General features: G+C 34.8%; 5 protein-coding genes across 5 annotated transcripts; 4 read left to right on the forward strand and 1 right to left on the reverse strand.

Moving 5' to 3' along the window:
• Window positions 1–5,181: 5,181 nt before the first annotated feature.
• Window positions 5,182–11,452, forward strand: LOC136821651 (uncharacterized). Its single transcript, XM_067077860.1, has 3 exons — window positions 5,182–5,480; window positions 7,791–8,047; window positions 9,759–11,452. The coding sequence occupies exons 1-3, from the start codon at window positions 5,269–5,271 to the stop codon at window positions 11,312–11,314; spliced, it is 2,025 nt and encodes a 674-aa protein (XP_066933961.1). The 5' UTR covers window positions 5,182–5,268; the 3' UTR covers window positions 11,315–11,452.
• Window positions 11,453–12,554: 1,102 nt separating this feature from the next.
• Window positions 12,555–39,936, reverse strand: LOC136821648 (laminin subunit gamma-1-like). The gene is made up of 27 exons (XM_067077856.1): window positions 39,087–39,936; window positions 36,859–37,092; window positions 36,496–36,601; window positions 35,559–35,726; window positions 34,787–35,277; window positions 34,319–34,486; window positions 32,831–33,085; window positions 32,248–32,428; window positions 31,666–31,815; window positions 31,065–31,343; window positions 30,396–30,744; window positions 29,410–29,662; window positions 28,311–28,433; window positions 27,680–27,959; window positions 27,003–27,229; window positions 26,561–26,738; window positions 25,941–26,134; window positions 25,536–25,629; window positions 24,642–24,779; window positions 23,551–23,801; window positions 23,055–23,363; window positions 22,329–22,724; window positions 21,483–21,766; window positions 20,851–20,992; window positions 20,143–20,319; window positions 19,227–19,371; window positions 12,555–13,281 (listed from the first exon to the last, which is right to left on the reverse strand). Exons 1-27 carry the CDS (start codon window positions 39,624–39,626, stop codon window positions 13,139–13,141), a joined length of 6,255 nt encoding a protein of 2,084 aa, XP_066933957.1. The 5' UTR covers window positions 39,627–39,936; the 3' UTR covers window positions 12,555–13,138.
• Window positions 39,937–40,349: 413 nt separating this feature from the next.
• On the forward strand, window positions 40,350–82,523 carry LOC136821649 (endoplasmic reticulum transmembrane helix translocase-like). Its single transcript, XM_067077858.1, has 28 exons — window positions 40,350–40,684; window positions 54,107–54,196; window positions 54,584–54,774; window positions 55,026–55,197; window positions 56,140–56,196; window positions 56,645–56,714; window positions 57,330–57,436; window positions 58,252–58,381; window positions 58,906–58,961; window positions 60,310–60,436; window positions 62,868–63,005; window positions 63,557–63,677; window positions 64,525–64,679; window positions 65,107–65,288; window positions 65,897–66,010; window positions 66,459–66,584; window positions 67,467–67,584; window positions 68,928–69,049; window positions 69,359–69,457; window positions 70,188–70,284; window positions 72,389–72,597; window positions 73,091–73,205; window positions 73,743–73,878; window positions 77,276–77,336; window positions 78,359–78,501; window positions 79,356–79,464; window positions 79,676–79,819; window positions 82,215–82,523. Exons 1-28 carry the CDS (start codon window positions 40,418–40,420, stop codon window positions 82,317–82,319), a joined length of 3,561 nt encoding a protein of 1,186 aa, XP_066933959.1. The 5' UTR covers window positions 40,350–40,417; the 3' UTR covers window positions 82,320–82,523.
• Window positions 82,524–94,764: 12,241 nt separating this feature from the next.
• Window positions 94,765–97,288, forward strand: LOC136821661 (uncharacterized). The gene is made up of 3 exons (XM_067077870.1): window positions 94,765–94,803; window positions 95,890–96,684; window positions 96,860–97,288. The coding sequence occupies exons 1-3, from the start codon at window positions 94,765–94,767 to the stop codon at window positions 97,286–97,288; spliced, it is 1,263 nt and encodes a 420-aa protein (XP_066933971.1).
• Window positions 97,289–111,613: 14,325 nt separating this feature from the next.
• On the forward strand, window positions 111,614–115,272 carry LOC136821635 (tumor necrosis factor receptor superfamily member 16-like). The gene is made up of 8 exons (XM_067077847.1): window positions 111,614–111,813; window positions 111,973–112,099; window positions 112,273–112,357; window positions 112,684–112,770; window positions 113,015–113,050; window positions 113,394–113,468; window positions 113,690–113,719; window positions 114,510–115,272. The coding sequence occupies exons 1-8, from the start codon at window positions 111,674–111,676 to the stop codon at window positions 114,791–114,793; spliced, it is 864 nt and encodes a 287-aa protein (XP_066933948.1). The 5' UTR covers window positions 111,614–111,673; the 3' UTR covers window positions 114,794–115,272.
• The last annotated feature ends 6,870 nt before the right edge of the window (window positions 115,273–122,142 follow it).

The following is a 122,142-nucleotide window of genomic DNA, read 5'->3' on the forward strand; positions in this document are numbered from 1 at the left end:
ACCATTTTTTCAATTTTGCAACCAAACCTAAGAATGCCATTTTTGAAGCATTTTCCTTTAAGTTGGCAATTATTCGCCAGCAATGCTCAAAATTTTTTCGAGGTGTGTATTACATGCTAGATTTAGGCTGGGTTTGGATCCTAACTTAAGAATACCTTAAGAATATTCCAGGATGATTTTCCAAAACAAATTAAGAATATCCATGATCATTTTTTATAAAAAAAGTGTACTGTACACTATTTGAACAGCTTATGAAAGTTTTGATATTACACGATTTTTAGTGTACTAACCCACAATCCTTTTTTCAGGACACTCTGGATATACTTTACGACATTGCAATCAAACGTAATTTACGAACCAAATACGAAGCCAAAGCGGACGAGATGGAGTTTTTACAAGCTCTTATTTGATTTGGTTGGTCGTTAACCAGTAATAAAACAATTTTGTTATTTTTTCTAAAGAACGCGTCATTTTTATTACTTCAAATGACCGATTATTAAAGTAATAACACTGATTATTTTTTAAGTATATACAGGGTGTCCCTAATAAAAGTATCGAGTTTGAACATCCGATTGAGTAGAAAGTTTTAAGTGTGAATTCACAAAATTGTATTTTAAGCTCTCCCTCTTTTTTCTTTGTCATTACGTAACAATAAAACCATACTCTGCCTGTTTACAAATGCAACGAAATTACGATCATGAGAAAAACGCAACAATTAAAACATGTTTGTAAAGAATCGTATGTAAAACTATGAAAATAGTAAAAATGGAATGTATGGAACAATGAAAAAGTAAAACGAGGGAATTTGAATTTTTATTAATTTTGACTTTTAAAGACGTACATTTATGCAACAGGGGAATAGTAAAAGGGCTATTGATTAATTTATACGTTGTAACTACCTTTTGTAATGAGCCTATGTGATGGAGAACGTTCTTATATTTTAGCGATAACACACACAAACTTTTTTACTCAATCGCATGTTCAAACTCGATACTTTTATTAGGGACACCCTGTATAAGAACAATTTTATAAAAACTCCTCCATTTCGTCTGAAGCCAAATCAGTATAATAAACAATAAAACAAGCCAGACTTTTTGAATTCTAAAGGCCTGTTTTCATCGATCGCGCGAGCGGGCACGCTAGGTCAAAATTCTTGAAATAGATTTGGCCGCACACTCCGTGCGATCAATGTTTGATTTCCATCAAGAAAGAGGTGTACTCGAACACGATATGTATATTTATATTTTTTGCTTACTCAGCAGTTTTTGTCTTTCTTGATTATCGATTGAGATTCGATTTTCAGCGTGGAAAAGAGCACAAAAGCGTACAAAGAGCGTACAGATTTTGTGTTAAAGAAAATTTAATCCGTGACGTCAATGTGAATTTAGGAAATTTTGCGCCAGCGTACACGCTCGCGCGATCGATGGAAACAGGTTTTTACGCAAAGTTAATAAGCCGTATGCAGAACTGTTATCGTTTTATCTTATAATTATCAATAGCAATTATTCATGTCGTCATTATTTGCAGAAATTGTGTAACACATGCTTTAAATAGAAACATCTTAAAGCCAGTAATCGCAAAGAGGAAGTCGTTCTTTATTCTGGCAAATTCTTTAATCTTTTATGCCGGTGAACAGGATACCTCTTTGGTTGTCAACGTTTGGCAATTTCTTGAAATCATTAATCTCATTATTATAGTGTAAAAACCGTATTACTTCGAATAGGAGGGGCGTTTATTAAAGAAGGGGGCATTTATTAAAAAATCTTTAACCACGGTCATTTGAATTTTCGTTTTCTTTCAGCTCTAATATGTCATTTATAGTATGTAAAAATGGGTCAAAATTACTTTGAATACTGAAATTCAATCGCATTAACACATATTTAAGTTTTCCTCCATATAACTCTCCCTCACAGCTACACCCATAGATTTATAAAACCCGAAGGGCTAGATATCGTGCTTTTGCTGAAAGGTGTGCCGAGGTTAGGTAGGAAATCCTACCTAAGTCACGTGAAATTACAATAAAATTTCAGCGCTTGACCAATCAGAAGCTTCGCGGATTTTCGAAAACAATAGCACCAATATTTTTTTTTTGCCTGGAAGAGCTGAAAGCACTCCATCTAGCCCTTCGAGCTTTATAAATCTATGGCTACACCTAGAGGGGAGGCGTTTATTCGAAGAGGACGTTTATATGAGATGGCGTTTCGTATTGAAAATTTTTCATTCAAGGAGGGACGTTTATTCGAGAAGAGGGCGTTTTTCCGAAGTAATACGGTCCTTTATTATGAACAATTTTTTAAGTACATAAGACTTCGGCAGAATACGAAAGCAAGAAAAGTGGCCTATGATTAAAAAACCCCTAATCTGTATGAAATTGACAGTTTAATCAAAGAAAATTAAAGTCAGTCCATTTCGAAATTAGTTTTTTACAAAGGGAAAGGGCATACATAGCTTATTGTTACGTGTCAAGATAAAAACCCATTAAAAAAGCAATTATCTGCTTCTTTCAAAATAAAACGAGTTTAAAGAATGACCGCAGTTTCCTTCATTTTCGGGGAAATTACAATATAAAGTAAGTAAGTCATTTTTACGTATTATAAATGCGTGGATTGTATTGAGAGATTATGGGTCCACTCAACCTGTGTTTGGGATTATGCAGTGGTTGGATGAGCACTGCTCTTGTTTTGAATATTGAAATTCTCCAGATAAATCGCATGCGCACTGAGGTTTTAATGAAACAATAGAGAGTTTCGAAACCTAAGCCAATCAGCTGTGTTTTAAACATTCTTTTATTTAAAATCTATATTGATAAACATCTTTTGTGAATGTTGTCTATTATGTTTAAACCTATTAATAAGCAATTCCCGGTGGGGGTCACTAGTGGCCGCCTATAGCAGTGCCTATAGACCAAGAGTAAGGCCTAAAAGCCTGGATCTGTCTATTGTGTAGACTATAGGATATCAAGTGGTTCGGACGGTTTAAAACCCATTAAAAAAGCAATTATCTGCTTCTTTCAGTCTTCGTCTCAGTACATTATTCAGATTAACTCTCTTTACTTTATAAGAACGATTTTTATAAGCACAATGAGGCTCAAAATAAGGAAAATTTAAGACCGATTCTAAGACTGGATTTAAATCAATTTAGGGGTCAAAGTGGTTAAAAATTGGGTATAAAGCATAAAATACCTCAACTTCACTCTATATATAAGAACAGGGTAAGAACAATTGAGGCTCAAAGATAAGAACAGCCGAGCCTCCTACTGGTTCTTTTAAAAAAAAGAGTGTATCTAGTCTCTAATTTTGTTTAAGAACAATTTCGTATTAGCTTGTAAACTATAAGGTATAACTTTTATCAAAAGACTGGACTGTCCTTATTTTTTCAGCATTTTAAGCCCCAAATTGTTCTTATTCTGTTCTTAATTTCAAGATAAATTTCAGGATTCTTTTTACTTTTTTTCCTATTTTATTTTTAGAGTTACCCCTTTAACTTGCTAAAAGCTCTTCCAGGCTGAGAATTTTTCTGAAATTGTTCGTATTTTTGGCATTTTTTAGCCTTACTTACTGTTATTCTTATAAAATTGTTCTTATGAAAGAGAAAGTGTAAAATCAATATGGAATGGCTAATTTTGAAAATTAGTAAAATAGGGTAGCCAAGTATTAAAACCGGGGTTTTGCCCTATAAATAAGAACAAGGTAAGAACAACTTGAGGCTCAAAGTACCAAAAAATAAGACGATCGAGCCTTATTTAAAATGTACTTGTTCTTATAAAAAAGAAGAGTGTAATAAATAACAAAATTAATAAGAAAACTTACTGGCAGCCACTCTATTAATTCTTTATACTGGTTGATCAAATTTAAAACCCTGAAAATAAAATAATAAAATTAAAACAACGTTCATCGTACAGTGTGTCCCAAAAAAGTGGACATATATCTATATCAAGTACAATCGAAATTCATTATGTAAACTGAGCTTAAAATTCTCTGTTCAATCAATAGATATGCAATTCCAAAGATGATTGAATAGGTTTTGGGGATTGAAATATTAAGTATAAACAAGTCATAAAATTTCGCATAGATCAAAAGGTTTTTACTTTAAGCCATGTGTCCACTCCGGAAAGTTTGCAACAGATCAGTACGGATTGGAACGTTTTCTAATGTTCTAACGAATATCTTCGACCCAGGTTTTCGGAGATTGAAATATTAAGTATACAAATTAAATAAAATTTGGCACAAATTATGAGGATCTTACTTTATATAAAAATGTGTTCACTCTTTTTGGGACACAGACTGTAACAATCAATTCCCCTGAATGTCGAACAACCTTGTTTTGCCACCAAGTTAGTGAAATTAGAAAAAAAAATTTAGGTACTGGCTGAGAAAGTGAAAAAAACAAGTGTGAGTGAAAAGTTTGAAAAACACATTTTTCTATTAAGAACAAACTAATAAGAACATAAAGCTTTGATGGCCTAAATATCAAGAACAAGTTAAGAACATTTTGAAGCTTCGAGGACTTAGGAAATAGGACAAAAAATATTGACAAAATGATGAAAATAACATTTGAAGCTCATATCTCAAAAAGTTAAGAACATCCGAAGGCTTCAAAAGCTTTGGGTGTTCTTATAAAAAACGTGTAAAGATTTCTTGGTTTTTTATTCGTGTCTCTTTCCAATCATCAAGAGGACCTGGTATAATGCTATATATTAAATTTCATTAGCTTTACTTTTAGTGTACACTACCTTGCGGTCCATGTGGAAATCATGTTGTCGTAATTAGATGAATTACTTTAGGTCTGGGGTCACTTTAAACATTTTTCATCTAACAGAAACATTTGAGAACTGAAACACGCAAAAAATAGTTTTAAGTAGCCCCAGACCTTTGAAGATATAATTTCCACATCGCACATATGGGCTTTCAAATACCTTGAGGGAAGAAATTTTGGCGAGAAGAAAATTTGGCCGATTTGTCTGAAATCCGCCAAATTCAGTTCCCGTCAAATTAATTTTTTTTTTTTAATTTATGTCCGATTTTTCACAATTTACCCCCGATATCAATGTTTTCACTCTAAAATCCGTCATCCACCAAATTAAATTCCCCCAAAATTTCTTCCCTTAAGCTAATCAAAATCGTGTTTTATAAAGTAGGCAAAGAAAATTATAGAAAATCGTCACTTTAAAGATCATGAAAAAAACATTGAGAATAATGACAAAAAATAAAAAAAATATGACCTAACAAACAAAAGGAGAACAAAAAAAGATAATTATTAAAAACAATTATGATTATGAAAATGAACCATGATGGTATTATACCAATATCATGTGATGCATGCAGAACCAAAATTATGGAGAAACATTACATCATGGTTGGCGCCAAAACGAGGCTACATTATAAATGTTTGAGATGTTCTTCATGTCAATGTTCTTTGTCAACTGCTCAAACGTGTTATGAAAAAATGGAGAAAATCTTCTGCAAGAACTGCTACCTGATGTAAGACTATCTTATTTTTATTTTTCTGATTTTTATTATGATTCTGGAAAGGTTTGGATAGTAAGTTTTTAGTGAAGGGACATAAAGGTAGTTAAATGTAAACATTATTCAAACCACGTGTCATTAAAGAGAACAATTTAAAATCACGTGTCCAAAACAAACTTGTAAAATAATTGAAACAGTCAAAATCAGCCATATTTGTTTTTATTTTTTATTTTGACATGTGACATTTGTTTTGATTTTGTATCCCACTGCATACGGTTTGTTTACAAATTTCGTCAGTACTTTTATGCCCATTTAAGCGCAACCTTTGTTGGATAAAAAGTTACCACCCTTCAGAAGTAAGCCTAAAAATGACCTATTTCACCGTATTTCACAGTACTATAACTTTTTATTTGAGAAAGATACTAAAATTCTGAGCACCATATTTGAAATCAGCAAAGCTCGAAAATGCTCAAAAGTCTTTATTGTGATGAGCTTTTTTAAACAGAAGAAGCTTTATTCACTTTTCTTTTCCATTTTGGAAACATCTTTCCAACGGTGTCTAGTTTTTTAATAAAGCAAAGGTACACACTGTGAAATTGTCAAAAAGATCACTTGTCCACATCATTTTGAGGCAGACTTGAGAACTTTGCTGGCAAAATAGCCGTATAGATGTAATCAGGAGGCTTCAAATGAAAATGAGTACCTTTATACCAAAATGAAGATAAAACTAAAAGTAATACCTTGTTCAAAAGATTTTTTTTAAGTGCATGATTTTAAGACAAATTCAAAATTTTCAAAATGAAGATGAAAAAAATGAAGACTTTTTCTACTTAACCAAAATTTTTTAGATTTGTACTTTTCTGAAACTTTGAACTTCGCTGATTATTTTCATGCCTTTAGATTTTTTATATCTTTCTTGGATCAAAAGTTACAACCCTCCAAAATGGCTAGAAATAAATAGTTAAAATTGGGCAAAATTGGGCAAAATGGACCCATTTCGATGGAATAGAATAAATAAATTGTCAAAAGCTTGTCAAAATATTTTTTCCGCATTAATTTAGAGGATGCATTAAATTAGAGAAATGACTGCAATATCATTATATTTTAATGAAGGAAAAAATGATGGTCTTTGAGATTGCGGAATTAATGATCCAGGAAAAAATTTGTAAAGATTCAACCAAAATGAGTGAAAAATTATAAAATCATTAAGGAAAAAGAATGCGGAATGTAAATTTGAATTTTCATTAAGGAAAATTTATACGACCCGGAACATGGATGAATTGTTCACGTTCAAGAAGACACGGAAAATATTTTCATAATTCCTTAAACATCGAGAAAAAAAACAATTTAGAGCAAAATAATTAGAATGAAATTGGGCATTTTCTTTTGGCAAGCCGAGTATTCCTAAACCGTTGAAGTGAAAATTAGATCCGGTTTAATGGAAAATGTATCTGGAATTTATCTGAAGTAAAAAAAAATTCAAAATATACTCTTTCGAAAAAGTTGTATATTATTGTAACCGGTTATTCATCTGATGTTCTCTATCATTCAATCTTCCTATAAATCGAATTTGTTTCTAGTCCCCGTCAATGAGAAACCCTCTTATATTAAGTATCTGATGATTATAAAATTATTCGATGAAAACATTGCATCATATAGAAGAGTTTATGCAGGTTTAAGTTTTAAAAATATCTACTATTCTTTCTTTCTTTGAGTGGGGGGGGGGGGGCAGTGATTCTTCTTCTAAAACAAATGCATGTTGAAGCTCTACTGTAGAAAACCTCAAGGAAACTTTTTTGAGATTTACAAAATCTGCTTTAAAGAAGCAAATAAGGACATCATTCAGGATCCTATGTGATATCTTAAAGCTTGCTTATGGCGTTTTTTGAATATTTTTTACTTATAACTATAAGTCATTTTTGTTTGGTGAGACTTAGCAATAAATTTAACGCTTGTCTGCTGGAAAAACTGTGACTCTCCGAAATTGAGGAGGGAGTATACAAATATTACTTACGGGTGCTGGAAAATTAATTTTCAGGCAAAAAGTTTCTTTTTGAATACAACTATGCTGGAAAGGTATTTTTCTGAGTTGAGGAAACAATGTTGTTAGAAAAAAGACCTAATAATCGGACTCATTATTGTGGTAACCGCTAGGACATCCTATCGGTGGATTCGATACTTTCTATCTTTTTGATTTGCAATTTGCGAATCGAGTGCGTGGCCCTATAAATATTTTGCTTGCATCTTCTGTGAGTCTTGAGTGACCTGCCTCGATCGTTTCGTAACTTTTATTCATATACACTAGTGCAATGTTTTTTTATTTAGAATATGGTCTAAAACAAAATGTCAACGTTGTCAACGCGGAATCAGCAATACAGATCTGGTAATGCAGGCGCACAAATGTTATTACCATGTCGAATGTTTCGCGTGTTATTCATGTGGAATTCATCTAAAGAAAGGGCAACGTTTTGGTGTCAAAGATCAAAAAGTGTATTGTGAACTACATTATAAACAAATTCGGCTGCCGGCTACTTTGCCAGTCAATGATACGAATAATAATATTGGAACTCGAGAAAAACTTGGTAAGATATAGGCTATTTCAGACGAAATTTGTTCCCACTATGTTGAGGACGTCTTTTATTGGGAAAGGTGACCCCCCTCTAGATTTGTTTTCAATTTTTCAAGATTCCTTTTCCTAGTCTTCTTTGGACCAAGGTTCTTTAAGGCTTTATAGGGATTTGTTTGGTTTTTATGAGGTTGTATTGGATAGGGTTGACGGGATTTTCCTTAGGTTTTGTTGGATTCTGAAGGTTTCCTTGGAGTTTTTTTTGGACGAAACCTTTTTAAGGTTTTCTTAGGATTCGTTAGGTTTTAATGAGGTTGTATTGGATTAGGTTGGACTGACGAGGTTTTCTGAAGCTTTAATTGATTGGGCTATTTGAGGTTTTCTTGGAGTTTCGTTTGGTTTTATGAGACTGTACTGGGTGGGACTGACGAGGTTTCTTTTAGTCTCTGTTGTGTTGGTTTCAAAAGGTTTTATAAGAGTCTTCTTTGGACCAAAAAACTTTTTTGGGGGCTTTCTTGAGATTCGTTAGGTTTTTATGAGGTTGTATCTGGTGGGTTGACGGGATTTTCTTCAGCTTTTATATTGAGTGTGTTTCTGGAGGTTTTCTTCGAGTCTTCTTTGGACCAAAACTTTTCAAGCCTTTATTAGGCTTTTATGTAACGAGGTTGTATTTGGTGGGACTGGCGAGGTTTCCTTTAGTCTCTTTTGTGTTGGTTTCAAAAGGTTTTATAAGAGTTTCCTTTGGACCAAACCTTTCGAAGGCTATAATTGGATTCGTTAGGTTTTTATTTATGAGGTTGTATTGGATGGGATTGGCGAGGTTGTGTTGGTTTCTGGAGGTTTTCTTGGAGTCTTCTTTGGACCAAACCTTTTAAAAGACTTTCTTAGGATTTATGATATTTTTGTTAGGTTATTGCAGATGATGAGATTGGCGAGGTTTCCTTTAGTTTCTATGAGTGAGTTAAATGAGATCTTCTTTGAGCCAGCCTATGTAAACCAAACCTTTTAGCATGGCGCATTTCATTAATTTTAAATTGTGTTCGGGATTTTAATCTTTTAGTCCTATAATATCCAACTTAAACTCTAATGCCCTCTTGTGATTCTTAAGATAATTCTTAAAATCAGAAGGTTTACTTTAGACTCGTGAGGGTCTCTAGAGTGCCTAGGTACCTGGGTAGGTGCGTGATAACCCAGGTGGCGGGAATTTCGACTTCGGTTACTAATTGGACAAAATCTATAACGTTTCAGAGAAAAAGAGGTTCGGAGCCTTACAAAGAGGTATCTTTTAGTGGCTTATAGAGAAAAAATTAGGAATAAGAATCCATCATAGCAGTTAGGGTGCACTATACTTTGAGATTGTCAAGATTATTTTTTGAATGGGTTTTATTGAGTGAGAAAGTGTTCTCATGGTTAAGATTTTGATGTCTCTGTTTTTAAGCTTATCTTTCTAGGAAGAGCTTGTCATCGCAGTTCACTTCGGTTAACTTGTGTTGTTTTTGGGGTCAAATGAAATTTTCGGGAACGTCTTTGTAATTAGAATTAGTTTTGAAACTTTCTTTCACCTTTCTTCCCTATGCATGGTAAGTTTGACCGGGCTCTTTATCTCTTTATTTTCTTCTACAGATTTACGAATTTTAGGATATATTTTGACTGTTCTATAAGAAGAGTACAGTTTAATTTTTCGGAACATACTAAAGAAATTGAAAAATAATTCTAATTTCTTTCAGATCGTAGATACTCAATGCCATCACTATCACAACATTTCAATGTCAAAGATGAACCATGCCGAAGTTTATCACCTCTAACACAAACACCTTTCCCACAACATAAACAACAACATCAACAACAACAACAACAAATTTTGGACATAAGTAATCACAGGTCACCTATACTTAGACAATTAAGTGATCCATCAAATATTCATTCATCTGATAACAAAACAACTGAATTAAAACCTATATCATCAAGTTTAAATTTCTCAGATCACCTCCCAGAGCCTTTGGTGACAAACTTGTCACCAAGAACTTTTACATCAAAAAAGATTGACAACCAACTAAAACCTTTATCATCCAGTTTAAATTTCTCAGATCACTTTCCAGATCCTTTAGTAACAAACTCATCACCGAAAACTTTTACACCAACCAAGGAGATTGACAACAAACTAAATGATCCAGCCATAAACATACAACAGAATCAATGGAAAGTAAACAAACCTCAAAGCTTTACTGACACTTATACGAGCTTTCCATTCAACTTTCCCAATACTTCTGGACATCCAAGAAAACATCCAAATAGCAGTCACAGTGGATCAGCAGATTCCTCTTTTTCGTTGAAAAGACATCAATCGAGTGAACCATTAGTTTCACCAGTACTACAAAAGAAATTTTTACCAGAGCCTTCGGTAAAATTATCAGAATCACAAACACTTCAATCTCCAATGAGTTCAATTTCAAGTTACTTTCAAAATCTTGGTAAGAATAGTGCGCCAGACTGCAAACCCTTTATAAGCTTAGAAAAACACAAGGAAAACAGTAATAATGACATGAAAACATTTACAAATTTATTCACCGAGAAAAACGAAAGAGAAACGAAATCATTTATTAATTTAGACGTCAAGAAACAAATAGCATCATCAGATATTGAAATAACAACAAATCCATCATCCAGTAAAACTAGCCCTGTAGATATCCATTCATCCCGTAAACCGCCACCTGCATACTCCGATTTTCAACCGTTAACCTTTTCAGACAATGAGCCAGAAAATGATAAATTTCAGGACCAGACTGAGTCACAGGATACAAAAGGCTCAGATTCTAATGATTTTCCAACGATTAAAACTGGATCGAATAGTTCTAGCAGTGATGAAGATGGAAGTCAAGAACCTAAGAAAGCGACCAAGGCTACATCTACCAAATCCAGGAAAAGCCGATCAAAGGATAACAAACCAAAACGTCAACGGACTTCTTTCAAAGTTTATCAATTAGTGGCTATGAAAGAATTATTTGATTGTGATAAAAATCCTGATTCAATTAAGTTGACACTACTGGCCGACAAAATTGATCTCCCGAAACGTGTATTACAAGTATGGTTTCAAAATGCACGAGCTAAACATCGAAAGGGTCAAAATATTTTTAGTGATACAATTGAGAAAATGTTATTACCAGAAAATGTTGGGAAGGCGTTAGAGAAAGAAAGTCAGGGAGATGAAAACGAGGACTGTGTTGAAGATCAATCTCTTGAATTTGATGATGAAACTAAAGATCCAACTGATGACGTAAGCTGACGTTAGCAATTTTATTATTTTGATATTGTCAACTCTGGAATAAAATAGTAAGAAATTATTTGTATTGATGTTATAGTTTTTGTATATTTTTACACATTTTTTTTAAATCAAAATGTTTGAAAATGAAATTTTAAGTATCAATGTCAAAATTTCTGTAATACATGCATCAATGTGGCTGATTTTGCGAATCAGTCTAAATTATGACATTTAAAATAAGGGCAGTCCGTAAAACTTCAGCAACTTCGAGGGCAATGCACGAGACCTTCAGAAAGTATTAATCTGATAAAATTGAGACTAACCCAAAACTGATACAAGTACAAGGCTAAAAATGTTACAGAAAATTTGAAGAGCTAGCTTAGCTTCTAAAAATTACCGACCAGTTCTTATAAAAAAATGGATGTACTGTATTGACTGAATGACAAATGATTGTCTGTAAATACGATAAGTGGGTTATAAAGAGCGGTTTTACTTGTTGCAAAAATTTTGGCATTTTACCAAGGTAAACAAAAAAAAAAAAAAAAAAAAAAATTGACGATAAGTAAACAATTCTATTTTTCTTTTTTTACAAAAAAACATTTGCAAGTAAAAATTTTTTGGTATGATACAATAGTATACAATTTCGTTATAATTATATACAAAAAAATTCCACCCTAAAAATCTAAAATAATTATTATATATAGATACTCACCTAATGTTTTTTGAAATGGCATAAAATTTTAAATTATAAACAAAAGAATGAATTTTCTTTCAATCTCGTACATGCATTTAAATTTTCACATTAACAAACACAAGAAATTTTAATTAAATAACCGAGTGCAAAAAAGTGCATAAAATTTTTGTGAATATAATATTATAGAAAAATTCCTCTATGTACATCAGAAAAAAAACAATAGAATAAAGTGTCGTAAAAAACCCATAAATTGATATTGGTAAAATACCATGAAATTAAAATAGTGAAAATAATAGGCGCTTTTTAAATTCAAATTTAAACTTTCGGACAGTAATGCTTATGATAGTCATTGCATTATAATTACTTTCGCCGCAATAATGGAAGATGTTGATGTAACTTTGATATCGTCAAGAATGAAATTAAAGTCAAGTTAGATGTTAATGTTAATGTTAATGTGTATATTCTTTAAAGTCGAAAAAAAGTGTACAAAAATGTACTAGCTTTAAAGCTAATAGAGTTCGACTGCCTATTTTACAAAATGAATCATTCATCACCATCTGTATCCCAGATAAGGCCAGGATTGAGCTTTTACTGCAGGTTTCCCTGTACTTTTTAACAAAGAAACTAATAAGAAATTCTGTAGAAAAATACAAATGATTATGCAGTGCATCGTGTGTCATACACCTTTTTTTCATAAGAATATCCAAAATTTTTGAAGCCTTGAAGGGTGCTCTTAACTTTTTGAGTTTTAAGCCAAAAATGTTGTTAAATCTTACCATTTTGTGATTATTTCTGTGCAATTTACTAAGATATTGGGTGTTTTAGAGTCCATAAAGCCATAAAATGTTCTTAAAATATTCTCTATAATTTGGCCATCGAAGGCTATCATTTTTGTATAAAGAAAATTTGTGATGCATTTTTAGTGATGAAGATCAGAAAAAAATATTTGTTTGTGAAACTTGAAAAATGAATCTAATCGAATAGGTACAGCATAGGTACAGCACCAGCAAGATAATTACCATGAAAATTTCAAAAACAAAAATACAAAACCTCATCTCAAGAGATTGAATTAAAAAGCAATAAATATACCTTCAATTACTGCACGCAGATCTGAAAAAATTTCAGTCATTCAATCTTCATCCATTCATTTAACTTCAAGGATTATTGCAAGATTTAAACTTGATCTTTTCAGCCTCAAACTTCAGTAGTAGATCATTAAGTTCTGCTTCCAGGCTAATGGTTTCACTTTTTAACTGTTCCATTTCGTTCTTCTGGGCATTGAAATCGTTCAGCAGTGCTGAAGAAATGAAAAAAACATTACAACATTAAAATTACAAATTTACACCAAAAAATCTTTTACCAGCTAGTGTAAGAAGCAAGCACATTCGATTCGCAAACTACAAGAAAAAAAAGTACTAAATCCACCCAATGAGATACCGTTATGGCCCGATTACACGCTTTTTTTAATAAGAATGGTGTTTTTCCATTTCATCATGGATATTTTTAACCTTTTGTGAAAAATTATTTCGAAATATTTTTACAGTATTCTTAAGTTAGGATGCAAACCCAGCTTAAATCTAGCATGCAATATATACGTCAAGCTAGCATTGCTAGGGAAAAGGAAAAGACTCTAAAAATGGCATTCTTAGCTTCAGTTGCCAAATGCCATGTTGGTGGTATTCTTAATTTTTTGGCCAATTTCATCATAAAGTAAATTCTTATTAAAGATAAAGCGTGTATTTATAGGGGCGTGACCGTGGCGTGGCTCGATTCACAAATGACAAGCAAAGAAAGTACTGAATCCAACAAAAGAGTATAATATTATTCCACTGGAACGATATTTTGGGTCTGTGGGCTTGTAAAGAACAGGGTGTTAATATTGAATTTCAGTTCTGAAAGCTGAATCTGTGCTTGAAAGGTTGAAAGTTAGCATTTTCACAAACTTTTTTGTGTTTGTTATTACAATCAGATTTTTCTGCTGATTTAGTCAAAGATAAGGCGGAACGTTGGTGTAACGATATAGGTAATTTAACTTAGATGGCACCATAAAAAAAGATTAGTGTGTTGTCATTAAAATACTTACAAAATAATAACAATTTTAACAAGCTGTTTCGCCCTTGCTTAGCCAACGATTACATTAATGTATATTTAATTCAAATTTAACTGACTTGAGAAAAGTCATTGTGAAATTTTTTAAGCTTACGTAACTATAGGACAGGGAGCCAAGTTAAAGATAAAGAATCAAAGATTTTAAAGCTTTAAGTAAAGCTACAGTGTGTCCCAAAAAACAGACAAATTTTATATAAAGTCAAATCCTACAAACTCATTACCTAAACTGGGCTTAGAATAATTAAAATACGATTAAAATTCTCTTCAGTCAAATCAATAGATATTCAATCCCCAAGATGATTGAATAGGATTTTGAGATTGAAATATTAAGTAATCAAGTAATAAAATTTAACTTAAATTATGAGGATTCTACTTTATATAAAAATATGCCCGCATTTTTTTGGGACACACTGTAAATTTGAATTGAATTAAATGGGGACGGGGGACGATATGACGACACAGGAGGAGGGAGATTTTCAATGTAATTTCAGTAAATAAAACTTTTTTAACCGTTTTTCCATTAAATGATTGACTAAATTTGATTGGCTGAAAAACAATTCATTACATGAATTTCCGTTCTGAAAAATTATTTTTACAAGACACTTTTTTTATAAGAACATCAAAATCTTTAAAGCCTTCGGATGTTCCTAACTTTTTTTGGGTTTTAAGCTCAAAAATGTAATTAAATATGATATATGATCTTATTTTCACCGTTTTCTCAGTATTTTTGTCCGTTTTCCTAAGAAGTTGGGTGTCTTAGAGTCCGAAAAAACTTAAAATGTTCTTAAATCTTAACTTGTTCTTAATATTTTTGCCATCAAAGAATGGTGTTTTTATATTGAGTTTTTTCTTATAAAAAAACGTATAAAGTAAAAAGCAGGTGCACTAATTAAGATATCAATTATATTGAAATCCTTAATCATTACTACCGCGTTGATGCAATACAAAAAAAAAATTAACGAAAAGTGAGAGAAACAGAGTGCAAAGAAAATTGCTCTTTATTAGTAATTTTAAGTATTTAAACTGGCGGAAATGACCTTGAATTTGGATCAATTAGTAAGTTATTAAAAATATCCATTTGTCAATAGATTTATATAATAGAATAATTTGAGAACAATGCTGACCTTGGAATTAGTAAATTTCATGCATTGTAAAGAGACAAAGAGTGAAGCAAAAGGGTAAAAAGCCATAAAATAAGTCTTAAGACCAATTTCAGGTTCAAAGTACCAAAAAAAAAAGAAATGCTGAGCCTCATATTTACCGTTTCTTATAAAAAAGATATATAGATCTATTGGAAAGATAGGCGTCTATTTGTACGTAGAATCTATTTTTGTTATTTTATATTAGTCCTCCGGATATCCGTGGTAAAGTGGAGAACGGATTTTAAAAAGTACGGAAGTGGTTTCAAAATACACAGACGTTTTTATTTCATGAGAACAATTTTATAAGAACAATCTGAAGCTGATTCTTATGTCGATTCTTCTGCGTTTTTTTTTTGCGTTGGTTTTTCAGCTATGCGGTGCTCGAGAGTAGTAAACGGTGTGTTTTCTGTCAATGCAAAAATAGGTTAGCCAGGTAGGATTCTACAGCAATAGCTTTAAAAGAACGCCTTTAAAGCAGGAGATGTTTTGTAATAGGAGATGAATTCTACCATCAAAGACGAATGCACTTCTCTCAAGGCATAACTAAGCACTTAAAATAACAGCGTACGTGATTTGAGATACATGGTTTTTTCTATGAGAACATCCAAAATTGTTGAAGCCTTCGAATGTTCTTATTTTTTTTTAGTTTCTTTCAAAGCCTTAAAATGTTCTTAGCATTTTATATTTACCAGAGTATTTTTCCTGCAATTTTCTAAGAAGTCGAGTATTTTACTTTAGAGTCTGCTGCAAAGCCTTAAAATGTTCTTAACTTGTTCTTAATATTATTAGGATGCTTATGTTCGTATACCGTTCTTATAAAAAACGTGTATATTTTTAAGTATGACTCTCAGTATAAGTTAGTCACTTTTTTTTCTACCAGAACCAACTACATTAAGTGCTAAAACACTGTATGCCCATCCTTTTATCGCCCAAAAGTTACCCTAAAAATAATTATCTGCGGTGATTAGATTACAATAACTTTAATTGTTCGTTAATCGTCGATGCTGACGCTTTTAATGGGCTTTTAAGAAAAGATTTGGTTAAAATTACAAAGGAATCTCGTGGTTTATAGTGTCATCTGCATCTTAGATAGCAGAAGCCATTTTTAGAACAAGAGATCAAGCTGTGCATTAAAATGGGACCTAAAAGCCAGTAGCGTACACAAGGGGGGGGGTGGTGGCGCTAAATTTGTGTAGTTGAGCAGATTTTTATGACAAAGTAATTATCTTTTTATATTATGAATATAAACAGTGTCATTAAATTTGTTCTCCTAAACAAATTTTGCGCCCCCCCCCTTGTCTACGCTACTGCTAAACAATGGGTCCTGAAAACTGGTGGCAATTGAAGCACGACTTCACGATAATAATACAGAAGTGGTTCCGTGACTGTATAATTAAATCTTACAGGTGGCCTGAATTAACAGTGCCCTGAAAATCGCTCTCATTGGATGGACGCACAAGGCTTTTAGGGGGGTTTTAGAGAAAAATACCGGGTGACCCACGAAAAAGTATAAGAGTTTGGAGGGTAACTGTGTACGAAAAAATTGAATTTTAACTAATTTATTTTTTCATGGTAAAGAGGAAAGGCAAACTTAAATTTTGATGTATCATTTTTTAATTGTGGAAAAGTATGAGATATGGAGGTAAAAATTCAAAAGTCATTATAAAAAACAGTTAAAAAACGTCAAAAAAGACAACTTATACAAACTCGTATACTTTTTCGTTGGTCACCTGCGGTATTTTAATAATAAATTTTGTTCATAAAAACTACAATAAAAAATTTCTTTAACGTGAAAATTGATTGATTTTTACAAATATAATTTGTTCTCCAAAGTAAAGTGTTAAGGATATCCAGTTATTAGGGTAAATAAGGGTTGCCAAAACCGTAATACCGACGGATTTTTTAAGAAACCGACATCATCAATAGTAACCTTTTCGTCACTCATTTTGGGGAAATTTCCCGTTCAGGAGCTGACGAAGGGTAAAAAAAACCAGCATTCTAGCGAATCTGGAGAAATCTCCAAAATAAGACATAATTCTTATGGATTCTCTTCTAAGGTTTATATGACAGAAAGAAAATGGGTGTTCCATTAAATATCCATTGAGAGGGTAGGATGAACGTTTTCAAAGGCCCTTCAAAGCAAACAGAAAATTCTTGGAAATATGTGGGTAAAAAAAAAGACCCTTGGCGAAATTTATTTCGTACCTTAAAGTGAGGGGGGAAGAACTAAAACCAGTCTTTTACCTCCTGGAAAAATGTATAGAACACTCCTTTAGATCACTTGGAAATCCTTCTCGGATTACCCCCTAGAAATATTATCGATATAGAAATTGCTCGAATTCCGTCTACAGACAGTTAAGTTGCATCACTGAACTTCAGTTTCTTATAAAAAGAGGCTCAGAGTAAATTCCGTCAAGGAAGCCACTTGTATATCATAATATACCCCCAATTTTAAATATGGAGCGGAATAATACCACACACGCACGCACACGCGATATTGCTGTGGGGCAAAGAAAAATATCAAAAATGACATCATAAGAATTGACTCACAGACACACAGTTCAAAATTGAGAGCCTCTTCTTTCAGCTTGTAATCTTACAAAATGGTGATTATTACTTTATAATTCTTTTACAATTACTGCCTAATCATACCTCTTTATTCAACTTCAAAGGTGGGCCTAAATTTGACTATTAATACACTTTTTCGACTATATAGTCACACGGTCAGGCGCGAGCCACTTTATTATTTAATTTACCACGCTAAACTCGATGCAATCCTTTTTTTACACTTTTTTCTATTGTCTTTAGGTGCGAAAAAAAGACTGAGACAGTTTTAGGGTGGTAAAACGGACAAAAAAATGCCCGCGTTGCAATTGTCGGGTACAATCGAAAAGGTGTATAAAAGTATTCTTTTTCAACAAAAAAAATTAGACTGTAATTTTTTAAACCAATGGAAAGTAGAAGTTGAATTATAGAATATATATATAGAATAATGTTTCCAGCGCCCGCGTCTGAAATTTCTAACCGGCTCACGACTGGCCCATAGATGAATTTAAAGAGAAAAGTTTCCAAAAGTCTGAAATTTCTGACCGACTCACTGGGCCAAAGATGAATCTAGAGCAGAAAAGGTTTCCAAAAGAGGGGAAATCCAATATTCCAAACTGTTTAAGATCGACAAAAACCCCAATTATTTAGAAAACGGTAAAGTCATCTGTCTTAATTCAAAGACACTTTTATTACAGACATTTTCCAGTTTATGGGCCCCAGCCGTGTGTAACGAAGTGTGTGCAATAAAATTATTCTCCAGTTCTTTACTTTCTCGACATTATAATATTTGAGACCCCATAATAAGAATTGTGTTTTTTTCATTTTCATCATGGACTTTTTTGGGAAAATCTTCAGAAAATAATTCTTACAGTATTCTTGTTTGATTAGGATCAAAATTTAACCTAAATGTAACATTAATACATACTGGTATAAAAAATGGCAATTTTGTGAAAGTATTGAGCCGTAAGTAGTAAGTTTGCGACCGCAGTCGAGGGCGACCCGAAGGCTCCCTTTTCGTGTAGCTGTCTACCCGAAGGTAGGGGAGGGCGCCACTCCTTTCCCTGGATTTCTCCACTTACCCTTGATCCGTCTCTTTAGTTGCTGAGCATCAAGCAGAGAGGCACCAAGTACCATTTTGGGATTGAACCCACAACCTTGCGCACCGTAGCTGGATGCTCTACCTTCTTGCTACGGTCAATTGAGCCGTAATAGGGGATAACATTGACAATTCACAGTTAAAAATGCTCTAAAAATGGCATTCTAAGGTTCTGTTACCAAATTCCATGATGGTGATATTCTTAGCATATTCTTAATTTTTTGGCAAATTTTCATCATGAGAATTCTTATAAAGTATATTTTTATAAAAGAAAGCGTGTAATCTGAATTTATCCACAAATACGATCTTTTTCAAAGCCAGTCACTAGATGAACAAATTATAACTTACTTTCAGCTTCAGTGACGTCATCAAAAAGTTTGTCAGCACTTTGTTTGGCCATCTCAGCTTGCGTATGAATAGTAGAAGTACTCATGTAGAGATCGTTGATGGTCTTGGCATACTGTGGGACTTGCTCACTGTTCGTTTGGTGAATCTGAAGGGGAAGAGAGTCAATTGGTTCATTTAGACCTAATTTGGCTGGACGTCTGACATTTTCTTCTGTTGTGAACCTTTCAATCTTTCCAATGCGTAGAACTCTTCGAAATATTGTTTGGGAGTCCAAAGTAATCACTTAAAGGTTTTGTTTATAAATAAGAGTGATATAATTTGCTTACTCGTCAATTTTAATTTACAAGCTTTTACACATTGGATTTATATGGGTGTGGAAAAAGATTGATCAGAAAGAGGAAAAGAAAATTTTTTTTGTTTCTTTTATCAGAATTATATAACAATAGGTAGGCACTGTCCTGATATGAAATATATGTCTGATATGAAATAACGTGTCTGATATGAAACATGTGTCTGATATAAAATAGCCTGATTATAGCCTATTTTTACCTTATATTTTTGGGTTTCAAAAGTACAATTTCCAACCCCCCCGGCAATTAGGCCCCCCCGTTTATTAAAATCTAGAAAATTTTCCAACCCCCCCGTTTATTCGACCCCCCCCCGTTTATTTGGAACCTAAGAGTAAAGTTATTATTCTTCATTATGATATAGCAAGGAGACGCGCATGGACAAAGCAGAATAAATAAAAGAATTTCTCAATGTTTGTTCTCAAGCGACGCCGAAAGGGGAGATATTCATTCATCTTTATTTTGCTTAAAAATGCTGCGTAAGCACATTTAAGGAAATGGTACATTAATTGATGACTTTCAAGCTCTCAACGAGTTAACTCAAATAACGAACTGTACAATATACATACACCGTATGCTTCGTTAGCAGTTTTACGAGCAGCTTGCGATACAACTGTTGCATTATCGATCATTGATTTCGCGTTTACAAAACACATTTTATTACTTTCGGCTTGTGTGATTGCTGACTTCAACAGAGACAATGTTTCACCGCCTTGACCACTGGTAGTGCTGTACACTTGTTCAATCTGAAATAAAAACGGATAGAAACGAAATGCATGCAAATTAGGTGAAAGGGGTTGGAAGTCTTGATTTTAGGTCGATTGCATTTAGACATTTTCCCAGAGACAACTGCCCCCGGAAATTACCCCCCCGTCTAAGACAATAGCCTCCTTCACCAGTAAAAAGTTAAATAATTGACTAACGTTTCACTGAAAAGAATGATTGAGGTACTTTAGAAATTTGAAAAGTAAAGTCTCAACAAATGTTTGATTTTTACAAAAGAAGAATGTTTTTCTGCAAACGCTAGCGCAACTTTTTGATTCGATCTGAACCTTTCTTGGAGCTTATGAAACACTTCTCGTAACTTTTCTATAATTATAACAAACGCCGGAAAAGCCAGCTACACTGAAGAAGCACGTATATACATATTTAACGTAACTAGGATAATATCCTATGCTTATTAGTTTTTGCAGAATCTTAGGTTCGACCTGTTAACCTGACAATCTACAAGCTGAACGAGCAAAAAAATGTTGAAAAGAAGTATAAGAGGCTTTTACCTCAGCCGAGATATTCTGTATATGTCGTATCATGATGTCAGTTTCAGTTTGTACTTTGATCGATTCTTGCCGTATGGAAGAGGACTGGGACATAGTCAATTCCAGGTTTTGTATTTGTTGTAGTGTGTTTTGCGATAAATCCCTGAAATGTTATTAGAAGATAATATGTTATATTTTGATGAAAAAGCCTTTATTTTCGAAATTGAAATTAGGAGCTGTGGTATAGTGGTGAGTGACCTTGGTTGCTGCACAGGCGATCGAGGTTCGATTCTCACTCACAGCGGTTCACTTGGCAAGTGAATGAACCTTCGCCCGGGTCAACCCATGCCAACCCAACCACCCCATGGGAATTGGGTGGTTGGTCCAAGGTGCTAACAGGGTGCTCATTAGGCCTCAAAGCCTCCTGCAACTCAACCAAATAGAAATAGAAAAAGAAAAAAATCACTCCATATTAACCTAACACGTTCGCTGAGGATCGTTTAATTTGTTCAAAGATTTTCAGGCTGAAATATGTTATTAATCATCTTCAACTTTTAAAAACGGCCTTGAAATAAGTTGTTTCTTTTTAATTTGAGTCTTAAAATGTTCTAAATTTGTTCTTAGGTTAAGGTTGAGCTTCTTTCAAAACTTACAAAGCCTCTTTGGATCGTTCTTGGACTTCCTGTGCCTTCCTTAATCCAGTTTGAGCATCAGCAAAAGTTGAATTAATCATCCCCTCGTTAATAGCCGTGTTCTGAATCTTTTCGGACAGCTCTTGTATTTCGGACAGTGATATGGGCATGGTCATATTAGTAATCTCGTAAGCTAAGTTCAGAATATTTAAAGTCGAATTTCGTGATTGCGCAATGGACAGAACGGCGTCCGACAATTTTTGTAGCTCTTCTTGGACGTCAAGGAGAACGTCGTCAACTTTACGCTATAAATGAAATGAAAGAAAAAATCAGAAAAAGTACGACACAGATGCGAGAAAGGGGTCAAAAAGGCACCTGATAAGACCAATAGACTTATCAACCTTAGCATCAGGGCCAGCTTTTGAAGAGATTGGTAATGAAAATACACGGAAGTATTTTCGACAACGGGAAGGAGTGCTCTTGTGAAGAATATAAGATACTCTTGCATTGAGGTGAGAAAAGATGTTTAGATAAAAAGTACCGTGCACCGAGAAAAAATATCCTTTTTAAATCAATTTCCAGTCCTCTGACCGCGCTGCTGAAAGGGCTAATAAGTGTATTCATCTTTCAAATTTGTAATACTGGCGTAAGCAAAACCTTTTCTCGGGACTAGCCACTATCAGAGAATAAAAACAGCTGGTTGTCGTATTTCACATTTACAGAAATTAAAATCCCCCTTTATAAGTTAAAGAAATTTTATTTCGTAAGGAACCTCATGTTAAAATTTGTCTAACCGAAAGCAGTGGTCAAAGCAAGGTTGTTCGTCTGAAACGGAAAATAGACATTACACAGCAAATAAGCACATACCTTTAAATCATCTGCCGTCTTTTTCTGATTCATGGCGCTCGTTTTCAATGTGACAGCTTCAACTTTCATTCTACTGACTTTCTGCACAACAGTCGAAGCATCCGATCTCCGCTTGTTAGCGTTCGCTTCAGCCTGATTAATCACCATTTTCGCCGATTCCAGGGTGGTCAAAGCTGCCTGGTGTATGGTAACAGTCTTATTCTGCATAATCATAATACTAGCAACAATGTCATGAATTTTCTTTAGCTCATATGTGTTGGTAGCAAATGCGGCTTTGTATTGCGTATCCAAGATATCTTCGACCTTGGAGCGCTCGGCCGCCGCTTTTGAGAGATCGGAAACAGCTTCTGATAACTTCTGAGCAGCGTCAGCTATCGTTGTATTAGATGAGACAACCTACAATGAAACAGAGCAAAACATTTCGAAATGAAACAAATTCAAATAATCGAAAAATTGTTTTTTCAAAATGGTTTCTCAAAATTTATATTATCTTCTTCTGATTTGGGTAAGATCACTTCCATTCTTTTTGTCAGAAATGAGTTTTCTTTTAAGATAAAACCTGAAACTCTCTTTTTCCGTACTTCTGCCAGCTATGTTATTTGAAGTTAAATGTCAGTGGAAAGTGGTATTAAATAATACCGGCAATTCGAGTATTTCTCTGATTCGAAGAAAATTCACCGCTCTTTAAATATCGAATTAGAGAGAGTCGACTTTAAAATAGGTTACCTTTTCGTATTGGTCTTGGACCGTCATAAAGATGGCCCTTCCCGATACTCTGTTTGTTTTGGAGCTAGCTATAAAGCCTTCCGCCATCTGCATGACATAAGACGCATTGACAGTGATCGGTATCAAATGTACATCACGTCTGACTCGTATCTTGATCAATGATAGCGCTGACGGTTGTGGGACTTGAGCTGATAACTTGACTGTTCCATCGAATTTGGATACAGTCGTTGTGAAGAATTCTGAAGATGAGGTTAATTGTTGTTCCACATCTTGTGTCACACCCTCATATTCGACAATCTTTGTCTCGATCTAAGGAAGGGAAAAATGATTTTTATTTAATTATTATTTAAGTACTTGATCAGTTCCAGTTCCATCAAAACGCGAAAGAAATGTCATCCCAACTCAAAGATAGGTATGAACTTGCTTTTAACAAACAAAAACTACATCTCTCGTCAGTTTAGCGTTTTTAACGAAAAAACATAGAATCGTGACGTACCACTTTGAACTGTTCCAATTTTTCACTCGTATTATATCTAGCCCCTGAGAAGGCTGTTGAAGCGGCTGATAAATTACCATTCAACCAGTCTAGTTCCATCTCAATCCGTTCATAACTCATTCCACCGAATTTTGAAAGAAGTGAAGTGACATTAGCCTGCATTCTTGCGATTTCACTAGCCTCTCGATTGATGTAATTATTCCAGTTGTCGTAACACGGTGAATGACAAAGCTCACAATGCGGGGGTGTCCCTGAATTAGAACGAACAAGAGTAGTTATTAAGGGAAGAAATTTTGGCAGAAAGAAAATTTGGCAGATAAATTAAGTTTTCGGCAAATTTTTTTCCCCCCATACGCTGTATTAAATTCCCGCCAAATTTAAGTTTTCTCATATTTCATTAGATTTTTCACTATTTAAGTCCTAAACGGGTGTATTTTCAACATTTTCACCCTAATTTTTAACCTTGAAACTCGTAGTCTGCCAAGTTGAATTCCCGTCAAAGATTACTTCAGTGCCGATCCGCCAAATTAAATGCCCTCTTAAAAACTTCCCTTATTCACCCATTACAAAAAAGTGACGACTATGACCTTCCAAAACGACCTCCTTTAATAGATAAAATTTTCTGAAATAGCCTATTATTTGAGAAGAAAGTTTGGGATTTTGGTGACACTAGATATCTAATGGAAATCAACTAGGTGTAAAAAGATCTCTTGCATTGAAAAAAAGGAAAGGATTTTAACTTTGATATTGAGTTGTTTATTAAATTTAACAAAATGTATTTAAACTTGAAAAGTGGTTCTTGACGCATAAATTCATAAAACCCCTAGGAATTAAACATCGTTTAGTTCATAACTTTTCTCCAACCCTGTAAACAGAATAGACCTTTTCATAAATTACGTCACGAACATCACTTGCCTTGCATTCAAATAATTACCATGGTGATTATGTCCCTTAAGACGATTATTTTATGAATAGAAAGTAGTTTTAATAAAATCCGCTGGGAGTTAATCACCATGGCATTAATTTCAAAACGAGGCATGTGATGTTAGTGACGGAATTTATGAAAAGGTCTGTTAGCACGGTAAACTTACCAATGGCATTAACCGAGCATTCACTACACGTGCGACCGCTATATGGTCCACCTAACGAACTATCTCTACATTGACATTGTCCAGTTTGTGGATGGCAAGTTGTGTTTGATACTGTGAACGACGTGTTACAGTTACAAGCTGAAAAAACAAAGGAAAACAAAGGAATCGTTAGTAACTTTATCGGGTACCTAAAGGGAAGAAACTTTCGCTGAATCTTTCTACAATATGGCCTATTTTACCCTAAAAAGACCGATTTTAGAGGTGATTTTCAAAATCATGAGAATATTTGTGTTTCGCAGAATTTGATTTCGCAGATTCGTTAAAAAAGAGTCAAAGAAAGGAATGGCCAAAATTTTCACAGTCAAGAGTGGGACCATGACCGAATATTTTGCAAAGTGTCTAAACTTTTCCGATAAACTTTAATCAGAGACAGTTTTTTCCGAATCAGCTTTCCGGACACAGGTAACATGAAAAACAAAAGAGATTCTGGTAAAAATAAATTCAATAGCACACCGTTATGCAAACGTCATAATTATTACTTTTAATACTTGACCGAAAATCAATCCCATAATCCTTTTCTTAATTAAAAAGTCGTGAAAGTCATTACTTTTTCTTTGTAGTTGAGTGTAATTTGCATGCAGGCGTAGTTAACGCGAAGGGTGATGGGATTGAATTTCGGTCAAACAGAAAAATCAATGTCTATTTTTAGATTCACTGCGGTATGCTTTTCATCTACATGTATAGAAAAGCTCTTTGAATGAAAACCCCAATCCATAATATTCAGTTTTTTATTAGTTCTAATTTCTTAAACAAGATTCCATTTTTGTTAAAACTTTTCAAGACAAAATTTGACTTTTGATAACAGTAGGGTTATCAACAAAAACTTCTGCTTACGTAAACATCCTTTGTCGAGATCATAATATCCAGTAGCGCAGCGATCGCATTTATCCCCTTCCACACGCGGATTGCATTCACACTTGCCAGTTACCTAACAAAGAAAAGAATTTTCAACAAAAGGAATCAACTTTTTAATTGCATGGAAAACTTTTCCAGTTTTTCCGCTGTTTTAATCGGAAATGGTGTCTATAACTGCTAATGACCTGGTCGATACTTCGCAGTTCTGAAACAAGCTAAAGAGAGCCGTGTCACGATAGGAAACTTTCTCCGGGTTAAGGAGAAACACGGGCTTGCTTCTTTTCGGGTAAGACTTTCAAAAAAACTCCGATCAAAAATGACAGATATAGCTTGGTCCAGGGTATACAAAGGTTAGTGGGTTTATGTAAATCTCAACGAACTTACCAGGTTACATTGCTGTGTTTTGGATCCTTTCAAATGACATTGACAAAGCTTGCAGCCATCAGCACTGTTGAAATCATACGTATTTTCTGCACATTTATCGCAAATTCTACCAACGACATTGGGACGACAATTACATTGTCCAGTCATGTTTTGACAACTCGTATCCACTGAACCGAGAGTATTACAGGAGCAAGCTAGATGTTTTAAAACATAAGGGAAATGATGTAAGTGACGCCGTAAATCACGATGACGAAAAACTTGCATTGCGATCGAAAATAAAAACGGGGCTATTTGAAATTCTTCGAATTAAATTTGGGTCATGGACAACGAGCCTAGCAAAATCCCTGCCTAAAAGAAGTACATATGAAAATCTGAAAAAAACGATTCACTTTTAATTACAAAGATGATTCTCAATGGAAATATGAATTTTCATTAAAATTAATATTAGTCAGATAGGGGCAAAGAGTTTTAGTAATCTTTAAAAATATATTTTACTGCCTACTAATTTGAAAAAAATAACACATTTAAAAAATTAGCTTCATAAACTATAGGTTGAGCCACAAAAAAGCTGAAATAGCCAGAAATAGCAATAGATGAAGGAAAAAGACAATGGAACTCACCTCGACACGATTTTGCTATTGCGTCACCAAAGAAACCAGGCCTGCAAAATTCACACTCTTTACCGAAGGTGTCATACAAACAACGCAAACATTCACCAGTCTCCGTGTTACAATTGCCGGCAGCCGAAGGATCGATATTTCCATTACAAGTACATTTCTGACATTTGCCACGTGGGTCCTGAAACAAAAATTTCGATCTTAATAAAATAAATTTTGAAAGAACACACTTCAACTTTATTGTAAGGGGCCATAATTTACTACTCCTGGAAATTCACCTCGTCGGCATGGTAGTTTGCAAAAAAAATTCGATAGCCCTCTGGGCAAGGCAATACATTTTCACCATTGACATATAAAGGTTTTTTTCTGGATGACAGTAAGACGATGTTGTGCATATAATGATTAAAGGCTTTTTGGATAAAATAATTGTCAAGTCACATCTTACCATAGGATTACCATAATATCCATCACTACATCTTTCACAACGTTGTCCTGTATACCCCGTCTGACAATCCGTACACGTGTGTGAATTATCATTGTTTAGTGAACATTTCGTAGCGAACTGGTTCGGTGCGTGCGGTCCACCAGGGCATAAACAACTCTTACAATCATCTGGTTGCTTGTTGGTGGCGGTACCGTAAAAACCGTCTTTACAAAATTCACAATTGTTTCCTAAGAAATTGAAAACATCAAAAATTTCATTACTAGAGTCGACTCCCGGTTATACATTCCAACTTCTATCATTCGAATCTTTCTTTATAGTATAATTCGAACTTATTCTCAGTTCCCGTCAGGGAGAAAATCCTCTTAAAATACTCTCTATAATTTAAATCTCTCTGTTATCGAACAAATAAGATTCTGTAATATATCTTTAAAAAAACCCTAAATTCGTTTAATTTGCAAAATGTGTTATGTTTTATTTTGATTTGGTTGCACATCTTATGGGTTTTTATTTTCAATTAATACTATAGGATATGATTTTAAATGAAAAATTTCATATTTTGCTCAGAAAAGTTTAGCTTCTGATGATTCTCGATCTTGCTTCTTCTTCTCCTTTTTTCAACATTTAGAAAACGTCATCCGAAATTGACCGAAGAAATAAAAATCCACAAAAAGATATACCTTTTGTATTGTGTAAACAGTTGAAACAAGTTCCATTAGCTTTATCACAAAATGCTGCATGGCTATTACACTGGCAAGCTTTGCAATCATCCGATGCACCGCCATTGGGTGGATCTCTGGTGAATCCAACATTGCATTCCTGACAAAATTGTCCACTGTATTGAACCGGACAATTACAATATTCTACATTACGGGCAGGTGTAAGTCCGGTAGAACTTCCAATATTGTAGGTACTGTATTGCATGACAACGTTTGAGAGGCCACAGAATTCACCATCGTTCTAAAAAAAAGAGGAGGATGATAATGTAACTGGTCAATTGTTTCAAAAGTTAGACTCTACAATCAATCATGCTTGCGAACGAGGAGCGGGGATGTCAGACTTTACTATATAACAATGCGTTACTGTTCAGTCACCAATGCTTTAAGACTATAAACAAATGATGTAATAAAATGCAGCGAAAAAGTGATTCAGTTCTTATGGATCAATATTCTTTATAGTTAATAAAGGCAGCAAAAATATGAATTCTGTTTAGTGGTTTCAATTCGACCAAACATCGTGCAAGTTCTCCTTATACTGTTTTACTGTTGGAATGAATTAACAACTAGTTCAATTTGAAAGGACAACACATACCGAAGTCCACTTGGCTCGTATATAAATGTATTCTAAATCGCTTAAAGTATTCAACATTTCCAAACTTGACGGATTGTCTCCTGATGGTGTGTTCTTGAACCAATTCTTCTCATAAAATTTGATCTGAAGGAAATCAGAAATGAACGTTAATCTAACTACACTTTAAAAAGATATAGGGTAAGTTTCATGAAAACGGTCATACGTAGAAACGTAAAAAACCTGTTACTTTAAGGGCAGAAAGTCGCGAAATTTAGCGAATTTAAGTTCACCAATTATGGCTTTAGCCGAAATTTTACAGAGCGAACTTTCGCGAATTCATATAAAATTTACCTTTTTTGGTAACAAAAACTCATAAAACACGCAAAAATTTAGCAAACAGTGCAAAACTGAGTAGTAAAGTTTATTTTTCGCGAAAAAAACGTTCGCGTTTTTCAGGTTTAATTTTTTACCTGGCTGAAACTTTCGCGAAAAAGGATCAAAATCACGAAAAACGCGAAAGTTTCTGCCCGCAAAGTTTCTGCCCTTAAAGTATTTCCGTGCTAACTGATGGAAACGTAATTGAACAAACGTTTCTGTCCTAAATATACCAATTCTAGGGCTAGAAAGGGCTGTCTAAAGCATAAGTTAAAGAAAAGACATACGATATCTTTTTAAAGAGCTACTCCAGAAAAGAATTGTATTGGAGATTCTGGATTTTTGACTTATTTTTGAATACCCTTTTAGATTTTTACCCAAAAATCCGCCCCGGTTTATGGCCTCATGAATATCACCCCTCATCTCATTAACAGAGATCCTTTCCCGATCGGGACAAGCTGGAGTTTTTACAAGCTCTTATTTGATTTGGTTGATCGTTAACCAGTAATAAAACAATTTTGTTACTTTTTCTAAAGAACGCGTCATCTCTATCACTTCAAATGACCAATTAGTGAAGTATCTTATAAAAAGTCCAGCTCATCCCTCCCGATCAAGAACCCCTTCGAAGTTGTCTTATTGTCAAATCATCTAGCACAAATCCTAAATATATGAACAAACAAGTTTCAATGTACTTAGGTTTCTTGATAAGATAAAAAAAGAAAAGAAAGAAAGTTGTAATACCCACCTTGTATGATCGAAATCTTTGATATTGTAAAGGCACAAGCGTCACCAGAGCCACCAGTTTGAAATTCTGATTCTTCCCTTTAATGATGATGTCACCTTCTTGTTGTCGGTTCCGTGGGTTTGTCACACTTTGTTGTGTCATGTCAAAAGTTAGATAGTACATGTATGAAGAACGCTTGTTACCGAGATAAATGTCTGGTGCCGAGAAGTAGAGCTGTGGCGAGTTGTTGGTATCGTCAACTTTCAAGAAACCCCTAGAAAGAAGGACAGTCTTTTAATTAATTTATCCATCAATATCATTATGTTCACACTAGCCCTAATTTTAATACATCAAAGATACCTCGCTCGGTCGATTTACCACGCAAACCTTAAATAGGACTGGGTGCGAGGTCACCTTTGTCGAATAACGTCAAATTATTGGAAATCATTCTATTGACGATATCCCAGGTACGAAAATTTAAACATTATTCGACTCTTCAAAACTGGAAAATTCTTTCCTAGTGGTGTTAAAGTTAACATCAGTTACTTTAATCGTAGAAATTTTAGCGAGACTAATTTTAACGTTTTAGCGAGTTTTCCCTATTTTTTTTCGCTAAAATAAATCTCGCTAAAACACGCCAAATCGAAAGATCGCTAAAATTCAGTATGTTTTTCTTTCATTTTTTATCATTTTCATATTTTTATAAAAAACTAACCGGGGATAGGGGCGTAAATTTACAAAGACATGTCACTGCATTGAAAAGGATGAAACTGTTTTCAGGGAAACATTTCGTGCATTAATTTTTTCTTCAAAATCATTGCCCTTGCTAAAATCAATCCATGCGAAATTTTTGTCAGACGAGTATTCGCTAAAATTTTTCCACGCGAAATTTTTTGAAATCGTGATTCGCTAAAATAAATAAAAAAAAAAAGATTTTCCTGACTCGCTAATATGTTTAAACATTATGAGTGTACCCATCACAGTGTGATTCAAACGCAAAAACATACCTTTCAATGGAATATTCAGGTGCCCAATTCCAAGAGCCTTTGCCAGCATTTACACCATTCTCATCCACAGATTTCCATCCTTCTAACAGATTATTATCCCGACGTGTCGAAAACGTTGTATTCACAAACATAATGTAATAGCCTGGTGCAACATCACAGTCACTCGTTTTACCAGTACAATGACATTTCAAGCAAGTGTCTGGGAATTCAGAACTGAAGCCATAATACCCAACGGTACAGTTTGCACATCGTTCGCCCATGGTGAGAGCTTTGCAATTACAGATTCCAGAAGCAGTATTACATCTATTACCAGCTGTACCAAGAGGATTACAATCGCACGATTTACACCCTGAAATTATTTAAAAGAAATTTCACGGTTTATTAAGATTGCAAAAACAATTAGCTTTTGCAGCTTAGCTTTTAAGTTTTGTAAATTCTCTTATACAACCAAAATAATCACAATCATGGGAGCAGGCGTTGTTTATTTCTAGCGTTGAAGCTTAATTTATTCAATAAAAAATGCAACAACATTCTGCAACATTCCAAATTGTCCCAAACTGTTTCATGGGTTGTTAAATCCCAGAATCTGAACCCAGGCTATGAACGCGCTAAGTCTTAAAAGATTTCCGACGTTTAAAAACCCAAAAACTGGTAGAATATAGAACTCACCATTGATGGTCAAATCGTAATATCCATTTGCACACTGTGTACATTTGGCTCCACTGACACCCGGCTTGCATCTGCAATTACCACTCTGATCGCAAGAGGAGCTAACGGAATAAAGCGGATTACAAGCACAAGCACGACATCCTTGTGCACTTGAAATTCCATAATAATTGAGAGCACATTTATTACAGGTACGACCAATGACATTAGATTTACATGGACATTGGCCAGTGTTTGGATCACATGAATTATTGTCAGAGCCTTCAAGATTACAATCGCATTCTAAATAAAGAGAAAAAAGTATTACTTTAAAAAAGGAATAAAACAACGAAGAGGCTCTTGAAAAAGAACTTTTCTCGGTGTTTTATCAGTTCTTGTTTTAAAAACTTTGGTTTTTAGGATAAGAAATGGTTAAGAAACAGTCCCCTAGCTAAATGAATTCATTATCTTTCAGTGCGTTGCCAGGTGTTTTGTTTGCATCAAGCCAGATTTTATAATTGATACATTCATTGCACGATTTGTCATGTTGTGGCATTTTTCTTTAAAAAAAGCCACAAAACTTGATGAAAAAAATAATGTTAAATGCATTTTAAAGTGACATTACCTCTACATCCTAGACCTGAGGTGAAATTGTAATGGTCTGGCAAACAGGTTGAACAAGTACGTCCATAGATATTTTGTTTACAGTTGCACTGACCACCATAAGTGTTACAGACTGCAGGATTGATTGAACCAACTGGATCACAATTACAAGCTACAAAAGTAGAGAAAGTTAAGAATTCTATCCTTGTCTTAAGTGTCATACTATATAGAATGATAGAAAGTGAGGTATTGAACCCGTTATACAATTTTTACGGTCGTTATCGTATACTATTTTTATAGTTTCATTTTATAGTGTTTTACTATTTTTGAAAATTATCTTCAAGCTATTGTTGGAGGTTTTCTTCCAGTTCACTATTTGAAATGACAAATTTCTAACCCTCTCACCAACAGGTTACTTTAAACAAAGCAAAAAGAACTAATTGACTTAATTGAAGATTTAAGAAAAGAACTGAATATCCTGAATTCTGGTTATTGTAAGGTTTGTGTGAAAAATTTTCGCAACAATAGAGAGACATAATTCATAATGTCAGAATAATTTGACATTTTTACCATTGAAAAACAAAACAAAAAAAAGACTACTTACAAAAGCCATCATCATACAGAGAGCCATACAGATAGGACATATAAACAGCTCCTTGGGCTTCTTGTTGTGACCAAACTTGAAGATTTTGTGCTAGTCCATAATATTTGACAATTTGCGCTTTGGTTTGCAGATTTGCTGACAGGTATCTGACAGAATGCTGATACTTTGGTATCAGGAGCATCTAAAAATAAAAGCATCACCTGTTATATTTAAGGCCGGTGCAAATGCGCCAACATTGGATCCAACATTATTGTTGCATGAAATATTGGGTTCATTTGTGCGAGTCATAATATAAAATTGCAACTTTTTAAGAAAAATGTTGGATATCATGTTGGATGAAGTTTGATTTTCGTCTTTATGAGATTGATGTCACTTTTATATGGGCTTCAATGTTGGATGCATTTGCGTAATCATGTTGGATGAAAATGTTTGACATTTTTTCGCCTTAGTAATAGATGCTTGTCTAAGATTATTTTTACTAAATTAAAATGCATTGCTGACATAATGCAGAAGTCACAACATGCAGTCCAATCTAATCTATTTTTATAATATTCAAAAAAAGATTATTGTGACATGTTATTACCGCCATGATGAAAATCTTTGCTGTCGAGCTTTGAAAAGATGCACTGTTTGCTGGAAACCAAAGCTCCACTGAATATCTTCCTCTCGTTAAACAAGCAGTACCAAAAGACGCTGTATTATCTGCAGATGGAAGATTTCCAACCAATGTTGTTGCCACTTTAGTTTCCACATAGTTTGCCCCATTGTTACAAGAGTACCGTGTAAATCCACTCAATAAATTGAATACAATTTGAGCATTTGAGAAGTCATTTGCACTCTGGGAAGAAAATAATAAACTCAATACGCAAGTATAATTTGCTGGCATCTTTAATTAATAATGTCTTGTATCTTAGATTAAAATTAGCGAGTGACTGTTGTGTACTGTACTTTGATAAGCTGAACAAAACCTATTTCTTAAAAAACCACTGTGGTAAAAGCATGCTTGGGTAAGACCTCTTTCTTAAAAACTCCAATATTGCCGCCCTTGATGCAAAAGGTCTAATCTCAAAATATGTGTCCCAGAAATCTAAAAATGTTTTACTTTGCTAACTTAAAATTTAGAGATTGGCAATTTTCTCTTGTTAGAAAAGATCCTTCTCCACTACAAGAAAAGACCAATCTTATAATTTTAAGTTAGAGAAGAGTTTTCGACGTTTTCTAAAACACTAATTTTGAGATTGGACCTTTTGCCTTAACGGTAGCGAATTATGAAATCAGTCAAGAAGAAAAAGTCATTATGTTGATAAGCGGGATGCTTGAATCAGAGGAATGTAAAGAGATGGAAGAACAGCTTCTTGAAAACAATGGAAAAACGGCTCGTCATATACCAGGTCTCTTGCCCTTAAGGGAGTTTATGTCAAGTAAATAGGTTTCTTTTGTTGTCCCTATAAAAAATCTGCATAATTAGCGTGTTGTGACAAAATTCTTTTGTTTCAAGCCTGATTATGAGCAAACTTTTAGGGCTTATATTTTGGGTACACCTCTCCTATACGAAAAGATACCTATATCTTCTTGCTCAGAATTTCCTAGCGATTCTACTGATATAACCGCATCATGACCGCACCATTATATGGTAAGCTAGAGCTTGAGAAAATTATAACTTCATCTTGATTTTACTCGACTTCTGACAGTTTTACAAGAACCAATTTAACATCATTGCGTTAAGAATTTCTTTTGCTATACATTGGTAAAAATATTGCTGCTTATTCTTAAAAATTAAACTAGTAATCGGCAAAAAAGAAAAAACAAATTTTCATTTTTATCGTCAAATCATGTAGAAACCGTCAGATTTGTATGGCGAGCCGTCTTTTCTGGACTTTCATTTAATGACCTTATCAACGTTTTTACAATAGAATTTTCAATAGAAGTGAACGTTGAACTTTGAGTAATCAGAAAAGCTGTTTTTCATTCTCTTTACATTCCTCTGCTTGAATGAATTCAAAAGAATGATTATAATCAAACATGACATCTAGAAACATCAACTGTTTCAAAAAAAACTTGAAAAACTTACCATGTACTGCACAAAGACTTCATAATTTGATATACCAGGTATATCAAAAGTATAAGTTAACTTGGTGACTTCCCTACCAAGTGGATCAAGACCAAGAACATAGCCAAGCACAAAAAAAGTGTTTCCACTAGCATCAGTAATGTTGATTGAGCGATAAGTATAGGCAACCTATGTCAAAAGAAAAGACACCAAAATAAAACTTTTGTTAATTTAAAATGGTTAAGTGTAAAAACTTTTAGAAGCAGAGAACATGTAGTAAAAATTTGCATGTTTTAAAAACATGGCATTTGATAAATTTTTAATGCATTACAACAGTTTTTTGTTTTATATGCTTTTTACAACTGTGTTAAGGATAAAATTAATGAACGAAAACTTATCTCCCAAAAAACAAACAGGCTCAATTTTAGTGGGACAATTTGACATAATTTGATGAGATTAAAAATGGGGAAACGGTAAATAGAAACTTACTGGGGAAGAGACAACTGCTGAAATAGATCCAAACCATAATTGCCATACATTAGCTGAGAAGTATCCAATACGTATTGAACTGCAAGTTCGATCAAAATAAAAGTCTCTACAAAAACATTGTCCTGATTGATCACAGGTCATGTTCACAGAACCTGATGGATTACAATTACATTCTACACATTGAGATGGCGCCGAGACTGGAAATCCATAATAACCTGGTTTACACGTAGAACAACGGCGGTCAGTGAAACCCTCTTTACATAAACATTGACCAGATGTTTTATTGCAAACTTGTTGACCAGCCACTGTTCCAGATGTTGAGCAATCACATACGTCACAACCTTGAATTAATTCACCAGATAAACCAAAGAAGCCATCTTTACATGTATCACAACGATCACCCTCAACGAATATTTTACAAATGCATTTACCAGATAAGGGGTCACAAATATGGCTGCCAAATAACACTCCTGCAGTATCACAATCACATTCTAAAATGGAAAAGGCAAAAAGCTCAGGTAAATTATTCAAATTATTTTAGGCTTTGTTTTGAATGATTAGAAGGTGACCTGGTCAAGCTTAAATATTGAAAATATAAGAAAATATTGCAGTGAAATGAGTGCGATTATTTAACTTAAACAACTTCATTTGCTACAACATAAGTATGGAAAGTTACATAAAAACATTCAAATGAAACAATCTAAATTGCCTTGGCTTAGAAAGCTTTTATATTAAATTAAATTAATAAAAATAACAAGTAACAGAAATCAACCTGCACATGCTTCAGGAGATGATATCAAGAAGGTTGTGTTGCGGAAGAAACCAGACTTGCATTCATCACATTCATCTCCTTTTGTGTTGTGAATACAATTCTGACAAACACCAACTCCTTTGGCAGCATTGTAAAAACAAGATGATGCATGGTTGTTGCAGGTACATCCTAAAATGTGCATAAATTTTGTTTCAGTCAGATGTAAATGAATCAGTAGAGATGAATCTGAACACTTCATAATGAATGAACACAAAATAAATTTAAAGGACTTTTCTATAAAAATGATCAAATCTGACATATACATAATATTTTATTGTTTCACTGGCCAAGTCTTTAAAACTGTTTTTGGCTGATTATACTTTCTTTTTGCAGGCTTTGATATTATTTGATAAGGAATATTATACCTAAAGTTTTTTCGGTTGCTCAGTTGTCAAAGCTAAGTTTATTGTTCTCAGACAAAAAATTGATTGATGACTAATCTGTCATCACAAGCAATTTAAAATACAATTGAAATGGAACAGTCTTGAGAGGTGTTCCTGAACCTTCCACAGCGCACCAGAACACTTGTCACAAACAATCCTTTGTGTCCAGAAGAACGTTCAAGAATGACTTGGAAATTCATCTTCATTCTAAGACATTCCTTTAAATGAATTGAAATGTTTTTTGGCATTCTTAGAATGCTCTTGAATCTTAAAAAAAGTTCTGTATTGTTTGATTTACTGGAGTGTTCCATTTTATTTGTATAATTCTCTTGTGATGACACAAATTAGCCCAGATTTTAAAGATGTCATTGATTTTGGCTGAGTTGTGCAACTAAAAGGCTTCACAGAGATGGCAGCCCCCTTGAGACTGAGAAGCTTAGAAAAAAACATTGAATATAGTGAGCATGAAAGATTTGTAAAACTTCAGTTAAAGCCTGACAGTCTTGCAAGCTTACCATCACATGCTTGTCCAAATGTCCATGGTTTGTTGTTAAAAAGTGGTTTACATCGTTCACAGTTGTTGCCCTCTGTATTTTTCTGACAAACACACTTCCCAAAATCCTTGTGAAACAGTAAAAATGATGGTTAAAGATATTTGCATCAAATCACAATATCATATATTTAAAAGGACTAAAAAATAAATTATTTAAAACGAAATATGATCACTAATTATAGGAGGGAGTATTCATAAGGGAGTTTACATGATATGCTGTGGTTGTTATGAATGATACAGCTTTATTTCAGGTTTGTTTTATTTTCAAATTTTCGGAGAAAGACTATGTAGAACAACAGAAATGTAATAGCATGCTACTGGTTACCTTGTCATCACATTGGTTTGACATTCCATTACAATAGCACGATGCTTGAATATCAACATCACGTATTGCAAAATAAAACTTTCTTCTATCAGCAACATTCGGGTTGAAATCTGATGGTTTGAAAAACTCTTCCAAAATAATTTTGACATTTGTTGCAATATAGTAGTCTCTTACAATACCTCCTTTCAGGACTTCAGTAGCTACATAATTATCTCTTCTTGGAGCATATGATATCTAAAATAGAATGTACATTTTAAAAATAACTTTGGGAACTGCAGGTATTTTCTAAGGAAAATCATTATTAGCATTTCTAAAACAATTTATTACAGTCCACAAGCTGATGATCAAAATGAGCTCAAAGATAAATTAAATATAATCTGAATAGTGTTTTTGAATTCAGCAATGTTCAAGGTTGTAAAATATTTTTGGTCCAATAGAAAAACTTTATTCTATTTTCTTCATTTTAAACCCTCATTTTGAAACTAATCAAAAATATTTAAACCTTCAAACTGCATGAAATTCATCCACTCATAATTATTGTTCCAAAGAATTGAAATTTTATTAAATCGTTAAGCCCTCAGAATGATAAAGATGGTACATTTGATTCCCTCTAATTCTATATTAAGGGGAATTTGAATTAGTTTTTCATCAACGACCGGAGTACATCATTTAGTGGATGGATGGAAGAGAAAGTGACACGCCTTCTTAAATTCAAAAATTTGCAGCGACATCACATGATATTTTGAATAATTGACGTCAGAATTATTTTCGTTTGACAGTCACTGTAGGGGATTCTTCAATTCAAACTCAAATCCCTTTTTGGGCGGGGGTTTAACTGAAGTGAGTGCTTAATTTCTCACTCAACCATGTATGAAAAATTAAATTTCAGACACTCAGTTGAAACAACAACGTATTATGTACTGCTTTTTCCAAAGAAAATGAGATTTTTGTCTCAAAACTCCACAAAATCCTTATTTCCTACTCAAATCAACCCCCTGATAAACCATATGAAATCGCAACTGGCCTACCAATTTAGCCTGACAGACATAAAATATGAAATTCTTCTAATATAGAAAATATTTTCATTGTATCAAAATTTTTGCAAATCAGGTCATCAAGTTGGTATCAAATTAAGCATATTTTTTTCACAAAATTTCCTTTGAAAAATCGCTCAGAATAGCACACCACACTGAATCCCCGGGGGGGGGGGCACTCGATCTGAAAACGACCATACGTTCGGCCCAAAATTTGGCTTCTAAAATCGGACCCTTACAGTGCAGTGAATTTCCATGAAAAATCATACCCTTACAGTGCACTTTTCAAAATTTCTCGCCCGTAAGGGTGAAAATTTTTGCAATTTTCCAAGAAAATGTGGAATTTTTCCTCCAAAATTGACCAATTTTGTGCCAATTTTACCAAAAAATTGGCCTTTTATCACAATTTCCTACCCTTACAGTGCAGTTCAGTGCAGTTTTGTAATTTCCTACCCTTACAGTGCACTAGCTGAACTATGAAAAACCTACCCTTAAGGGCCGAACGTCTGGTAGGTCATTTACCTTGAGTGCCCCCCCCCCCGGGACTGAATCTAATTAAATAGATTTTATTTTTGACATAATCATTACTCTCGATGTGTTTATATGAGTTCCAATCCCATCAACTTTTGCATTAATCTTTAATTGAGTCACATTGAATTGTGGAATTGCAACTCGTATAATTGTGATGTATGCGTTGCAGAGAGCTATTACTGTTGCCCTATTTTTTGCTACAGTAAACTATTGTTAGGATAATTGTTGAAAATTAGCTGAAATCATTAATAGAGTTCATAAAAGTCACTAAAGAAGTTAAAATACTGTATATATATGGTTTTCTGCATAACATTACGTTAATTTATGACTTTTTCAAAAGCATATTGTGACCTGAAAAGCTTGACTTGAAAACCATTGAACCAAATTTAAAAAGTTATATACTGTATATACCAAATTTTAAGTTTGCCTTTCCTCTTTATAATGACAAAAGAATTCATTATAAAAGTTCACATTATTTCCGACAGTTCAGCCATCAAACACTTTTTTCTGAGTCACTCGGTATTTTTTACTTTTTTTAATGTTTTTTGTGGCCATATAGATAGAGCATGGACCTCACTATTTTGATTCTATTCCAAGATTGTCAGCCCCTGCTTAGCCCCTTTAAACAAATATGTAAAAGAATACCATTAATTAACTATATACCTGATATAGTTGTTGATTTGATGTTGGATTTAGCTTAAAGCAAAGAACATCCAGTCTATTATATTTGTTAGCTTCTGCTAATTGGAAAGTATCATTACAGCGAATTGCATAGTACATCAATGTAAGATAGGTTGTGCCATCGTCACTAGATTTTTGAATATACAAGCCATTTGGAAACTCAAATTGAAAGGTTATTGTAATTTGATGTAAAATCATTTTTGATCCAAAATCAAACACCATTGTTACTGGTTCATCAAAATTCCTACTCTTCCAGAAGGTTTCAAGCTCATAAGCATCAGTTATTCTTGAAGGGGAATAACTATTGGTAGGGTCATTTCCATCACATTTAAAATTACAATCAACACCAGCACAAAAATCTTCAGGCGGTGAACCACACAAAGAGTTAATGTTCAGGTTAAATCCCTCATTTTTCGAAATATCTAACGGTGCAGCAAAACAAGGCAGCTGATCTGCACATTGTGAAGTGACAAAATCAAACAGTTTTGTGATGAAGATAATGTTGACAAATTCAAATCTCATCTTGCAGTCTCTTGTATATTATGTGTTCCTTTTTACAGTCAATTTCCTGCTCCAAAAATTCAGCAACAGTTAATCAATCAAAAAGCTCGATCGTTTTTGAATTTTGAAAGCTGCTCACTTTACTCTTAAAACATTAAATCAATTTGTTATTGTTGATCGTCATAACGTTTTATGAAACGGCCAAAAGCTGTGATTTCTCATGGTAATTTGATAACACACAAAAATAGTTTCACAACTTTATACTTTTTCTTCCCTCGAAAAGTCTTTTATCGATTTGTTAAGTTTTCTTCTTCTTGATGAGAAAAAGTCTAAACAAAATGAAATAACAAAAATAAAAAAGGCTTGCTTCGTATGGGGTCCCCAACTCAATCCATACAGGTGAAAACTTCACAAGGTTTCGTAAATTTACATGTTTCCGAATTTCAAATTTGTTGACAGACGCTATGGATGGTTGGGAGAATCCAATAAATGATCAAATATGTATATGCTTGGTAAAAGGCTTTGGCAAAATATTTTCTGAATTGAGTTGAACAAAAACCTTGAACTACTAAAAATCGAAGAATATTGAGAGAAAAAAAGACAAAAAATGCAATAAAGTTCAAAATAAACAAACAAATAAATAAACGAAAGTGAAAGTAGTTCTATCAAAAAAAAAGCGTCGGGTCGACTGCCCACGTGATTATCGCCATGACATTCGAAAGCGCCTGGGCGGAAAGGTGTTGAATTCGGGCGTTTTTAGCCTGTAAAATGACCAGCGGACCGAGGCTCTAAAGAACAACAACACTTAAAACATGGCGGACGGAAAAGTGGAAAAGATCAGTGATGAAGTCCAATATGTAGATTTACTTCGAACTAGTCATGTGTTGTCGCATGCATATGTGGCCCCATTTCTTTTAATTTATGCCATTTTCTTTCCAACATGGATTTTCAAGTTTGGATTCTTTGAAAACTTTGAAGTTGGCTGCATAATTCTTGCTGTAATTGGCGTAGTCCAGGTTCTTGTTTGCTTGTCATGTCATTGGTCAGTGCATCTTTGTGCAAGATTCACTTGTTCAAAGGTATCATTTTATATCTTGAAATTTAAGCAATATGCCAATCTGTATATAATTTTTAATAGATTTTATGCCAGGCTTGCTTTAAATGGAGGATAGTGACACCAAGTCAAGGACAACATTTGTGTTGTCGAAGTCATCATAAAAACTAGGGGGGGGGGTCAAGCTGTGGCTATAACAAAAACAACGGCTAGTTCGAAACGCAGGTCACAGGTCACAGGTCACAGGTCAACAGGTCACAGGTCAGTGATGACAGGTTGACTCTAATCAATGTCATTGCAGAGGAAAATGTTTGGAAAACACAAAGAATTATCAAAAACATAATTCTCAAGCGATTTCATCCATATAAAACCATTTCAAACATCAAAATTTAACCATGTGCTTTTATCGATCTTTCGCAGTTTGCGCCGTGTATAACGCAGACCAGAAAATTTAAAACCATATTATACGTATAACAGGTATATTACATATTGTAATGTTTGTAATGTTATATGATGGTTACATATAATAAAACTCATCGCTCTAAAACTACCTTCTTAGAAAACTCACGAGCTTCTGATTGGTGTAATTTTATATCCAGCCATATTGTTATCATCACATTCGGTATGCTTAATTTTTTTGGTGTTTTTCTCTTGTAAGACATGATAGTTTGTGATTCTGTCAACATTTTTGTCAAACATTGTCATTAAGTTATTAAAATAACAATTGAATGATTAATTAGTTTCCCCTTAGTTTCATCCTTCTAAAACCACTCTCTTAGGGACTTCACAAGCTTCTGATTGGTGCCGTTTTATATCCATTCACACCATCCACATCACATTTTGTATAATAAATATTTTTCGTGCTTTTGTCTTGTTAGGCATCAGATTTTATGATTCTGTTAATATTTTTGTCAAAAATTGTCATTAAGACATTAAAATAATAACTGAATAATTAATTAGTTCCATCCTTCTAAAACCACTCTCTTACGTACCTTGCAAGCTTCTGTTTGGTGCCATTTTATATCCATTCACACCATCCACATCACATTTTGTATAATAAATATTTTTCGTGCTTTTATCTTGTTAGGCATCATATTTTATGATTTTGTCATTATTTTTGTAAGTAAGTGTCACTAAGTTGTTATTTTATTCAATTGTCATTTTATAATATCTAAATAACATGTATTACCTTTTTGTAATTTAATGCGTTATGTATTGATGTTATGTTATGTATATGTTATGATCTTTTTTCCGGTCTGCACTTTGTTGACCTGTGACCTGTGACCTGTTGACCTGTGACCTGTGACCTGCGTTTCGAACTAGCCGCAAAAACAAGATCTTTGAAAAAAATATTGCATATAGCATCCCACCGAAATGTGTAAGATTTACATGACTCATAAACAAAGGAATATGCTGCAAAATTTGGATAGCAATAAAAAAAACAGTGCTTTTTGTTTTGATTGAAATTATAACATACTGTAATAAACAAGGCTGCAAATAAGTGTCGGTCATCGGTCATAATGTCTGAATGCAAAGATGAATAAAACCATTAACTTGATTCAAGAGCCAATCTTGTTCTGTGCCGTAAGTTGGTCTAATAATGCAACGACTCCAGAAGTCACGCAACTTTTTGTTGACGTTAAACCAAATGTTTCATTTTTCCATGATGAACTTTGAACCCTTCGAACTTTTTTTCTATGTATGCTAAAGCATTCCAGTTTTTACTAAGGCGGTCATCGAAAAATTGTTCTATTCACGTCACCTGCCCGCATCAAATTTTCCGCTGATTTTCCGGTGCTGTAGAAAAATCAGTCAATTTTCATATTATATAATTCACACAAAAAATTTATTCAGGTTATTTTCATTTCATTAAATTTATCATATTTGTTCAATGCAGGTCATTTTTGTCAATGTTTACATTTTATACTCAATGTAGGTCATTTTTGTCAATGTTTACATTTTATACTCAATGTAGGTCAATTTGGTAATGTTTATTTTCAATGTAGGTCTGTATTTTATACATTGTTTACATTTCTACCATTTTGATGAGTCATCACTTTTTGGTGTCCAGTCCACATGAGGCTAGACTAGGGCTTGCATGCTTCTTCATGTCATTCACAATCAAGCTCACAAGGAGTAAGGAGCTCAAATTAAAACTCAAATTTTTCAATATGGTCAACATTCAATACTTTCAATAGTCAAGTTCAGACTTTGAAAATCAGACAAAAATTCACAATGCTTTCATGCTGGCAGGCTGGTAGGTTTTGCTTTTCTTTCTGCCTTTTGCTTTTTGCCTGTCAGTTGTGGCCATTTGTTTTCATAGCATGCTTTGGCGGCCATCTTGGATTTTCAGCATGCTTAGGTTAGGTCATCTGGACTTAGATTTTCTCAAACATTTTCAATATTTATTTTTCTAATCAATTCAATTTCAAGACTTAACTTTGTCAATCAAATTTATTTCATTTAAATCAATCAATCAAATACTTATTAGTTTATCATATTTCATTTTCAGTTTGAACATACGTCAACAACGTTACAAATACCTGTCGTCTGAATCATTGACCCCCTCAACCGCCCTTGGGTAGTCTCAGTCATCATTTCGACCCTCATATAACAACATTCAAACAGCATATGTTCACCTATGACTACACGACCAAGGCGTTCAACACGTAAAGACATTCACTACTCCATGTTCAACAACACAGGACGTATTGTCGAGAAAATTGATTCATCAGTTGGAGATCACAACCTATCTTCAAATTATCAAACCATCATGACTGATCAGAGTCCAACAAAGGAAGAGATACTTCACCATGTCAACTCCACAGCACTCATCACTGATGTACTTACCGGATTAGAGGAACTTACCGATATCATGAATGAACACAATATCAGTACAAGCTCAGACTCTGATAACAATGAAACAATACAATCACTCAAAGATCTTCGTCGTGACATCCGCCATCATATGAACCAACTAAAAGTCCTCAATCCAGAAGTTCATGACGTTCACTCTAAAACCTATGATTCAACCATAAAGGAAGTCGGTGAGTTCATTATTGAATGCAAAAATCACAAGACAAATCATCAGGCTCAAATGGAGAAGGCATTGGGTGATCAAACCAAGTTACAAGAAAAATCACAGCAATTTATTGTTGATGACACAAACATTCTTCTGAACAGACTTGAAGTGATTTTCAACCAAAATCTTAACGGGATGTCCGACACAGAAATTCTTCATCTCAAATCACAGCTATCAGATCACGACAAATCATTACGAGTTATTTCCGAAAAATACCAAGAACTTCTCAAAACACCATCAGCCAACGTGGAATTGGAATCTCAAATATCAGAAATTGGTGAGAAGTACATTGAGTTGAGCAACCTAAAAGGAACCTTTATTGATTACCTCAATGAACAGTTTACAGATCGAGAGATTGAAAAGTACAAATCTTTCAAAGAATCCAACCTCAACATCAAGATTGAAAAATTTTCAGGGTATGAATCAATAGACATTTATACGTTCAGATCAAATTTTGAGAAAGTTCATCTACGAAATACGCCAAAGAAACTCTTACCTGATTTACTTATAAACAATCATTTATCTGAACCTGCCTTATCACTTGTTAAAGGCTTAACTGACATTGAAATTATCTGGAATCGCCTAGTTGAAGCTTATGGCAACTCCAAAATGCTTGTATCTCGTAAACTTGCTGACATAAAGAAGTTGGATCCAATCAAAACCAGACACGATCCTGCCAAAATCTTACGAACTATCACTGGACTGATCAAAGTACTGAGAGACTTAATTTCTCTTGCTGAGCAACATAAAATTGAAAATCAACTTTACTACGGCGATTGTTTGGATCAAGTGTACCAACTCTTGGACGACACCAGATTGGACAAATGGCTAGCAACAATCTGTGAGGAAGAGATCACTGAGAAACAAAAGTGGTCAAATCTCATCATCTTCCTGGAGAAGGACGTCAAACTTCTCCAGCAAAAGCAACTCATCAAACTCCCAACCAACAAAGACGATAAAGATGGCAAGTCAAAATCAGGCAAATCAGGATATGGAAGTCATCATGTCCCACCAAGTCAAGACCCTGAACCAGCTTGCTACTTCTGCGACGGCAAATGTCCATCTGAGCATATTCAAACAAGAGGACCATGGGGGAAGATGGTAACTCAATATTTTGCCTGTAAACAATTTGTCGACAATACTCCACGTGAACGACTGTCAACTCTGAAGCGCAAAGGATTGTGCTTCCAATGTCTACTACCCGGAGCAAAATTGTCAGAAGGCAAACACAGAGATGGAAGGTGTCAATATGAATTTGTCTGCAAGCACCCAAGTCATTCATCATGGACTGTTAAGAAGCACGTATTAGTCTGTGATGATCACAAAGATACAGATGACAATCAAACTCTTCTTCAACGTTTTAAAGACAAATTCATCAATCGAAATCAACAGCTTCCAACCTTCGTCAAGGAGATCAAAGTCTCATTTCACACTGACTGTCACATCAATGCCATGCCATCTGACAACATCCATCATTCAAGCCCTGGCATCTACCTATTACAACAAATTTTGGTCAACAATCAGAAGTTCACAGTATTCTTCGACAATGGCTGCAGTGACTTTGTCATTCGAAAATCTGCAGTCAACCGATTAGGATCATATGCTACCCAAATCTTCAGTGGAAGTGTCAACATTGGTGGTGTGGGTGGAACATCAACTCAATCCTCACATGGCATCTATCTTGTCAACCTACCTCTGCACGATGGTGACATGATCCCGATGAGAGGTATATGCCTTGATCAGATTACGCAAACATTTCCAGTGTATCCTCTCACACCAGCAATATCAGATCTACAAAGAGCCTACTCAACAACTGGTGATGTATCAAAACTCCCATCGCTTCCACAATCCATTGGCGGAGACGTCGACATCATGATTGGCGTCAGGTACTTGAATGTCCATCCCAAACTCATCTTCCAAATGTCAACTGGCTTATCAGTATTCGAATCTGTTTTCAATGGTCCAGACGGTAGAGGTGTACTTGGTGGTCCACATTCATCATTTGACGAGATCCACAAGAAGCATTACAACACACTCTTCAATCTGAGGTTACCAATGCTGACCTACTTTGCATCCCTATCATTCATTGGTCACGGTAATGACAAATTCGACATCAACCCAGAAGTCCAATCACATCACATGTTCGATCTTGCAGAGAAGACAGGTAGTGAAATTCTATACCGATGCGTTAACTGTCGGAACTGCAAGGATTGCAAGAGCCACGGTGCAACCGAGAATATCAGCATCAAAGAAGAGGTGGAGCAACACCTCATTGCCAAGTCGATTCACATCAATGAAGAAACAAACATCATCACAGCAAAACTTCCATTCACTCACAACCCGGATGTAAAGCTTGCACCCAATAAAGACAAAGCCTTGAAAGTATATCAACAACAATTACGCAAACTCAACAGGAAGGAGAACCTCAAAGACAAGGAGGATATCATCAACTCCGAAAAGAAGTTACAAAATCTCGGATTTGTCGATTATGTACGCAATTTGCCAAATGACATTCAACGTCAACTTCAGATTCAGACGAAGCATTTCATCCCATGGCGAGCGGTATGGAAGCCAGGATCAGTCAGCACCCCATGCCGAGTCGTATTTGACGCCTCATCACAGACATCAACCGGCTTCAGTTTAAACGACATCATTGCAAAGGGTCGCAACAACATGAACCTTCTCCAAGAAATCGCTATTCGCTTCTTGATCCACAGAGCTGCATTCACCACAGATGTATCCAAGATGTACAACACTGTCAAATTGTGTGAAGAACACTGGTGTTATCAACGATACGTATGGCAAGAGGAGCTTGATCCACAAAGAATACCAGAGGAAAAGGTGATAAAGACTTTAATTTACGGTGTTCGATCCGCAGGGAATCAATCTGAATATGCCCTCCGAGAAATTGCCAGACTATCACAAGACCTGTATCCAGAGGCATCCAAGATCATTCTCAATGATACATATGTAGATGATTGCGTCAGTGGAGAAGATTCAATCGAACTTGCACGTCAACGCTCTCAGGAGCTCGAACAAGTCGTCAACAAAGGTGGATTCAAGTTAAAAGGTATCGTCATCTCAGGAGAAGATCCACCGGAGACAATGAGTGAAGATCAACAGAGTGTAACCGTTGCAGGAATGAAGTGGTTTCCAAAGCAAGATGTCATCTCATTGAACATTGGGGAAATGAACTTTGCTCCAAAGAGAAGAGGAAAGAAATCAGCATCATCAACCAACATCATCCCTGACAAGCTAACAAGACGTCACTGCGCATCAAAAGTCGGGGAAGTTTTCGATCTTCTTGGAAGAGTTACTCCCATAACCGCACAGTTCAAGCTTGATCTTCATGACCTTGTTATCCAAAAGTTCGACTGGGACGATGTGCTTCCTGATCACCTTCGCAAACTTTGGATCAACAATTTTGAGATGATGCAAGAAATCAACCAACTTAAATATCAAAGGACAATCGTACCACCTGATGCTATCAACCTTGAAGTTGAGACCCTGGACTTTGCTGATGCAAGCCAATCCCTTGTATGTGTCGCAATTTATGCAAGATTCAAGCGTCAATCCGGAACCTACTCATCTCAACTCGTTTTGTCGCGATCACGGATTGTCCCAGAAGGAATGTCTCAACCACGCGCAGAGTTATATGCTGCCTTACTGAATTCACACACTGGCGAAGTTGTCCGAAAATCACTTGAGAATTGGCACCAATCTGCAATCAAATTTTGCGATAGCCAAATCGTTCTTCACTGGCTCAGCAATGACAAAAAGACGTTGAAACAATGGGTTCGTAGCCGAGTTATCGAAAGTTTACGTTTCACACAATCCAATCAATGGTTCTACGTTCAAAGTGATCATATGATCGCAGATATTGGCACTAGAAGAGGACCTTCAATCCCTGATGTCGATAATGATTCTCGTTGGTTCAAAGGAGATCCTTGGATGAAACTCAACTATTCGGAAATGCCAATCGTCAAGATTTCCGATATCAAGATGTCCAAATCTGAAGAGTCTCAAGCAGCCGTAGAAATTTATCACTCTGAGGTTCATCACTCCAAGCAGTCAAACCCAATTATAAGGATCATGGATGAAGTTAACAAACGTCTGGAATTCAGCAACTACCTGATATCACCGCTCAAGTATCAGTTTCGAAAAGTCGTGAACATCATGGCAATCATCTTCAAATATTTCAGAGCATTGAGGAAAAGAAGAAAATCACCAACCAATTCACCACTTCCTCTCAAAGCTGATTCATCATTTGTCTTCCTAGTTGAGGAGGACATAACATCTGCAAAGAATTATTTCTTCCGAAAAGCCACCCAAGAGATCAAGAAGTTTCTACCATCAAAAGGAATCAAGGACATCACATCAGAGCAACACGGTATCCTGAAGTACACCGGTCGGATTCTTGACACTAATGACATCACAATTGTTGGCAGATTTACCAATTCAATGAGAGACTTATCTTCATCAACATTCCGTGTACCTGTTTTGGACAAATTCTCACCAGTAGCAGTAGCAATTGTCAACAACATCCATTGGTATCACATCACCGCAAAACACTCCGGTGTGGAAACTACTCTACGATTTGTTCATCTTCAAGCCTATATCATTGAGGGACGGTCACTTGTAAAGATGGTACGCAGATCATGTCAAAGATGTCGCTATCTGTTGAAAAGAGCCGTAGACGTTGCAATGGGACCGGTCTCCAGACACAATCTCACCATTGCCCCCGCCTTCTATGCAACTCAAGTTGATCTTTGTGGACCATTCGATTCATACTCAGCACACCACAAACGCACTACAGTCAAGATATGGCTTCTCGTTTTCTGCTGTGCCACAACTTCAACAACAAACATAAAAGTTATGGACGATTACAGCACTCAGTCGTTCATCCTTGGCTTCACAAGATTTTCATGTGAAGTAGGATATCCGAAAACCCTACTTTGCGACGCTGGCAGTCAACTCATTAGAGGCTGTCAAGACATGCGGTTCAGCTATCTCGACGTCAAACATCAACTCTTCATCAGTAATCAAGTTGATTTCGAAGTTTGTTCTGTTGGTGCTCATAACGAACACGGCAAAGTTGAACGAAAGATCCGTGAAATCAATTCATCCATCAATGTTGCACACCGACAAAAGTTATCTACACTTCAGTGGGAGACACTTGCTTCCTCTATCGCCAACAGCATCAATAATATGCCCTTAGCCATCAAGGGTACAATCGGAGATCTGGAAAACCTCGATATTCTAACGCCAAATCGCCTCAAGCTTGGTCGAAACAATGAAAGATCACCAGTTGAACCAGTTCAGCTTGTAAGCAATCCGAGCAAGCTTGTTGATGAAAATTGTAAGATATTCAGTTCATGGTTTGAGAATTGGCTTTTGTCACACGTCCCAAAATTACTGAAACAGGAGAAATGGTTTACTACGAGTCATGAAATCAAAATTGGAGATATTGTTTTATTTTTGAAAAATGATTCGAAAATATCTTCAACGTATCAGTATGGAAAGGTTGTTAATGTTGAATTTAGTTCCGATGGTTTGGCTCGTCATGCTAGTGTACGTTATATGAATGCTAATGAGAAAGTATTTCGTGAGACACGTCGTTCCACACGAAATTTAGTTATCATCAATCATGTCGATGAAGTTGATTTGTTTTATGAATTGGGAAAGAACACTTTAAAGAACTTTTCAAAAATCAAATAAAATTTTTTTTTGTCTTTATGGGGGGAGTGTAGAAAAATCAGTCAATTTTCATATTATATAATTCACACAAAAAATTTATTCAGGTTATTTTCATTTCATTAAATTTATCATATTTGTTCAATGCAGGTCATTTTTGTCAATGTTTACATTTTATACTCAATGTAGGTCATTTTTGTCAATGTTTACATTTTATACTCAATGTAGGTCAATTTGGTAATGTTTATTTTCAATGTAGGTCTGTATTTTATACATTGTTTACATTTCTACCATTTTGATGAGTCATCACTTTTTGGTGTCCAGTCCACATGAGGCTAGACTAGGGCTTGCATGCTTCTTCATGTCATTCACAATCAAGCTCACAAGGAGTAAGGAGCTCAAATTAAAACTCAAATTTTTCAATATGGTCAACATTCAATACTTTCAATAGTCAAGTTCAGACTTTGAAAATCAGACAAAAATTCACAATGCTTTCATGCTGGCAGGCTGGTAGGTTTTGCTTTTCTTTCTGCCTTTTGCTTTTTGCCTGTCAGTTGTGGCCATTTGTTTTCATAGCATGCTTTGGCAGCCATCTTGGATTTTCAGCATGCTTAGGTTAGGTCATCTGGACTTAGATTTTCTCAAACATTTTCAATATTTATTTTTCTAATCAATTCAATTTCAAGACTTAACTTTGTCAATCAAATTTATTTCTTTTAAATCAATCAATCAAATACTTATTAGTTTATCATATTTTATTTTCAGTTTGAACATACGTCAACAACGTTACAAATACCTGTCGTCTGAATCATTGACCCCCTCAACCGCCCTTGGGTAGTCTCAGTCATCATTTCGACCCTCATATAACAACAGGTGCGGAGATGAGGAAAACATCTGGGAAAAGCAATTTGTTCTTATAAAGTATCTAGCTTTTTTCTCAATTGCTCTGACGACCATCAAAAATTTGTTACCACCCGCCCCTGAGTTACTGGCGTGATTAAAAAAAACGGGAATGTTACTGACCGCCTGTCCGCCCGCATGCATTTTCAACACCCGCTGCGACGCGAACAGAGCATTTTTTCTATGACCACCTTCAGTGTAGACCTAACTCTTCATACAAAAATTACGGGAAACGCATATTTGGACTTTGTTTCCTATGCTGCACTCAAGCACTTGGGCCAAAATCCCGCAAAGGCGGGACAAAAATCAGTTTTTTGAAGTTTGCAAAAAAACGCCACATAGACAGAAGATCTTTCAAATTCAGTATGTGAATAGAGCAGTAAAAAAATACAACTTTTCTATTTTTCCTTTTTTTTGCAAAAGTTCTAGGAATGAAAATAAAGGGATAATGATAATTGAATACTATCCATTGATGATGCGCGGCACTATCGTAAAGCTAGAATCGCTTCGCGTACATTTCGCTTGAGAAAATGATTGACAGATTGAAGTTTTTCATTCCCGTGATGCGCGCCGCGCGGGAGCTCGGGCGCTCTGCGAGAGTTCTCGGCTCAATCCTCGGACCGCGCTAAAAGGGTAGACTGAGCTGTGATAGATCATTTCGATGGAAGTTGTTGGAATGTTTACAAGGCTCTTGGCAGAATATTGTTTGTTTTATTGTCAATGATGACAGTCCTGTTATAAATTTTTTTAGGTCTGACAAATTGATGTTTGTAAGTGCACTTTATAGTTTTGATTCCCATTGAAGAATCATATTCTGGTTTTCATGTTATTAGATGCTGTTTTAGAGCTTTAGAGCTACACTGACCTAAAAGAAGCTTTCCAGCGGTATATAACACTGTGACTCGGGCTAGACGGCAAATTGGTAAAGTGCCAAACATTTTTGCAACATTTTAAAAATTGTTTTCCGACGGGAGAAAAATTTTTCTGGAAATGGAGGAAAATGTAGTTGAAGGCTGACACTTTGTATGTTTATCAGAAAAAGGTTGAGGAATTCAAAAATCACAAATGAATGTAAATTTTTTTTTCTCTTTTGACACATTTTTCGAATTTTTCCAAGCTATTTTCATAACCTTTTTTTGACATTTTTAGTCAAATTTTTTACACTAAAATTTGAATATCTTTACAACCACTTATCCTCTAGAGGCCTATGACCCCTCATTTTTCTTTTCAAAGCTCTACCGTAAGTCTGTCTAATATTGACATCCCTCGTCTAATTCCCGCACCCTTTTTTAGAGACAGGAATAATATGAAAGTTTGAATCACTGGTTGAAAAAGGATTATTCCTCTGTGACCACTAAGCCAAGAAAAACAGTTTCAACCTTTCTATTGATTTCATCTGATAAAAAGGTTGTCAGAATTTAGAGGAGGGATCTCGACATTAGACCAAGTTACGGTACAAGATAGGATAGGCTTTGAAAAAAAATCAAAATTTGAAACATCTTCTGGAGTTGCCATCTAATGTCAACATCCCTCTTCTAATTCCAACATCCAACATCCGGAACTATTCAAAAATTGCCAACCTATTTGACAACCTATTTTTCGCCGTAAAGACAGTATTTCTTGAATTTCTCGAGCTGTACTTTATATTTTTTATGAAATTTTGCACACTGATGCAAGATGGCAATACCTAAAATGTGACAGAGCCCAATTTTTGAAAAACATTTTTTTCTGGCCGAAAATGCCGGAAATATGCCGGAAAAACGGTTTTTTGACATTTTTTCTCAAATTTTCATCCTTAGTTTTTTCTGAATTTTTGCAGAAAGATGCGTATTCGCAATTCTCAAAACATGATCGAGTTTGTTTTTTTGAGAAATCTTTTTCCGGCTGATAATGCCGGAAATATGCCGGTAATTGCCGTTTTTGCTGATTTTCATTTGACTTTTTCCTTATTTGTTTGTTTTTTTTTCACACAAAAACATTATTGATAACAACTGATTTTTGCAACCGGAACTTTCTATTTCTATTTTCCCTACTCCTCTTCCCTCTTCCCCAATCAACAATCAATGATAAAATTTAATGTGTTATGCATTTTCGCAAAACGCTATATCGTCTGACTGATTGTTTTCATTTTTCTCCTTATTGCCTTATTAAATATTATCTAGCTTTCATCATCATCATTCAGCATGTTGCTTGTTTTAATTGCCTCTTCCAACTTTTAAGAGTTATATATAGACTTAAACTCTTATATCAAGATTACAGGATTTGAGTGCCGTTCGTTGAGTTAGTTTTTAGTGGTTTTATTTTCAATTTCAAGCCAACATTTTAGCAACAGGTGCCCATAGTTGAGTTTGTGCAAAAAAACTAAACATAGAAATTTTTTCAAATCCCCCACTTCAATTTAAACAAAAATGAAACTTTTCCATGTTTCACTTTTTTGCACCAATTCTTCAAAATGAAATGTTGCAGATTTTAAGTTCTTCTTTCATTCAGTGATTTTCTACGGCACTTTGTTGACAATCTACCTCTTGCATTAAATTTCTGCTTTCTTCAGAGAATTGAAGATGAGAAATAGTCTCTGATACCTTAGGATCACAAATTGAAACAAATAAAGAAGAGGTGTTATGAAGGGTGAGAATTTACATCCGGGCAAGGCACCAAAAAGCTACAAGTGCCAAAAAGGGACATGTGAAATGTGCCAAACTTATTGGTGGAAATTGAATAAATATTCTGTAAAGGAGCCCCATGAAGCAATCAGTGGAAGAGACCACTTTCGTTTTTGTTGTAGATTTCAATATAAAATTCTCATGCAGGGATTATTTATCGATGTGCTATGTCAACTTGTCAGCATTGTATTGATACAAAGGCAATGATAAAAGGAGTAGCCTATTTTCTAATCCTGATATATCATTTAGTATCAAAATATCATTTTTATTAGAATTAGGTCTTTAAGTCTAGACTGTCTAAGTTCACTTTTATCAAATCGCTAATTCTTCGTAACTTTCAAGAGTGCGTCTAAATTTATTAGCTTTCTGTGTAATTTTCAAACGCTATCTTCTTATTGAGGATAGAAAATATATCCTGCTTGTTGAAAAATTATGGCGACTGAATGACTGAGAGGATTTTGAGTCTGACCGACTGAATTTGATTTCATTCGGACATAATGTCCGAGTGACCAAAATTATTTATTTGCAGCCCTGTATAAAGTCTACACTTTGAGCCTAGATGAAAAGCTTTGTTTGACCCATGCCAAAACTAACTTAAACAACTTTTAAGTTGTTTAATAATTCCGCACATATAATTGAGTTAGTGTATGACGTTCATCATTTTTATGAGAGAGCAATCTTTGGGTGAGAATAGCAAAGTCCTGGAAATTTTTGTAATTATCTCATACACAGATTTTTGATATGTGCAACTTGATTATTTTTACTTTAGCATGTACAGATGTAATCAAGTTCTAACAAAAGCATTATCTCAATTCTCAGTTAAATAATCATTTTTGTTTGTTGATTATTTGGTACTGCAGGCTCCAAATCAATCATTTTATTTTTGTTTCAAGCTTTCAATTTTTATTTTTTTAATATCTTGAACTTACCTACAGCTACAGGTAACTCTCACCCTTGCTGCTGCAAAATAACCTATAGACGACTGATGTTGTTTTTCTGAAACACAGAATTCTTTAATAAGAAACTAACTGCATGATGTAAGTTGGTCTCGTGTCAACATCCCTCACCCTCGGAATAATGGAAACATCAAAACCATCCCTCTTTTTAGGTAAAAGATGTTACAGATGCAAATGTTGTGAAAGCAGTGCCAACACTTAATAATGGGTATCCAGAGATTGTCAGACTGGAACACTCTGAAGTAAGTTTTCCCTACACTCAAAATACTCCTGCATACTTCAGTGTTCAAAGTTTTTCCGTCTCAGCGAGGTGCAAAAAGAGGCTTTTCCTTCTCAAAATTCAACAAAAATCTACAAAACATGAAGAATCTGGCCAGAGCTGTTGTTTAAAGTCTATTTCCGTCTGTGATGAAAACTTTGCTTTGACCACTGATACTTTTTTAAGTTTTAGTAGTAGTTTTATTATTTGCAAGGAATCATATACATCCAAAAATGCACTGGATAAATTTTGAAATCAAGCATCAAGTTTTGGTTTTATTATTTTAAGGCATTTTGATTATTAGCAGATGTCTCAGCTCTTTTGGATGTCTATTTTCAATCTGATGGTTTCTATTTTTCAATTTTTTCAGGATGATACTGGAAAGAAAATTTCATCATTCAAATTCCAAAAAATCCAATACTTTTATGATTACGAGGAAAAAAAGCGCTTTGAACCAGTCACTTTTCCCATCAATGAGCAATTTTCTTTTTACCAAAACAGTAAAGGGTTTCAAGAGGAAGATGAAATCCGTATCGTTCAGAAGAAATATAGTCTTAACAGGTATCATTTATTAATAATTTTTGCTGGACGTTTACTACTAAAAAATTTCTTCTTTTATCATGTACTTGTTATTTAATGAATTAGTAGGACTTAAAAAAAGTTCTTTAAAAACATTTTTGTTTCGCTATGCAAAAACAATGAATTAAAAGCGTGAATTGGGAATAGGTGGTTGTAAAAAGCTATTACCAGGTATTAGATGGACTATACTATGATAAGATATTTTGGGAAAATATTATTTTATTTTTCAACAGAATTGAAATGGATGTTCCAGAATTCATGGAGCTGTTTAAAGAGCGTGCCACGGCACCTTTTTTCGTTTTCCAAGTGTTTTGTGTTAGTTTATGGTGTTTAGATGAGTACTGGTACTATTCACTCTTCACCCTCTTCATGCTCGTAATGTTTGAAGCAACATTGGTTCATCAGGTAGGTTTCATTTTTACTTTGGGCTATTCCTGAAAAAAATTGTACCCCCTATGTTGATGAGGTCTTTTTTGGGAAATGTGACCCACTGGGATTTTTTTTCTTTTTATGGAGCACCCTGGATTTTCAACCTCGTTTTACTGACCACACTGGATTTTCAACCTCAATATATTGACCACCCTTGATTTTCAAACTCATTTTACTGGATTTCTACACTCAAAAAAGCAGACACCCTGAATTTTTACTTTCCAGACCACCAATTCGCACCTCCTCAACATAGAGGGTTGAAAATAAAGGGTACAAACTATTTCTGAAATAGCTTATTAACTCACTGAGTCTATGAATATGACCTTCCGAATTGTCTCTAGCAATGCTATCAAACATTCATAAATTGCAGGGCCCAAGCCATGAAATTGAAAGTGGGGGCCAATGAATATAGAGTGTAAGGAGCAGTAGCGGTCTGGCTTAATTTTCTCGAGGGTGCAAATTATAAAATTGGCGCCCCTGGTGTTTGTTTCCTTTTTGGCGCACTCCATCATCAAGTGAAAATATTTAAGTGTAAGATTGATCGGTTGAAAGTAAGGCCCGGAATTAAGAAGTTAAGAAACGTCTTTTATTTATACGAAAATGGTGGTAATCGTAACTTGATTATCTCTTTCCTTATCATTTGAAAAGTCAAAGTTTTCTGGGCGAGGAGGCGCAACCATGGTTTGCACCGACAGAAAATTTTTCAATTTTCACCTTTGAATCTGTCTAAAAACATCTAAGTCGAAGCACCAAAAATGAATCCCCTCAAATCGGATGAATCAAATTGAAATCAAAATTTTGTAACTATTAAGGTGGTTTCAACCAAAAATTTTGCTTTGTAAAAAAATGGGGGGGGGGCATGGTTTTTGGTAATTTGGTTATATTTTTTCATATCGATTTTCTTCCTCAAATTTGCAGCAACAAAGGAATCTTAAAGAAGTTCGAAATATGGGAAGCAAAGCATATCAAATCCAAGTAAGATTTCATTAAACTGAAAAGAAGATATATTGTTTTGTAAAATTGATTTTTTTCTTTAGGACAATACCATTAAAACGTTTTTATTACCAAGATACAGATGACTAATTTGAATTCAAACTGATTTGTTCCAATTTCAAAGAGATAATTATTAGAAAGTATTATCGAAAGTATTTACATTGGTTTCCCTATGGCAGGGACTGAAAATTAGATCGAATGATAGAAATTTCGAATTATGGAGAGTCCACTGTTCTTCACTTCTTTATTTTCGTCATTTATGAATGCGTAAAGCGTCTAAGCTGATTCATCAAGAACTTTGAAAGTTAATTTTTAAAATACTGAATGATCTCAAATGATCACTATGTCATTTTTACATGTTTTCGTTAATGCAAGAATAATAGATACAAACACGTGTCACCTTTCATTGGTTTTATTTCTGATGTTCTAGGTATACAGATATAGAAAATGGAGACCAATCAGTACTGACGAGTTACTACCAGGAGATATTTGTTCAATTGGTAAGTAAAATGATGTGTGCCCAACCAACTTTATAGATGTCACTTCTTGGAATGTCAACGAAGTGAAAATCTATCATTAAAAAAAAGCGGTCTGGGGTTGTTTTTCCAAATGAAAAAACAGATATTACGATGAAGTGAATACGGTTGTCTTCTGACCAGCCACCAAAACCATTGGTCGGGCAAGACTCGAACTCACAACCATGTCATTCGCGGCCATTTGCTCTACCATTGAGCTACGGATCCATGTGAAACCGGAGGACTCAATTGCCACCCAATGGCATGGTTGATGATAAATATCACTTAAAGTTGGGTGCTGTACACATGTCAACATTGTCTGCAGACACAATAATCCTTTAAAACTTCAAGCCAATCCCGAGGAAAAGTTGGTAAAAAATATTTAGTGTAGTTAGTGTGCGTAAAACAGGATAAAAATTGCATCGAATCTTCTTAGTATAATAATATTGGACGAACATTTCCAGAAAGTAAATAATTATTTTCATATTTCTAGGGGGTAAAAGTCTGTTTTTAGTTCGTCCACAGTCACTTTAAGGTATAAAAAGAAATTTCCCAAGGGTTTTATTTGCAAAGTTTGCCATTTCCATTTCTTTTTTTAAGTTCGTTCAAAGAGTGATGTAATGATTCCTTGTGATATGTTATTATTACGTGGAATGTGTATCGTTGATGAATCAATGCTGACTGGTGAAGCTGTCCCTCAAATGAAAGTAAGTAACTCTTTTCCTTGGAAAAGATAAAATTGCCTTATAGGGTCCAGAGCTTTTAAAAGTATCGGTAGCCATTTCTAAAAGGGGCTCCCCCAGCGGTTTGCGTGAATGCGTGAATGGGCATTTTCGGTTGCGTGAATGCGTGAAAATTGGAAAAAAGGTGCGTGAATGCGTGAATTGAAAAAACTTGCGTGAACGTGAAAATTCACTTTTTGATTACACGAATGCGTGAATCTGGGCTATTTTGTGCGTGAATACGTGAATTTTCCCTTTTTTCCACCGATCGTGTGCTGTTTTCCCGATTTTCCAATGTTTCCCCGATTTTTCCCGAACATTTTCCGATTTCCTGAAAAATCAAAACTCAAGGGAAATTTGCGTGACTGCGTGAATTTCGAAAAAAAATTGCGTGATTGCGTGAATTGAGGGTCCTGTATGAAGAAGGCGTCAAACTTTATAATGTCAGTGATGAATGACCAAGGCTCGTATGAAGAAAAGTAGAAAAGATTCACTAGGGCTTTGCATAGAGATAGTTCTTGGTTTTGGGTTTAAAACTATTTTAAGCGTAAACATTTTAAACTTTCACGAGCAGATACTTTCGCGATTTTCGTGAAATTGTCCCTCTAAGAACTGTCTAAGAAGCCATTTTTCGTGTGGAAATGTCTTGCTTGATTCGAAAAAGTTTATGTTCGCGAGAAAAATTTTTCAACCTCGGGAAAGTTTGTATGTCTAAAAGTAGACTGGTCATCACCACCAGCGTTCAAAACATCAGGATTTCGGTTTTACCAATATTAAGCTTTCTCCTTGTTCCACCGTAGGAAGCTATTGAAGCTTTGCCGGGAAATGATGTGTTGGATGTTGATGAACACCGTAAGCTTCATCTACTCAACGGTGGTACAAAGGTTGTCAACCATACACCACCACCCAAGACAAGTGCTGGTCTCAAATGTATGTTTTGATTTTTTCCTAAATGTAAATTATATTTGTTTTGAGAAATTTTTGCTCTTCAATTTTGATTTTTAGTTAGATCTTTATATTCAAAATATGTGTTGTCTTTTTTTTTATTGTACAGTTAATTCGCACTAATTCGAATTCGTTTAATTGAGATTAAGACTTGAGTAAATAAAGTTCGATTTAGGGAGAGTTACTGTTAGCCTAGTTAACTAAGCCCATATTCACAAGGCTAGGACACACGGCTAGTGGCAATATATCGTTTTCGGCGCTTTAAAGATTTTTTATATTAACGGATTTTAAGTTTGCCTTTACAATCAGATTTATCCTAGTGACTGAATCAAACTAGCTTCGATTTCTAGGCTAATAAATCACTGTTGTTTTTTTTTTTCTATTTCTGTATGTCAGTTGCACCATTTGTCATTTTTATCTCAAGCATAGAGTTTGAAAATGTCAAAAATGTTATTATGTAGTAATTTTACCCAATATTCTATATGAATGTTCTTTTCTTTCCTCTTCAGCTCCGGATAATGGATGTGTAGCTTACGTCTTGAAAACAGGATTCTCTACCTCTCAGGTATTCATTAATCTTTTTTGTTATCTGACCAATCTTGCTCCACCTCCGTGTCAATTCAATGTGAAAAAGCTTTTAAGTTAAAATTGATCAATTCATGATATTCATGACGTAATGTTTTCTATGGAAATACCCCGATTTTAGCCAGTAGTGGCAAACTTAAACGAGACAAAGGTTGTATAAAACTTGCCACTACTGGCAAAAACCGGGGTCTTTCCGTAGAAAACATTACGTCATGAATATCATGAATAGGCAAACGAGATCACTTTTATTTAAAAACAAAACATTAAACCAGAAATAATAATGCAGCCATTATTTCAAAAGAAAAAGAAAATGAAAAGATTTAATATAAAAAAAGACATGGAGATTTCGAGAATTTTGCAAATTGAGCACGGCTCATTCACACTTATTGTTTTTACCGCTATGGGCGGCATGGGAAGAGAGACTAAGTGCTTCTATAAAAGACCCAGTGAACTTTTATCCGAAAAACGAGATAAACCTTTGTCAGTCACAACAACTTGGGTTAGAAGAAAGGTGGTCTTTGCTCTTTTGAGTTCAGTTCTCTTGTGCCTCCGGGGCAGTCGAACTCCATGGAGCAAAGATAACCTTCCTTCACTCTCCAAAAGTTCAAGCGACTGTGAACATTTATGTTCTATTTGAATTTATTGAATATAAGATATAACGAATTTTGTTAGGTGAAAACAATCAAATATCTTTAAAATTTGTCCAAAACTATTGTGAAATTTAACAGTATATCCTACAGTATATATATATTAAAGAATAAATTATAATTTCAAAAAAAAAAAAAAATTTTTTTTTGAAAAGTGGGCCAAGCAAAGAAAGATGAAATAGAATATACAACACATCGTTTTCAAATAAAACGAGGCTAAATGCAGTCAAAAGCAAATGAATAAATCAAAATATCAATCAGCCATAAGTAATAAGTACCATATACTCGATTCAGTAGCCCCTTCATAAAAAGTGTCGTACCTAAAATTGTAAAATTCAAAGTGCGTACTACAGTATTTATTTGAGGCTGGGCTTAAAAAAGGTTGGGTCGCCGTCAGTCGACCGACTCTTCTCTAAACTTACCGACCTAAAAGCTTTCATTGCTATTTCGACTAAGAGAATTTTTTCTTCTTCTTCAAAAATTACAAAATGTAGACAAAATTTTCATGAATGACCAAAATAAAAAAAATTTTCCGACCGACCCACCTTCAAAATCTAGGGTTGAATTACGGCAAACCAAGAATTTTTTAAGTCCATCCTGAGGAAATAATGGTATGGCTTGGCACTTGATTTGAACAATTTCCAGTAGAAGGTGTGATTAAATTACATTTCATTTTCACAGGGAAAGCTATTGAAGACGATTTTGTACGGAGTCAAACGAGTGACAGCTAACAACTTGGAAACGTTCATGTTCATTTTGTTTCTACTCATTTTTGCTATTGCCGCTTCCGGCTATGTTTGGATTAAAGGTTTGTATGTGTTTTTTGGACCTACCCCGGTGGGGTGGAGGTCCTATAAATTAACCCGTGTTCGTTAGTTAGTTAGTTAGTTAGTTAGTTACCAACTTTTCTCGAGATTGGCTCATTCAATTTTTCTGATTTTTTGCACAAAGGTGCATTACTATAAACCCTCGAATGTGACGGAGCCCGATTTTCGAAAAAAAAATTTTTCCGGCCGGTAGAACCGGAAATGTCCCGAAAAAAGCGGTTTTTTGAGATTTTCTCGAGATTTTATCATTAGTTTTTTGCGATTTTTTGCACATAGATGCACATTAGTACTGCCGAAAAGGTGTCGAAAACCGTTTGCCGAAAAAAAATTTTTTCCGGTCTGTAGAACCGGAAATGTGCCGGAAATCGTCGTTTTTTCACATTTCCGTCACATTTTTTTCAACTTATTTAATTGTTTCTTTACAGAAAGATGTTCTTTATGATGATGCCCAAAACTTAGCATCGTTTGATTTCCAAAAAAATCATCCTTTGAATCCGGAACTCCTTAAAAATCGCCGGAACAGCCGAAAACCGGCGTAAAACGGTTTTCCTTCATTTTTTCAACTTATACTCGACAGATTTTCATGATTTTTTGCACAATGATGTAAAATGGCAATGCCCAAAATGTGACAGAGCCCAATTTTCGAAAAAAAAAATTTTCCGGCCGGTAGAACCGGAAATGTCCCGAAAAAAGCGGTTTTTTGAGATTTTCTCGAGATTTTCTCATTAGTTTTTTGCGATTTTTTGCACATAGATGCACATTAGTACTGCCGAAAAGGTGTCGAAAACCGTTTGCCGAAAAAAAATTTTTTCCGGTCTGTAGAACCGGAAATGTGCCGGAAATCGTCGTTTTTTCACATTTCCGTCACATTTTTTCAACTTATTTAATTGTTTCTTTACAGAAAGATGTTCTTTATGATGATGCCCAAAACTTAGCATCGTTTGATTTCCAAAAAAATCATCCTTTGAATCCGGAACTCCTTAAAAATCGCCGGAACAGCCGAAAACCGGCGTAAAACGGTTTTCCTTCATTTTTTCAACTTATACTCGACAGATTTTCATGATTTTTTGCACAATGATGTAAAATGGCAATGCCCAAAATGTGACAGAGCCCAATTTTCGAAAAAGAAATTTTTCCGGCCGCTAGAACCGGAAATGTCCCGAAAAAAGCGGTATTTTGAGATTTTCTCGAGATTTTCTCATTAGTTTTTTGCGATTTTTTGCACATAGATGCACATTAGTACTGCCGAAAAGGTGTCGAAAACCGTTTGTCGAAAAAATTTTTTTCCGGTCTGTAGAACCGGAAATGTGCCGGAAATGGTCGTTTTTTTCACATTTCCGTCACATGTTTTCAACTTATTTAATTGTTTCTTTACAGAAAAATGTTCTTTATGATGATGCCCAAAACTTAGCATTGTTTGGTTTCCAAAAAAATCATCCTTTGAATCCGGAACTCCTTAAAAATTATTTCTTATTCAAAAGTATTTTTCAATTGTGTTGATAGTTTCTCCCAATAGATATGCTTTCATTTTTCTTAATTTTTTTGTATTTTGACCAGTTATGTCTTATGTGGTTCATTGTTTCAATGTTCTTTGATTAGTTTTGATAACCAGGTAGGTCCATAAAAGTATCACTTGTTTTTGTTACAATCGACTCTCTCTAAAATGAACCTCTGTATTTCAAATCTTTCTGTAATTTGAACTAAAACGTCGTCGCATAGCGTCAGCCCCCCTCCAAATAGCCCAAAAAAGGCGGGGCTAAAGATGTTTCAATGATTTGGGGGAGCTGAAATCTCATCATTTATAACGGGGGAGGGTGAATGCTTCATCTTAATGGTTGGCTTCAATTACTCACATCAAAGCGCAATTTTCTTTTTATAAAAGGAGCAAAATATTTTATCTCAACCTTCGAACTAAAACACAATTTGCATTGAATAACCCTTTTTTTATGGAACAAAACTTTAGAAAAGTGTCGAGGGTCGAAAGCCCTGGGGGACTACCAAAAATTTCATGAATCTCTGGGGGACTTAAAACTAATTTTTGCCTGAGACCTAAACCCAGGTTAACTCTATGGTCGGTTTCTTCAGCTGGAAAGAGGTATTTAATACTCTTTGTACTCCTCTTATTGGAAAAATGTTATGTCCTTTGAAAATTGAACTAATTTCATCCATAAAATTCCCCCTAAAATTATTGGTATAAATCTCGATTTTTACAAAAGAGGGATAAGTGGGATTTAAATTTAACAAGTTTTTGGGACATGACTTCTCTCAATATTTCTTTTCTTATGTACAGTAACATCTATATAATATCAAAATATTATGCTTTCAAAAATCTAATCTTTTAATCATAATCATTCGAACCTTATGTCGTTATGACCAGTAGCCATAAACTTTTTCCTGTTTCTTTGTTCATAGGAAGTGAAGATCCCAAACGAAATAAATACAAATTATTTTTGGAATGCACCCTTATCTTAACATCCGTAGTTCCACCTGAACTACCCATTGAATTGTCACTGGCTGTCAATTCCTCGTTAATTGCTCTATCGAAATTAGGTAAGTGGTTACCGAATTTCATACTTCCAGATGGACAATTTTTGGCCCTTTTTTGCTGCGATGGTACTCTTCGAGATGCATCTCCTGCTTGAAGTAATTTATTTCTTTTATTCATGATATGCACCATTGCAATGTCTTTTGACATTACATCACGGATCCAATAGCTGCATGGTTGTAAATGACGTAAAATCAGTTAATACCAATCAGCTATTGGGTCCGTGGAAGACATTACAATCGTACATATCAAGAATAGGTTTTAAGAGTTTATAGCTATAGGCTTTACAGCCTGGTCCTAATTGTTTTGCCAACTAAAGAAAAAGAAAGAAAATTATGCAACTTTCTTTTTAGTACGGTTGAAAAAGGAACGTTAAAATTAAAAAGGCTTTTTTAGTTTTACTAAGTTACGTAATTTCCACAATCATGTAAGCGATTTTTCGTAAGCAAATCAACTTTTTGAAAACAATTGATTTGAAAAATGGAATCGATTCCATTCGCTTAATTAGGAAAACCTCAGAAGCCTATATTACTTTCTCGTTTGTTTTTCTCGACAGGGTTGTTCTGCACGGAACCATTTCGCATTCCTTTCGCTGGTAAAGTTGACGTGTGTTGCTTTGATAAAACTGGAACATTGACTTCAGATGATTTGGTTGTGGAAGGAGTGGCTGGCATCAAGTAGGTGGAATTTTGAAATAATTAAAGAATATACCTATTGATCTTGTTTTTGAATAAGACTCTTCTGCTTACTCATCAATTTTGATTCACAAGCTTTTTCACATGATGTGAAACGGGAACACTTGTATAAAATTAAAACCTTTAGCCACTGAAATTCGTTTTTCTTTTGGAAGAAATTGAACGGACAAGAAAAAACTTTCGCAAATTCCCTGGATATATCCACTTTTTAGAACATCTATTATGATAAAAAAAGGGACAAAAAATGTTAAAGGGAACTAACTAATTGAACACAAAAGTTCATATTTCATGGAAAACATAAGGTTCGGAACTGTTTCTTATTTGGCAGAAAAGAATTCTTTCGAATCATGAAAATGGCAAAAGCGTCTGCCTTAGTACCCTATCGGCTCTTTTTACATTGGCCCTTATTACGCCAAAGCTCAATTTTTCTATTTTTAATTCATTCCTAATCTAATTCTGATCTCTCGCACCGATGGACCTTTACCGTAACTTGGTATAATGTTGACATCCCTCATCTAATTCCGACACCTCTTTTTTAGAGCTGAAAAAGGTTGAAAGTATTTTTCTTTGCTTACTGGTCAGTGAGGAAAAATCGTTTTTCAATCAGTGATTCCAACTTTCGTATTATTCCTATCTCTTAAGAAGGGTGCCGGAATTAGACCGACTTACGGTATTACGCCAGCGACGAAAAAATAACGTCAATAAGGACCGGCGTAAGGACCGGTAAGGGTATTAAGGCAGAAAGTTGTTGCTATTTTCACGGTTTGAATATCTATAACATAATTAAGAGCCCATTAAAACTGTACATCACTTTTTAAATTTTTTTCAGAGGAGATCACAAAATCCAACCGTTATCAGAGACACCAAACGAAACCACACGCGTGCTGGCGAGCTGCCATTCGTTGACTTTTGTGGATGAACAGCTAGTAGGTGATCCTATGGAGAAAGCAGTTGTCAAAGCAATGGACTGGTCTGTCGGCAAAGGTCAGTTATAATTGATAATTTTACAGTCAGTCAGTCAGCATACTACACGACTAATTTAAACATAGCAGAAAAAATAAAAAAATGACGGAAGGAACTATAGTATTATCATAAAGTCGGAGCTTTTACAAGCTGTAATTTGATTTGGTTGGTCGTTAAGCCTGTAATACAACTTTTGTTACTTTTTCTAAAGAACGCGTCATCTCATTACTACAAATGACCAATTATTAAAGTATCTTATAAAAACTCCAGCTAATCCCATTATCATATAACACCTAAATTTCTTTATAATACGGATTATAAAGGATTCCAGTTCACTGTTGTAACTAGCGTTTTTACTTTTAAATTTTGCTGTAAGCTTTGAGTCTTCGATTTTCAGGTTTCTGGAGTAATACACGAATGAATAATTCCTACCTTTTGTTTTTGTTAGGTGATGTTTGCGTAGCGAAGAAGGGTTTACGACAATCGGTCAAAATCTTACATCGATACCACTTCACCAGTGTGTTGAAACGAATGTCTGTCATTGCGTCTGTCCAATCAGCATCGGACGCTTCCGGAACCAATCATCATATCGTTGCTACTAAAGGCGCTCCTGAAACACTTAGAAAAATGGTAAATAAATTCAATAGTCGAGTCATATAAAGGAAGTCAATTTTCAAAGATATTACTAATTTCTATAAAAGAATCTCTAGGAATAGTCACGAACTTTGCTCTGGAAAACGCCGAGTTATGAAAAACGCTCCTTTACCTGGTAATTGATGCCCTTTTAGCCAATAACCTTGATTATTTTATCATGCGACCTTCGATGATTGTTAAGTTACATTTTTTTTAAACTTTCATATGCATTTGACTGGTCTAACGTATACGCGTAACAAATGTTATTTGATGGTTTTACTTTACTAGATTTCCGAGCAGATCCTACGATCGCTCCACTTGCGTAGTTCAGAAATAGGTTTTGCCAAATTGTATGATATCAAATAATTAAATCAATTGGTTCTAACTGTTTTTTTTTTTATGTTCGCGAGATTATTTTACTTAGTACATCTATTCAAGATTGATATGGGAACTGAGCGATTAGTATGTATAGACTGCTAGATAACCAATCAGAACAGCGTATTTCACCTGTATTGGATCACTTACACCACAAACATTTAATAAACTCCTGTATATCTCAATCCTCGCCATTTTCACAAATGAAAATCTTTTTCCCTTTTGTTTAGTTTATTGAGGTACCAGAGTTTTATGATGAGCTACACAAAGAACTATCGTGTAATGGTGGACGAATCATGGCTCTTGGTCATAAAGACTTATCTGGTGATATTTCTCCAAGAGAAGTAAGTAAGAGTGTTTTTCACAACGACCCGTGAATTTTTAAAACCAAAAAAAAAGGAAAAGGATAGTCTATAAATTTTCTGCCTAAGCTAAATGATTTTGTATTACAGTTGACTGTTGCTAATTCGAACTTGGGCGGGGATCTTATTTGTTCGAATTGCAGACTAATTCTTCAAATAATATATAGGTTTGAATAAGATAGAATACGAAACATAAGGTATATCTTTCTTTTCTGTTTACTACGAGTTTGATGGTCTCAGAGTGAATATTTTTCGGATCTTCTTTTATTATCTGACGCTTGATTCTTAAAAAAAAATCTGCATTTTATCTTGTTAATCGCTGTGGGGTTTGTTCACCTCACAAAAGTACCCTACAAAATCTTAGGGGTGGGCACGAGTTACTTTACCTATCGGAAACTCTGACACTCTTGCTATATTTTTCACTCTTTAGGTTCGTGATATGTTACGTGAAGACGCAGAAAGAGATTTAATTTTTGATGGCTTCGTTGTTCTATCCTGTCCACTTAAACATGATTCAATGTCTACCATCAAAGAAATTAAAAATGCTTCACATTATGTATGTATGCCATCTCTTTTTTTTTAATTGCTGATTTATTGGTACTGTTTTCATTTTTGTTTATTTGAAATCGAATTGCAAATCTGATTTGTTCGAAGTGGGTACTAGGTTTGCGAGATGATGGGTATGTCAGAGCAAAAGTTCGAAAAACCCTTACAGAGACCCAGCTGCAGTTGGACTTCTAACACCAAAAAGGTCTACAATCAGTTCCAAAATACTTGGCACAAAAGGGAAATTCCCTACGAAATTTTATAACCACAAACAATTTGGAAGCGCTCTAAATTAGGTTGGAATGGTAGAGTTTTAACTCTGAGTTTTAACGCTAGACTTAAAAGGACCTTAGGATCCAAAAGTCCAAAAATGGTCCGGTAGGGCTTGAAATATAGCCTAGAAACCAATAAATCGCTCTCAGATCGAAATATTTCGATGAAATTAAGTTGAAGGCCCGAAATTAACATTCTCGCTCGAACTTCAATTTTCGAAAAATGGTAAAATAGCCAAAATTGCCAATATGTTATGGCACTGATTGTAGTCCCCAAAGCTAAACTCATAACAGATCATCCATAAAGGGATGTGGCGAATGTGACGTTCTTGCCTAGTTCTTCAGCCAGAACAATCAACACAGTGTTGTTTTTTGTTTCAAAACGAAAATGAAAGTGACGGGGTCTAATGTTTATGTATATTGATTGACGTTTGATTTTGGTGCAATTGTGTACCGCGCTCAAAAGCTCATTTGTAATATTCATCCAAAATCTGAAAATCTGGATAAAATAGATCGATAACGGTGCGCGAACATAGGAAGATCCATAGCCCTTAGAGTGTCAGAATTCACTTGGAAATTACCTCAATGCATGTTTCAGCAGTTTTTCTTTCCCCTTTCAGACGGTGATGATCACTGGAGACAACCCATTGACTGCTTGTCACGTGGCAAACACATTGAAAATGAACGAGAAGAAATTATTGGTCCTCATGAAAGAAGAATCTGAAAACGAAAACAACGGTAATGATACCTTATCTGGGAAAAAAGTTTTATTTAGTCGGGGTTTTTTTCGTCGGTGAAAAATTTCGTCACCTAGAGGCATTTTCGTCACTTTCCCCCGACCAAAATTTCAAATTCGTCACTTTTCCCCGACCAAATTTACTACTTAGTCACTTTCACCCAACTAAATTGTCCAAATGAAATGGTTACCTTCACTAGCTCAAAAAAAGATATTGTTATTCGAGGTTGAAAGCACTAAATTCAGTTAATAAAGGTGTGAAAAGTTTAGATTTTAATTTTGGTTAGGGTTTAAAAAATCGGGTAAAAGTTTTAGTCGGGGATAAAAAAATCGGCTAAAAGTTTTGGTCGGGTGATAAAATATCGGGGAAAAAATTCGTCGGGGGAAAATTTCATCACCCCCTCAAAATTTTCGTCACTTTTCCCCGACATTTTTCCCCCGATAAGGTACCTACAAAGTCCAACCTCATCCCTGTGTATTCCAGGCTTTATTTACGTTACTGATGGACGCCAGATAATATAATCTAGCGCTATCAGGAAGCATCAAAAAGTTGATAATACGTGGGAACGATTTTGTACAGTTGGCGTCTTTATTTTAAAGGGGCATTGCACCGAAAATTGAAAATTTTGATATAGTTTTCCTTTTCAGATATATTTAACACTCAAAGTCTTTGAGTCTGTAAGATAGCTCACCTCACCTAGAAAATAGATTAATTAATTTTGAAATGAATTTCATTTTGCAAATTGTAATTGGCGATTATTGACGGGGATTTGGTTTGGCGAATGACTGATTTTCGTCAAATTTGATTGCTGCCAAAATTAATCCACTTACTCTCGGGTGCCTAAAAACAAACAAGATTACAAACAACATTCAAATCATATCCAATGATGCCCCTAGAGACCAATTTAGCTACGTTGGACAAACGCTTGGACGGTCATCTTTCTCACGAAATAATTGATTGAAATTATTGCTTGTACAAATTTGAGGTGTGACCCTCAGACGACGGTCTGGATTATGGGAACAACATCTATCCCTAGGATTGGTGTGAGTTTCTACCTTAAACACACATTTAAGGCCGGTCTCCACTTGCGCGCGCTGCGATCGTTTTTCGAGCAAAGCTTCCACGCTATTAGTCAAAAGAAAAATGAAGCAATTCCATTGGCGCGATCATACGTAACGGTTGAAAAAAGTTGAAATGTGTTCAACTTTTTTTTCGAGTGCGCGCTTCATTTTGATGACGTAATCTTTTTTCCAAGCAAAAAGGGTTGAAGCCAAAAGGTACGATCGCAGCGCGCACAAGTGGAGACCGGCCTTTATCATATAAAAAAACCTTTATTTTGAACAGATTCGACAAGTTACAACGAAACAACATGGTCATGGAAAACTGTGGACGAAAAGGAAGAATTCCAACTGGATGAAAACGTCAAAGAGATTGTCAAAGATTACAGATTCTGTTTGTCTGGTGAAGTATGTGGACCTTATTTCACTAAAATCTATTCTTTTCATATGTGATACATCGTTAGAAGGTTGCTTTTGGATGGCATCAGCACTCCGTAAAACTTTCAATTCGCAACCCCTATTATTCAAGGGGTAAAAAAAACAGCAGGTGCAGTAGGTCAAGACTCGAGTACAGAACCGCGAAAATCTGGTGCTCTTGTGATATGATATACCAGTGGCATTTTATGGGTTGAAAAGTTTTTTATAGCTATATATATTTTATCAGAATGAATCTTGCAAAGCATACATATAACTCCAAAAATCTTTTTTTCTTTCAAGGGTCTTTCCTATTTACAATCGACAGTGGAATTAAAGAAATATTTACAAAAGATTTTGGTGGATTGTCGCGTTTTTGCTCGCGTTGACCCTAAACAGAAGGTAGGTGGATCCGAAAGTAAATTCATGATATAATAACGGCAAACAAAATGAACAGTAATCGGTTATCTCTTTTTTCCTGGAAATATCCCAGTCTGGAAATTGCGGCTCGTGCGCCGGATATCTCCGGCGTAGATTTGAGGTTTGAGATCTGCTGCCTTCAACTTTTTGCAGTTAAGTTGGTGCAGCTCAAGCGTAACATTTCCTTCCTTTCCAGTCCGGGAAATATCGTCTTCGGTAGACAGGAGACCCGTCCTGTATTTTTATAAACTGATGTATACAGGACGGGCTCGGGCTGTGAGGCAGATTTCTGCCTCAAAAAATTAACAGTGGGAAATTTGAATTTAGCGCTGTCCTCACTTACTAAAATTAAAATGAAATTTCGGAAGATGCGTTTTCTCTAAAACAGTGTGACCAATGAAAGAATAACAAAATTTGGTTGGCTGTGTTTTCAACCGTCATAGGATCTGGGAATTTCAAACTCTCAACCCAAACAATGCTACTCATTTCGCCATCAGTAAAAGAAGAAATCATAGCATGGATCTCCAAGCTACGTCTTCGGTAGTCCCGTTTGAGCCCCAGTTGCAAAGCACGATTGAAGTTTTTCAGCGTTTTGGCAAAGTTATCTATATATATGGTGAAAAAAAAAACATTCGAATTCGGAGAAGCAAAACTCATTTTCTTTATTCCTTTATTTAATATTGTCCATGATTCACTGCGTATTTCCTTACAGGAATGGATCATTCAAGAATATAAATCACTCGGGTTTATAACCTTAATGTGTGGTGATGGAACAAACGATGTAGGCGCTCTCAAACATGCTCATGTTGGTATGTACCTACTATTACTGCTACTTGCTTCACAAAAAATCAACCCACCGGAGGGCAAGGGGGAAATGCCCCATGCCACTAAAAATTTTAATTGTGCCTCCTTAGACTCTATATTCAATGCCCCCCCCCCACTTTCAATTTCATGGCGTGGGCCCTGGTTTATAGTGACGAAAATGTTTAATTTTTCTATTTGGTTGAGTTGCAGGAGGTTTTGAGGCCAATTTTGCAACTATAAACGCTTTCAATGAGCGCCCCGTCAGCACCTTGGACTGACTACCTAATTCCTCTCACAGTTCAATTCCAGTTTTTATTTGACGTCAACTAGATCAGACGCTTTTGCAACGCTCTTCGAAAAAATGGCTGAAAACCAATAAAAACATCAAAATTCATGAAAATAACATCAAAAAGGATAAAGATCAACCTTTCGAAGCAGCCTCACCACCTCAAGCTTGCACGCCGTCAAGATGTACTGAAGACGATGACCTGGATCGCTTAACATGCAAAAAATGTAAAAGATCAGTTCATTATGAGTGCACACAGCTACCCCTGTATCAACTACAAATATTCGTGACATCCTACAACGATCATTACTTATGTTCAAACTGCGTACGAATAACGAAAAACCTAAGAAGTAAAGTGGGAAAAAACACTCAACATATGATGCAAAATGAACTTAAAAAGAAAGACGACGTCATACAAAAACTGAACAACGAGGTCAACACCAACACAAAAACCCGTGATTCCATCAAAAATGACCTCAAAACCTTTCTGGCAGGAAAACTACAAGAGATGGAGGAGAAGACAAGAAGCATGATTAAGGAAGAAATAAAGCACACAGCAGAAATAATGACTGAAACATCAAAGAAAACATACGCTGAGATTACCAAGAAGCACAAAGAAGACTTAAAATCTGCCGAAGAACAAAAACGGAAGGAAGACAGTGAAAAGAGAGACATAGAATCTAGAAAACTGAATATGATCGTTCACGGGTTTCTCGAATATTCAGGCCCAGATAAGGAAGAAGAAGAAAATGGGAAGAAATATGATATATTTCGGTTCCGAGAACTCCTAGATGACATCAATGTTCCAGAAATCAATGTTACTCATCACAGATTAGGAAACAGAAAAACAAAGAATGGCCGTCCTCTGAAAGTCACCCTGCAAAGTCAACATGACAAAGATCTTATCATGAAGAATTTACACATGCTAAAAGAAACTTGTTTCTTTCAGGTAAGTATAACGGAAGATTTCACAATCAACGAACGGAAAAAGATCAAGGAGATGCACGAACAAGCGAAGAAACTTAACAAAGACAATAACAATAAAGGATTCAACTGGTGCGTAAGAGGAAGCCCAAGAACAAAACTACGCTTCGTTAAAAAATTACAAAACCGAACAAAAATATCTTCAAATTGTAAACCAAAATGCTCTACAGAAGAAATCGTCAGCGATTGGGCATTAACAGATGATGATGAATAATTCATTTTGTAAAATAGGCAGTCGAACTCTATTAGCTTAAAGCTAGTACAGATTTGTACACATTTTTCGACTTTAAAGAATATATACATTAACATTAACATTAACATGACATGGGTTGACCCGGGCGAAGGTTTATTCACCTGCCAAGTGAACCGCTGAGAGTGGGAATCGAACCTCGGCAACTGAGGCCAATGACCACTATACCACAGCACCTTGCCTTTCCTAAACTCAACATTGAATATTTTCTTTATACTTTCTCCAAGCCAAGGAGCGCTGTTTCTCTTCACATGAAAAAGTAGGCAAAAGTCCATTATTCTCTCATAAGAAACCGAAAAATCTAAGCGATATCTAAAATTTCGGCTGCGTAAATCAAGGGCTTAACTTCCAGAAACGGCCTCCTCAGAGGGGGGAGGGGTAAGGTTTTTTTTCGAATAGATCGACATAGGCTGGATTCAAACAATATCTTCGATCCACGGTATGGCCCGGACATACCCCTAACATTTTTGGGTCATGTTCGGGACTTTTTCAAGCTCAAAATCGACAAGTAGTCCGGAGATGATCGGGCTATGTCGTGGGTTGTCAATATCTTCTGGTGTTAATTACCCCGCTTATGTTCTTCTTTCAGGCGTGGCGTTATTACCAGGCACTCCAGAGCGCATCGAACCTTTGAGAGAGAAAAGAAAAAAGAAACCGAAAAACGAAGACGACACCAAGGAAGAGCAGAAAACACGTGGACCACCTTCTTCGGCTTCCGGCAAATTATCCAAAGCAGCCAAAATGAGAGCAGTAACACGTGGCGATCATGACACGAAAACGAACCTTGAAAAACAACAGGTACGTCGAGAATATCAAAATTCACATAAGCAATTATTATCAAGTACGGGAATGTGTCGGTGGTTAGGGTTTCTCTTTCCATTTCTATATCAATAAACGATGTTTTCCTGGATTGATCTAGACAGTTATTAGGTTACCATAAGGACTGAAGTGGCTTAATTTTGTTTAAAACTTTTAGGTTCACTTTTTCGGAGGCAGTTTCTTGATCCACGCGCGAAAGCTTCGATTGAAGTTTTTTTTCATTAGAATACCACTTTTTCTAAAAAGTTCGGTCAAAAAATAGAAAATATAACCTAGTCCAGGATTTTAATACAAGTCAGTAATTCAGAAAGTCTGCGGGGTCAAATCATGCTTGTTCGAGGGGTTATACCTGGGTCTAAAGTCACAATGCTAGGGTTTAGAGATTACAAAAAAAGGTCATACCTCCACCATATTCAATTCGAAACAGGATCACCCTGACATTCTAGATTACTCTCCTTTTTTTAATTTTTAGGCAAAACTTCAAGAAATGTTGGACGAGATAGATAAAGATCAAGCAAACATTGTCAAACTAGGAGATGCCTCTATTGCTTCCCCATTCACCTCAAGATATTGCACTCCTGCAGCAAGTGAGATTTAAATCTTCAGTTAGAAATGGAGTAATGGCCAAGTGGTCAACGGAGTCAGCGTCTCAAACCAGAGATTCGTGAATCGAATCCCCGCTCCTTTCAAAGTTCCGTTCAATTCATAGATAACCGAGCCGGCTGGTCGTCGACCCAGTGAAAACAATCGAAAGACTAAAAAGTCTTATATTACTGGGCTATCCACGTAAAAAACTCGTTTAGAAATCGTTTAAAAAGCGTTTAAAAAGCCTATCTACCAGTTCAAATATTAGACAGTTTGGTGTATGGCTTCCATACTGAATTAAAATATATTTTTCGAGTGTTTTAACGTATGAATTTGATAAACTGCATTTTCAGTATACCAAACGCGACAGACAAGGTCTTTAATGTGGACTACAGCATGTCGCCGGATTCTTTCGTTAAAAGTACAATAAAATGACTCATTTCTTCAGCAAGATTGGGTTACTGGAATAGCTTAATTTTCGTAACAAAGAAGCTTCTGGGAAGTGACCTTAATACTTTCTTCATCTTTTTTGTCAATAGTTTGTCATGCAATTAAACAAGGTCGTTGCACTCTCGTCACCACATTACAAATGTTCAAGATTCTGGCTCTCAATGCTCTCATCTTGGCGTACAGTCAAAGTGTTTTATACTTAGATGGTATCAAGTTTAGCGATAGGTAAGCACGTCTTTTACTTTGTTTTATTGCTGCTATTTGTATCAATGTTGTTATTGTTTTTGTTGGTTTTTGTTTGATTTACTACGCACGGGTTTTGTTCAAAAAAATGCTAAGATCAACTTTCCGCCGAAGGTTTTTTCAAACACATCTCTTTCGCACGCCGAACCGGATTCTAGGCAACTCTCTTCAAGATTTTTTCACAAGAATTGATACGTGTAAAAATTAGTACCAATAAAGATTTTTAAAATAGTTTTTTGAAAAATTGCCTCCCTGAATCTCCACTTTGGATTAGAATCATTTTCAAGGATGTGCCCGGATAATGGGCTTTTCAAGAAAAAATTCTATTCCGATGTTTAGGAAGTTTTTTTGGGAAAGGTGACCCCCCCCCCCGGATTCTTTTTCAATTTTTCAGGATCTTCTTTTTCTAATTTTTTGAATCACCCTGGATTTTCAATCTCGTTTTACTGACCACCTTTGATTTTCAACCTCAATTAACTGATCACTCTAGATTTTTTGCACTCTAAAAACCAAACCTCCTGGATTTTTGATTTTCCAGACCACCCTGAACGTCACAACTCCTCAAAACATAGGGGGTAGAGGCTATTTCATGAATAGCCCAAGTCTTGTATTAAAATTTGTGAGAGAACTCTCCAGAATAATGACGCAATCAATCGTTAAAAGGGAAAATCAAAATGAACACTATCGGAAAATAACATGGTAAACAGGCTGACCACAAAACACTTCAACATAAGAGATGGCCCTTTTTACCTCGTTTGACTCTTTTTGATAGCTTATAAGTGTACTTTAAATTGTGAAGCAAGTGCAAAAATAATAGATTTATATTAAGAGGATGTTTTCTCATAATCTTGTGGTGGTAAATATTTTTTACGCCAAGATTTTTTTTGAAATCCGAAAAACTGCACCACTCCTTTTCTCGAGTTCAACGTTTGAGGAAAAAGAAACCAGTATATAGTCACAAAAACACGAAATTTGAAGTTTTTTTTGTGACTTTGAAGACTTTCTGCATCCTATGTCACGTACACTTTTCCTAATTTCACTAGTTCTTTTGGTCGTTTTTCGGACTACAATTTAAAATGAAATTCGCGTATTTTCAATAAAAGCCAACCCTTTTTACAGATAGTAGGGGATCAACCCTTAGAATTCGTGAAATCTTTTGTAGGACGCGACTGCGTATGATTGGTTCGAAAGTAGATAGAATTGTGAGACTGTTTTGAGAGTGGGCCTGCGAATTAGGCCTGACAAAATTTTTAATAGCTAAAGACTGACGTTACTGGCCAAACTCCTAACCCTAAATACCTTAAGTGAAGAAATTTTGACGAATAGCAGAAGAAACTCGCCAAATTCGCCAAATTTGAATTTATAGGTCATTCGCCAAAATTAATCCTCGCCAAATTTAATTTTCTTTCACATTAGACTCGATTTTGCCTAAAACACTTGATTTTTAGCTAAAAAGTTCAACAAGTAACGGGTCATTCGCCAAAATTAATTCTCGCCAAATTTATAAATTTTATCAAATCAAATTTTATCCAAAAAAAATTCCGTCAAATTGCACCAAAATTAAGGTAATCAAAGTTGAATTTAACGAAAATGGTTGATGTCGCCGGATAGAGCATGAAATTCTAGCAAAAAAAATACTACATCAAGTCCCTCTCTCATACGCAGGAAGAAATAGATAAACGCACGTTTAGTCGAACTTCTACTATTCGAATCTTTCTATAATTCAAAGCTGTTTCCATCGCCCGTCAAACCTTCATGGAATACTCTCCATAATTCGAATCTCTTTGTAATTCGAACAAATAAGATTCCCCAATCGAATTCGAATTAGCGAGAGTCAACTGTAATCTGCTGTAATACCATTTTAAGTTCGAAATCCTGTTTGATCTGTAAAAATCTATGTGAAGTTTGATGTCCATAATTCTGAAAAATGGTCAAATGTTTTTTGGACCTACCCCGGTGGGGTGGAGGTCCTATAAATTAACCTTTGTCCGTTCGTTCGTTCGTTCGTTCGTTATTAGCTTTCCTCGTGATTGGCTCATTAGCTGATTTTTTGCACAAAGATGTGTAACTATAAACCCTCGAATGTGACGGAGCCCGATTTTCGAAAAAAAAAATTTTTGGGCAAATTTGGGCCAAAAAACGGTTTAAAAACGGGTTTTTTGGACTCATTTTCTGATTTTTTGCATAAAAGTAGGGTACCATCATTGGTAAAAGATGGCTCAAGCTGATTTTTTCAAAAAAAATTTGTTGGCTCAAAAAACGCATGTTTATCTATAAGAATTACTATTAATAAGCATACATCAATGTATGTATACATTAAATTACTCAATTTTTTTATGAGATAGATGTTTTTTTTGCTCACGAGGGCTTACTTTGATGAATGTGTGTGTTTTGACATGAAATTTTGGTTGCTTGGCGTGTTTTTATAGAAAAACTGGCCAAATTCGATATTTTTTTATAAATCACATTATCAATTACTTAGGTATTAGTTTTTCTCGAGATTAGCTCTTTGATTCTTTATGATTTTTTGCACAAAGATGCATAACTATAAACCCTCGAATGTGACGGAGCCCGACTTTCGAAAAAAAAATTTTGTGGCAAATTTGGGCCAAAAAACGGCTAAAAAACGGGTTTTTTGGACTTTGTGAAAAATTGGATCATTAACTTTTTCTGATTTTTTGCATAAAAGTAGGGTACCATCACATAGGTAAAACATGGCTCAAGTAGATTTATTCAAAACAATTTTGTTGTCTCAAAAAACGCATGTTTATCTATAAGAATTACTATTAATAAGCATACATCAATGTTCTTAGTTGAATTACTCAATTTTTTTATGAGAGATTTATTTGCTCACGAGGGCTTACTTTTGATGAATGTGTGTGTTTTTTGACATGAAATTTTGGTTGCTTGGCGTGTTTTTATAGAAAAACTGGCCAAATTCGATATTTATTTATAAGCACATTATCAATTACTTAGGTATTAGTTTTTCTCTTTGATTCTTTATGATTTTTTGCACAAAGATGCATAACTATAAACCCTCGAATGTGAGATAGATGTTTTTTTGCTCACAAAGTCTTGAATATGAAAAAATATTTCAAGAGCATGAAATTTTGGTTTCTAAACGTTTTTTTTTTATAAGAAACAAACGATTAATTTCAATAGATCGTCACTATATGTGTTCTGAATGATTGTTTAATGGTCAAGCTTGCGTATATATCAATTATATATGTGTTAAATGCATAACCAGGTAGGTCCATAAAAGTATCGCTTGTTTGTTGTTTTTAAGTACAAGATTTGGTGTAGAAGTCTTTGGTTATTATCAGATCGAAAGTATTTTGGTTCCATTCGTCTTTCAATAACACTTTTCTTTATCTTTTAGTCAAGCGACGTTACAAGGAATATTGTTGGCTGGTTGCTTCTTATTTATTTCACGTTCAAAGGTGTCAAAAAACAGTACTTTCCATTGTTAAAGATTTCAGATTCGCCAAGTCTAGCCTTAGCACTCTATAACGATTAAAATACAAATGAAAAAAAGGTCTTGTTTTTTACCCGCAACACTTGATACTTATTTTTTTCAGGGTAAAAGGGCTTTACCGATCTAAAGATGCATTAAATGTTTCAATATTTAGTACTATATACTATCATGGAATTATCATAGACACTGGAATAACAACTGACTGATTTTTGCCAATTTCTCATGTACAAGCCTTGTCCGTACTTCGCTGTCCACCGTTGCATTCGATGTTCATCCAGAGTCTCTATAATAATTCCATGATACTATAGGCAATGTCCTGGTCGGAAGGAATCATGGGTAGTCATGTCATGGTCGGAAGGAATAATGGGTAATCAGGACTGATTGCGCTCCGTAACGGCTTCCCGTTGGTTAGGCGCTAAAACATCCAAAATTTTAGACCAAGTTGTTTTCAGAGCACGATGTTCCTTATTACCCATCATTCCTTTCGACCGTGATGAAATAGCCTATAAAAGGATCGAAGAAAAATCTTTCGGATTTCCTTCGAAATGGTGCCCATTCTATTTATGTCTTTTTCGGGGTTAATTCAATCCTAACCAAAAGATTGACGTCTTCTTGGACGTAAAATTATGCGACCGTGATGTTTAAAAGTGAGAAATTATCATTATTCAATACTTCTTTCAACCATTAAATAGTTTTGTTTTTAAATTATAATAAGATTGATATCGTTTTCTTACTCGTCAATTTTAACTCACAAGCTTTATCATATTGAATTGACGCGTATGCGGAGCAAGATTGGTCAGAAAGAGGGAAAGAAAAACATTTTTTCGCTTATATCAGTATAATATAACAAAAAAGACACTGCGCTATGAAATAAGTGTCTGACATGAAACGGGAACACTTATGTAAAAAATAAAACCTTTAAAAACGTTAGAATTGTTGGTTTTAGTCTTAAAATAGAAGATTATCATTTTCATTCTTCTTTTTCAGCCATTGAAAACGTTATCGAAAGAGCGTCCGCTACCCAACATCTTCAATTTGTACACCATCTTAACAGTCATCTTACAATTCGCCATACATTTTTCATCGTTACTTTATGTGGTTGGAGAAGCGTACCTTATCGCTCCAAAGACGTGAGTATGATTAAATGAAATCTTTTTTAACGCATCTCTCACAGCATTTTTTTTTAACGAAAGAATGAACAACTTTCTCTCCTTTTGGTGCTGTGAACTCGGAAAGCTAAAGGAAGCAAAAATTCCCGAGTTAAAAAATGAAAAATAACTCGGAAAGTTAAAGGAAGCAAAAATTCCCGAGTTAAAAAATGGAAAATAACTCGGAATGTTAGAGGAAGCAAAAATTCCCGAGTTAAAAAATGGAAAATAACTCGGAAAGTTAAAGGAATCAAAAATTCCCGAGTTAAAAAATGGAAAATAACTCGGAAAGTTAAAGGAAGCAAAAATTCCCGAGTTAAAAAATGAAAAATGACGTCACTAAATTCCAAAAATGACGTCATAACTCGGGATAACTCGTTTTTTTTTTAACTCGGTTTTTTTTAACTCGGAAAAAATAACTCGGGAATTCCGGGCCTCGGAAAAAAGACGTCCAAAAACACTAAGAGCGTGCTCATTTATTGGAAAAAGAGATTTTTCTTTTGACAGCAGTTAATATTTTCAAACATTTATAAACACGGGATCTCGACGAGGTTTAAAGAAGATCGAAAATTATCAAGCCGGGAGTTTCTTAGGCATCTGAAACTTGGAAATGATCAAAAGCGTACCTTCCGAGGCTTATCCATTTCAGTCTTTTTTTACAAAGAAAGGCTAGAAAACTTTGCCGAAAAAAATACGAGAAGTCAGCCTTTGGAAATGTTAAAAACCCTTTTTAAGAAATGGTAGGGAGGGTTTGTTACCGTTAGTGACCTGAAGTAACCAAGCCCCTGCCTGATCCTTCTGGGAATCTACTAGTTTTCTTTCTCTTTTTATTTCAGTGAGAAATTTGTGGATTTGGAGAAGAAATTCGAACCAAGTTTAATAAACAGTGTCGTTTATATTCTTTCAATGTCCATGCAAGTCAACACCTTTGCTGTCAATTATAGGGTATGTTTCAAGTCAAAAAAATTATCGAAAATGTGTGGATGCCCCCTGGAAAAAAGCGACATTTTCAAAAAATTCCTTAGAAACATTCTTTTCATACGGCAAAGTGTGGACGAACTAAAATCTGGGCTACCCCAAATACTACTAACATTTATATGTTTTTCGAACAATATAATCAGTGAGACTAATTCTGTCATGAAATTTTTCGTTCCAGGGTCGACCATTCATGGAATCTTTGCGAGAGAATAAACCATTGTTTTACAGCATTTTCATTTCAATGGGAGCTCTAGTTTCATTACTGATGGGCCTCATTCCAGATGTATCGAAACAGTTCGAAATAGTTGATCTTCCAACACAGGTAAGCTCCATGGTGTTTTTTAATTTTCCTCGTGGTATTTGGATAACAGATCTTATCGGAGTTTTTGATTTTTCTAAAAAAGTGATGCATTGTGGGATCCTTTCAGGGGTATTACAATAAAAATCTCTTAGGAATTCCTTTGTAATACTTCCGAAACAATCCCACAATACATCGCTGTTTTAGAAAAATTAAAAACTTCGATAAGGTCTATTCCCCTAGGATATGCATTGGGCTTAATTGTTGGAAACTCGATAAGAAAGGATAGCCTACATTTGTTAATGCTAATTTCGCATTTAAAGCTTTTTTTTCCACTCGTTCTTGTGGGTAACCACCCTCCTCCCCTTCAAATAGACCTAGCTCACTCGAAATCAATAATATAATTTCTAATATGAGGCGAAGACTGTATTTATTAGAGTCTCTACACGTTTTTGTATAAGGAACCTTAACTTGGCCCCGAGCCTGGAGTTCCTTATTTACTAAGTTGCTAAGTATGAAACCTATGTATAAGTATAACTTCTGTAGATTTTATGTTGTTGTCTCAAGCTCAAGGTTAACTCTTACTGGTCCTTAACTCGGTTTCTCATCCTCAGCCTGTATGAGCAGTTCATTAACGATTCTATATTTTTTAGACAATTTTCAACCTCAAGTTCCTCATAAAAAACGTTTATCTGTCTGCTTTCATTTTCTACATTTTTTCTTTCTATTTCCGTAATGCCTTTATTAGAAGCATCTCAAATATTTTCTAAAGCAATTTTTTCCTTCTAAATCAACAAATAGCTTAGGAATCTATGTTATGTTAGCTATACCTATGGAATTACCCTTTTTGTGATGTCACCATGGCGATATAATGACTTACCAACCGACGTTAACCATAAATGAATTAGCGTCATTCCACAACTATTTTTCTTGAGTACTCCATAGGGGATTATTCTTGAAAAACATAAGCATACTTCGTTTAATACACGTTTTTTTATAAGAACATCTAAAATTTTTGAAGCCTTCGGATGTTCTTAACTTTTTGAGTTTTGAGGCTTAAAATGTTCTTAACATGTTCTTATTGTCCATTTTGGTAAGAAATTGGGTGTTTTAGAGTGCTTGAAATCCGTAAATATTTTGGCCATCGAAGCCTTATGTTCTTATATAGTTTGTTCTTATAAAAACCGTGTATTGATAGTCTAGCTGAAATATTTAAGATGCAGTTGTGTTTGCTCCCTAGTCAAACGTTGAAATATTTTAAAAAGAGTTAAAAGGAGCTTTCTATCACTTGGGATCACCTACAGCTAGCTATTTTTTAAGTCTTTACATCAGAAAATTGATCATATTCACCAGAATAGACATTTTACTCTAAGAAAAACCTTGTTCGTTCTTATATGAAAATTTTTTCATTTTTTTCTGATATCAATGTCTCGTATGGATACGCATACTAAGAGTAATTGGCAATATTATAACGAAACGTTAAAATTAGATTCCTCGTGATATCAGAACGTCTGTGTCTGGAAAGGAAATAACTCCAATTAAGATTCTTACATTAATTAGTTTCTTTATTCTGGATGCTTCTTGCATTTCATTTTTGACAGCGTTGTAAGGGTTTTTTTATTATTAGATTTTTTTACTGAAATATTCAAAATGATGCAAACCCTGAAACTCATTTTGATTCTAAATACACTTAAATGGCTGTTCTTCATTTAAATTACTTCCTTTGTTTACTTCAGAATCTCGAATATTTTCTTAGCCCTTTTATAAACCGTGGGTTTTAGGGACTTGGGGTAGGACCAAGATTTAAAAATTAACAAACAGGAGCGTTTATTAGGTAACTATGAAAATACAGTCGATTCTCTTTCTAATTCGAGCCTCTATTATCCAAATCTCTCCGTCATTTTGACTAAAATATTGGTCCCTTCAGCCTGGCAAGTGGTTTAAATTACTGACTATAATTCGAATCTTTCTCTAATTCAAAGTAATTTTTGGTCCCGGTCAATTGTAATTCTTTATGTTCATGAATATTTAATCTTTACACGAAAACACACGAAAAACACTGGGCGTTTGCAATCAGTTTTATTGTTTCAAATCAAAACTGTTGGCTTGTCCCTGTATAAAAGAAAACGTCATATTTTGCACAGATTTTAGCCTCTATTTTTCCACATACATCGAACTAGACTATGCTATAGTCTAACACAAATTACCATCTGAGAAATAAGCCCAAAGCCGAAGAAAATTCGCAAGCGGGCTTTTTTGCCGAATAGAGTTTACCGCCGGTAGAGTTTGCCAGTTCTTCGAAACTCTCCCGCCGATTTTTTCCGTATACCGCTATACCGCCTTTACTATCACTGTAACGGACGATAACATCGTCTAACATTGAACAGCAGAGTTTCAGTGCATTTTTTTTTCTTCATAGTTTCAAGCCATGTTCTGTCAAGTAGTGATTGCTGATTTTATCGGATGTTGGATCTTAGACAGAATGTTACGATTCTTATTTGGTACAGCTAGACTAAAAACTTGAATTTCTCACATCATGCAGCATTTCCAATTTCAATTACCCATGGAAATATTTAATATTTAGGTTGTTTTTTTTAAATAATTGAGTACATGTATGCTGTTACTACAAAACATTCTTTACTAGTTTAGTTATTTCATGAATGTAATATCTCATTTGATAAAATTATAATAGGTTTTAATTTTGAAAATATGGCTACATTTCAATTAATTTGTTTTTCTTTACTTCTATCATTTCCTGGGGAATTGAAAATTTTACACGAATCTAAATGAAAAGAATGTGTCCAAACAAATGTAAACGAAGTGACTCTTGCGAGTCTTATTATTCGGGGATGCTCCAGATGAGATGGAATTTTTATAAGATACTTTAATAATTGATCATTTGAAGTAATAAAAATAACGCGTTCTTTAGAAAAAGTAACAAATTTGTTTTATTACTTGTTAACAACGTCCCCGAGCAACCAAATCAAATAAGAGCTCGTAAAAACTCCATCTCGTCCCGAATGCCCAAATGGTGAGATGAAGGGATATTTGACAATCTACTCTTTGAAAATTAATTACTCTTGGGAATTAATAAACGGGGTTCCAAATAATGAAGTATAAGCCAGCAGAAGGGCTAGAAGCGAATCTTTAATCTTTTTTCACGCAAGGAAAGAGGAAGCCTTAAAATATATACGCCGTTTTTTTATGACGGATTGGATTTAGCGATTTCTTTGTTTTTGAGTGGTATATTTTTTGTCTAGCGGAAAATTTTCTACTTTCAATTCGGAATTTGTATAAAAACCACATGGGCCGCTCAAAGCCGCGCAACATTGACATTAATTAGTTACTTCAAATCCTACCAAGGAGATTCGATTCTAGCCCTTCGGGCTCATACTTCATGGGTTTCAAACTCGAACCCAGTCCATATAAGTTGCCATTTTTATGATATTCTGGATAGCGCCGACCAAGGCTTTATTGTGATTGTACCACTTCCAACAGTAAAATCAAAAAGTGGTTAAAATGGGTACGAGATTGCCGAAATTCAATTTTTCTTTTTCATAGCTTTGTAACCAATGTCATGTGTAACTTGAATAAAGATACTCATTTGGTTTTTTAAGTTTGCATTTTGGAAACCTCAGCTTTGGATAGGCTCAGACACAACCTCATCTTCCGTGTAAGAGTTAACCGTGGTTTTGGTGTTGTGCGAGCTCTTCCTCTGGGCGCTATCAGTAAACATAAAAAATCTGGCAATATGCAAGAGGCTTAGACAGAACCGGGAAAGAAATTGTGTAGGCTTCAAATACGTACGATTGACAGACAGACAGACAGACAGATGCCTTCCCATGCAAGGGGATAGGCCTCACCAAAAGGTGAGGATCACAGCACCTCCTAAAGCTAAAGTGACCACAAAAAGTATATAACTAAGATGAAAAATGAAACATACTAAAGTAGAAAAAAAAAAGGGTAATCTAACTAGAAGAAAAAAAAAAAAAAAAAAATTATATAGACAAATTTCTAATCATTGCATTCCATTCCAAACGATTTCCAGCCATAACAAACCAATTATCAACATTTATACCACATTTAGACATACATTTTCGAATTGAACGACCATACGTCATCTTAGGACATCCCCTGGGTCGTTTCGATACTACCCATGAGGAAAGCATTTTCCGAGGAAGACGATCCCAGTCCATCCTACTCACGTGACCAATCCACCTCAATTGCTGTCTATAAATATACGTTTCGATAGATTCGAGCCCAACACGTTCAAGAAGCTCATCAGTTGAGATTCTATGTAGAAATGTGTGCTTTCGATTTACTCGGCACATACTACGTATACAACCATGGTAAAAGCTACGAATCTTTCTCAATAAAGATTCCGTCATGCACCAACATTCACTACCATAAAGAAGAATTGGTAAGATTAACGAACGAAATATTGATCCTTTGGCCTTATTGGTAATATCAGATGATGCAAACAAACATTTTCTCAACATTCCAAAAGCACCACTTGCTTTGGCAATACGGGTATCCACATCCTTTTCATCGGTACAATCGTTGGTAACTATACTACCAAGGTAACAAAACTCGTCAACAATGGGCAAATAACGCTTTTCATCAATAATTACATCAGATAAGTCGACATTATCAAGGGTTTCAGGGTTGTCATACATGAATATCGGTTTTGCACAGAACAATATCTCCGTTTTGGAGTCTGACTTGGGATTTATTGCACCGGTATGAATTTCCATTCCGAAACGATCAAAGTGGACGATTATTGAAGTAGCTCCCTGTTGGATATGATCTCGACTCTCAAATAACAAAGCCGTATCGTCTGCATATTCCGAGTCTGGAAGCTCGAAATCTTCTCCTTTCGTGGTTGTTCTACGACCGGTCATTACAAAATCACTCTTACTCCGAAATATGCAAAACGGTATACCACAGGATAACTTCCAGGTTTCAATCATTGCGGTAATGTAAAAGGTAAACAATAGCGGTCCCAAAATATCACCTTGTTTCACACCGACGATGCTGTTAATGGTACGGACTACATCGCCTATAACGAATTTCACAGTGAAGTCAGCGTGTAAAACTATTAATAGATTTATCAATTTCAAAGGTACTCCATATTTCTCAAGTACCTTCCACAAAGCGATTCTCGGAACACGGTCGAAAGCTTTAACTAGATCTAGGAATAAAATCCAGGTCTCCAGTCCATGTTCTCGTCTTTTCTTTATGGCAGTTTTAACGGTAAACACAGCATCCATACAGCCTCTACCAGGGCGGAAACCTGATTGACTCTCATGATCTAAACTTTCCTCAATCGGTAGAAGTCTACGATGTAGAATAATTGCAATAATTTTATATGCATTTTCAAGGAGCATGATTCCTCTGTAATTTTTTGGCAAGGAAAGATCTCCTTTTTTCGGTAACACATTAAGCCTGCCAATGTTCCATTCTTTAGGTACTGTTTCGGTTACCCAGAAATCAGTTATGATTGATTTCAATATCTGGAAAATTTCTTGGCTGTCGATAATTATTTTCCACGATTGGGTCATCACTCCAGACTCTCCTGGAGCTTTATTTTTCAACTTTGAAATGGCAGTCCTTATTTCTTCATCCGAGGGAATTTCATCACAGTTTTCGAAGACCGGTCTTTGGGACAGGAGATCTAAGACAGTTTCATCAAAATTGACTTGATTTTCATAAAGTTTTTGGAAATGATCTTTGAAAACGGTAGCGTTTTCATCCGGGGTTTTGCATAAAGTACCGTCTGGTTTTTTCAATTGCTTTTGAGTCACCGGTTTAACTTTTGACAGTCCTTTTTTTAGCAGTTTCACATTGTCCCAAGCAGTCTTAGTACCGACAGTTACATTAGTTGCGTGAGAGATGTAATGGAGCCACTTATTTTTGGCACTCCTTACAGCCACCTTTACTTTAGTTCGTAGTAACCGTAATCTCTCTTCTGAAAAACGAGTTCTTTTATTGAAAACACGTCTCATAGCCTCATTTCTGGCATCTATGAGAGCATTCAAGTTCTTTTCGTCAAATTTGAACCAGTCTGGTTGAGCTTTAGCACGTCTTGGGAGAACATCGGTTGCTGCTTTAGACATGGATTTTGATAGTTCAGAGTATTTGCAGGCTGCATTAGTGTCAAAGTAGTTTTTAATTTTATCAAAGAATTTACGTTTGACATCTGGATCAAGTAGATGGGAGTGGTCGAGAGCAAGCAGTCGCTGACGGTTATCGTTTTTCTTTTTAAGACGTTTCATTAAGCGGAGGGTAACAAAAGTAGCATTATGATCACTATCTAACAGAGGCGAGGTGATTCCAGCATCGATACATCGGACGAACATTTCTCTGTTGACAAAAATGTGATCGATTTGGTGGAGATTTTTACTACGAGGATGCATCCATGTGCCGTATTTCTTCTTTTTGAAACACGTCGTAACAACTTTCAACTCTTGAATTGCAAGATACGATAACATTCGTTTTCCAGAATCATTAACGTGAGATATACCAAAATTACCGAGCGGGCCTGACTCCTTCGATCGATTCACGCCCATACTAGAGTTGCAATCACAACCAATCACTAGAATATCATCATTTCGTTTTCTGTTCAAACACGTTGTTAGGTAAATCAAAAATTCGTTCCAGGTATGTTCTGGGGCATTTCCTACCGGGGCGTATGCCGATACCAAAAAGACACCAACATCTCTGTTGTGCTTATCTCTCAATAATAAACGAATAGCTAATACTCTAGGTCCGAGATCAGAGTGAGTTTCGAGACCAGCTGCATTCCAAGCGTCAACACCATCAGGATTCAAACAGATTGCGACTCCTTGGGACCCTCTACGGCAGGTTGCCTCATTTAGACCGGACGATATGAGGCGATATTGTTCGAAATCTAACACCTCCTGACCTTTACGCCAAGTCTCCTGTAAGCATGCTGCTATTGCATTTCTCTTTTTCATAACGTGACATAGCTCAACAATACGGGCATCTGTTTTCACTCCACGTACGTTTTGTGATAGAAAAGTTATTTGTTTCATAATCAAAGAAAGTTTATACGTTTTTGTGGTTCACCTTCAAAATACTGTCCATTCTGCTGGTGAGACAAAACAGCCAGTTGAGCAAATGTTCAACATCCACCAATACGGGAGATCCAGATGGATCTGCGAGAAGTACCAGTCTCTTGATGCGAACTGCCCAGTGTTCACTCTTGTTGCATGTTGTTATTTGCTAGGTGTGGTGGATCACCCCACTTAATGTGGCGGATTTTCTTTCACCACCACACCTTTTCTTTTTAGTGAATCTATAACGAAACTTTGACTCAAATTTAGAGTTATGGTGTTTCTTTTTATTTTTATACGTACGATTGAGTTCGTGCAAAGTCATTTTCTCATTGAAGAGGAATGAAAGTCGCATCCACAGTCGGCGAGTTCAAGAGCATAAATTTCGGTTTATGCCCCACCCCAAACCATCGAGTTTAAAGCCCGAAGTGCTAGAGTAGAATCTCTAACCTTTCTCAAGCAAGAAAAAGTCAAGCCTTAAAAAATGCGCCGTATTTTTGACGACAGATTGAATCTAGCAATTCCTTTGTTTACGATTGAAATTTTTCTCGAAATTTAATGGTAAATTTTAGTTTCAATCTGTTATTTGTGTAAAAACCAGGCGAGCCGCTCAAGGTCGCGCAACTTTGGTAGGATTTGTTAGCTTCAAATCCTACCAAGGAGATTCGATTCTAGCCCTTCGGGCTTATACTTCATTGACCCAAACCCAAGAGCTGGGGTCCAGGCTACCTGCCACTGACCTTTATATACCCTGGACAAAGCTTCTCAATCCCAGCCAAGCAAAATCTTTGATCGGAGTTTTTTGAAAATTGGTACCCTAATGTCGGCACTACTCGATAGCGGTGTAAATGCATCGAGAGCGCTAGGTCTACTTTTCCTCAAATTCTTTTGATGATGTAGCGGCGTTAGACGTTATTTTTTAACATTGCAATGGCTTCTCCTTGGGTACCAATTCTAAAAAAACTCCAATCAAAGATGGCAGATATTGTTTGGTCCAGGGTTATATAAAGGTCAGTGCTACCTGCCCGCTGGGGTGCCAGATAAGGGCGCGGCCGTCAGCCAATCTACTTGACCAATGCCAATGGAATATCAGATAACTTGCTTACCTATGAACTGACCTTACCTTTACCGAGTAGATAGATCACGCGTGCACTTTTCTTTCGCGCGACCTTGAAACTAAACAAACACCGAGAAGGAGCGCGAAACATCAAAGCAAAAGGCAGGCCCGACGATGGCGGACACACAGGGCAAAAATTGAAGCATAGACTATGATTGAAGTGCTGACATGTTGACATTTTTGAGGGACAAAATCAAACAAGGTTTTCGTACTATCATACAACCCAAACAACTCGCTAATTCTTCCTTCAATATTGTTGTCTGGTATAATTTCATTGTTATTATTTATAGAAGGAGAACTCTTTTTTTTATTTTAAATGTGTACAGTATCAAGCAGTCAAGAAAGTTGTCAAAAAGTTGCAGAGCAAACAAGTCACTAGCTATAAGGTCCAGTTCAATTCAGTCTTTATTTATATTTTGTAGAGTAATTCAGATGGGGGTAACTCTGTATACCCTTGATACAGTAGGGTGGTGATTTAACCAAAAGTTGTGGCAAACTGGGAAGGCAATTTTTCAGACCTGCCATTTTGAGATCTACCTGCTCCAGATGTGGATTTCGCTATCGACACGCTTTGCTCTAAAGGTACGATGCAAAATAAAACATCTGTGGACATAGGACATTGACTCGTTGTAAAAACGGCGCCCCATTTGAGCCATTTCACACCCGCCAAATCTATCAAAAATAATCTACCCTACTACAGTATACACCTTTGCAACAAAATCAAAAAAAACCTTGAAGCAGCGCTAGTATCCAGACGGTGTCGAACAACTTCAAACAAAAATCGCAATCGAACCAATCGAACGTAATCGAACGCGATCGAATTTAATTGCGATTCGATTGTCGAACGTAATCGAATTTCAATCGAACGGCCGATTCCTGGGTAATATATTCGATTGCGTTCTAGTACCGTGAGAGGTCCTAAAGCCGACAGCCCAGCTTAAAGCCGATGGGGTCTTTCAAAGATACAAACTAAAATAAAAACAAACCTTTCGCTGTGACGCAATGAAGATACCAAAGTGTCAACTAAACTGAGAGATTTGATACATTGAACCAATTGAACCAAATAACAATAATTGCTTCTTATAACAAAACATATTTTTTTATTGCAATATGCACAACGTCATAAATGACAACAGTAGTATATAACAGCATCATAAAAAGTAACGAGATGTTTTGATTTTCCAAAGCACACGAAAATATAAAAGAGGTCTGTGTACGAGCGTGCTCATTTTGAAACGTTACGTAATCAAGCCTGGTTTCTATTACTTTACACTGGCATTTGCCTTGATTGCGGGGATAGGACTTTGTGTAAGGATACATATAGACGACGTATATTACATTATATTATATATTACATGATAAGAATACAAATAGACAACGTATATTACAATTATTATGTATTACATGACACCTTGCTCCTATTCTAGTAAAGATAATATATGTCGTCAAAGAGTACACTTAAATGAAGAGCTGTCCGATTGCGGGCCTTCCGTAAATAAACATCCGGACTTATCGGTGGTAAAGAGGGCGTTGATAGTTGCCGCCTCATTGATTCAATGTTTGTTATTCAAATTAGTGCTACCGCATCCGCCCTTTTTTCAACTTCGCGCCATTTTTACAATTTAGTCTGTTTGTTTCTTGATGGAAACCAGTCCAAGTTGTTTCGTATTTTTCCCGCACAAGTCACTTTTATTACAAAACTGTTATCATTTTAAACATGAGCAACTGATCCAGAATAAAAAGGTGATTATTTTTACAACTCGCACTTTTTAATTACATTAAATTGACATCTTGACATTACAGCTATCTTGTTAGATGTTTTGTTTCGAGAGTTCTAGCAATAGTTTATCGTTCAACTTGGAGAGGGAATGTTTGTAAACATAGAATTTTTTTTCATAACAGTTATTTGGGGTGTCGGAATTAAGCTGGGCTGTCGGCTTTAGGACCTCTCACGGTAAGTGGTAAGGATATATTGGTTCGATTGATTGTTGACTATGTTCGATTGGTTCGATTGATTGTCAATTACATTGGATTAATCTTCGATATCGTTCGATTACGATTATGTCCGATGAGTTTGATTGCGATTAAATTAAATTGGATCACTCTGTAAAAAAAAAAAAAAAAAATAGAAAAAATAGTACCATACTAAAGCGAATAAAATCTAATACAATTGAATCAATCGAACGTAATCGAATACAATCGAACAGCAAAACCTGGGTAATATTCGATTATGATTCGATTGCGTTCGACAATCGAATTGCAATTATTCGATTGCGTTCAATTGCGTTCGAATGATTCGGCGTTCGATTCGTTCGATTGACACCGTCTGGTAGTATAGTTTCCAGAATATTGTTTTGAACGCAGTCTCGCATGAATTCCTCCAACGAAGACGTCAGATTGTTTGTTTTCACCCATCCCTTTAGAGCTTCAGCGTGGTGGGCAGAAAACAATAGACCTTTTCGCCTTTCCATCCGCCATACCGTGAGAGGTCCTAAAGCCGACACCACTGCCTAATTGCGACCCCCCAAATAACTGTTATGAAAAAAATTCTATGTTTACAAACATTCCCTCTCCAAGTGGAACGATAAACTATTGCTAGAACTCTCGAAACAAAACATCTAACAAGATAGCTGTAATGTCAAGATGTCAATTAACGTAATTAAAATGAGTGAGTTGTAAAAATAATTACCTTTTATTCTAGATCAGTTGCTCATGTTTAAAACGATAACCAGACGGTGTCAATCGAATGAATCGAATGCCGAATCAATCGAACGCAATTGAACGCAATCGAATAATTGCAATTCGATTTTCGAACGCAATCGAATCGCAATCGAATATTACCCAGGATTTACTGTTCGCTTTCTTCGATTACGTTCGATTGTATTCGATTACATTCGATTGATTCAATTGTGTATTAGATTTTATTTGCTTTGGTTATGGTACTTAAGCACTCGGCCGCCCACGCTAAAAAGCTCTACAGAGTGATCCAATTTGATTTAATGAATTCAATTTGATTTAATCGTAATCAAACTCATTGAACATAATCGTAATCGAACATTAATTCAATCAATTGAACCAATCGAACATAGTCAACTATCAATCGAACATTACTCGAACACAATCGAACACAATCAATTATTATTACCCAGGAATCGGCCGTTCGATTAAGATTTGATTACGTTCGACAATCGAATCGCAATTATTCAGTCGCGTTCGATTGGTTCGATTGCAATTTTTGTTCGAAGTTGTTCGATTGACACCGTCTGGCGATAACAGTTTTGTAATAAAAGTGACTTGTGCGGGAAAAATACGAAACAACTTGGACTAGTTTCCATCAAGAAACAAACAGACTAAATTGTAAAAATGGCGCGAAGTTGAAAAAAGTTGTGGTAGCACTTAATTTGAATAACAAACATCAACGCCCTCTTTACCACCCATAAGTCCGGATGTTTATTTACGGAAGGCCCGCAATCGGATAGCTCTTCATTTAAGTGTACTCTTTGACGACATATATATTATCTTTACTAGAATAGGAGCAAGGTGTTATGTAATACATAATAATTGTAATATACGTCGTCTATTTGTATTCTTATCATGTAATATATAATACTAGCCGGTACCTGGCGTCGCACGCCGGTTTAGCTGTTTGCTGAACGCATTTAAAGTCCTTTGGATGTTGGGAAGGTGGCTTAAACACAATGAAATCAAAATTAAGAAGAAGAATTCTCTTCAAAGTTTGACTCTATCCCTCCCGGGTGACGTATCTTTTAACCATATTTTGAAAAAGATTTTTGTGGTAAAAATGATCAGAAGCAGAAAAGGGGCGTCATTCCCAAATTACACCATACCGGCGACCAGCGACGTCCGAGACAACTCTGCAATTAGATTTTTTTTCTCGCTTCGCTCGCGTTATATTTGCCGTAGTTCAACTTTGATGTCAAGATAAGCGGAGTGAAATAATAGACACGAGATTCGTCGAAAAAAGGCAGCCCGGGGGGGTACTTAGGCAAGAGAAGTGTATGTGCCGGCCTTAAGGGTGCCTTTTTTGAAACATGGCAGTTTGAAAAATCGGAAAATCAAACTTCAGTCCCACTAAGAATCGGAAAAATAGGAAAATTTCAATTTTTTTGCCCCCAGAAAGATAGAAATTTGGTCAAATTAGTTCCAAAAAGTGAATTAAAATTCACACGATTATTTCCCTTGTTTCTTCTCTTTATTCTGCTAAGGGTCTGAGGGACAGGGCCGAAATACAGCTCGCAACCATAGTCCCTCCGGAAGGCAGCTAGGACACACAGACAAAAAAGCGTGATAGCGCAATTTTATGTTGCTTTTTATAAAATAACTTCGTCATAACTTCGATAACTCTTCAAATTCAACGATGACTTAGATTTACAGCAAAATAATTATCGACATAGATGTTTAAAGGTCCCTTTTTACGAAGAAAGAACTGTAGTTTTTACCGCCTTTTGAATGTATTTTTAATGTTGCTGTTGTTCTAACAAACTTGTCTTGTGATTCTGTTTAAAAGATTTTCTTTTGTTTTGAAAAGAATTCGAATGTCTCAAATCAAATAAGGTCGTTAATTACATTCGAAAACATAAAACAAAAGAAAAGAAAGAAAAAAAGAGAAAAAGTCTAATCTATCAATCAAAAGAAAGTCTTTATAAAACGGCGCAAATCTGATTTAACACATTTGTGGAGCAAGAAGCAAAAGTCATCTTTTAAAAGAACAAAACATTGCTTGCGAAAATGAAAGTGACACACAAAAAACAAACCAACAAAAAACAAACCAACAAAAAACAAACACACATACAGACTACGGCTATTAATATATAGATAATGTAATATATGTCTTCTATATGTATTCTTACACAAAGTCCTGGCCCGAAATCAAGCCAAGTGCCAGTGTAAAGTAATAGAAACCAGGCTTGATTACGTAACGTTTCAAGATGAGCACGCTCGTACACAGACCTCTTTTATATTTTCATGTGCTTTGGAAAATCAAAACATCTCGTTACTTTTTATGATGCTGTTACTACTGTTATCATTTATGACGTTGTGCATATTGCAATGAAAAAATATGTTTTGTTATAAGAAGCAATTATTGTTATTTGGTTCAATTGGCTCCAGTGTATCAAATTTCGCAGTTTAGTTGACACTTTGGTATCCTCGTTGGGTCACAGCGAAAGGTTTGTTTTTAGTTTGTATCTTTGAAAGACCCCATCGGCTTTAGGCAGTGGTGTCGGCTTTAGGACCTCTCATGGTATTGAATTGTATGCAAAAATTATGGTGGCCAAATTGCTGTGGTGAAATTCCCTTAGAAAGTATGCAAAACATATGCAAAAGGAAAGTATTAATATAAAACTTACATGCATAATTGGCATTATATTAAAGTGTAAAATCTTGTAGAAGAAAGATTAAATTTGCTTCTTTTGAAAACTAGAAATAATCAAATTCACTCATACCTTAGTACAAGCACTTCAAAAAACCATAACATTAGACATAAACTCAAGCTGAAAAATCACCCATGAAGGTACAAAAATAATCCTTATTCGCCTGACGGTAAATTATTCTCCTGGGAATAGAAGCGCCAAACGATCAAATCAAAACATTGATCTGAATGTGTGACGTCATAATTACTGCTTTCAGTTTGCGTGTTTTGAAAGTTGATGTGTGTACTCCGTCTTCGTGGAATTTTTTAATGGCATGAAAACAGAATATGCTATCTCTTTAAGAATAAATTTCTAAAAGGCTTTAGTTGTTCTGTAAATATTTCTTTTTGGGTTAACAAATTCCATCTTTTATTGTTCTACTGATTATAATATTTCTTTATAAGATGCTTTGTTGGCTTTTTAATCTTTGTGTAAACTTGCATATGTTTTGCTTATTTTCCAACTAAATCCAACCACAGCTTTTCCGTTCCTGTATTTTTGCATACAATTCAAGATGGCGGATGGAAAGGCAAAAAGGTCTATTACAATCTGTTCTCAGGTTATTTTGAGATATGCCGATATGGATCTTTGGTTAGTTTTATGATGTCATTTTTGTTGTGGGTGATGACTTGTTGAATTGTTCATCGTAAAAGCTTAGTGTGGTGAAAGCATATTTTTTGTTTTTTTTTCAATCTATATGGGAGAAAGGTTACTTACCTTTAATAAAATACTTTGAAGTAGTTGGATGCTTTGTGGCATCCACGCATCTTGTGTGTCGAGATCAGTGAAATGTGGGTAATACTTTGCTTGATTTAGCTTTCCTGGAGTTTCTGTACCTTAAAACAAGAGGTTCATAAGGGACAGGATGCAAATAGGAATAACAATTGAGTTTATTTTTGAAGTTGTCTTTTTACATTTGTACCGTCGACTGCTCTAACTTGGGACGATTGGTCAAAACATGGACTGGTTGATATCTGGTCTGTACTGTTAAATCTCTTTGACAATAAATTTATTTTGATAACTCCACCAAGTTTACCAATCATACTTTCTGTCATAAAATGTCACGATAACTTTCACTTGATAGCGCGCCCTATTTAACTTTTTTGTTTTCATGGATTAAAATGACCGGACAACGATTGGAGAATTAGAGCACGCCCGCCGCTAAACAAATAAACAAATAACGAGTGTGTAACTTGTCGTGCCAGTGACGTCAAACGCTCCATCGTTTTGCCACTAATATGGTCTTCTTCGTTCCAGACACTCGTGTGTGTTCCATACAGATTTTTTTCATATTTCGATTTAAAAGCCTACTTGGTGCGAAAGAGAAATCGTGTATTTTTTAATATGCCGTTCATTAATAACTCAAACCAAATGACTTTGGAGGTTCGGTGAAATGATGGCAGAATTGCCGTCCCATGTTTTGTCAGATAGTCCCAAGTTAGAGCAGTTGACGGTAAAATTCCTCAAATCTTTGGGTAAGGCGGCAGCAATCACAGACGCAAATATCTTTGTTTTGCATCGCCCCACTAACTCTTGAAAATTGAGTAAAAATGAGTAGCTTCTTCTGTCAGTGAAGTCAACATTATTTTGTATACGAAAGATGGTCAAAAGAAGTCAAAACACAAGTTTTTCTTTGATGATAAAATATAACAAACCTTTATCATTCAGTAAAGGTATTCCTTGTATTCCTATTCCAATATTCCTTGTTTAGAAAAAGCTGTACCTGTTCCCTTTCTCTCTTTACAGAATCAACAAGCCATTAACATTGAATAAGTTTCACACATTTCCTCATCAGAAATTTAGAAATTATCTGCATTATGACCTACTTGAAGCCATTCCAAAATTAACCAATTGGGTGATGTATCAGAATTTCTATGGGAGTTCTTCTCCAAGTTGTAAAATAGCTAAGTTGGCGAAAAAATCTACCCGGGGGTTTGAGAAAGCAGAACTGCCATCATCAGTGTAGGTGGAACTTCAATATTACAGGATTGCAATTTACCTACCAGCTTTTTATCAATTTTTGCCTAACTAATCCAAATCTCGCAACCTCTTTACCTTAAAAAAAGGAAGATCATAATCTTCATGTTCATTTTTGGTAAAATTTATTTCAAGTAGACGTTTCGGCTTCTCAACAGAGAACCATCCTCAGTACAGTAAAATTAAAATGAATGAAATGCATTCTAGTTACAAATTCTAAAAACAGTTTAAAAAAAGAGGTAATTACCTTCATAAAATGCATTAATAAAATGTCGTTAAACAATAAAACATTATCAAATTTCTAAACAAAAAGTATTGACGTTAAAATCTCAAAGGAGAGAATAATTAATTATAACAATTAATATACAAAGACTCTCCAGACCCACTCCACTGTTCAAGTAATGAAATCCTCTTCAGATTAGGAAAAGGATCTCATTACTTAAACAATAGAATAGGTCTAGAAAGTCTTTGCACATTAATTGTTGGCTTTAGGAAAAGAAAGAAGTAATTGAGAATTTGACGAAATTGACGAAAAATGAGAATATTGTTCTGTTGAAATTAGACAAAGGAAAAGGTGTCGTTCTTATGAATAAAATTGATTACGTTAATAAATGTAATGAACTTTTGTCAACAGCACAATTCAAACAATTGGATAACGACCCCACCAGACCAACTGAACGTAAAATGCAAAGTCTACTACGGAAAATCAAAACACACCTACCGGAGGAAGAACTTTACAAAAAACTTTACCCCACCGGTTCAGCACCAGGCAAACTCTACGGAACGGCCAAGGTACATAAATTAAAGACAGGTGAAGGTATCGATAAACTTCCACTTAGACCAATCGTCTCAAATATTGGCACTGCAACATACCAAACAGCGAAATATCTAGCTAAACTTTTATCACCATTAAATAAATCAATATACAGTGTCAACAGTACAAACGCGTTTCTACATGACCTTGAATCAATTTCAATCGCAGACGATGAGGAAATGGTATCATTTGATGTAGTTGGCTTATTCACCAATGTCCCACTGAAACACACGATTGATATAATTTTGAACAGAATTTACGAGAAAAATGAAATCAAAACAAACATTCCTAGAGAAGATATGAAACTTCTCTTAGAAATGTGCACCAAAAATGTCCACTTCACATTTAATCAAAAGATATATACCCAAATCGATGGAGTAGCAATGGGATCCCCTCTTGGACCAGTAATTGCAGGCATTTACATGGTTGATCTAGAAACCAAACGAGTACCCGAATTAACAGAATCGATCAAAGTTTGGAGAAGGTATGTTGATGACACATTTTGTGTAATAAAGAAAGGCACTTGCTCAAATATACTTGAGAAACTAAACGAAAACGAAAACGAAACTGAAAACGAAAACGAAACTAAAATCGATCATGTAAAATTTACTCGTGAACAACAATGTAACAATATGCTTGCCTTCCTAGATGTACTACTTGTCAATCGTTTTTGGAACAATCGACACAACCGTCTACCGTAAAGAAACCAATACCGATTTATACATCAACTGGCACTCATTCGCACCTGAAACATGGAAGAAAGGCACATTGAAAAACTTGATTAAAAGGGCATTCACTATTTGTAATCAACCGTATTTTTTAAATTCGGAGTTACAGCACATTGAATTAGTGTTTACAACCATTAATGGATACCCAGTTGGCCTCATAAAACGAATTATCAAAGAAGTACGCAACGACCATGAAAATCAACAACCACCGCAACCAATGACAGATACAACAGAGACCAACAAAGAAAATCTACCAGTTACCAGTAAAGTTAAGATTTACTTACCATACGCAGGAAAACAAGGAGAGTTGATTACCAATGAACTTAAGAAAACTGTTATAAATCTTTGATAAAAAGTTAGTGACGCAAGTCACATTTAATCAAAGAAATTGAGTTCTTGCTTTAATGTCAAGGACACAAACCAAACAAAACACAATCATAACGTAGTTTATAAAGTTAAATGTCCTGATTGCCCGGCCACTTACATTGGGGAAGCTGGGAGACGCCTACAGGAACGCGTTAACGACCATGGAGGAAGAGATAAATATAGTCACGTACTTAAACACTCCATAGAGCGCGGACACAATAAAGTCAATATAGAAAACTTTTCTCTCTTGGGAAAGAATTTCAAAACTGAAGGACAAAGAAAAACTAGCGAGGCATTTTATATCAAAAGACTAAAGCCAACAATTAATGTGCAAAGACTTTCTAGACCTATTCTATTGTTTAAGTAATGAGATCCTTTTCCTAATCTGAAGAGGATTTCATTACTTGAACAGTGGAGTGGGTCTGGAGAGTCTTTGTATATTAATTGTTATAATTAATTATTCTCTCCTTTGAGATTTTAACGTCAATACTTTTTGTTTAGAAATTTGATAATGTTTTATTGTTTAACGACATTTTATTAATGCATTTTATGAAGGTAATTACCTCTTTTTTTAAACTGTTTTTAGAATTTGTAACTAGAATGCATTTCATTCATTTTAATTTTACTGTACTGAGGATGGTTCTCTGTTGAGAAGCCGAAACGTCTACTTGAAATAAATTTTACCAAAAATGAACATGAAGCTTCTGTCAACTATAAACTTTACACTTAAGTTGTATGAAAGGATTGATTTGTTTAAAGATCATAATCAGTTGTTATTAGAGTTTTTCAGTGTTTTAAAAAAAACGCATTGCAGAAATCTTTTCATCTTCACAGGATCGATTCTAAATCACAATACATCTTTTTGTCAATGAATTTTTTTCTGACGTTCTTTCTACAAAAAATATTGGTCACTTTCTTTTTCCACTCGAGCCTGCTTGAAGCTTGCATTCTTGCGCGGGTGAATAAAGATGACGCAAAAATCTTGCGGCGAGGTCGTTACTAAGTTTCCGTTTTATTTTTGTCTTATTGGATATTCTTTTTATTTAGCCATATATTTAAATTTGCGCTAAAAAATACAAAATGAATAAGTTGATAATATCAAATACTATTTTTTGTATCTCTCTCTCCAGGAAAATAAAATGTCAGCTTTTTATCTAGCAATGCTATATAACTTGAATTTTTTGGCTTTTCACAACAAAGTTAATTTTCTGTTTCTTTGAAAAACCCAGGGGTAAGTAAATTTCTGATAGTGTAAGGTAATTATAGCATATGATGTATATATTTCTCATGAGATGCAGAAACATTTGTTTATTGTTACAATAAAACTAGTTGTACATAGTTTCATAGTGTCCTTCAGGGTCTCTTCCCCCCCATGCAAACTCCAAAAATTTCTCTGTCCCCCCCCCTCAAGCAAAAAATTAAAAAGCTGTAATTTGATGAACTTAACGCTTATTGTTTTCCCTAAGGTAGTTCTAATTCAAGAAGAAATGGAAAGGATGGTGTTTGTAAACCATAATATTAATAAAACTAAGCATTATGCTATATCATCTCATAAAACCAGATGTTTTTCAATTTTGAATAGATTTTGGTGAGTTCCCCCCCATGCCTAGAATGAAAATTTTCCATCCCCCCTCGTTCCTCCCCCCCCCTGGCTTCAAAAAAAATTCTTTCCCCCCTATACGTCCTTTTGACCTCAAAACCCATCCCCCCCCCCTGAATCCAGGGGGGGGGAGGACACTATGAGTTTTCCTATACTCTTCATGTTCAAAACATTTCAGATAGAATGAGGGAACCCAACCAACCTTTACTGAAAGAAAGTCATTAAAATCATGAAAATGTTAAACTGATAAAATTTTGCCCTCGAGGGAAAAAGGCATCCAACTTTGAACATTCCATTCATCACAAGACACTTGGTAATTAACAAATTGTAACTCATTCGTTAACCCCCTGACTGAAGGAAAGTCATTAAAATCATGAAAATGTTAAACTGATAAAATTTTGCCCTCGAGGGAAAAAGGCATCCAACTTTGAACATTCCATTCATCACAAGACACTTGGTAATTAACAAATGTGTCATCACTAGCAACTTTAAATACGAATGAAATGGAACGTTCCAGCAAGACGAACGATATGGAACGTTCTTGAACTTTTAGGAACGTTCTAAGAACGCTAGAGAACGTTCTTAAACATTCCTGGTCATTCCCTTTTATTTACAAGTTTAAGGATGTCTTAAAACGTTCGGAAGCGTTCCTGAACGTTCCATAACGTTCTCGAACGTTCTCAAACGTTCCATAACGTTCTTATTGAGTCAATATTAACCTTTGGACTCAAAAGATCGTTCGCGAGCGTTCCGGGACGTTCTTGAGCGTTCTGGAACGTCTCTAAACGTTCTGGAACGTTCAGAAACGTCCCTGAACGTTTTAGAATGATCGAGGACGTTCTAGAACGTTCTAGGAACGCTATGGAACGTCTGTGAACGTTCAGGAACGTCTCAAGAACGCTCCGTTTTATTTGTACTTCAAATCGCTTGTGATGACACAAATTGTAAGTCATTCGTTAACCCCCGTCTTTTCATCTTTTCTTGCCTACCTAGCCTCCTTTCGTGTCCTATATCTTTCGACTGAATTGATATTTTCGAGAAAAAAATTCACAGCTGACATGGGCAAAGGTTGAAGTTTCTCAAGTCCAAAAGTGGTGTTTATAGCATTGATAAACAGCTTACTTTTTTGGACCTACCTCGGAGGTCCTATAAATTAACCGATGTCCGTCCGTTCGTCCGTCCGTCTGTTACCAGCTTTTCTCGGGATTGGCTTATTAGTTTTTTCTGATTTTTTGGCACAAAGATGCAGATTTTTCAAGAAAAAAAACTTTCGGTCGAAAATGCAGGAAATAATGCCGGAAAAACTATTTTTTTGGCATTTTCTCGAGATTTAGTTTTTTCAGATTTTTTGCTCAAAGATGCATATCAACAATGCCCAAAACATGGGAGAGTCCAATTTTTGAGAAAAAAAATTTTCCGCCCGAAAATGCTGGAAATAATGCCGGAAATCGCCGTTTTTCTGGATTTTCATTGGACTTTTTTCTTTATAATTGGTTGTTTTTTCATTCAAAAACATTATTAATAGCAATGCCCACCATCAAGCACAGGCTAATCGCTGTTCAAGTCTTAGCCTGGCATGAATTCTTTAGTCAACAAAAATTTGATATGACTTATATATAATGTTCATCTCTGTTCTATCTTTTCAAGCTCCTCATTATATTTTCTTACTCTTTGGCAATTTTTCTATTTTTATCTGATTCTCATTGTTGGTAGGTCCATTTAGCATGTGGCTTGTTATTTTTCGTTTTTCATCTTCGTGTTTGAAAATTTTAGAAAAATTTTATACACAAAATATTCCACTCCGAATTGCCTTTCCATAAAGTAGAAAATCACTATCTAATTTGAAATCTATCAAAAGAAATGCACAATCGAAAATTTACTGCCAGCTAATTTGAAATGTACTTTAATTAGATAGAGCCCTCAGCACAAGATTACCACGTAATCTTTATACACTTATGTGAGACAGAACAACAGCTAATCTATTTTTATTTTATGATTGATATTCTCAAAGGCAGAACGTCAGAAAAAACCCATTGACCAACAGATGTATTTTGTGGAATGAAAGGTTGAAAAATTTTAATTTCGATCTTCCCTAAAAGCATGAACATATAAACGACTGGACATCCATCTCCTTTGTCTTTTTGTAGAAAAGGCTGCTAGCTTCGTTGCTGCCTCGTTAAAAGCATAAAATGAAACAATAGATTTTGATGATATACCACTTGGGAATACCTTGCTAACAACGTCAAAACTTCGACAAAAGTCTCTGTCGTTCTACTCTTCTTATATAGTCTTTTATCTATATCATAACAAAGATAACAGAGGCAAATCATCGTCAGCTTGTTAATATTTCTAAATTTTGACTTAAAAGTGTCTAATAATTTTAGAGAGTGTCACATTCTAATTTTGATATTCTTATTAGACAGGCTCTCAACTTTGGCAAGCTATTTTTTTCGAGTCATTTCAAAGTCAAGTCAAAAATTATTGGAGTGACAAAAGGGATTGAAAAGTATACACGCACCAGTTGAAATTCTGCATGTTCAGAGTTTGATATGTTGATAAAATATATTGCAAACTTGTAAAAAAATTCGAAAATAATTTTTTTGTACATTAGGAGTAATGTTCAAGCTCTATCAATCTTTTTACCTAAATATTTCAAAGAAATAGAATTATGACGGAATGTTGTCGGATTTTTCATACCAATTTTGAAATACAGGTGGCAACAAAGCTCGCTTCAAAGAGACAATAAAAGATAGATGTCCAGTCGTTTATATGTTCATGCTAAAAGTAAAGAGGTTGCAGGGTTTGGGTTAGCAAGGCAAAAATTGCCAAAAAGCTGGTAAAATCTTAATCCTCATTTAAATACAAAAACTTCTGATCACAACTTTTCTGCCATCAATCCTGGGTTTGAAATAAGTGATTTTCCTTTCAAGGTTGAGTTGGGGATATTTAACAATAATAGAGCTTTTAAGATTAATGTTGAAATGTGTACTTATTTGATAAATTCAGTCAGGGCTTCCTTGGTCTTTTTTAGTATTAAAGTCTATTCACGATAAGTGTGCACTCTTTTTTCATTTACCTGTAACTTTTGAAGGAATTCTTCAATCTTTATAAATTTGGTATCATTGGAAAGATATTAGTGAGTGGAACAATTTGAAATAAAAAAACCTTTAAAAAAATTATAATAATGAAGATGAAAATGAAGAAGAAAAAAATGAACATCTTGTGGAAAAGTGCTATAACTATCATTTTCACTGAAGTGAATTCTTAATCATCGAACGTCATCACTGTGAAAAAAATTCTCAAAAATAATCATTCAGTCAAAAGATATCAAACAAAGTTATAAGCTGATTGACGTCTAAAAACGCTGTTTTCTGCAGTTTTTTGCTGTTTTTTGGGGTCAATCACTTATTAACTTTGTATCATAACTTTATATTGAATAAATATTTTAATGAAATTTTTTCACAGTGATGATCTCCTAAGATCAAAAAATCTCTCCAGTGAAAATGAAAGTTATAGCACTTTTCTACAAGATCTTCATTTTTTTCTTCTTCATTTTCATCTTCATTTTTAGAATTCTTTTAAAGATTTTTTTGTTTCAAATTGTTCCACTCACTAATATCTTTCCAACGATACCAAATTTATAAAGATTTAAGAATTCCTTCAAAAGTTGTAGGTAAAAGAAAAAAGAGTGCACACTTATCGTGAATAGACTTTAGTTAGGATAGAATAGAAACATGCCTGATTAACACAACCAAGCTTTCTGTCTTGCGATTAGTATTTCTTTCCCAACAACTTTTGCTTTTGCCTATCTAGGTTCTGAAATACACAAGTAATGAACCTCTTGTAATATTTTGTCAGTGCCGTGCATATTTTGTCAACCTCCTTTTCATTGGATAAATACCACTAAAATATAAAAGATCAGTAAACATAAATTTATTTCCCGCGAGCACGGCTTAGCTAAGTGTACCTCTCTTATTCATTATATTTGAAATGAAGCAGGCAAAGATTACCACGCGGGCTGATGGCCGACAAAGTTTCTTTAAAGAAAATTTAGTTAGGGCAATTTCAAGTGTTGCGGTTTTAGTGAATTTCAGGTTTTTGATTTTGAAACATTGCAATAACTTTTTTCAGAGTTGCCTAAATGGAAAAAAGCTAGTTTAGACATTTCTGACCTAATAATTTGTATTTCCATAGGCAAATCGAGATGATTTGAGGTCTTTTTCAAAATTCGACCCTTGACAAAATGCATATAATGGCACATTTTTGAGAAAATTCATTAAATTTTTCCAATTTTTTCAACAACAACATAAACCAGCTTTTTTAATAGTCTTAAGCTTTGCAATTCAAGTCAAAAACTGCTTTTGGTTCCAAATTTGGGTAATAATGGCCATTTGCTGTGTAGGGTGGGAAAATGGAAAAATGAGCTAACTTTCCAAATTCTTTTGATGCTCAACAAAGACTTAAATGGACAAAAATCAGAAAAATGATCGAATTTGCAGTTTCTTAAAAAGTTTGAAGGTGCAGGTGTCTAACAGGTTTGGAATGGCTTTTTTCATTCTTGTGGCATCTGCAAAGCTTAACGGTGTCGAGTTCTCTACATTTTTATAAATTTTGCCAATCATGATGATAAACAATCATGAGCCCAAAACTGAGCCTTGAAGGACTCCAGAAATTGTCTCAGCTACTTCCGAGGTTTTCCATCGACTACGACTATTTATTTGCGTTTGGTGAGAAAAGACTTGATCCATATCAGAAGTTTTCCATTTAACCCATCTGCTTTCAGTTTGTTCATTAAAATGACGTGGTCTTACTTTGTGGAAAGCTTTTACTGAAGTCAATGTAATTAAATTATGTCAACATTGGTTTCTTTTTGGTCTTTTCCTTTGAAAATGGGGGTTGTCCTACAATCTAGACAGGTTTTTCAAAAGGTTTTGAGTGGTTTCGCTAGTTCTTTTTTTGCATTTCTTCAATAAAATCGCTAGAAAGCTGTCTGGGCCAGGGGATCAATTTTGAGAAATACTATCAATTGCCCTAAAAATGTTGGTCTATTCAAAATTTAAATTCTCAAGATAAGAGTGCTGGCACATTTTGATGGATATGTGTTGTAGGTATCAAGTGGTTTGCTGAATGCTGATTGGTATTGTTTCTGTGGCACAACAGCCATTTCTTTGTTTCTTTCCAGTTATGATTAGGGTTTTTAACGCTCAAGAGTCCTTAGAGAACCCTTTCTTTGAAATTCATTCAATAGGGTCAGAGACAACCCTGTCGTGTTTTTGTCCAGTGCTGAAAAGTATATCAAATTACACCAGACAAAACTGTCTAATCTAGTGTCTTTCAGGTGTTACATTATGCAAAATTATTGACACCCAAAAGGCACAGAACTTTTTTCTTTAGCATTTTAGTGTGCACCTGGTTGGTTTACGTTGGGCCCTGTGTTTGGATTGTCTAATGGTAAAAAGTTTTCTCATTCAACACAGGACAATTCATGTGCGGTGTTTTTGCAAGTCTCTGTGCATCATCAGGTTCTTTATAGTCAAAGGGTTGCAGCATGAGAGTGGCCTTTGAGAACAATTATTAGAGGTGGAGGCTTAACTCTGGTAAGGTAATATATCAGCCAATGGCAAGTAGATTGATGAAGCTTCAAAAATGAAAAAAAATCAAAATGTTGGTGAGCAACTTCCAATAATTAAGGGAAGGAAATCTCTCTAAATTCTCCATTTAAGCTTCAATTCTGAATTTTCAGACCTTTTTTACCACACTGTACCACAGCACAAAGCATTGATAATGATGATGATAATTTTGATTGAGGAAAGATGGAAACTTGTTGTTGTACATTTTTTTGCTCAGTTCATAGAGCTCTATCTTGTGGTACCGTAAGTTGGTCTAATGTCGACATCCCTCATCTAATCCTGACACCCTTTTTGAGAAAGTAAAAATAAGAAAGTCAAAATCAGGGATTCCAACCTTCCTATTAATTCCAGTTCTAAAGATGGACGTCGAAATTAGAAGAGGTGACATTAGACCAATTTAGGGTATAATATAAGTCTTTCATTGGAAAGATCCCTCTAAAGTAATACATAATAATAATACAAAAGGGTCTAGATTTAATGTTACAGTCAGTCCAGTAGTAATCTAAGACTTTTAGACAGTCTTTTGATTGTACTCATCAGATTCATGGTCAACCAGCTTGACTATCTATCAAATGAAATTCGAAATTGGTAGGTGCTTAATACAAAATTTTAAATTGTTGTTTTCATTTAATGATACTGTACATGATTCTCTTGAACTTTATTTTGACTAATTTTTTTAATATTTTGTTATTATTCTCCCAACAAGAATTAGTGAAGTGATTTGAATTGAAACAGATTGCAAATTGCTATATTAAGAAAGCAGACATCATATTTGAAGTATTTTCTCCTCCATCCTCTAAGAAAATTGTTTTCATTTCATGTGGTTGTAACAAACAAACTTAAAGAATTAGTGAGACAGTGAATTAGATTTTAGATTTCAGATCATTTTAGTCTTTTTCTGCCCTTTTATGATAAAGTGGAATGGCCTTTTGACATCAGTTGAAAACAATTTCTCCAGTCTATTGCTTTCGGTTTTTCACTGTCTATTTTGTTATGATAGCACCCTTTTTTATAAGAACCAGTGAGGCTCATCTGTTCTTACTTTTTGATCCATAAAATTGTTGTTACCCTGTTCTTATTTCTAGAGAAAAATCTTAAGTGTTTTAAACCAAGTGCCCTTTTTACTAATTTTACCTAAAATTTTCAGTTAAAACTTTTTTTTTTATTTAAAGATTTTAGCCATTCCAGGCTCAGCAGTGTTCCTAAACTGTTCTTATTTTTTGCCGGTTTGAAGCTTCATTGTTTCTATAAAATTGTTCTTATATAAACGAGTATCTATATGCAAAGAAAGATCACCTTATTTCTAGATGTTGTTTTTCATCACAGCAAGGTTGCTACATTCTAACTGTTTTCTTTTCACTCTTAACCTTTACAACTTTCCATTTATTTTCTAAACATAATGTTGATTTGCAGCTCATTTTAATTGACTTTCAATATTTTTCCTATAATTATAATTCGTTTTTTTCTTATACTCCCTGATAATCATTCCTTTTTAAATACATTTTTACTAAAGTTGAACGAACAGTTAGGTACTGTTTCTTATTATGTATTACTTGACTGGAACTCGGATAAAACTATTATCTTGATGGGTAATAGCTGCTGGAAAAGAACTGTTAAATTAAGATCAACTTTTTTTCAATGTATTTATTTTTTCTTAAACTACTTTTTATTTTGTTACACAGTAACATGCTAGTGTAAAAAATAAAACTCAATAATCAATCTTTTAAATAAAAGGATATGGCTAGAGGGGGACCGATTTAATAAATTAACACAAGCTAAGCATAACATATGAAAAGCTTAGCAGACCTGTTATTTCATAAGGTTCAAAATGGTAGGTTCCTTCTAACTGGTTCCAAAACAAAGAGGGGTAATATAGTGATGTAAATTTGTTTGATTTTAAAGGGTTTTTCTGAAGTGTGTACCTTTTTAGTTTGATAGTACATTCGAAATTTTGTATTTTATTCTACCAAAAGCTCTTTTTCTTTAAACCACGTTTTTTTAAGTTGCTCCATGATTTTGCATCTTTTTTCGATCCAAGCAAGAGAAGAGAAATGTTCGAATCAATCAAGACCTTGGATTTTATGGAGTATTGGTTTTCGTTTATCATGGAGTTTTGTCTATTTTTGCGTTTATGGAAATGCAAGATTTTTTTCAAAGTGAAATTTATTGTTTGGGTAGAGGCTTTTTACTTTTATAAACAATAGGAAATGGTACCTCCTTTTTATTCGTTTAAACCAAAAAAACAACAACCTTTATAAAAAGATTGTTTATTAAATCATTTACTTTTATTAGTCAAGATGTTCTTTTTGATTTTCCCTTTGGATATACCAATCACCATTCCTTCATTTTTTATGCTCTTTTGGCAATTTCTTTTGTTAGTATACTATGCTTTTTAGCGGTAGAGTAGGCTAGCATGGTTATTAACATTAGAATTTAGATACTCAGGTGAGATATTTAAGAATTGGAAGTTAAGCCCTTGATCAAGACGTTCTACGTGAAAAGCTTTGGATCGATATGCTGTATTGAAAAAGAGTGCTTCCTTTCAGTATCCAAGAAAGATGTTTACGATTATGCTTATTCTTACTTTTTGAGATTGTCTAGCACTGTTGGTCTCTTTGCTTTATGAAATTTGCTTGGTCCTTTTTCGTACGAACTATATAGTGATGAAAAAAAGGTTCAACTCATCAGCTCATTCTATATCCTACAGTACATGTATTTTTATCACACTATTTTTCAAATTAATCACAACACGGGATTGATTGTATATTTTGCCACTTCAACCCGACCATATTAATATCACTTTTAGAAACATTTTAATCCCTTAACTAAGGTCATCATCAGAACAGGTATTTCTTTCAAGACAACAGTGAAAAGGTCAAGATGTTATGGTTCGAAAGTTTGTGACTCCCCTATCAAGACTTCATTGACAGCTTAGTAGAATCATTGATTTTAGTAATCCTTCTATACCTTTGAAGTTCGGAACAGTTCAATTGATTCGAATTGTTATTTTTGACTTTTTTATTACAACCATAAACTACATGTCCAATAGTTTGCCAGGATAGAAATCAAATTGCAACTCTTTCTTGAAAATCGCCATTTTTTATACTAAGCGGTATAAAAAATTGTTTATCAGTGCCTTTATTTTTTTATATGGTATCGTACTGGTTGAAAAGGATACACAAGATTTTATTTCAAAACAAGATTCTCTTAGACTTACAAACTTATTATCTATATTTTTTGATGTTCTCTTTTTGAACCTTTTACATTGTTTTTGATTTTATCTATTTGAATTCTTTCCCTTCTTGAACCGCAAGAGCCACAATCCAATAAATAAGATGTCTGTTGGAACCTCTCTTTCAAATGAGCAGATTGTATTCTTTTTATTCGACAAATGGACTTAAAAATCGTCTTAATTCAATCGTGGGTTGACCCTTGTAGGGATTGAACATGAAAACCTCAAAGAATTTGAAATATACTGGCCTATACACCTCATTTTGTCTCAATTTGATCTCATTAAATTTTTTGACATATTTTGTAGCGATTTATAATTTTTTGTGATGTCTGATGATTTTATCTGATGGATTCATTTGATCAAAGTGAGCGCTTGGTTTAACTTTTGGCATGATTATAAGAAAATAAGAAATTTCAGAGTAAAGATTGTCGGTGACACGGTGGTCTTTTTTAGGAGTGAAAAACACATTTGCTATGACTATTGAGAGTTTTCTTCCAATGTAGGTTACACTTCATAGCTTTCATTGCATTGGGCATATTACCTCTTACTGTGTTAGCCATTTTGAAATCTATAGAAAAAGACGAGATAACTTTTACAACAAAATCTATACTCCAAAATTTTTTTGATAGCTTCTCCTATTTCACCTACCACATAATTTTTATTGGCTTTTTCTACTTTTTTTTTACAAAACTTGTTTTATTCTTGAGAAATATTTAGAAGTTTTATAAAGTACCAATAATCGGGAACGGTCGAATTTTCTCATGGACACTTAATTCTTTGCTACTAAGAATCATGTTTTTGTTTTAGCTGTACCATATGATGGATCTGTATATAATATACGACTCCACTCTTTATTTTCAACATTTCAGTCAGTCAATCTATCAGTCAATAAAATTATGGAGGTGAGCGTAAATAAAATTCACTTTATAAAATGTGCGTTGTGTAGCTAGCTGGCTTCTCTGATTTAGTCTTTTGATTTTAGTTTGTCTGTTATTGTGCTTTGAAATTTTTTGATTGTAATTTTTTGTTCAATTTTAAAATTTTATAATACACGAACCAAGTATCGCAGCTTCGATTCCTTACCATCAAAAGTTTGCAGATTATGAATTGAAGAAGTTCGTTATAGTAACTATAAAAAGGCTCACATTTGGCCAGTTGCTAGCCTGTTGGTTCGGTGAACAACTTTATCTCTTCCAGGCTAATACATAGTTTCTAGAGGGGTCAAGACCACCCCCCCTTAGGTAAAAGGACCCCCCCCCTTAAGTGCTAACACCCACCTCCCTTAGAAAATCAGTATAAATGAAAAAATTGAAATTTCGCATAATTCAAGGAAGACCCGCCCTTATCTAAGAAGACCCGCCCTTAGGTAAGAAGACCCCCCCCCTTAGGAAAGTCATACTTTTAACACCCCCCCTTGCTTTTGATTCATCAAAACCCAAGACACCCCCTCTAAATGTAGGGGGGTAGAAACTATGTAATAAATGTAATATTATCTTGTTGAAATAAACGAGTCGAACAAATTGGTTTGGTTTTGCCCCTTTAAAAATCGGGCACACGTGAGCAGGCTTGCAATTACTTTCTCTGTTGACACTGTCACTAACGTTCTACTCTAGACTGAACATCCTTTGTTTGCTTGTAATTAGAGAAAAGGGGGGATGACGTTTTTTTCAGAGGGGTGTGCTTTCTCTCGTCACTAACACGGAGAATAATAAATTTACTTTATTTGTTTAAAAGATTGTTGAAACAGACAACTCTCTCTAATTCGAACTTTTATTATTCGAATCTTTCTGTAACTCTAACTTAATATATTGGTCTCCCCAGCTGGAAAGTGGTTTAAATTACTCTCTGTTATTCGAATCTTCTCTAATTCGAAGAAAAATATTTTGGTCATATGAAGATCGAATTAGAGAGAGTCAACTGTAATGAAATGAAAAATAAAAGAGAAAAAAATATCTGTCTCTTGAAGCTTTCGCGGAGTCACAAAAAGATGTAATCATTGCGTTCTTGAGGGATTACATATAGCACGTCGTTTTCCTCTCCTCTAATCATAACATGAAATTTGTTTTGTTTATTTATTATTGACGCTTTCCTTCTAAGCGATTGGATTCCCCTTTTGATGATGACATTAGCTTTGAACAAGTGCGTGTAAAATGTCGAAAATAGGGAGAAAAAAAATTGTGCTGACAGGACAAGTCTTAGAATTTTTATGTCCATGTTGTATGTGTTTTTATGTTGATATGTTTTTAAACGCTGTGAAGTTTCTTAATTTCATGTTCTAGCTTGTTGCTGGCTTTCGATTGAACTTTTTTTTCGTTATTATTTTACTTTGTTCGATGGTATGTTTTATAGTTTTAAAGTTGATCTCATGGTTGTACGTTTTGTGAGGAATAAAAAGAATTTCATTCGACTTGTTTTACAGTGAAGACGAGTCTGTGTATATGATATGTATATTCTTGTTATTTTGATTGACCATACATGTATGTTTTGTAGTACAAGAGTGTAAGAGAAGTAAGAGAACTATTTTAAGAGAACTTTTTACCTGAATGATGTACTAGTTTTAAGTACAAAATATTGTTTTTTTAAAAAAAAACTCATGTTGTTGTTTTTTATGTATTGAGAGGTCAAAATGAACATTTCGGACTTTCTTTCGTGTTATTGGGCTCTTCCAGAAAAAATCCGTTCATGAGGGGTGGAGGATGAATTACCAAAAAATTGCAATGTCCAGGGGGTAAATTCCAATGTCCAGGGGTAATTTTTTGTGTCCACGGGGTTCATTTGATGTTTGTCCAGGGGTATAACCCTTGTCCAGGGGGGTTAAAAATTAAAATTTCCAGGGGTAATTCATGAAAAAAATAATATATCCTCCACCCCCCCATGAACGGATTTTTTCTGGAAGAGCCCATTCATAGTACAAACTTATTATGAATGGGCTCTTCCAGAAAAAAACCATTCATGGGGGGTGGAGGATATATTGTCCAGGGGTATTGAAAAAACCCTGAAAAACTGCTATGTCCATGGGGTGAATCTGCGATGTCCAGGGGTAAATATTTGTATCCAGGGGGTCAACTTGATGCTTGTCCAGGGGTAAAACAAGTGTCCAGGGGGTGAAAAATCGAAATGTCCAGGGGTAGATCACAGAAAAAATAATATATCCTCCACCCCCCATGAACGAATTTTTTCTGGAAAAGCCCAATGTTAATTTTTTTCTTTCCCTCTACAAGAAGGTTGAAACTGGCATTGCTGCTGACGACTTTTTAATGGGACGTACTTGATGTATATTTCATACATAAACTTTAATCGAAAAAAAAAATTTACCTCAATTTAGGTATCAAGATTATATACTTAGTGTGTATTTGTATCATAGTTTTTTTATGAAGTGGGTCTGAATAGTTGGTTAGTTAGTTAGTTGAAAGTAATATTTGTTGATAATTTGATGATACACCATTCACTAAACAGTATTTTGTGTCTTTACCCTTTGTCTGGACAACCATTCGGGTCTTTTTAATCAAAAATTTATGTAGTATATCATGAGTGTATGATCTTTCTCTTCAATTACTCTGCTGTCACATGGTTTATTTCGTTGAATTGGTTTTTAATACACTTATCAACGCTTAAATCGTGAAAGGGCTGGGCATTTACCTAGTTTGTTAAAGTTGTTTCATAATTTTCTATTTATAATTTTGGCTATTGCAATGTCTTCTGGCATTACATCATAGGCCCAATAGCTGATTAGTTGTAAGTGGCATAAAGCCCGTCAATACGTCACTTTCAACCAATCAGCTGGCGGGTTCATCCATGATTGACGTCAAAAGACGGTTTACTATTTTGACGTTATTTCATGGTAAGGTGTAAAGTATTCTTCATTTTGATTTTCATTTTCTTCTAGGGACTAAATAAAAAATAATCATGGCACCTAGGGCGTGCACCCCCTGCCAGGCGGGATATTTTCTCAGTAAAATGTGCACAAGTAGCTCAGATACAGTATGTCGGCTCTGTGCCGACAATTTTTTTAATCCCAATGTTGGCTTTTCAAAGACCTGTAATAGGTACGTTTGTCTTTTTTTACGATTGACGGTCAATTAATCATATGTTCATTAAGTCCTAGAAGTACAAATATTATGTGACACGATTCGCTAAAATAATTTTTGTGATAATTATAACACAAAACTGGTTTGATGGACTGAAAATTTACTTTTAATTCTTAGATGTTCACCTTGTAAAAGGAATGAACACATCGACAAGCCGTGCACCCCAATAAGTGATGTAGTTTGTAAATGCGAGAAGCAAAATCACATTTACGACAAATTTAAACCGTGTCAGGCGTGTCCAAAGGTTTGTATAGTCTGTTTACTTTCATTTGGATAATGCTTTTTTTCATAAACTCCCAATTTTATCGTTTTTTTTAATCTCTTTTTCAAACTATAATATACTCCATTTTTCGAACTCTCAGAGTTGTTTATAGAAAACTTTACCCGGTCTAAAATCTTCTTTTTTCAAATTTTCAGGGCACAGTTGTGATCAACAATAAATGTGCGAATGAAACTTCATTTTTCACGACGAGACAACCCACCACTAATAATAACAGCCAAGGTAGTTAAAAATTGCCCCGCGATGTAGAAATCCAGGCTTGATTCTCACCTACCTTTTGGTAAACAGATATGGAAGAGAGAGGGTAGCTAGAAATTCTAATTTTAACTTCCCTTAAGTGTTTAATTACGAGGGGCAGATTGAAGACTTATTTCAAATATTTTAAGGCAATGGTTGGCAGATCTTGAGATTTGTCTTCACTCTAGGAACTTTCTTGACATTGGTTTCTTGTAGTTATTATCAAAATTTCATTCTTTAGACTTTTGTGTTAACTATTATTACCTTCCCTTATTTTTGCTTCATTTAAATGTGATTTTTTTCTGTTATAGTTCATTCGAAAGTGATCGCACTCAGTATTGGACTCGGTGTAATAGCAATTGTCGTCTCAATTATAGTGGCTTTGTGTTGTTATTACAGTATGTTTTTCAAATGAATATAATTATTCTTCAATTTTTTAATTGTTTTTCAATATTTATTCTTTCGCGGGTCCTTCACCCCAAAAAGAAAATAAATTTCAGGGGACTAATATTCAGAATTCGACCGGACCCAATCAATAGAGTATCCGCATTTTGACTAACCAAAAACAAGTTGCTGCAAGAACTGTTTATTCGTTGATGAATTCTGTACTAATTTTCTTCTTATTATTATTCGTCATTCTAGGTCGTCGGCGTAGAAGGCATCTTCCTCCGATAGATGGTAAGTTATCCTATGTGTCATGGGAAAGTTAAACACATATTGAAAATTTCGTAAACCTTTCCAATAACTTGAAAAATCCCCTTAAAAAGTCGTTGTCTCACAGTAATAAAAACTCTTACACATACGTTTATTCCGACTCAGCGTCAACATAAAACATATGAGCAATCTGATTGGTTTTAAAAACGCATACATAAATGCTGTATTTCATATTGTACCGTACAAATACAAGACCGACCGCGTTCAAAAAGGGGTCCAATTCCAATTTCTATAGAGACTAACCCCTTTGCAGATTGAGTTTCATAGTTATATGTTCTTGTTTAATACGTTTCTTTTTATTTTCTAGATGCACCTTCAGAAGCCAACGAAGTAGAAACGAACGAAAAACTACATATTAAAGCACCTAGATCTCCACCTAAAGGTATGAACTAGAAACTCTGCAAATTTGTTCAATTAAATCAAAGGCAGGGTAAAATTTCAGAGAGAAATACTTGTAGATAAAGTGTCTGCAATAAAAAACGAAAGAATTGTCCTAGCACTTTGTACTATTGTCAACCAAAAAAAAGATTTCCTTTGAAACTTTACTGAATGATTAAAAAATACTGAATGGTAAATAATAAATAGTTTTTTTTTTTTTTTCAGAAAACGTTTACTCTGCAATTCCGCTGAACGGTAAGAAGCCTTTCTTTCGATTATTTGTTAAAAGGAATAACCAGATAGAAATTAGAACTTAAATTTAAAGATTCCTCCCTTGGTCCTTAGTAAGACCACCAAATATTTTTCAGAAAAAAAAACATTTTGAAGAAAGTTATATGAGGATTTGAAATCTGAGATTTTCACGTTGAAATTCTATTATTTTCAAGCAGAACCTAAAAATTACAAACCTAAATATCTTGAATTTGAAAAGCAAATAGCAAGTGAAATTTTGAGGTTCTGTTAAGGGCTATGGAAGGATTCTTTTGATTGAATTTTTTTTTTCTGGTAATCCCTTTAAATAAGATTGAAGATTTCTGCAACAAAATTTTTGACGTTGTTTTATCTAGAAAATTGAATGCTGGGCTGGAGAACAATGAATCCCAAAAAAATGTTTTTGTTTTCGGCGGTTTTAATTTTGATAGATTACGAAAGAGTATCAATACCTTTAAGAGAATAAGTTTTGGCGAGAATTAATTTTAGCGAACGACCCATTTTTGTTCAATATTTTAGCTGAGAAAAGAGGAAAAAGGAGTTTTTAGGAGAAATTAATACTAAATTGAAAGAAACTTGAATTTGGCGAGAATTTATTTTGGCAAATGACCTATAAATTTAAATTTAGCGGAAAGAAATTTTGGCGAAATTTTCAGGCAATTCGCCAAATTCACCAAAATTCTTTCCCTTAAGGTAGATTCCCTAAGACGACCTTTTGGTTTGCTTTTTATTAAGCTCCGAAGTTCATCAAAAAGTTAATCTTCTTCTTTTATAGTGAAAGACGATAAACGAATATGTTCGCACCAGCTGCCGTTTTCATTGGTCCACGAACTTGGGGGCCTCTTAGCAGCCTCGCACTCGAAGAATTATAAGCACCTCGCGGACAAGCTTGGCTATAAATATTCATTTATTAAAAGACTAGAATCCTCGGAAGATCCTGTTGAGGCTCTTCTTGATGATTATGTAACGGGGGAAAACCCCACTAAAGAACAATTATATTCTTCACTTTTGGCGATTGGTCGGCCGGACGCTGCAAAGGTGGTTATGGATGAGCTCTAAAATCATCAGAAAATGAACCGAATAGTTTTATGTTGAATAACCAGGGTGTCGCGAATCAAGTTGCATTCGTATGTCATTTTTTGGAATCGATTCCTGTTTTGGTTTGAATATTGAGATCTTTGACAATCAACATGATTATTATATGATACCGATCATAAATTGGATGCGAATGAGATTGTTTTCGAAACACCTTTGGCTATGTCATGCTTAAATAATGAAGCTTTTAGAGTTCGTCCATGGCTTTCTTTGTGGTTGTTCAATATGTCAGTAAAAAGAAAGATTGAGGCACCATCTCCAATAGTTTATAACAAATTATATACTTTAAGTGAATTTTAGTGAGAAAAAAAACACGAAAAAATTACATTCAAATTTTTTGATGAAAAATGGCCGAATTTGTAATTCACGGGTTCTAATTTAATTAATAATTTAGGTTTCTAATATATAGTCTTTGGTATGAAAAATATATAAAAAGATTTGCGACAAAATTGTACTGTATTTGTAACTAACGCGATGAAGATGAGATGTTATCAGGTTTAGGCTTAAAATTGAAAAGTTTGACAGATTTATTTGGGGCTAATAATTTGGTTCATTTTTGGAAATGGTGTCTTCAAAAATAATAAACTTAAACGTCATTTTTTTTTAAAAAAGAGAAATTTATCCAAATTTTATATTATAATAGTATCTACATATTAGTGCATAAGAAAATTAACTTATTATTCAATTTTTTTTCCCATATTTTCTGGCTTTTTTTTATACACGAAGGAATTTTAGAAAACATTATAGTAACGTTACTACGAAGGACAAACATCCTCTTTTTTTGTATGAAAACTTTATATTAGTATTTATTAAATAATGTGCCTGGCTAGTCCTTTTTAATCCCAAGGTATTTTACGTCTGAATCCAGATATATTTTGTGTCCTTTATTGAAATAACTCTTACTCAAAACTAATTTGACCATTGATAAAATGAAATGACACAGTGCCATTTTAATGTAAACTACCTTGGAATAGAGACTTCTCTCTAATGTTTTTCTTTTTGCTTTTTACCAAAACTAAACCTATATTCTTAACATGAACCTATATTTGTGGATTGGGGCCTGCCCAAAAATTGTGAAATGTCATCTAGGACCTCTTGAAATCTGATACAAAGGATGATTTTCAAGTATGCAACAATAACAACCTTTTAAATAGGTTCTTGTTATGGCTAAGGCTAAATTTTTGGCACCATGTTAATCCTTTCCATCAAAAACTTTGCTCGAAACTTTTTAACCCTTCATTTTTGCAACCTCTTCTTTTCTACCGTTTTTCTACTCTTTTTTTTTCTTAGATCTTTTTTTTTCAACTTTAGTTTTTATGCCAGTCGGAATAAAGATGACAGAGTTATCTTATGTTCTGCTTTAAATTTTGTTTGTCTTGTTTGTTTTTTTGTTTTTTTGTAAATTTAACTTATTTAACTTTCGTTTTTTGTAGTAAGCATTTTTTATTACGTAATGATGTTATCTTACAAACGAAATCAGCCCCGGGTGTTTTGCTTGAAGTGTTACGTCATTGATATAATCCCTGTTACCATACATACAGAAAACGGGGGTCCCCGAACGGTCCCCTGGACCTGGACCGGGAATAATGGCATGCTTTACATATCTAAATTGAAGTGTTCTTAGACATGATAACTAGATAATTCCCTAGTTTTAAGGTTGACCTAAAAATAATTATTCATTTGTCAGAAATTTTAACGAGCCTCTCTTATAGACCCGAAAATTTCCCTGTATTCTTTTGTAAAATAATCGTCTTTGTTATTCTGTTTGGAAAATTTGTTATTTAGCTTTTAAAATTTATTAATTATATTAGATTATTTCATGACTATTGTGAGATTTGAAACAGTTTTCCTGAAATCTTTTATGCAAATATCACCCACGAGTATTTGAATGAATATTTTTGCTGCTTAAAATGCTTGTCCAGTAAGGCTTAATTAATTTCAGCTGAAAGGTTTTCAGGTCTTACAATTTAGTTATCGTTGTTGTTAAAATCCAAAATACTATTTACTCGACTATCAATTATTATAATTATTATATTGTTATTATTATTTCATGTAAGAGAAAAAGGCTAACATTTAAAACTAAATGTCATCGAGTGTCGTTTTTCTAATACAGATTTAGAATTTGAACTGGACGAAATAAAGTCTGTCTCAAAAATAATGTGGACATACTGAAATGGCAAATAAAATAAACAAAAAAACAGCCAAAACTAGACCTACTTCAAAAGAGTTAATCCTTTTAAGTAGGTCTATTTTGGCTATTTTTGTTTATTTTTTTGTATCAAAGAAATGTACGAAAAATCTGAACACAAATTTTGAAATGAGGGAGGTTTTTACAAAAAGTCTCTTGATTTTTGAACTAATAGGCAAAGTTTCATAGAAATCTTCCATCTTTTAGATAATTCTCCTCGAGAATATCTTTCCAACTGTGTATAACTTTTAGTTTAAAATCATCTTAATTATGTTTTGTTACTAATTGAAATAAGCCAGAATATTTTATATCAATGGAAAGTTTTTCAATTTCCAAGATAATCAAAAGTCGGCTTTTGAAGAAGAGCTAGAGATTTTATGCTCATAATCAAATTATCCCAATTAAGTATCCCAGTTTTTACCGGATACTCTTGATGAGGTCTATGTAACAAATCCTGCATTACTAAAAATAGACAAAAACAACGACAAATTTCACCATCCATAATCCCGACCGAAAGTGACTGTACCACCCTTATGCATGCGTGTTACAATGGCAGGATTTGCAAGACGAACCTACTTTTATTGAGGTTCATATGTTTATTGCTGAAATCAAGTTTTTTTCTCTTTTCAAAAACAAGAGCTTATAATTCAATCCTTTCCGTTGTTTGTGGTGAAAACATAAAGCTGAATTGAAATCTGAGAAACTAAGGAAATGATTCATATTTAAAATATGAGTGATTATGATTTCTCTATGCCAAAAGCTGAACTTACCTGTACATGTTTTTTTAGCATATGCAAAAATTTGAAAACAGGCTCGGAGATGCTTAGGTCGAGGATTTTTGACAACTGAAAAATGCTAATAACCAAGCAAGATTTAAGGAAAATTAAGAAAATCCGTAAAATCCCAGACAAAATCAGGCAAATCAGGAAAATACATTTTTCGTTGGGTCAAGGTAATGTCATACCTGAGCGTAGATATGTATATAAGTGCAATGCTTTTAATAAAGAAAAAACATGTATTACATTTCTTTTTTCACTTATATCACTCACACTCTAGCCATGACTGTACACGCAAACTCAGAATTCTTTAGAATAAAGCAAGGAAAATCAATCACGTTCATATGATGTGCATTGATACAACCTTTTCTAGAGCGCTATCACAATGATAAAAAAGGCAAACTATAAGTTGGCTGGGTTCGAGTTTGAAGAAAAGTATAAAAATAACCCAGTTTAAAAGGACTACCTTGTCGGCCAAAGTGACTAAATTTTGGCTTGGTGACTAAAATTAGGGCCGACTAAAAATTTGGGCCGACTAAAATTAAGGCCGACTTAAAATTGGGGCCAAATTAAAAGTTTACAATTAAGCTTTCCTTATTTTCCAGTATTTTAAGCTTTTTCCTATTTTCCATCTGCTTGTAAATTTATAAATGGCCCAAATTTTAGTCGGTCTTAATTATTAGTCGACCGATGTATTGTGGGATTGTATCGAGTGTATTACAATAGAAATCTCTTAGGAATTCCTCGAGGGAATTCTATTGTAATACACTCGAAATAATCCCACAATGCATCGCTTTTTTAGAAAAATCAAAAACTCCGATAAGGTCTATTGGAAAACCGTGAAAGTTGTTGCCTTTCTTTTGATATTGTACAGTTTTAACGTGCCAGAGAAATTAACACAAAGGAGGATGGGATTGCTATACAGGGTGTCCCTAATTAAAGTATCGAGTTTGAACATGCGATTGAGTAGAAAAGTTTTTGTGTGTTATCGCTAAAATATAAGAACGTTCTCCATCACACAGGCTTATTACAAAAGGTAGTTACAACGTATAAATTAATCGTAATGACAAAGAAAAATGAGGGAGATTTTAAAATACAATTTTGTGAACACGCACATAAAACTTTCTACTCATAGTTGTGTTTCAACTCGATACTTTAATTAGGGACACCCTGTATAAACGAATAAATTTATGCATATTTGTTACTATTTTACTGGATTCACCGCAGTACGCTATTAAGACTGCACGTTCGCGAGGCAGGAATTGAAGTTCAATCACTTTTAAAGAATGACGGAAAAACTATCATCTATATGACTCATCTTAAAGTGACAACCATCAAGACAGTCGCTTTATTTAATCAACAAACTAAATCTAATTCATCTAGTTTTTTTAAAGGTTACACGGGTAAGATTTTTTCTTTGTCCTTTTGACGGGGTTTTCCACCGCGACTGGATTAAGCAATATTGAAATAAGGTCGCTGACCCTTTTGTCATTGAAAAGTATCAAGAAAAAATTAAGGAGAAAGAAAAGAGAACTTTAGATAATCTGACCAATAAGAGACAAAGATTAATCGAGTTGACGCTATATCTATTTTTATAATAATGAGCTGAGGAAAAACAGAATATTCAAAATACTGTACACTACTTTCAATGTCGCCTCTATTATTTCTGTCAAAACAGTTACACGCACAGTAATCGTATTTCATCGACAGATTAGATTAACTTTCATGCGCGTGGATTATTGATCTCTGCTTTTGCAATGATACATTTGTCTCATTTTTTCCAAAAAGTGATACCTTGTAAAATTAAAGTATATTCAGTAATGATCAGTAAAACAGATAAAGAAAGGGTACTCTGACTCATCGATAATGAATCTAACTTTTCTGCAATATTTCCTTTGTGGGACCTGCGGATCAGCACAGGCAAAACTTAATCTTTTTCCGAGTCATAAAACTTCAATGAGGCACTGAAACAGAAATGTATCTCGGGGCTAAGGTTGGTATATTTGTATCCGGTAACGATAACGGTTATAAAGAATTTTGAAGGAAAAAAGCAAAATGGAATATTCGCTACCCTCTCTTGAATGATCTTTGAAACATAGAGACGTTTTCAATCCAATTACAATTCAAAGGAATTACCCTTTCACTTACAGGTTTACAAGGATAGAAAGACCGTGCCGCTTCGATAGACCCTTAGCATCATAACAGGATTACAAGTTTTTTTACCGCAAGACAATTAATAAACCAAAAAAACAAACTCTCCCACCCGGGGGGGGGGGTACTACCCTTGTCGACCGACGGGGTGCTCCGCTGAGGTTCGAAAAATGGACCCTACGTGGGACTCGAAATTTGCGAAAAAAGAGACCCTGAATGGGACTGAAATTCCAAAATTTTCTACTTTTTCCCCAAATTTTCCAAAAAAAGGCACCCTACGAGGGACTGATTTTTCTATTTGGTGTTTTTGCGACCCTACCTGGGACTTGTGGAGGTTGAAAAAGGTACCAGCGGAGCATCCCCGTAACCCATTTTGCCCTAGTACCCCCCCGGGCTCTCCCACTAAGTACATAACCTCGTTTTGAAGGCATATTTGCTAGCATGTCTTTTACCTAGTCTATGATACACTTGTGCATGTCTGGATACCCTGGGTACACAAGCAGATGCCAAGTTTTCAGAGAAAATTTTTACTCCACTTCCACTTTTAGCTGTGATACTCACGGCAGTACCATCTTGAGAATTACATACCCAATTCGACAGTATCGGGTCAACGTGTATTTTACAGACCCGTCTGCACAGTACCAAATACTTATGAGACCGATTATTTACGCTACTGGTCTCGTTTGACAAATCAACCTTCAAATCGAGCAGGTCAATCGGTAAATACAGTCAATTATTCGGATCTTTCTTTAATTCGATAAGATAACTATATTACTCTCTTTCTCTAATTCGAAGGAAATCTTTGATCCATTGAAAATTGAATTAGAGAGAGTCAACTACAATCAGCGTCGAAATTTTTGGCACAAAAGGAGAAGTTCCCTCAAGTCATTTTTAAGTGCTTTAAAGTACAGTTCAGAAGTAGAGTTTTAACTCTGATATTTAACATTAGATTTAAGACTTACGACCTTAGGATCTTCCCAAATCGAAAAATCCAATGAAGCAAAGTGGAAGTACTTAAACTCGCCTGACCTTTAAATTCTGAAAAACGTTAAAATACCTAAAATTGCCAATATATTTTGGCGCTGATTGTAGGTGCCGGACTGAAATTTAGCTTATCATCTCCATTATCCATATCAACCACTGGACTTAATTTCAAGATGAAAGAAAACTGTCAATCTTGAGGGACAGGGGCTCGAGGTCAATAATATTCATTTCTGACAAGAACAAGAAAGAATAACAATAATTTCGATGTAAAAGGGACCTTCCTTGTGAAGTATTTCGCCATGTCTAAGATAAATTTAAAATCTTGATTTCGAGTTTTTGCAAGGTGGCTATAAGTTGATCTACTCTTCTGTGCATAATTGGAGGGTGGTTATTTTTTCACACGTTTTCAATCCCAAAATGACTTTATAATACCCCTTCCAAAAAAAAGTGTCAAAAACTTTCATTTTTCTACAGGGGAATTCACTTATAGCCCCCGCCCTTATATTTCAATTTTTTTCCAATTTCCACCTCCCTCGCTTATTCTACCTCCCCCTACAATTAAGAACAGAAAAGTAGATCAGTTGTTTCGAAATTATTTCAAACATCTGAAATGGTGTGTTGACGTGTCGGCAAATGCGATGAATCGAACATGTTTTAAACAAGTAGACATGATTAGAAATGAACTTTCGTTTTTTCACATCACCATCCCTAAAACAGTTTTTGTTTAATGATTTACCGATTTATTCCGGTCTTAAAGGTGGTGCTGTAGCAACACTGTAGAAAGTGGGAACAAACACACGATAAAGCTTATCTATCTGACTGGACATGTTATTATGAAAATTCACAGCCATCATTGGCCATGTTGAGTTGAGTCGCCCGTGGAAGAAGGTATCTTTACAGTGGTCAAAGCAAGGTTTCACGTCTGAGATTTTACAAAGCAGATTTGCATATTTAAAATTTTAATAATTTATGCAGAATTTAGAAACGGAAAAGCATCGCTCCCAAAACCAAGATCTTTACGTTTATCTATCACGAAGCTATCAAATTAACGTAGCAACTTTAGCCACAAATATCAAAATGCACCCAACGATATTGTAAAAAGATTTCAAATTTTTAACTATTAATCTTGAAGATTTCTAAAAAAATTCAAATATATTTAAGTCGAGTTTGTAATACATAACGGCTTCAGAGCTTGAATTTACATACTGTCTAGC

This window comes from Clytia hemisphaerica, unplaced genomic scaffold, assembly GCF_902728285.1.
Source record: "Clytia hemisphaerica strain Z4C2 unplaced genomic scaffold, Clytia hemisphaerica genome assembly, whole genome shotgun sequence".
Taxonomy (NCBI): Eukaryota; Metazoa; Cnidaria; class Hydrozoa; order Leptothecata; family Clytiidae; genus Clytia; species Clytia hemisphaerica.

Bases quoted from the DNA above. Each gene is read 5' to 3' on its own strand.
- LOC136821651 (XM_067077860.1), top strand. From the start codon at position 5,269: ATGATTATGAAAATGAACCATGATGGTATTATACCAATATCATGTGAT. The intron at 5,481-7,790 runs GTAAGACTATCT...TTTTTTATTTAG, and splicing joins TGCAAGAACTGCTACCTGAT to AATATGGTCTAAAACAAAAT. The intron at 8,048-9,758 runs GTAAGATATAGG...AATTTCTTTCAG, and splicing joins TGGAACTCGAGAAAAACTTG to ATCGTAGATACTCAATGCCA.
- LOC136821648 (XM_067077856.1), bottom strand. From the start codon at position 39,626: ATGAGATTTGAATTTGTCAACATTATCTTCATCACAAAACTGTTTGAT. The intron at 35,727-36,495 runs GTAAGCTTGCAA...TGCACATTTTAG, and splicing joins ATTTGGACAAGCATGTGATG to GATGTACCTGCAACAACCAT. The intron at 27,960-28,310 runs GTATGTGTTGTC...TCTTTTTTTTAG, and splicing joins TACGAGCCAAGTGGACTTCG to AACGATGGTGAATTCTGTGG.
- LOC136821661 (XM_067077870.1), top strand. From the start codon at position 94,765: ATGCCGTTCATTAATAACTCAAACCAAATGACTTTGGAG. The intron at 94,804-95,889 runs GTTCGGTGAAAT...TGTTGGCTTTAG, and splicing joins CAAACCAAATGACTTTGGAG to GAAAAGAAAGAAGTAATTGA. The intron at 96,685-96,859 runs GTTTGGAGAAGG...TTGCCTTCCTAG, and splicing joins AATTAACAGAATCGATCAAA to ATGTACTACTTGTCAATCGT.
- LOC136821649 (XM_067077858.1), top strand. From the start codon at position 40,418: ATGGCGGACGGAAAAGTGGAAAAGATCAGTGATGAAGTCCAATATGTA. The intron at 57,437-58,251 runs GTAAGTAACTCT...GTTCCACCGTAG, and splicing joins AAGCTGTCCCTCAAATGAAA to GAAGCTATTGAAGCTTTGCC. The intron at 78,502-79,355 runs GTGAGTATGATT...TTTTTATTTCAG, and splicing joins TACCTTATCGCTCCAAAGAC to TGAGAAATTTGTGGATTTGG.
- LOC136821635 (XM_067077847.1), top strand. From the start codon at position 111,674: ATGGCACCTAGGGCGTGCACCCCCTGCCAGGCGGGATATTTTCTCAGT. The intron at 112,100-112,272 runs GTTTGTATAGTC...TCAAATTTTCAG, and splicing joins CGTGTCAGGCGTGTCCAAAG to GGCACAGTTGTGATCAACAA. The intron at 113,469-113,689 runs GTATGAACTAGA...TTTTTTTTTCAG, and splicing joins ACCTAGATCTCCACCTAAAG to AAAACGTTTACTCTGCAATT.